This window comes from Indicator indicator, chromosome 4, assembly GCF_027791375.1.
Source record: "Indicator indicator isolate 239-I01 chromosome 4, UM_Iind_1.1, whole genome shotgun sequence".
Classification (NCBI taxonomy): domain Eukaryota; kingdom Metazoa; phylum Chordata; class Aves; order Piciformes; family Indicatoridae; genus Indicator; species Indicator indicator.
This window is the reverse complement of record NC_072013.1, coordinates 42424709-42548180: the sequence shown is the minus strand read 5'-3', so window position 1 is coordinate 42548180 and position 123472 is coordinate 42424709. Positions and strand designations below refer to the sequence as shown.

Genomic DNA, 123472 nt, shown 5'->3' with positions numbered 1-123472 from the left:
CACTGACCCGCTGCTGTGTAACCACACTCTTCCCTTCTTTTGCCTAATACAGCTCAGCTAAGTCCTTGCATAAGGATGCTAATTCATCATCATTGCATAACTGTCTTTATAAATAAAGGACTGTAAAAAGTGTTCAGATGAAACACAGAGGGGTTAACACCCCCAAATAAACTCTTTAAAAAATAAAAAATTTTAAAAAAAAATTAATCTTGGCATCCTATCACTATGTGATATTTTGTACATCTTACTGTATTTACGAGTTTATTTATCAAGGATTACCCATCTTGCTAATGGCCTATTGTTATTTATTTCACTTTTTGTTGGTCTTTATATCCTTTTATGTAGTGTGTTAAAGGGCCCTGTATATCTATTATGGCACTCTTTGAACAGCCTAAAACAGATGAGAAAGTGGGACATTTGATAATTCTGAAATTACAAACCAAGAAATTTCTTTTTCTTCTGGTTAAGTACCTGGCGTGGACTCGATTCCAAAAAAAAACAAAAAAAAAAACCAACAACCAAAAAAACCCAACCATCCCAACCTTGTTTCAGAACTTTTGGAGTGAAAATTATTTTTATTTGCATTTCAAATAGAATACAAAAGTAGTTGATCGAAGATTCATAAATCTCTGCTGTGTTTTGACTAGTTATTCCCTGCTTTTCTTTTATTTTCAGATGTGCTTCAGTTTATGGTGTAACTAAAGATTTTGTTTGTGTAATGCATGATTAATACAATAAAGTATTTTTTCTAGTCTTCCACAAAACTTTTCTGATCAGTTTGCGAGTTTTGATGAGTTTTGTAAGGTTTCTGTTTTACAAACTATGAATCAGCAAATTTTTAAGATTGTACCACATAGCAAAAGTACAGCTGTTGAAAAATAATGTATATAAAATGCATATAATAAATATTAAATGGTGTACCTGTATGTTACTGTTGGCTACATTATTTTGTGTTGCACAGTTTGAAAGTGTCATTTTACAAATTACTAAATTAGATCTAAATTTTAGCAAAATGATCAGTTGTTTATTATGCTTATAAGCTGCTTTGCTTTTGGAAAATTGTAATAGTTGTCTGGATGTCAACCAACTGTTCAGTTTCAAGCAGCAGTACCCACATATAAGAACATGTTTCTACAATACTTTAAAAGATTTTGTTTGTTTGTTTGTTTTAACAAGAGCAAATTGAAAATTGCTAGTGTATTCTCTGGAACATTTATAAGCTTATAGTCACACTGGTTTTCAGTATCTCTGTATATGAAGTGATTCTCAACTGATTTCACAGAATCATAGAATGGTCTGGATTGGAAGGGGCCTCCAAAGGTCACCTAGTCCAACCCCCTCTGCAGTAAGCAGGGACAGCCTCAGAGAGATCACATTGCCCAGAGCCCTGTTGAGCCTCACCTTGAATATCTCCAGATTTAGGAGCCAGGAAGATATTCTGTTGTTATTTCAAACTGTCACTTAATGTGTTGAATTGGAAAACTAACAAAATAACCAAACCGACAAAAAAAAACCCAAACCAAACAAGAACAAAAATTAATTTCTAAATGCCTAAAATTTGCCCTTATATCAAATATTTTCAATTAATCTTTGTCCATTTTTTTCTGAGTCCCCCAATAAAGAGCTGCAAAAGGGCTGCAAAGGGCAGGCTTTTTGCAAAAGGCCAGCCTCCAGATCAGTATTTAGATACCCTGTAATGAGTCACTTCCCTGCGATTGTATCATCAGAAACAGAACACTTGCAGTATGACTTTTAGATTTTTATGTAAAAGTCATATGTGTAGGTATAAACTACCTTAAGCTAGAACATGTTCCTATAAGTGGTTGTAACTGTTGTTCCATGTAAGTTTCCAGTTTTGCAGTGAGAATGTATCTCATGCCATCTCATGTCAAGCAAATTAGATTTTTATTTTGAAAGAAAGGAAAAAAAGGTGCTTGTGGCAGGAAGAATACTGCAGTTCTATAGTTCTATTCTGAAATTAATTTTGGTTTAGTAATAATGTTACAGTAAATTTATAATTGTATAAAAATTGGGGAATTTTGTCCTTAATCATGAAGATTGAGGGTGAGGCCTTTCAGTAACTGCTTGGAGGACACTAAGACTTTACTTCTGAAAGTAACATTCAGCTGATTTGCACTTTTTGTTCCTTCCAGTCTAAAGCATTCAACTAATCAACAGACAAGAGAGTATTTGAATTTTATTGGAAGTAATTTCATAATCGCCTTTTCTGAAGCCAAACATTGTTTCTGGCAGATTTTCCAGACTGCTGCATTTTAATGCTTAAATGAAATGTGATTGTTTAATAAACATTGCCATGCATAACATTTACTTTTTTTTTAATTGTATTAAAATTGAAATGGTAAAACCAAAAAAATTTGCTCATGTTCTTTAATTGAGATCTTAGCATCTTAGTTCACTAACGTGTAATAGATCAAATGCTGTAGTGAGGCTTCATTTTTTGAGTGTAGACAGTAACCTCTAATACAGCCTTAGTTTATTGTGGGGTATAACATCCTAAAGCCTTTATTGGGTTTTATTTTTTTGCAACAGAAGAACTGTAGTGATGAGGGGAAAAAATGATAGTGCCAAAATAAATTTTTTCATTTAGCAAAAACTTTAAATTATTCGTGGACTGATTCACTTTTCTTTTGAAAGTAAGACCCACAGGACTTGCACTCAGAACCTGAATAGAAAGGCCTTGAAATGTGTTTTGTATTACATGTAGCATTTGGGGTGTGACTGACTTATTCCCTGTCTTTATTGTAGGAACTGTTTTAAGTAGATGTCATGACTGTAAGTCCTGCAGCTTGTCTGCATAAATACTAAATACATCTGAAAAAAAGGATACAAAAAGCCTCAATTTAGAAATTCTAAGGAAGAATTTATTTACCAGTATATAAGTGGTAGATTTCCTAGTGGAAAAACTGTAGGCTGAGGAAAGCATCAGAGGCTGTCCATTTCTCCTGTGTGAGGCTCCAACCTCCCCACCAGGGGCAGGGACACCCCTCAACTAGATTCAGCTCCTCAAGGCCTCATCCAGCCTGGCCTCGAACACCCCTAGGGAGGAGGAGGCATCCACACCCTCCCTGGGCAACCTATTCCAGAGTCTCACCACCCTTATACAGAAGAACTTCTTCCTAAGATCCAGTCTAAACCTACTCTCTGTCACCTTTGAACTATTTTCCCTTGTCCTATTGCTAGACATCCTTATGAGAAGTCCCTCTCCAGCCTTCCTGTGGGATCCATTTCCAGTATTGGCTGGCAGCTCTAAGGTCCCCCCAGGGTCTTCTCTAGGCTGAACACTCCCAGCTCCCTCAGCCTGTCCTCATAGCAGAGGTGTTCCAGCCTTTGGCTTGTCTTTGTGGTTCTCCTCTGGACTCTCTCCAACAGCTCTGTGGCCTTCTTATGATGGGGACAGCAGAACTGGATACAGTATTTGAGGTGGTGTCTCATGAGCAGAGTAAAGGTGCAGAATCCCCTCTCTTGCCCTGCTCGCCCCAACTCCTCTTGACGTAGCCTAGGACATGATTTGCCTTCTGGGCTGCATGAGCACAGTGCTGGCTCATGATGAGCTTCTCAATACACCAAAAGCTACTCTCAACCCACTCTGCACCCAGCCTGTTTGTGCCTGAGATTGGCCCAACCCAGCTGCAGGACCTTGTCCTTTGACTTGTTGAACCTCATGCAGTTGGTACCAGTCAACTTCTCAAGCCTATCAAGATCCTCCTGGATGGCATCCCTTCTCTCCATTGAGTCCACCACACAGCTTGGTGTTGTCAGCAAACTTGCTGACAGTGCACTCAAGTCCATGTGTCTGACAATGTTAAACAGTACTGGACCCAGTACAACTCCCTGAGGAATTTCTCACTGGTCTCCACCTGGGCATTGAGCCATTGATCACAACCCTTTAAGTCCATCCACTTAGCTAGTTCCTTATCCATTGGGTGGTCCATCATCAAGTCCATGTCTCCATCTTGGAGACAGATTTTTACAAGAGACAATGCGCTCTCTGTCCTGACATACTCTGTTATGTGCTTCTCAGGCACTTCCCATTTCAAATTAGTGGAAACCCTTGTCACACAGTGCTGACTCGTTTATTCTAGGTACCACACCTCCTAAAAGATGTCTCCAAGAAATACACCCCAGCTAGCAACTACTATTTTTGCAGGGAGGCTAAACACACAGAGATGGCGGTCTACAGTAATCCTGCTGTGAAAATGAGTGTAACTTTTTTCTCCCAGATAAGGCACATAGTATGAAAATATGACCTTTACCTTTTAGGTATGCTTGAGTTTACTACAGCGTGTGTTTGATCTGTATACATGTTTGTGTTCTTTTTTAAAGAACTTTTTTAAAAGAAAAAAAAAAATCAACAAAACCAGAAGGCTCCAGAATTGTTTTTAAATGCAACATCTAAGGTGAGTGTGAAATAAGGTTTAAGTTCCATATTTAATATTTGCTCTGCTGCTACTTGGACAATGCACATCCTTGAGTCCTTTGCAAACTAAATAGTTTATATAAATAGATTTACAAAATAGTTGAAGGTACAAAGCATTATAAATCTCATTAAAATCCATTGCTTTGTTTTCTAATTTTAACATAGAACCAAATTTTGACTGACCTGGTAATGGAAAACAACATGTTTGCTTTTTAGTCCTCCTTCTTACCTGTATATCTTGATGACTCCCCCATAAGAGAAGTCATCTAAACTTTCTGAAAGTGCAGGTATAGCAACAAAATACTCCCTATTTTTTTAGTACTTGCAGAGTTTAAGGAAGTTAATTTAACTCTCATGAGATCCCTAGTAGTCAAAAGTTGGCAATGTGAGGTAACCTAAGTTACAAGGTTCCTGAAATTTCAAGAATCCCTGAACCTCTGACCTCAGTGTTGTAAAAAGTGTCTGCTGAAGACAGTAAATTGGCAGGTTTGTATTTTAACAGTACCTATGGTTTTATCTCTTTAGATTCACATCAAACTGAGCAGATGTCAGGAAGACCTAGGGGTTTTGTAGTCTAGAATCATATTAGGAGATACTTAATTTTCTAGTTCTTTATTTTCATACATCTTGAATTTGGTATTAATAATATTTCTTCCTTGAAGGTCATATCCAGTGTTTTACCTGAGCTGGTCTAATTTTCCTGATGCAAAACAACTCAGGAGGCCAACCCTTAGCCATCCTAGCACACTGACAGTGCCTAGGAGCAGTGCTAGGGCATCTAATCTGCCTTGTATGTTAATGTTATGACATGATATTGTCAGAACACTAATCTCTAGAATGCTGTCTTAACTGAAGGAGGGGGAACTGATTCCTAGAATCATGTTTTGGGAACCCAAGCTATTGACCTTTAACCATTTAATATCTTCATACACACACACACACACACAAAGTACACCATGCTCTTCAGTTACATGGAGAATATCTGCAGTGTTCTGTTACTTAAATCTTACCAGTACTGTGAAGCTTTTGATGCTCTAAATTTATTAAACTTAATGGATTTATTACATATATTACATTACATATATTATTCTAAGGTTTAGAAAGTTTATAAACTAAAGGATCAGTTCTGTGCATATATTTATAAAACAAACACAGGTAAAAATTTAATAGTGACCTTATTCTAGCCATGTGTGCTAAACCCTTCCTCTTTCACACTGGCTGTTATTGGGACCTACATCTATTTTAGTAAAGTTCAAAAGTATTGGTATTGCCCCATTCTTTACAAATGGCAATAATCCTTTGAAAAGTGATGGGTTTTCAAATAAAAACAAACGTAACACTAGCTTTAATTACATGGCTTGTAGAACATTTTAATCCTATCAGAAAAGATCAGAGGTGAAATTTATAACCTCTTAAGGTGGAATGCTCCATTCTACTTCCAAGAGTATTGGGTACCTTAGAGTAAATATTTCACTTGGTGATGAAAGGCTATTTGCTTTTGAGATGTCTTTGACTTGAATGCATTGGAGACCCTTTAAACAGAAGGGAGAATATCACCCTAAGAGAATCATTTGCAGTTCTGTTCTCAGGTTCCTTTTTGGCAGAAAGTAAGCAGTATTGGCTCTGTGACACATTTTATTTTTTTAAGCAGTTTTCGATGTAACTTAAAGGGGAGCTTTTTGCAACTGAACATTCTCAAGCTTCATTCAGTCTTAAGCATTCATTAGCGCCAGCTGATTTACTAATTTTCTTCACCTGTCTGCTTTCCCCTCTCAGCTTGTAGCACTTCTGGAAAGCTCCAGAAGCTTCGGGAAGCCTGTAGGAGGAAAGAGTAGGTCATATAAATGGTATGTCACGAATCCCTGTGTGATCTACAGCAATGTGCCCGTTTCAGCTGGAATTAAGAGGGTGGCTTTGTAAGGGCGGTGCAGAGGCCTGCGGCCTGCCTGCTGTGGGTAGGGCGGCGCTGCAGGGAGCGACACCTGGAGGGGCGGTCGTGGCGGCTGCGGGGACGGAGCGGAGCCGCAGGAGTCCAGCCGCAAACCGTGAGTGGGCTGGGCAGGAGAGAAATTGTCCTCCCTGCCTGTAGCCATTTAGCTGTCAGGGGAGAGCAGGAATCCCTGACATTGTCACATGCCCCTGAGGTGCTTCCTGAGCCTTCTCCCTTGTCTCCACCTGTGACTGTCGGGAGCTGTCGCTTCTCCTCAGGCCGCCGGCCTGAGGCCATCTCAGCGAGTTTGGAGGCCGGGCAGGGTAAGCACGGATTGCATGTGGGCGCTCCCAGGTCGAGTCAGCGAGCTCCTAGATTTTTGCTCTTGAACAGCTGGCCAAGGGGACACGTTTTTCTTCACAAAAGGAAACATAGTTGTATGCTATTGGCAATTTTCTGAGGGCTGGTCTGACTGGCTTTTGTAGCAGACTTTTTTCCTGTTATTAGAGGTGCCTTTTCTCTCCATTTGCTCTTTTGTGCCTTGAAAAGGGTGGGTTTCTTGCTGTCAAATTGTTGTTTTGATTAATATGTGGGCGGGGGTGTCTTTCCAAGGAGAGGCATGGAGGAGGAGGGTGCGAGGCCATTGCCGCTGCCCCCTGCACAGGCAAACTACTGTGGCTCAGGGGGTGAGCAGTGCTGGGCCTCTGGAAGGAGCAGTCGCACAGGCTACTGGCAGGAGCTCAAGAGCAGAAGCTCTTGCAAGACCCTGCAGACACTGTATGCTGTGGCAGTACATTGAAGTCTCTGTCATACGTCTGCTTTATCTGTCTGGTGTTTTTCACTGACTGGTCAGTAGCCAGAGGTTTCCCCTGGATTGCTGTCTACCTTTAGCCCATATCTGGGACTAAATTACAGTAGTTGTTCTATGCTCCCTCCCCAACAGAGTAGGGGGATCTGGAGAAGGAGAAAAGACACGTGGGTTGAAATGAAAACAGATTAATGAAACAACAAAAGTGATAAAAATGACAGTAGGAAGTGTCTAATGGTTATGCTCAGCCCAGCATAGGTACAGCAGTCACAATAAACAGGAAAGCAATTCTCAGGAGCAGGAAGCCCTGAATGGAAGAATCTTTTCTCCTCAACAAACTTCTCCCTTGATACTGTTTGTGATGTTTATGGTCTGGGTTACAGCTGTAAGCCAACTTGAGTCAGCTGCCCTGGCTGACTCAAAACTGATAACAGCCTTCAGCCCCTGGCTGACCAATGGTTCTGTCACAGCAAAACCAGGACAGTTGCCTTACCTAGAGGTTTTGTGTGTTACTGAGAAATACCATTGCATCTTCACGACAGTAAGTCCTTTCAGATGCTTCTCAATACCACTTCATTAGTCGAGTATTTGTTCACAAAACAGAAACCATATTTTGGCTTCCTGAAGTAGTGCTTTGGCTCTATTTTTGCCTTTGACAACGCAGGTGACTGATTCAGCTGGTCTTAGTGTAGTTTTCTGTTGAGGTGATTTAGCTAACAGTTGCTGCACACAATAACTTCTTAGAGGCCAGAAATATTTTTGAGTGACTCATGCTCCTGGAAAGTACAGTCTGTGATGTGTTTGCTATTAGCATGCTGTACTGGACAGTTCTGTTTTGGTTCTGAACTGGCACCTAGTTTGGTTCTAAACTGGCTCCTAGTCCTCATTAGAAGTGATTCATCACAACAGCGTTGTGTACCTCACCTTGTTTAGAATATTTAGATGGGATGGGATAAAGCTGTCGTCTCTCCATGTTCCTTTTCTGAACAAGTAGTGAATTATTAAAATACCTAAGGGTAGATGTCAGAAGATTCCAGAAACTACATGATTGTGAATTTGATTTTGATTTTAAAAAGTCTATTTTAATGGTATCATTTGATTTGAAACTTTGAAAAACCTTAAAAGAGGTAAGTTAGTGGCTTTTGGTTTCCCATCAAATTGTTTTCCTAAACCTTGCCAGTCTTTTTCCTCAGTCTTTTGGCTTGTTGTTGTCTCTAACTTGTATTCTTTGGCAGGGAATTGTTTGTCATATTTGTAATTTGATGACATACACCAGGGCAAAAAAATAGTTCTTATCCCTTTGCTTACATTCTACTGTACTCTTGAGTGCTATTCAGTAGCAAAGGCCATATCTGACCTCAGTGAAGGCTGCAAAAGTTTAGTTGGTATTTGCTAGCAAAAACAGCAATGCAGGATTCTCATGCGGGTGTCTTAGGAACTGGTCCAGTATGAAGTTCAGCTGTAGGTTCAGTTATACCCTGAGGCTGAGGGTATATTCAAACTGACAGCACCTGGCTTCCAGGAGAGTGCCCTCAGCATGTGGTTAGGCTTCTTGGCAGGCAAGAAGTGATGCTACCTGCTCCTTTTAGCTGTAGTGAACAAACTGGACAAAGGAGTGCTGTTGCCCTTCGTTATCCTGGGGTGGCTGGAGTTCAGCTGACCCTGATAGTGGGCAGACAACTGCCCTGGTTGTGGAACATAAAGAAAAGTAGTAAGGACACCATATTCATTTCTCTGTAGATACAGATGAATGTAAATGGGTTTTAGAGTAATAAAACAATAAATACCCTTCAGGTAATGAAGGTGGCTTATGATCAAGGATATTTCACTAATCAAACTTGATTGTTTGAAAGGAAGGGAAATTTTGATCCTAACAAGATTAAATTTGAAGTGGGCATTTGCTTCAAAGCAGAGATTAAGACCTTGAACTTAATCATAGACAACAAATTTTCAGGACCTGTTCTTCCTTCAGCTGAAGCCGGAGGCAAAGTTGCTTTTGAAGCTAAAGAGGGCAAAAGAATGTGTGCTCCAGTAAGTAGACCTGTATAAATTGGAAAGTTAACTTAAATTATGAACTGTTCAGTTGAAGTTTCCTTGTATTTAGTGTCTGAGTGACAGTTGATCAGAAGCTATTGCACCATGTTCTGCTTCAGCTTCTCAAGAAAACCTTGTATGTTTACTGTCCCAGGTCCAAACTAAAGCCAGTAATATTTTTTTTAATTATTGTTATTAGGTTGGAGATCTAAGCTTCCAGTTTCCAGGCAGTTTGTTTAAGATACAAGTTGATCTTCTTTGACAGTGTGTTCAGGCCTTCTTTGGCACTTGTGTGGAGGAGAAATTTTCTGGGATTTTGGTGGCTTTGATGCTTTCTGTGGAGCTGATTTACCCTTCAGCCTAATGAAAGGAAGGAAAGTGCTGACAAAACTGGTGGAGCTGGGTGGTGATACTGAGAGTTGTCCCATTACAAATATGGCTTAAAAGCAAGGCGTAAGAAGTTGTCACCACCATTCTTCAGAACAGGAGAGAGAAAAATGTAATATCTATATTATATCAGGCCATACTTTGTAGAAGAGAAGGTTTATGTGACAACACTAATATAAAATCATAGGATGAGAGTTTAGAAGGGACCTCAAGGATCATCTGGTCCACCCTTTCTAGGTGATGGTGGTGTTGAAATGAGATGACCCAGCACCCTGTCAAGCTGAGCCATAAAGCTGATTCCAATGTCTTGACTGTTCTCATGATGAAACATTTTCTTCTGGAGTCCAAATTAGGAATATTTAAGAGAGAAACTATTGCTCTTACGAAACTATACTGCTTCATATATGTCCAAAACTTATCCCAGTCCTTCCTTGTCTCTTCCCACCTCAAAACTGCTTCATTAAATTGTAGAAGTCTAGTCACTGGATTTTGATGCAAATTGTTTTTAGATGGTTACTACATAGCTCTTCTTTATTGCCATTGATTTTGAAAGGCAAAATAAATATTTTGAAAGTTAGTTTCTCTTAAAAATGCCAGGACAGCCTTACTTTTGGATCGATCTTGTTCCTTACTGATTTAATAGTAATAGTTTCACAAATGGTAATAAAAGTCAGCTTCTGGGACCTGTTGTTCTTGCTTAAGGTTGTGGTATAAAAGACTTATGCTACCAGGTTGCAGGTCTGGCAATATGACTTCTCTGCAGTGTTCTGACTTTCAGTCATGGATTGTATACTTGCTTTTTCTATATACTGCACTTGTCAAACAAGTGTCTAGTTAGAGCCATGCTATCAAAAGCTACAAATACAAAAATGATTCATGGTCACAGAGGATCTAAATGCCTAAGATTATGTGAGATGTTAAAAAAAAAAAAGTAGCATACTTCAAGAGACAGAGGAAGCTGTGTGCTTCTTTCAGCCTATGAGTAAAGAATTCACTCAGGAAATGCAAGAAATCTTTGGTCTGCCTAGCAGTGAACAATTCCAGTGCTCAGGTGGTATGTCCTAACTAATGCCTGGCTGGAGATTGCAGCCCTTACTCGAAATTAACATGGTACAAAAAATGATTTCAGTTATCTAGACAACAAATTACTGGAACTTTGTAAATGGAGGTTGCTCTGGGAGGTGCACTGGGCAGAATGAATTCTGAACTGTGTAAGCTACTGTTTAATGTGAAATTCAGGAATTTCAAAATACCTAAAGCATTCAATCCACAATCTTCTTTTCCAAGGGAAGGAATCTTTTTTTTTTCTTTTTTTGAATGTGCAATGGTATGTTGTCAGTTGGGGGGTTGCAAATCTGAGGTTCCCTGAGTCTCAGGAGTAGTATGCTGGGGAACAGGGCATAGAGAATCACAGAATGGTTTGATTTGGAAACACCTCTTAAAGATCACCTAGTCCAGCTCCCTGGCCAGGCTTTCGGCACATGGGTCTTCATCAGTCTCACTAACAAACAGAAGTGATCCCCTGCCAGCCATGTTCTTGATTGACAGTCAATGTTCTCAAATGGAGCTTGCACAACAGAGGGGAGCTGCAGCCCTCTTCATGTTCTTTATGTGCCTTGATCCAGCAGCATAAAACTGAAGCCTTGTACTCTGGCTTTACCTACCTTCTTAACCAAAACTGAGCTTCAGATCATGGCTGCTACCCTCTACCACACTGTTCTGCCTCCAAACTTACCTTCTACTTACAGTCCACATCCTTTCTACTCAGGCTCTGCATCTCATCAGGTCTCAGTCCCTTTATCCATATCTCACCAGTATTTTTGCCAGATCCAAACTGTGCTCACAAATACTTGCTGACACAAACTGTGTTTAAATATTACTTTCTCTACCCACTTCTTACCTCAGTGCATGAAGGATGCAAGTAATGTGGCATCACCCTTCCTGTGAAATGGAAACGTCTGGCGGGTTGCAGTGTCCCATATACCCAGACCTGCTTTTTCCTTGATGAACAACACAACTAAAGCTGCCTCCTGCTTTGCAATTGTAAAATCGAAGTGGGAAAGAAAATGTGATTGTAGGAATAGGCCTGCCATTTGTATTGAGAATGTTCAACTAGCATCATACCTAGGATGAACAATAACTACAACTTTGATAGCGACTCATTCAAATTAGGTGAACAAATAATATTTTTGCTATTTAAGAATTACTTAAGGGTTTTTTTTTTGTGTAAATTGAGATTTAAGGTAATAAACAGGAAGCATCACATGCAACTTACTCAAGCTCTACTCCATGAGGTTCACCATAAGAGGTTTTTATATTATAGGGTATTAAAACAGCAGTCCCAGTTTTCTTGCAATATATATTTCTACAAAAAGTTTATAAACTAGATGAATTCAGCTTTTGCACAGGGTTGATACTGCATATGAATTTATACAGCAAGAGGCTGAATACTCTTTTCCATCAACACATAACAAAATTAAGAATAACAATTAATAGAAAAATACAGGGCATCTTTGGCATTCATGTTTAGTGTAATACAGAGCCAGTCATAAGTTAAGAAATGCACAACAAAAGCCTAATGAATGCAATCCCTTCTGTCCTCCATTACTACTATGAATTCTACAATCAATAGCAGGGGAAAAGGAAAAAGGGAAACCCTAGATTGATAGGAAGTGCTGTTTTGTTTTCTGCCTTATAGTTTAGTTACAAAAACCTTTATTTTCTGATGAATAGTTGAAGTATGTTTTTCACACTAGGAATCTGGAATAAGTTGGTGAATACTGTATCCTTTTACCATAGGCATATAGGCACAAATATATCAGCATATTCTTAGGTATGTAATCAAATTAAAGCCTTTTTTCAAGGAAACCTTTCTTCTTTGAAGATGTTTTGGCTAGCATTAGAAAGCTGTTCTTCTGGTTGCTACTAAATCCCACTTATGTGTCTGCCTACTCTCCTCTTTTCTAACCATGTAACCTAGTACAAATCAGTTAGGTTTCAATGTCTGAGGTACATTTGAATGCTTCAGTTCCCACTGTGTGGTCTAATTTGATCTCTGTGCCCAAGCTTCCAGTCTCTAGCTGTCTAGCCACTATCAACTTTGTAAAATCAAGACAGTGTAAGGCAAAGACAGGGAAAAAAAATCTGGTTATCAGATACATCACTGTTGACTGCAGTGGTATAAGAAGCAGTAGTATCAGCTGATAGGTGAGGATCCAGATCCACAAAAAGAACTACCCTGCCTTTCAAAAATCTGTGCCAAAAGAACCAAACAACAGAAATCTGTGGTTAGAACTTAAATGTCTTTTATCATAAACTTTGCCAACCATATGGCAGTATTGTTCACAACAGCCAAACCTCAACTAGTGAAACCAGACTGTTCAGCTACAATCTGGCAGGTCTTTTCTTAAACTGCCTTGCAAAAATGATGTTGTGCAACAGGAGCACTGAAAGTGCTCCATGCTATCAGCAGAACTTCTTCAGAAGATACAGAACCTCATCGGCAAGCTATAGAAGGCTTATGGAAGAGAGTAGTACCATGTATTAAAAATATTATCTTTAACTCATAAGATGACATCTAGCAAGTGACAGCAGAAAAGTCAGAGCTGTATTGTTTCATCTGCTGATATCTGATAGCCTTAAGTGCACAATATGAGTAAGTTTAAACGTGGGGATACTATACATGTACTGAGAGGAGTAGCTGTTGGCCAAATTCTGCATTCCAGTACAACTTCTAACAAGGTCACAAGAATCCTTGACTGACTACAGAAACGAGAAGTAGCCTTTCTTCTTTCCTTATGATAGCATATACAAGGATAAAGCATTTGTATTTGGACCATTTCGGTTTCATGGTGTTTAGTTTCAATGTAGTAATATCTAACAACAGATTTTCTTTATTGTCTAGATTCCAAAAAATCTTTACAGATGCCTCTAATAATATCAGGGACCATCTGTTCCAATCCTGTGAACTCCCTAGTGAAGAAAGTATGAGATTCTTTTGGTTCAGATGCCATATCTCTCAGATCATCCAGAGGTGCCCAGGCAACACCAACAGAGAAGACTGTTATTCCTGCAATGAGGAAAAAAAAGGTAGTTAAGGACATATACAAATACAAGGAAAGCAGCCAGTTCTACATCCATTAATTAATCCTTTTCAGAAAAGGGTGTTTCAATACCTGAAGTCTGTCAAGGATTATTAGATTTTGCCACTGCAGGAATTAGAAGATCTGTCTCAAGTGAAATTCCTGAAGGAAATCTGGGGTATATTAAGAGCCAATACCTTAGCTGGTTTTGTAGTGGCACAAAAAAGTGTAGCAGTTACAACGTCAGTCCTGAAACAACACTGAGTACCATGATTTGTGCAAATGCATTTAGATCCTTTGTGTGTGCTTAGGGCTTTCAAGCATCGGCAGCCCAAAAAGCTTTTGGCCAAAACTGCTGTTGAAGAGCGGGAGTCATACAGCATTGGATGGCATCACTGATTGGAGCTTCACTACTTGGCTTTTAATTTTGAACCTACTATTTTCTCTCCTGCTTATGGAAATAAGACTGAGTGTATATTTTTTACTGATCTACCATGAGTGAGTCTCCTCATACCTGGCCCCATAGCACTGGGGATTTTTCATCCTAATGGAAAACAGTTCCATCTTACTGAATTTAAAACAGATAGGGTACTTGATTCACACACTGGGATGTAGTTACACACATTAAAATCTTAACATTTACTACACAACAGAAATAGGAGGAATCAACTTCCACCTCTTTTAGAGACACGTCATTTACCTGCTTTCTGTGCAGCGGCAGCAGGTCCTCTAACATCATCGTAAGACTGACCATCAGTCAAAACCACAAGGAAGTGTTTGTTAGGGCTGTCCTTCATCGGCCCAAACACATTTCTGGTAGTGAAGGAGATGGCGTCGCCCGTGGCAGTGCCACCACTCATGTAGCGAATGTTCCGGATGGCCAAGAGGACCTTTTCTTTCGTGGCGTAGTCTGTGAAGCTGAACTCAGTACGCTGGTCGTATGTGAACTGCACAGCTGCAATCTTGGAGCCGATGTCCGAGATCTCAAAAGCCTTTGCAACATTGCTGACGAATTCCAGCACAAGGCGGAAGTTGCTGTCTCCAATGCTGCTGGAACCGTCTATCAAGAAACCGATGTTGACGGAGTTGTAGCACGTCTTGCTACACAACATCTGCTCGTGTGAACACAGCTTTTGGACAAGAGGCTTTACGTATTTGGTGGTACCAAACCAGGTGGGCATTTGGTAAGAGAAGAAGCCGTTATTTCGACAGACAGCCTGTTTGAAAACAGAAAGCCAAGAAGTGAATATTGACACAGCAGCTGTGTGGGCAATAATCAAACATTGATGATTTGCTTTCAAAAGGAGAATAGAAATGGAGCCAGACTGGCCAGGTTTGGGGGGGGGGGGGCTGGGATTTTGCTTGTAAAGAAATTGAGGACAAACATCTGCAGCTTAAGTAGGTGAAAGTTGTAATACAGATTATTTTGTCCCATAATAAAGTCAAGCCTGCCCCTGACCTCTGGAAAACTCAAGTAATTTCACTTTATTTTTAAGAATTTTAACAACTGGAAATATTTTTTTTTGACGTGAACAAAGTCTTGGGTGCTGAATATACAGAGGATTGGAAGTTCTCTGTTTTTGCTTGTACACTCAAAATTCGGTTTCTGTGTTCTCCCTTTGAACTTGCTAAGCATTTTTTTTTTTTAAATCTGTAATTTCTTACAAATGCAGGCATACAGTTTGGTAGAAATACAGCTTCAAGTCATTTAAAGTAACATTTCTTTTTTTTTTTCTCCCTGGCACTTCTATAGGGGGGGGTTGGAACAAGATGATCCTTGTGGTCCCTTCCAACCCTGACCGATTCTGTGATTCTATGTGTAAAATACAATGTAACTGAGAAAGATCACTTATAAGAAGTGATAGCTTCCCTGCCACTTTTGAGAGACTATTTTAATTTTATATATACACAAATACATATAAAATAATTAGTTCCTTAAGTTTTTAGCATGACGTAAATTCTCTGGAATCACTGAAAAATGTCAACTGATATTCTCTTACTTTATCAACAAAACCTATGTCTTGTACCATTCCCAGCTCCTCTGTTGTGGGTTTTGCTACAGATACAATGAATACATTGACTCCAAATTCTCTGGCCACTATGCCAGCTTCTTCTATATCATCTGAGGGCCAGCCATCTAAGAACACTACAATGATCTTGGGAATTCCTTTGCGTGCTCCACTTTCTGAAGAGAAGAATTTCTGAGCTGTGTGCTTCAAAGCTTTCCCTGGTTTTGAACAGAAAAAGAAATATGAAGAAATAATGCAATTACAATTTGATACCAGTTTCCTACATGAAATTGTGCTGGATTTTGCTTATGATGACAGGTATAGTAATTTATGGTAAAAGCAAAATAGTGCCCCAGGAAATGTAATAATAAAGCTTCAGTAACCTAGAAGTTAAACACACACACCCCAACAAATCCAAACTACTCCCACCAAAAAAAAAAAAAAAAAAAATCATCCCCTCAGATAAAGCTGAGAAAGAAAACTGGCATTTTTTCATCTACAAGTCTAATAGATGGATATAAGCTGGAACCCAGGAGGTTCCACCTCAGCATGAGGAGAAACTTCTTCACTGTGAAAGTGGCAGGCTGTCCAGAATGGTTGTGGCATCTCCTCTGGAGACTTTTCAAGACCCATCTGTATGCATTCCTGTGTGACCTGCCCTGGGTAATCCTGCTTTGGCAGGGTGATTGGACTTCATCTCCAGAGGTCCCTTCCAACCCCTACCATTCTGTTATGCTGTGATATTATTGCTTGCCAAATGAACTGGAAGGAAGAAAGCTGACAAACTGCTTTAACTGATCTTGTGAAAAGCAACATATTTGGAATGTCCATGTGGCACATCTCTTATTCTAACTCTTTAAGCAGCAACTCAAGACATCACTGTTACTAGTGAAAAGCTGACTACTTCATAAACACAGAAACTCACCTGTATTAGAATTGCCTCCCCTGAATCCTAGTTCCTTTATGGCAAACAAAACTTCTTTTGCAGCAGTGAAATTTTTCAGATTGAATTCAATTTTTGGATATTCACTGTGGAAACATAAAACAGAGGCATGCAAAGTGGTTGAGATGGTTTGTGCTGTGAACATGGTCTGTCTTTCTAGTGACTACAAAAGCAAGCCTAGGTCATTAAGTCAGACACAGACATGCACTCTGCAGCTGTCTAAAAGCAAGACAGAGGAATAGACTTTAAGGATTAGAATAGAATAGAAAAACCCAATGTTAGACTAACAGATGTTTCATCTTAAAGACTTCTTTGTGCTTCCACTACTCCAGAAGCAATTGCCAAAGCAGTTAAACCTTGAAAAACTGCTACTGCTGAGAACTAGCAAACAAAGCTGTAGCTCCAAAAGATCTTTTACTAACATGTGACTTTCAGACTATTTTTCAGCCTACCAACATACATAGTGACCATTTATAATGTTAAAATATTAGCTGTAGTAACTTACAGGTTGGCAAAAGCAGTTGTGTTGTATATGCATGTAGCCATTTGTGACAATTCTCTCTACAGTTTTTGAGGAGCCATCTCTCCTTTGTAGAGTGCTTTTTGCTGTCTTACTAAGATAAGCTACAGAACTGTCAGTGGCAGAGGGGATGTTAAAAATGTGACTGCTCTCTCTATCCAAATATCAAGTATCACAGAGACAGAAGATGACTACTTTTCCATGCATTCCCACACAGTGATTTCTCAGTGTAGCACAGAGCAAACAGTGCTACAGCTGGGAAGAGTTTGCTTTCTCTTGCTATTCATCCGCCAGCACTGTGTGAATACTGTTCTGCAAAATAAAGGGTGATATATTGATTTCTCTTATTAATCAGATATGTTTTACATAGGTCTGTTCTTACCTGGCTTGCACAACTCCAACATGAGGTCCTTCTGTGCCAATCCCCAACATCATGGCTACTTTTCCAACAAAATTTTTCTGCAAATTAAATCTGCGTTGGCCAATATTGTAACTTCCATCAATGAGAAATGCAATGTCAGCTTTACAGTCTGTGAACATCCAAAATAGCTAGACTTACTTAACATCAAACAAACATCAGGATTTTGCTTTGCAGAAGTTAAATCTGTATGTTCTTACCTTTGTTTCCAGCCTTTTTATCAAGTAGCTTCTTAGGTCTTTTACCTTCAGTGAAGAAAACAGCATAGATCATTTAATTACAAGTGAACAGTCAAAAGTGAGCCAGAAAAAACTCAGACTCCAAGAATTACATTGCAATCTATCTGCAGTAAGAACTATTAAGTGGTTTAACTATTAAACCTCATAGAATGGCTTAGGTTGAAAGGGATCTTAGAGATCATCATCTCCAACCTCCCCACCAGGAGCAGGAACACCCCTCAACTAGACTCAGCTCCACAAAGCCTCATCCATCCTGGCCTCAATCACCCCCCAGGAAGGAGGCATGCACAACCTCCCTGGGCAACCTATTTCCAGAGTTCCACCACCTTTGCACTGAAGAACTACTTCCTTAAATCCCATCTCCCTCAGCTTTAAACCATTCCCCCTGGTCCTATTGCTACACACCCTTATGAAAAGTCCCTCTCCAGCCTTTCTGTAGGATCCCTTCAGGTATTGAAAGGCAGCTCTAAGGTCCCCCCAGAGTCTTCTTCAGGCTAAATGGCACCATCTCCCTCAGCCTATCATCATAGGAGAGGAGTTGCAGCCCTTGGATCATTTTTGTGGCCCTCCTCAGGACTCGCTCTAACAGCTCTGTATCCTTCTTATGATGGGGGCACCAGAACTGGACACAGTATTCCAGATGGGGTCTCACAAGAGCAGAGTAAAGGGGCAGAATCTCCTCTCTTGCCCTACTGGCCACGTTCCTCTTGTTGCAGCCTAGGGCACAATTTGCCTTTTTGGCTGCATGAGTGCATTGCCAGCTCATGGTGAGCTTCTCAGAGTTGCACTACTACTGCTTTGCTCTGTAGAGAATATTCTTTTCCAAATGAAACAGCTAACTGTGACTGTAAAGCAAACAGTCAATTCACAGACAAGATCCAAGTCTAGTATTTATACAGCACTAACCTTCACAAAAACTGATCTAGCCTTTTACTGGCAGCATTGTCTGTGGAGAAATTCACTTAGTACCTACATTTTGGCTGTGTAAGTCTTGACAGTACTTTGCTGTTGAGTAGTTCTATAAGAAGGAATGCCTTGCCTTTCTACTTGGTTGCATAATAGGAATGTTATATGAGCTCATGAACTTCTTCCTTTCTGTTATTCGTATTACTTTTTAAAATTCACTGAAGTCTTTCTTAATCTGCATGAACAGTATTGAAATTAGAATCAGGCTCCTCCATTACAAATTATTCCTTCTTTTTTGCTGATGAAAGATAGATATATATAACATAGGTTTGCATTGTATATATCTGTTTCTTTACAAATAATCAAATCCTACAAAACATGGCATTTTAGTCAGATCCATGCACTGTGGCACATCTTTTCACAGAAGCTTCCCTTGTTCCAGAGGTCTTATACCTGTAGAAGGACGTGCTGTTGATACAGATCGCCCAACTGCTTCAAGGGCTGTGTTCTTGGTACCTGTTAAAATATTGGAAGGTAAATTTCCTGTATTTCGATGGAATTACAAGTGCTTGAATAGTGCTGTATTTCTAATAATCTTTCTTCATCATCTGTCATTAGCTACTCTTGGAGTAGGAGAAGGGTCTAGATTGATCTTTGGTGCCATCCAGTATTACGCTCCTTGCTTTGCAAGTAAAAAGCCTCCCCTTTGAGCAGCTGAGTAATTGCAGCATATCTAACTGATGAGAGTTTTGAACTATGGCAGATGTTATTTGTAGCAGATACATTCAGGAGTTGATCTGGAGAGTTATATTTCACCTGTAACCTCATCAAAAGCAGCTGCAACTCCAAGCTCTTAGCTTCAGGTTGCAATGGACACTATACAAGAATTGCTAGTTTTAAAGATATTAAGGTCAATTTTAGTTGTGTGAACAATTAGAATACATTTGAGAAACATTTGTTTCCTAAATTTTAAAATAAAATGACAGAAAACATATGTTTTCGTATTTTTGAAGACACAGCAACATACATAACCAGTAAGCTCTTTACCTATGTTCATGAGGGTGGTTTAACCTTTTCAGGTGGCAGAGGATGATAACTGGTTTGCTGCCTTAGATCAGCTTAAACTGTCATGGAACAGCATTCTTAACTGCCTGCTATCATGTCATTGTGTTCTAAGTAACTGTGATCCACTTGTACATCTTGGCTTCTGCTACAGACTAGCTAGTCTAGCTGGAATAGTATTAAGTTGTGAAAAATGAAAATAAAATTAAAAGTTCAAAGTGAAAGCTTTTGCTACTACACCTCAGATACAATCACTTTGTTTATGGATAGAGGAACACTAAAGAAGTTTCCTTGAGTTCTGTTAATATGCCAAATATAGTTTAACAAATAAGTGTGATCCACCTACCAGTCACAGAGAAAGATGAAGCCCATCTAGCAAGCACCTGAGACTGGATCCCATTAGCATTTACAGCAGGGTAGTTTTCCTGTCCTGGAAGAGTCTGCACCCTTACAGCTCCTCCTGCACTGGTGATCACCCCACTGAAATACAAAAAGAGTTGTTATAAATCAGTCACCAAAAAATGCAATACAGTTATATTATCGTTAGTATACTGGGTGCTAGCCTCCGTAAGAAGAGGCAAATAGTTCTGTTCAGGCTACAAGATATAAATACATGAAAAGACTTTTTAATGAAACTATTCTGCAGAGCACCACATGGGCTTAGAAAAAGAAGTCAGGAAATTTTAGAATTCTGGCAGTGTTCAGACTGGCACAGAGGAGTGGTCTTTCAAGGACATATCAATTCCTAAAGGAAAGAGCTCCAGAAAAATGTATTTGGTAAACAGTGAATAAGTGCCTCAGAATGATTTGTCATTAAAATCTGCTTTAGTTTTCACTGCTGTTCTTTACTCCTGCAGATTTTCCAGGAACAGTTTTCACTTTCCTTACTCACTGTGTTTCATACTCCTGCCAGCAGTGCTTGACAGCAACTTTATAGAAGAACTGGCAGTGTCTTCTCTTGCCTACCTTCACTATTAATAAATCATAATTTATACCTAAGTGGTATTTTCACTCAAAACGCACACAAATTAAACAGAAAAGCAGACAGGTAAAGAAGCAATTCAGTATCTCACTGCACAGTAGCTTATGGAAAAAAAGTGTACTGTCCAAGGGCAGCAGAGGATACAGGAAGTCTTACGACATACACGAATTTCATGTAAAACATACTTAATCTGAATTGAGGTAATGAGTAGGTAGAAGCATTTTAGACCCTCATGTATCTCCTCAAAGTAAACTTCAAGAACTGTTCATCTTATTTTTTAAATGCTTTTCAAGAAGCCTGCACAGCAGAACTGATGGCTAATCCACAAAGAGACTCTTCCATACACAGAAAATGAGCCTTATGTTATAGATAACTGCAGTCAGTCATCTTAGGTAACGCAGTAGAAAGCTGGATACCAGCTCCTGTTAAAAGAAAGAGGAAGCACCAGATGAAATTTTTTCTTTTTGGTAAATGTTCCATTGTTTCTTAGAATGTGTAAGAGTAGTGAGAGATTTGACTGATGAAGAGAGCACTTTTAGCAGCATGCTGGTAAGATGTTGACTTATTTTTAAATGTTGGAGGTGAAGCCAAGTGGCTCTTCACTTAAATGGGCTTAGTTCTAAGTGAGATCAATAAGGATCAGCTAGGTAAAATCATCTAAAGATAAAAAAACGTTGTCAGAGAAATACACAAAGACTGTTTTTCCTCTTCTTGTATAATAGTGTTAAAGAGCAAAGAGAACATAGGTTTGAACATAGACTAAATGTCCTATGCCAAGGAGAGATCCCAAGCCCAAAGAAAGCACCACTGCTGCTTGGATGTTCAAAGAAGTAGGTACTGAGCTGATATGGTTTGCAGTCCAAAATATTTGCTCAGAAACTCACATGGTATATTTTTATGCTAATCATTATGCTCCTCATACATAGCTTTAGCTAGGATATCTGCTTTTTCAGCACAAGGGAGAGAGCAGAAAGATGAAGGCCTGCCATACGATGCAAGAAAATGCTTTTAACCCCAAAATTCCTCTTCCTGTGGCCAAGAGTGCTGGGTGTTAGAGCAGCTGGCATTTCCTATTGGATGATAACAATTGTCCTCTGGCACGTTAAGATAGCTAAATTACCTGAATTCCCATCTTTCCTTCCTACTACCAGCAGCTGCCAACTCCTTCCACATGAACTGCTTTTCTCCATCAATCCAAGAAGCATCCTCCTCCTTTTCTAAAGTTTGGTCTCCTACTGCTGCCCAGTTACTTGCAATCATAGAATCACAGAATCAGTCAGGGTTGGAAGGGACCACAAGGCTCAGCCAGTTCCAACCTTCCTGCCATGGGCAGGGACACCTCACACTAGAGCAGGCTGGCCAGAGCCTCATCCAGCCTGGCCTTAAACACCTCCAGGGATGGGGCCCCAGCCACCTCCCTGGACAGCCCATTCCAGGCTCTCACCACTCTCATGGGAAAGAACTTCTTCCTCACGTCCAGTCTGAATCTCCCCACTTCCAGCTTTATTCCATTCCCCCTAATCCTATCACTACCTGATAGCCTAAAAAGTCCCTCCCCAGCTTTCTTGTAGCCCCCTTCAGATACTGGAAAGCCACAATAAGGTCACCTTGAAGCCTTCTTTTCTCCAGACTGAACAGCCCCCAACTCTTTCAGTCTGTCCTCATATAGGAGAGGAGCTCCAGCCCTCTGCTCATCCTGGTGGCCCTTCTCTGGACACCTTCCAGCATGTCCATATCCCTCTTGTAATAGAGGCTCCAGAACTGGATGCAGTACTCCAGGTGGGGTCTCACCAGAGCTGAGCAGAGGGGGAGAATCACCTCCCTTGACCTGCTGGCCACACTGCTCTTGCTGCAGCCCAGGCTCTGGTTGACTTTCTGGGCTGCAAGTGCACATTGACAGCTCATGTTGAGCTTGTCCACCAGGACCCCCAAGTCCCTCTCCTCAGGGCCAGTCACTGCCCAGCCTGTATTTGTGCTTGGGATTGCCTCGACCCAGCTGCAGGACCCTGTACTTGGTCTTGTTGAACCTCCTGAGGTTGGCTTGTGCCCACCTCTCCAGCCTGTCAAGCCAGTCACCAATATAGAGCTGTGCATGGTTTCATGCCAGCACCCTCTGGCACCCTAGGCTGTCCTTCTTCTGTCTCCTCTTCACCACTATTGACTTTGGCAGGAAGGAAGCCTCTGCAGCTGAAGCAGGCACTAAACCAAAGTTTCCGTGGGGATCTACAGCTGCTCAGAAATCCTTCTGCCCAGACAGCTTCTGTCAATATTCTGGTAGCAAATACTAGGACATCTTGGAGGCCATTTGAGTTTGTGGTCACTTTGTGGCTGGCTTGGTAATACCATGATATGCTTTTGTTATGCTTGAGTTCTGGAACCCTAATGCTTAATTAGAAATAGTTCTACCCTGTGACTAAGTTAGGAAGGTTGTGGAAAAGTTTACATGCTTATTTAGCATCTTAAAACTAGCACACTGGGCTAGGTTTCTATTTAGTGGAATTGGCACTAGAACAGAACTGCACAAGCTGAGAACCTAGTCCTTCATTTGACCTTCTGATTATTAATCCAATTAATCACTCAGTGGTAGATTTAACTCCATGCTTATGCCTACATAGTGTCAGCCTGGTTCTCCGTTCTTTCCCCAACAAATGAATCTTTTATTCTTCTGCCCAGAAAAAGAAAAATATTAAATAAATACTCTATTCCCTGAGAGTAATTACAGACAAAATAAGGAGACAAAAGCCAAGTATAACAAACTAAAACAAGCAGAAAGCTTATTCATCTGTAGTATATGGAATTATCCCTACCTGCTTAATTCGTTACATTCATTACATTGTGGTTTTTCCTGTTAATTGCCTCACAGTAATGGAACTACTCATAGGAATAAACATTATGTGGTTTATATAAACTTAAGTCTCAATTTGGATCTACTGCACAAACTGGAGTGTATGTGAAAAGGGGAACTGATCCATGCTCACACGATTATTTTCACTTTAAAGAGTAAACAAGAGCTGTTCCCCAGCCTGGAGCTTCTTGAAAGAGTCTGGCTGGCTGTTCTCTATAGCAGCAGTCATTGTAGCGGCACTGGCCTGGTACTTCGCAGTACTTACCATATGGAGCTATACTGCACTCACCTTGCAGTGCATTTGAGGGTAGACCTAGTTTTAAACTAGATGTGGTCGTTTCAGTTATTTGGAAGACAGTGTTTAAATTCTCAAAGCGCATACCTAGTTACAGCACAGTAACAGCAAATTACGTTGATTACCCATTGGCAATATCTTCTTGGAGCTACTTTGACACCAGTGTAGAGTTTAACCATTGCAATACAGAGCAAGAAGGAGCAGGTACTTCATATATTTCTATTGGATTTTGCAGCATGCACAGAAATTAGATGAGAACTAAAGAGCTACCACCTCTCCTTCATTCATCAATTCTTTTCTACCAGGACTAACATTTGAAGTTGCGAATAGTTGCAGTAAAACCAACTAAATATTAAGCAGTGAATACTGTTCTGAACACATGAAACCAACAGGACTAATAGCCCCCAACAGAAAGGTAGTCTTCAGAGAACAACAGTTCTCCTGAAATCTTCACCTGAGTATAGGTGAAGATTTTTCACCTATATTCTGCTTTTTCAAAATGCTTTGCTACAGTTTATCATATTTCAGAAGACTTGAACACTGTTAATTTACCTCCCTAGTGGAAGACACTGATTAAAAGGATGAGTATATTTTAGTCCTTGTTAGAGCCCTCATTGTTCCCACAATCCCTGTGGAGACAGACAGTTAGATGCAGGTTTTAGTAACAGGTGCACATTTCACAAACAATATAATGTATATTGACACTCACTATTGAAAAGCATGGATTTTTTTTCCATATTCCTATGCTGAGCTGGAGAACAACAAACCACAGTTTATGAGGTACAGACTTCAATGAACAGCTTTATTACCTCAAGGAAGACTGTACAAATCTTGAAACCTGCATCTTCCATTTCTTGTACCTCCTGCTTTTGTAAAATTGTTCCCCAGTTGTAACAGAACCAAGTCCCATGAGCTTTCTTGGTGTGACTTCTCCAAGAGTCACAGTGGCCACTGGCATGGGAGGTTCAAGACCACCACCTAATTGAACTGGAAAGTTGCAAAAGTTCCTAATCAAAATGCTCAAGTCTTCAGTCTCTGAAAAAGGTCTTTATAGTGAGAGCTTTTATACCTCTAAGTAAAGACATCTTTGGCAACCAGCAAAGAAACAGAATGTTAAAATAAATGACTGCATTACTAAATCCAGATATTGTCTTAGAAAAAAGACACAATGGAAAGAAGACTCTTTTCCTCTATAACCTTTTCAAAAAAATACCATTTGTACAGACATTCTTCCACAATCATTTTATATATTCCTAAACTAGGAAATACAAAGAACTGAAATTTAATTTTTTTAAACACTCATGAAGGCCCTTAAAATGCCCAGAATGGCAGCATTATTTCATTTTACAGAATGATCAAAAGGAAGCCTGTTCAAGATTGATATAAAACACAGAGATGTGTAATTGTCTTTGAAACTAACTCTTAAGCTTTAAAAACAAATATACAGAAACCACCACAATACCTTCAAGTTCTTTCTAGCTGCCCCTCATAGTACTGTCGCTATTAGTCTATAGCATTTGAGACATTCCAGTTTCGGTTCAAATTCCTTCTTTAAATCAAATAAAAAAAATAGTTTGGTTTAGTTTATTTCAGAGGTTATTATAAAAAATAGCCTGAATTTTGAAAGTCTTGTCAAAAACTGTGATATATAACAACTTTCTGCAGCTTTTCTGCAAAGGCAGCAGTATTCTTATCCAGAATACATGAATAAGATGGTATGACTTTTTTGTTTGTTTAACTGTAGTTTATGTATACATTAGCATAAATGTACCTAGGAGCTCAATGAAATTAGCTCTAAGTTCAGTGACACTTAGAGAAATCCTGGATAACTTCTTGCGCAATCCACAAATGCTAATGAAATCCTCATGGGAATAGGACATTTAAAAAGGTCTCTGTAATATAGTATACCTCAACATAGTGATTTGCAGCAAGAATAACTCTTGAAACCAACTCAATTTAGATTAAATGCATGATGAATTCTTCCTTTTGAATATATTCAGAATACTTAACTATAAAATTCTCAATTGGGAAAAAAAAATGGGCAGGATAATCTAGTCTGTACTTTTGCTTCAAGATAGGATCAATTATAGTTATCTGTTCTAGACAAATGGATGTCTGGTTTTGGAAGCTGCACTGTGTTGCAGTTCCTGTAACATGCAAAGCTATCTAGTCTCTGTCCTTACTGTGAGACTTATCTTCATGTCTAATCCAAATTTCTGCTCCTAAAATATCAGTCCTATTGTAAGTCATAACACATTACAACATCCTCAATCTACTTTGTGGTAGGAAGCATACTGTGAGAGGTGTAAGTGAACAAGTACCATATTGTACAGCCAGTTCATAGATGAAGTTCAAAGTCTTCCTTTAGTAACCAAAAGCTTTCTTAAAGTATTAAAGCGTGAAACTCCCTGTAGACTGCCAGGAATCAGAACTGGTTTTGTCCAACATTTCCTTACTAAAAATTGATCTGAGAATTTACCTTGCAAGGAAGTAATTAGATCTTTATCCTTCCTCAAAAAACTCAACCTAAAAAACAACCTCACATCACTTCAATAAGCTATCTGCCAGCCTGTTTTTCTTTCCCTGTGGAATTATTATTGCTTTTCTAGTGACCTCTATTTATCATGGCTTCTTTGCATGTTTTTCTTGGTCTTTATTTTTCTGTTTGATACAGAAGTGAATTCAGCTATATATTGGCCTAATTAAGAGACCATTCTATAGACTAATGCCGAGCAAACAACTGTAGGAGAAATGCTGCAATAAAAGCACAACACTGATTAAAAGTAATAGTCTATAAACCACATTCAGTCACATCACAGGCAGGTCTGTTCACATTGGAGCTTAAACTTTAACAATTTAATTTACATGGTATTTTTTCTTCAAGTCAGAAAGTGAATCTGACTTTACTCTCCAAGTAGTTACTATTTACACTGCATTCTTCTATGTCTACCAGTAACACAAATAATCTTACAGTAACTGTCCTCTACTGCTGTGATACTTCAGAGAAAGTTAATAGTGTTTTTTGGGAAAAACTCAGATAAATCGCAAGCCACTTGGCCAACCTTTTCTTCCTTATTCTCACTTCTCCTAATGACATTCCATTGAGTTAATATATTGACTCCCAATGTCCAGAAATCTCTTTATTGTGATGACATCAAAAGGTTAACAGTGGCAAAACTATATAAACTTGCTTAACATTGATTAGGAGTCAGATATATGACTTACCTGTGTATGGCAGCTCCACAGACGCTGGAAAGAGAGGCATAAACTCCATCCCCAAAAACATAAAATTGCCACAAAGGACAGTTGGCTGGGCAGAGGACATCTGCTGTCTCCTTTCTAAGGTCAAGTCCTCTTGTAAAGCATGTGATAGCAGTGGAAGCTAAAGGAAAAAGAAGAACATATGACCTGAAAAAAACTGAGGGCTTGCTGTTGGTTTTTTTTTTTATCTACTATTTTCAAGCTTAAAGCAAAGTTTTATTTTGAAATTAGGTACAGTGCTTCATCTTCTGCTTCAGTACATCTGTAAAGATATTGTTGAAGCTCACAAATGTACTGTTACAACAAGGAAGAACACATTTTAAAATTAATTATGAGGAATTGTGGAAGGAAAGGGTGGAAAGGGTTAAAGAAAGAACATCAAAATAATATCCAAGGAATATTACTGGAGGAAAAGCCATTTACATCTGTGATTTTACTGCTGAGACAGAAGAGTTAGGGGAAGACCTTTGAGTGCTGGTGGAACACAAGAGTGGTCACCACTCTACAAGAGAAATTAAATTATTGTGGCATCCCTACAGAAACGTCCTGCCATATGACATCTATTAATCATTTGGGAAACTGAATCTTCTCTCCAGTGGCATTCATGAAGCAGGTTGACAGCAGCATTTTGCTCAGTTGCTGCAATAAATCATGCTGAAGCCAATGTAAAAAAACCCAAACATCTCCTTGTTCCAGTAATATAGCAACATCTGGAACATTCATGTCAACTCACTGTAACAAAGTTTACTTCATCATCATTGTGCAAAGGACTGTCAGATTCACCCAGTGAGACAAGCTATTTGGTCAGCTGAGGCACAAGACTTCTTCCACATAGAACTCTGGCTTTGGTTGTTTTTTTTTTCTTTTAAGAGTAGCTTCTGAAATGATCATCAAGCTTTCATTATGCTTGCATGTGTGCACTGAAGGTGTGCAGCCACAGCTCTCTACTAGTATACAATTCTGATAGGCAAACTGGTACTTTTTCTTTTGCAAACTTAGAGGTCGTTATCTTGGTTACTTGCTACCATTCTTGTACTACATAGGACTGCACATTCAACTCTTCTGGTAGCAAAGTAAAACAGGCTAGAGGCTGTCGTGATCCTTGTCTATACTGTGAGAGAGGCTTCCAAGGGAAGGAAGTAAGCTGCTGCTATGTCAGCTGAAGCACTCAGGTACTATAGACAGAAGCCTTAGTCCTTTGTTGTTGATTTGGATCAGCACAGAGCTAAAACACTCCCTTTGAGGTAAATTATGTTAATTAAAAAGCCACAACTTCATTTTGGTTTTCTGTGTAGGTAGATGCAGTACTCTAAGCTATAATTCTATAACTGAGACTAACAGTAGGAGTGGTTGGTACAGCTTCAAAATAAGTACATGATACCAAAATTAAGATGTGGGATATCAGCCCTACAGTGGATTTGATACATTAATACATTAACTAACAAGGAAGAATAATCAGCTGTCCAATTCATAACTACATGTAGTCCATATTAATCTGGTCTGAGTACTGGAGAATGTAGAATAGGTCTTTACTAGCTTACATGAAGTGTTGGAAAATGATTGGTGTGTAAGATGTTACTACTAAAACTGAAGAAGGTGTTTTTAGTCTGACCAAGATACTTCATTATAGCAGAAACCACTAAAGAGATATATAGATAGATGGTGTGAGACAAAACTCGTGTTTTAATCACTAATTTAAGAATGTAAACAGTGGCAATGGAAGCATTTCTCTGTGATACAGTACTTTAAATCTGTGTATCTTTGGAAGGAGGAAAGATAAGCTTGTAACTGACAGGAAGGGACTCAGTCCTAGACTGCTATGCAGTCTGTACTCTGATGAAGACTAGAGACCCAAGTTACAGAACATAAAATTAGGCCTTCAGAACTGTAATAAAACGACCATCATCCCATTCTCCCAAGACACATGCTCTTTAACCCTCCTAGAAACACACTACATCAGGGTACACCATAAAAACAAAGACAAACTGTATTTCTTCCTCATTTAAGCCATATTTAAAGGTAGGGATGAACGTCTTCTATCACTGTTGACCTAAAAAAGAAAAAAGAAGCAGCGGCTCACTTCTCTCAAAATAACCATCTGATAACCATACTTTCAGTCATTTCATCAGTTTCCATCCCTTTGGTGTCTCATGCCATGTACTCTGATTTGCCCTGAATAACCATTTCTTATGCCCACTTATAGGAGTTACCCATTTTTGACAGAGTCATGAATTTAAAAGACTCTAGAAAAATTAAATCCACAGCCAAAATCTGAGCTTTTCTATTCCTGAAGTTTCCATGCATTGCTTTGGGAAAGCAGAGTTTGTGTAGGACAAAAAGTAAAATCCTATGTACATTACAAAAAAAATTTTGAAGATTCCCAACAGTGAGATGTTTTGAGTCATAGAGAAGTACATTCTTATTATGCTTCTTATTCCTCTTGGTATTGAGTATTATTTCTTCATAAAACACGAAGATTTGAGGTCTTTATCTTGGATATTTAAACAAGCCTGCTCTTTGTATCTTACACAAAGAATGTCCCCACAAACCTTATTCATACTAGAAAAAAAAAAAAAAGACAGACATCCTGGTAGAACTGTGCCTACTTGTTTTGGAAAGCACATTCACAGACTGCAGACTAATTAATGTAATCATAAACATGCATCCTAGACAAGAGCAATAGGATTTTAAATGTAAAAAAATAAATCTGGTCATGGATAAATCATTAATTTCAATTGAAAATTGCCCTTTTCTGATCAATTTAAGGTCACTTACCATCACATGCCACTGTTCATTCACCCATACAGTCTCATGTGTGGTAACTAAAACTGTTAAACTCAGCAGTATTTGAGTAGCTATTCCTCATTTCACAGGAGTATAAGGAAAGGTATAAGCCCTTTTAGATCTCCCCTAATATTTATGAGCCTAAATGCAGTAGATTTGAGGAAACTAATGTTCTTTCATTACTTTGAGCAACAGAATTCAAGCACTTTTCTTGGAAAAGTTTCTTCTAGCTTCTAGTTCAATAAGCAGACGCTACCAAATTTAGGCTCACAATAATGGTTCAGAGACACTGTCTTACAGTGACTGTTCACATTTTCTGTCACATCCTAGTACCAGTACTCCATTTTGACATTATTCCCTTAATGTTATTTCACCTGTTTCTAGATACCTTCAAATTACAATGGCTTCTTCTCCAACCGTGGGGAAAAGCAGGACAAAAAAAATTTTCACTTATTTCCTGACAGATTGTTGGCACTTCATCCATAATGCACCTGTAAAATAAAACATAAAGTGGAGGTTTTCCATTGCTGTGCCTTTTTTCTCCATTTTTAGCCACAGCACTATTGTGGCATAGTAGCTATTATCAGTTTAGCACAAAAGAATGTTCCAAATGCTTGAATACAAAGCAAGGAGCAAATTCTGCTTCCTAGTGACTATGAAATCCTGAACAACCATTCAGAAAAAACTTGAAATCACTCACCTTCTGCAAGTCAGGCTGTGTCTAGAAGCACATTCTTCTGGAGGTTCCTGCCTTCCCTTGGTGAAAGGCTTCGCTGGAAAGGGCAGACTAACTGCTTGCATCCTTCTGGCCCTTTCTTTCTTCAACTGCTTCCTATGGCTTCTGGTTCTCATGGGTTGACTCTGGCTCCTGGAGAGCCCACTCTCTAGCAGCGGGGATGCAGTCCAATAGGGCACGGTGCCCTGCCTTGCTACAAATCTTAAGTATGTTCTTTTCCTTGCCAGGTCAAAATTATGGCACACCAGGTTGAATAAGTTTTTAATCAGTTCCGTAGTCGAAAGTATGCTGAAGATCCTCCAATTACCAAGCACTGCGTGAGTGCCTTTACAACACACACACACACACACACTCGGACTCACTCTTGCTATCAGCACTCCCTTCGAAATGAATGCTTGTCTGCCTCTTCAACCTGTGCCAGAAGGGAGTTTAACCCCCTTTCAGAAGTGTTCCCGGACGTTCTCTGTGCCCTTCTGCAGCTGACTGCGGGGCCACCTCTCGAGGTTCCCCGACATGGGAGTCCTCCTCGGCAGCCCTGCAGCTCGCACCGCTTCCGAGGGCGGCCCGCCCGCGGCAGTGCCTGCACGCCACGGGGCGTCCGTCGGGGATTCCCAGCGCAGCTGGACGCGCCGAGGTAACACCAAGCCGGTACCCGCACACCGGCGGCCCCAGGTGGGAGGGGACAGACAGACACAGTGCAAGGGGAAAACTCCCCGTGAGAATGTGAAGAAAGGAGGGCTGCCAACTCACCCGAGCCGTCGCTCCCGCGCACGGGGCTGGAGAGCAGGAAAGCGCCTGCGAACAGACAGGGAGCGGGTCGGGGCGATGCTCTGCGCCCGCCCCGCTGGCCCCGAGCCGCTCCCCGTGGTACCCACCGAGGAGAAGGGGCGTGAGCCACATGGCTGCGGGGCCCGCACCCTGCGGGAGTCGAGAGCCTAAGCGCACAGCACAAGGCAACCCTACCGCCGGCTGCCGTCCTCTCCGCACTGCCACAGCACCAGCCGCCGCGCCCTCTTTAAACCTCTCCCGGGGCGCATGAGCACTCGAACGGGCGAGGGTGGCCGGGGTGGGAGGGAAGGAGGGAGCGGACACGGGGCTGGGCGGCCCCATCGCTCGGTGAGAGCCGGCAGGTGCTGCCGTCCCTCCCCCGCCGCCCCCCGCCTGCTTCTTCCACCGGGCGCAGCCCAGATCCTCAGCGAACGGCGCCCGAAAGCTCATTTAAGCAATGGGTTCAAGCAATTCACTCCTCTTCCCGGTACCTCACCGACTGCAAACAGGCAGCGGAGTCGTAGGGATGTCTCTGTCGTTTGTCCAGCCAGATCTATGCTCCTCTATTTCCCCTCCACCTGCAGCTTTTCAATACATTGTTTCAGGTATCTTTATTATTGTTGTTATCGAATACCTTATTTCAGGTATCTTTATTCCAGATATCTTAAAAAGTGCCAGTGAGCCGTCAGTTACTTCGCCACAGCACCTGGCCGGTCTTTATTCGAAAGTGTCTGAAAAGACAGATCTTTCACGAGTACTAAAGCAGCTCACTCTGTTCTCGCCCCCGGCCCCACTCCAGGGCGGACAGCACTGCCGAGGGCAGGGCGGCCGGTCCCCCGGGGCCGCCACCCCTCGCCCACCGGCCCCATGCCCGCCTGGAGAAACCGCAGCGGTGCTGTGGCCTTAACTCGTCCCGCTCGGAACTGCCCAGAAGAGCTGGGGGATTTAAACCTAATACAGTCTTTCGAAGAGATAAAAATACCCTAACGAGCATGATTGTATCTTTTGGGTTTGGTCTAAAATGTTAATATAAATATGACAGGTAGCTACCTCGTTTAAACAAAACTTCGCTTAGATTAAGAAACCCCGCAAAAAACCAAACAAAACTCAAACAAAAATCGAACCCCAAACACCCGCAAACAAAACCCCCAAAAGACATTCCCAAAAAAAACAAAACAAACAAAATCCAACCAAAACAACAAACCAAAACCGAGGCAAACCCAAACCCCAAACCCAGACAAAACTAAAAACCTGAAACAACAAAACCCCCAACCAACCAAAAAAAAAAAACACCAAAAAAACTCAAAGCACACAAAAAAACCCACCAAAACCAACCCAAACGAAAAGCCAATCAAAGAAAAAAACTCCACTTTGGAGCCTGCTTCTTTTTCACAGTTCAATGCATACGTGTGTTTAGTGCGTTAAGTAGTGGATGGCACGGGTGTGAGATGCTCAGCTCACGAATGGGTGGGAGGAGAGGCAGGAGTGCATTTATTTGAACAAATGCCTTAAGATCGTGTTCTTTGCTGGCTGCCGACATCCGCTATTTAACTTCTTCTGAAACAGAAATAAACTTTGAAATACAAACTTTCAAAATGCATGGGAATTAGCCTGTTAGCGGATTTCCCGGGACAGAAAATGAAGTGCAGACAGCTCCGGGAGCGAGCGGGTGTGAGCAAAAGCTGCCGGCTTTTGAGAGGCAGCTGATCAGTGCAATTCGCTTTAGGGCCTTTTTGTGGTTTTTAATAACCAGACGCATAAAAATGTGCATTGTGAAATATATCTTCTTATAATTGAACATAAATATATCTGAGAAATATGCGATCCGTTCAGAGATTATGCCACCCAGAATGCAGAATAGGAAGCACGACCGGATAAATTCTTCGTAATGGTTTTTTTTTTCGGAGTTTAATTCAAGCACAGCGCAGAAGCGATGAGAACACGATCCCACCCCACCCCTCCAGCTTTGATCGTCCCAGATTTTTATGCATCCCACACAGAGTAAAGCTAGCGATGCTTCCTTCCTGACATGGTCTTCTTTTCTGGGAGCGTCTCAAATGCAAAATTATTTAAGGCAGTTGGTGTAGATGTCAGAATTTCTGCTGGCGTTTCTCTCGGCTTCTCCGCATCCCGGGAGCTTTTCAATGAATTACTGATGGCAAGCAGACTCCCTTTTTAAGTAGGAGTTCACCCGAGGGGATCAATCATCTTTCGCCTTCGGTGATCAGTGGTTGCAAATGGCCCCTGAGCTCTCCTTTCCCTGAGGTTTCTCTCACCGATGCAGAGCTACTGGGTATTTTTCAGAAATGGTTCACACTTTCTGGGCAGTCCTCTCTTCACGGCTTTCTTAAAACTTGCTCTGAGAGTTTAGAGCTTGCTTAGAGCTTGCTCTCCTAGAGCATAGAGCTTGCTCCCCAATAGAGAGAGAACAGGGATTGCTTAATTTTTATTTTTTAAATTAAAAATTCTGGGAAGCCAAACGGCGCGTTAGAGAAGATGCCCGCTCCCTGGCCAGCAGCGCCGACGGCCCCGTTATCTTCCGGTCAATGGCAGTAAAGCGGTGTCTGCTCCGCTCCTTTCTCGTTGCTGGCCGCTGGCCGCTGGTCGCTGCCCTGACAGCCGAGCTCTAGGAGGCCGGCAGCAAGGCGGAGCTCAAGGCCAGCCCGACAAGGTGGGAATGCATTGACTTCTCCTAGGTTTATCTTATCAGGTGCGTGCTGCAAGCTGCGTGCCACAGAAGCTGCTTTTACACAGGCTAATGTGGTTTGCCGCAGTCAAATGTCCCGGGAACGTCTTCTTCCGCAGATTGAGGGCAAGTCAGGAGGATCAGGGAGAAACATCCCATTTATCCTGAGAAATACGGGAAATGCCTGAACCGAGGGACACTGGCTGCCATACCATACTGCCCCACAGAAACCTCTCTGTCCTTTGTGTGAAGATCAAAAAGGACACAAGAAGGTACTAATTAAACTTCCAGCCCTACATACCACTGGATAAATGCCCCTCTCCTTGCAGTTCACTCACTGGGAAAATATACCCATCCTCATTGCAGTCCTCCTTTCCTTCCTCTTGACATTTTGCTTTTCTCTGGTTCCTTTAATCTTCTAGGGCTTTGTGTTTCTGCTTATCCCTGCATTCCTTTCAGACCTATAATGCTTTTCTATACACTTTCTTCCCAAAGGCTACTTAATTCATCCTCCAAAATTGTTTTCATTGACTTTATGTTTAAGAGGTACTGAGCTGTGCTTCAATTTTTTGGTTTGAAACTAAAATGCCTTGGGAAGGGCATTAAGGTGTTGTTAGGAATACCAGTATGAGACAGGCAAACTGATGTGAGGCTGGTGGAGCAAGCGTGCGTGCCTGGCTCTGGGCAGACACCTGTAGCAAGGCTGTTTGGTGCCTTAGTAGAGATAGCCCATTTGAAGGAACCTTAGTGGGGATGTGGCAAACATCACAGTGCTTGTGAACACAGCCCTTTTTCAGACATCGCTGGGCTTGATTTGTTAATCACACTGTCACCTTAGTTAGGCTTCTTTATGAAACACAGTTTTTGTTTTGTTCCCAAATTACCAGCTTGTTAATAAGTCAAACAGCAACATACTCCGGAAAAATGCACAGAATGGGCAAAAGGAAGCAAATGAATGGTGGAAGCAGTACCTAAAGCAAAGACTGAATAACACCAGACTTTTTGGTACTCCTTGAGCTGAGTGGCTACAGCCCTGCCACAGTGTCTGGCAGGAGAAATGCTTGTGTAATAACATGTCCATCCATATATACATATATATGGTATTAAGCAGCATCAGAGTGCAGGCTGGAGCACTGGAGCTCTGTCACCATTCCTGTTTCACTCTTGAAATATTCCTTGGCAGCTCTTTGGCCCTCATCACCCACCAGGCCCCCAGCCAGGGCTCAGCACAGGGGTTACACCAGCCCAGAAACTGCATCATCATCTTTTTGGAGGCAAAGAGTTCTCACACGTGGACATGTACCAAACCATGGCAGTTGGCCAAGGCCCACTGAGGTGCCTCAGCAGGGACTGCAAAGGCAGCAGGCACCTCGCTTGGCATTGCACACCCTGGAGCCCTCTCCAGGAAGGCTTTTCTGCAGCAGGTTTTTAACCACAGCCAGAAGCAGTGCAAAAACATCCTCTAATGCACTAGCCTAGTAGCTCAAGCACTGAGGTATTCCAGGAGCTTCATGCAGTTCTCTTCTTTCAAGAGTTCAAGCATCACTGCTAGCAAACAGTTCTTGATGGAACGGACCCTCCTCATCTACCTGCAGTTTATACATTGTAGATTAGCAATTTATTTTATACAGTAACTGCAGAGTTCCACGAAGAGGGACTGGACTTGAGTCTGCCTCCTTTCCTATCAGAGCTTTCCCCATGAAGGGGCAGAACACCAGCCACTCGTGTTTAGTGCTGAGCTCACCTCTGCTGTGTCCTGGCACACACTTTCCAGATTAACCTGAAGGCTGTTCTTAGGATGACCTCTGAAGAGAAAATATTTTTTTAAATAAATTTTCATGCATGTTTGTTACTGTGAATTCTATTACTGTGTCAATTTAAATTATTATCCTACATGCTTCACTGACATGAAGATAAAAATGAAACTTGGGGACAAAATAATAACGATAAAGGCAAACAGATTAAATTTAGGCCATATATGAATTTTAAAAAGACATATGAAACTGAAATGATTATTTGCAAAATAGATAATGACTCTAGATTAATCCTTGAATGCTTAGCTTGGGATCTTGTGAAAACCTTGGCTAGCCCAGAAGTGTATTTCTATTAACATTTCCCTGTGTGCAAGCACTTAAGTGATTAATAAAGACAAGAATGGTGCCATACTTCTATCTGCTGACCATTTGTGCTTCTGTTTCACTTTGGGCAGCAATGACATTGTGTGCAGGAGCAAACTGCCAGTTAGAGCATCTTTTTTCTTACACTGTCTTTGGGATGAGACCCAAGGTGTGGTTTCTGGAAACAGATAATAACTTCAAATAATTTTAAATCCTGTTGCTGCAGCTAGCACTTCCAGTTTGAGGGCTCACCCATCTGTTCAGTAAAGAGGCCAGAGGTAGTGCTTCCTGCACTTTTCAGAGAAATATGTAGCTTTGGGTAAGTGTGGTGCATTTTTCTGCTTCTTATAAACATTATGTTAATCCTGAATGGGAAGTGCCTGCTCAAAGCCTTCCTGTAGTCATATGGCTGTTATTGAACGTGTGGCTTCTGTTATTCCTGGCTCTGCAGTGGGTGAACATGCTGTTCCTTCCACTTCCTTTGGTAATGGTCATCTGCACATTTTGAGGGTAATCCAGGGCACCGCACACTGCAACCATTCTTAAAAAACATGAATTCTCCATCTTTCCTTCATGCACACTTACATTTGCACACAATATTTGCAAGGCTTCATAAATGGAAAAGACGTTTTCTGATTAACTTTATAAAGTGAAGGTACAGTGAATTCAGTTTGTCCACTTTAAACCCTTATTTTCAGAGCAGAACGGAACAAACAGTATCTCGGGGTTAGAATTTGAATTGATGTCTTTTCTCTTGACTGTGGTGAAGGAAAAAAAATTGTAAAGATGCACAATGTGCAAAGACCCTCTGTGACAAACATTTATTGTTATTCCAGAGAAGTACATGTTGCTAAATCTAACCAGTCTCTGGCTATTTTGACAAGCAGAGACGCAACACTGATGGACTGCCCAAAATCAAAATCGTGCTAAAGCTTTTGTAAGTCTTTTACATTTCATTGGGGTCTTTGGATGTCATTAACTAGTAAAAGTCTCACCTACGTATAATTTGTTCATTTTAAAACACAAACAAAACATGGTTTTACTAAGTATAATTTAATCATCTAGAAGGCTGGTTAAAGAGAGACACCAATTTCTAGAAAGAACAGCTGTTGAATCACCTTTTATTAGAATGTTTTGCTTATAATATTTTTAGCAGCATTTTAATAGCAGCTAAGTAAACAGATTTATGATATCCATGCACCATCATATCTTTATTTAGTACTGAGATTCTGATAATCATAGAATCGTTTGGTTTGGAAGTGACCTCCAAACGTCATCTAGTCCAACCCCCCTGCAGTGAGCAGGGACATCCTCCACTAGATCAGGTTGCTCAGAGCCTTGTTGAGCCTGACCTTGAATATCTCCAGGGATGGGCCCTTGTGGCAGCTCTGACTGCCCCCTCACAAGCACCCAAGGCCAAGACTTGCTAGAAGCTGATAAAGATCAGCCAGATGCCCCCAGACAATAGCTGGCACCTCCGGGCCCAGAAGTTCCTTTGTTTATTTGGAGAACTCAGCCCTCCAGTGCTTAAGAAATAGATGAGCAGTACGCACTGGACAAGGGTATAAATGGAGTTCTGCTGTGGAGAGGGTTTGTGGCAGTCAGATCTTCTCTCCTTAGCAGGGGACCTCACTCCCTGCCTCTTGGTGGATGTATGTATCTTTGGGTATCCATGGGGAGATTTTCTAGATGAGTGTGTGCACATTTTGGTTCATCTCTCCCAAAAAGTTTAACTAGGTGCACAACAGCATATTCCCAACATCTGGAATTTGGGTGTGTTGGGAAGGAGAGCAGATTAATTGCAATAAATGCACAGTTTTCAGGTGGTTGTTTCTGTCTGCTTTGGGGTTGCCTCTCCGGCAGGCCTCACCTACCTCCCTGGGCAACCTGTTCCAGTGTTCCACCACCCTCATGGTAAACAACTTCCTCCTAACATCCAATCTAAGTCTTCTCTCATTTCAAACCATTGCCCCTCATCCTATCCCTACAGGTCTTTGTTAACAGTCCTTCTCCAGCCTTCATGTAGGTCTTCAGGTACTGGAAGGTTGTTATTAGGTCTCCCTGGAGCCTTCTCTTCTTCAGGCTGAAAAACCCTAGCTCCCTCAGCCTGTCCTTGTAGCAGAGGTCTTCCAATCCCCTGATCATTCTTGTGGCCCTCCTCTGGACCTGCTCCATCAGGTCCATGTCCTTCCTGCAACGAGGGCTCCAGAGCTGGATGCAGTATTCCAAGTGAAGTCTTACCAGAGCAAAGTAGCAGAATCAGCTCTCTCAGTCTGCTGGCCACACTTCTTTTGATGTAGCCTGGGATGCCATTGGTCTTCTGAGCTGCAAGTGCACACTGGTGGCTCATGTCCAGCCTCTGATCCACCAGAACTCCCAAGTCCTTTTTTCACAGGGCTGCTTTCTATCACCTCATCCCCCAGCATGTATTGATAACGAGGATTGTTCTGACCAAGGTGCAGGACTCATGAGGTTCACCTGGGCCCACCTCTCCAGCTTGTTCAGGTTCTTCTGGATGACATCCCAACCCTCACAGCACCACTCAGTTTGGTACACTCCATCCCACTGTCTATAGCATTGATAAAAATATTAAACAGTACAGGTCCCAGTACAGACCCCTGAGGGACACCATTTGTTACCCATCTCCATCTGGACTTTGAGCATTGACCACTACCCTCTGGATGTGACCATCCAGCCAATTCCTTATCCACTGAACAGTCCACCCATCAAATCCAGGTGTCAGAAAGAACTGGGTTCCTATTATGTTCAGTCCAATATGGACTTGCAGAAGAATCATAACTGATCCAGGGAAGCTTTTGGTTGTGGTTGTTGTTGTTGTGTTTTGTTTTGTTTTTCTTTCAGTCAAGGACACTATTGTCTATCAGTTGCAGTAATAAAATTCCATTTCGGTTTTCACTTTAACATTTATTATACACATTTGTGTGGTTTAAAAAATATTTTATACATATATATATGTTTAAATTTTACTGATTAAAAAAAGAAATCTAACCATTTATGTTGTTGAATCGTTTGTTTTTACATTTGGAATTTGATTTATACTCCAAAACTCATCTCCTTTGTGGTCTCAGCCAAAACTTACATCAGTTGGTGGTAGACTTGGCCTCTGCCTTTTTTATAGTTGAATTACTACTCATCTCCAGTAAAAATCTGGGCTGTAAGTATTTTTCTCCCTTTTGTCTAGCCTTTCATTTTTTTGCATTTTTTCCCCTTCAATAGTTATTTGAATATATTTTCTTACTGTGGAAAGTACCTGCTACAACACTGATTTACCATAACTCTGAGCTATGCACTACAAAAACAACAACCACTTCAGTAAGTGCATCTCAGATATGGAAAGGATGAGCAAGGGGCAGAGGTGAAAGTAAAGTGATTATGTTTTTCCTCCTCTGAAGGCAATGGCAAATACCAGCCTTAATTCTTCCTGCAGAGGAAAAGAGCCATGGACACTTTGTGGCATCATGGAACAAAGCCTGAGGATATCTGGTTTTGCCTGGTGTCTAGTTTTGAGTGTGAAGGAGTGCTTGGTAAGACTGCCTAACTCTGCTTGAGTCAGACAAAAGTAAGACCTTACCATGTGCACATCCTTTGCAACAAAAAGGATCATTTAAAATTACAATTACTCAGAAACTCATCCTTAGTTGGATTTGTCACTCAGCTCTGCTTGGACAGGTGATGTGGTGGGGCTCTGAGCAGCTTGAATTAGTTGGGTATGGCCTTCCTTTGTGAGAGGTTGGACTAGTTGGCATCCAGAGGTCCTTTCCTAGCCAGTGCCTTGTATGATTCTATGACTGGAGGGCAGCCATGCATAAGATAGCAAATGCAGAGAAACCACCTGCACATGGATGTGTAAAATGATGGTTTTCTTGTAGTGTAGTGGTCATAGTCTGGATAGCTGTGTACAGCCACTGAACATTTTTGCTGGTAAAATATGTGGTCATCTTTTGTGGTGAAACATTGCTTTTCAGAGGGATGCTTAATGCTAAGGTGGATGTTTTTAAGGTCCTCTAAGGATCTATTGCAGGCTTTTAATATGCTCTATGATCAGTCCTTCTTGGGCCGTATCAACAGCATGTTAATTTTGCCATTTGTGAGGCTGCTCTTTTCTGAGCTGTTTGAGCAACATGCATTGGTATAAGGGGAGATGAGCCTGGTTTCTTCTGAAACAGCAAAAGTTTGAGTGGAGAAAGCAAAGAGCATATCATCCTCTAGATCTGTCAGATCCAGTCAGTTAAGAGAGATGATTTATTATATGGAGAATATTCAGCACTGTGTTGAAGTTAAATTTCTTTAAAATTTGTTTGAGTGAATCGTAGGTTTGAGCCACCAGAGATTTCTGGGTTAGTCTCTTCTGGTTTTATTTATTTATTTTATTTCCTTCTTTTAACATTGTATTCTGTCTTGGTAAATGGGTCTTAAAAACTTATTCAGATCATGCAATCAAAACAGAGGAAATATTTTTCCCTCCAAAACAGCAGAGACTAAAAGATAGAAAAAACAATGCTTCTTTTATTTAAAAAGTCATGCTGAATGATGAATACCAATTTTTACTTTGGTGAAAACTTTTTTTCCTATCAGCTAGAAGAAATATATTTTGAAATAAGAAGCAGTGCAGAAATTACTAACAGTGTAGAAATTAGAGCGAGTTTTTGAAAACAGGTGTTGCTATAATCCTTTACAATAAAAAATTAAGATGCTTTATTCACATATAGATGGAGGGTTTTTTAAGGCTACAATGCCTCTGAATTGCTAAGTTCAGAACTGTTTGGAAAAATATTACAAGTAAGATGGCTTATGATAGGATTGCTGGAACTATTTAGGACGACAGTGTTTACCTTGATGTCTCTGAGACTCACATCCTGTAAAGGATTTAAAGGCCTTCAACTCCTGTGCTTTGTTCTCAGATTTTTGTTTTAATTCCTTCTGGTTTTACTGATATTTATTTCCCTTCTTTTGACACTGTTGTCTATGTTGGCTCATAAAATCTCACTCAGATCATGATATCAAAAGAGAGGAAGTATTTTCGTGTATCTTCCAGCTTGGCAGGCGGATCAGTTAATTCTTAAAGTGTGAGTGTGGCTTGGGATGTGAAGTTACCTCAAATATTATCAGCATTCATTGTCCCTGAATTACACATTTATTTTGTATGTATTGTAACTGTGATGTATGCAATTTCTCTTTGCAGCAACAATTACAACAAACGTTATTGATAGCAGACTAAATAGTAGATTTTGGACTTATATCTGTTCTAAAAGTTGAAGCATTTTATTTCAATTTGATCCCAAATTCTTTTGTCGGTTTGTTTGTTTTTCACATCAAAATTCTAATTAAAATTTACTAGGTTTACTCTGTAGAACATATCCCTGCAATTCTGTTTTCTGGATAAGGCACCGTTCATAAAATAATAAAGTTCCTCAGTTTTTGCAGTTTGATGCATTTGCTTATCTGTGAAATAAGTGCAGTAAGAAAGCTTTAAAGATTATTGGTTAATATAGTAAGTGGCTGTAATGCACAAAGTACAACAAGCATGCTGACTTTCTAAACTCAGTGTGTGTGAAGCAGTAATTCTGTCAGGATGGGAAACTTAGTAAGGAAAATTTTGTTTTTAACAGCTGTGGAGAAGTAATTAATGGGAACATAAAAATTGCCAAAAGCTTTGTTTGTTTCTTAAAGGTTTCATAACTATGAAGGTAAAGGCAGAAAAAGCATGTGATAGACATGAAAACATGGATAAAATATGAAAGACTTAGGGATCAATCAATAAATGGGAAGTGCCTGTCACTTGAGGAAGCCTTGAGGTTCCCTGAGTGGGTGCCCTTTCACTTTTCCTTTCCAAGCAATCTCAAGCCCCATGCAAGAGGTGGACATGGGTTAGCTGTGCATCCTGTGGAGGGTTTCCCATTCCCAAACACCTGAGTTCTCTACCCCAATGGGCAGCTCAGGCTGCAGGGAAGGGGATGAGGACTTTTGGGAGTGTTCTTGATCTGTCAAGGAGGCTTTTGCTACACCTGTGTTAGAGAAACCACTTTGCTTCTCCACTGGAAAGTGGGTCTGGAAAGAAAAAAAAAAGGTTTAACCATGTTTGAAAAGGTAAAGAGAGAATATCATCTTCTAAGCAGGTATTAGGTTAATAATTAATTTCTTTACAATGAGGGTGGTGAAATACAGGTTGCCCATAGAGGTGATGGAGGCCCCATCCCTAGAGGCGTTCAAAGTCAAGCTAGTTAATGGTGGCCCTGCTCGCTGCACAGGGGTTGGACAAGATGATTTTCAAGGGTCCCTTTCAATCCTATGCATTCTATGATTCTATAACATTTCCCTGTGACACTTGTTACACTTGTGATGCCAGACCTGAAACCAAAGTAAGGTCAGATCTTTACTTAGCAGGCGAATCAACAACCAATTCAAACAGGTTAATCTGTAGTTAATATTTGTGGGACCCAAGCGTACACTAAGCCAAATACTTTTTGTTTTTCAGCTGCCAGTGTCAGGCGTGGCAGTCTCACATTTTTTTCCATGGATTTGACTCTCCAGGACGTCTGCTTTTATTAGCAGCAGTTGATCTCTCTGTAATGAGGTGACCACATTATGGCTTTGTCAAATTTCTTCTCAAGAATGGTACTTGATGTTCAGATTTTCTGTTTATGTCACACAATACTGCACAAAGAGCTGTTACAGGCCTCAGAAGTTGATTTATTGCAAGTGCTTCTTGCTGAGAAAGATTGTTTTTATTTTTTTGTAAATATGCATCTTTTTTTACTGTTTATAAGGGAAGATTACATTCTCAATTTTTTTTTGTTTGTTTGTTTTCACTGCAGCCATTTAATAGACATTAATTTTCTACATTAAAATTAAGAATATCTTCCAGGTAATTATGCTGAAGGAATACTTAAATATATTTCTTTTTTTTCAATGTTTCTGATCCAAATGCCGATAATTTTCTTAAAAGAACATTAGTAGGAGGTCCATTCTTCAGTTTTATAAACATTTTTTTTCCTCACTAAGGCCCACAAGACCTGGGATAAGGCCAATGTAGACCAAAAACAAGTTGGCTGATACATGTGCAGAACTTAAGGCCAATATAAATGCATCTATGAAATGTGTGTCCATGAAAAATCTAGGGCAAACAGTTTGAAGACCACCAACAAATAGATCACATATTAACATTTCTTTCATGTGCCTGAAAGAGAAGCATTGCAGAGATGCTTAGACAGTTTTATTTGTAGGTTGTAATTTACTATGCAGTAGGAGAGAAAACTGTTTTACAGCCACATCTAATCTGAAAGGCGTAAAAATTACCCTATTATGGCACATGGAGAGAAATGTGATAATTTTCTAAAGCTTTTCTAAGTGAATCAGGTGTTAGAATGCAGGGAGTATATCTCTGAATTTCTGATGTTACTTTGTATATGTCTAAATTTATGAAGTTATTTTGTATATCTCTGAATTTATGATGTTACATCTCTGAAGAAATGTTTAATCATTTAGCAAATGCTGTAAATATTTGCTAAGATGAACTGATTAAATATATATAAGCTCCCACTACAAATGCTGTATTTCATCAGAAGATTTTAATAATCTGGTAGGTGGGAAATGGAAGTGTCTGTAAAAGACCAGGGCTGTTAACCCCTAGTCATGTTCATGTGAGTCCTTCTGAAGTCTGTGACAGTGAGCGCTGTTCTGCCTTAGCAAGGGTTGCAGATTTGCACTGTTTATTAGGATTAATTCTGTACTCCAGCTTTCAAAGGGAAATGTCACACTAATGCCAGCATTTATTGGTATCCAGCAAAATTTAGAGACAATGAGTCCTTGCTCTTTTAAAATCAAACACTCTGTGAAGCAGTTCTTTCCCCAGAAAGGCATTTGATCTCATTGTCGCATCTGGCATATGCAAAGCCACATCTAACTGTTTTTTTCCTTGCTTCCAGGAGAAAAAAAAGCCCAAATGCAAAAAAACCCAAAGAAACAACCTTCCCTCACAAGCCCAGCTACAAAAAATATATTGTGCTGAGGCAGTCCCTCCCTTGCCGAGTTTCCCTGTTCAGTCCTTTGTTGTTGCAGATAATTCTTTCTTTAATTTTGAGTAATTATTAGTTAAGTATTTTAAGCATTTTTTATTTTAATCATGCCCAACTATTAGTTTATTTGAATCTCTCTGTTCAAGTTTAATGACATTTAAGTTTTTAATTTGTAACTTTGACATTCAGAATCCAGATTGGGTCATTTTGTGGGGGCAGAAGTAATATGGAGTTAGCTGAGTTAATTTTCTCATTGGGAAACACAGTGGTAAGACATAATTCTGCAGTTTTGGGAAGGAAATAGAATCAACCTATCTATCTATCTATCTATCTATCTATCTATCTATCTATCTATCTATCTATCTATCTGTCTAGTATTTAATCCCTTAAACTTTGCCATATGCTTCTAATACAAGTTGATCCCCTAAGGATCCCAAGCCACATGCACGCCATCAACAGGCAGAAATTGCAATAATTAAATATGGATGTTGGTTGTTATTCTCTGGGGAATATTCATTACCACCTTATCTTGAACTGCAAGCCTATGTGATAATTCAGAAATTAATCACCTGCAGGTGATACAGAATTTAAAGGAGTGGTCTCACTCACTCAGATGTGCTTCACTGAAAACAGAGAGAACCAAGGAAGCTCAGCTTTCTTTTAACTCAGGAATCCTTTGCTAATGTGGCTGATACCTGACAGAGGGAAGAAAATGATTTAGGAGATGACAGTCCAATCTTTTGTAAGTACCTGTCTTCACTGATCTTGTTCCTGTGACTCCATTTGCTGTTTCCTGCCATGCCTAGGTGGCCCAAGGTTTCTGACCAGCAACGAATATCCCATCTCCACAGCTGGTAGGAAGCCCAGTGTGTGTGCAAAGCTGAATTCTACACACCATTGTGGATGTGGGTTATGGAAAAGGCAGTTGAGTGTGTGAGATGATTTTGTATGGAAATCTGAAATTAGGGTGGTGGTATAGCATCAGCCGGATGACAGTTTTCATATACTCGGGATAGATCAGGTGACAGTGGGTAAGGAGCAGTCAGGAAAAGTAGAGGTAAATCTATAGATACTATACATGTAACAGCAGATTAGAGGAAGTAGTCCCTATGTGTTAGTGTAAACATATGCACTGGCTTTTTTGTGGAGCAGTTTAAAACCTTATCTATGTACTTACTTAAATATCTGTATCTACCCATTGTATATAGGCATGTATTTATAAAGTCTGGAACCTAGAAGGGTAAACAGAGTAAGTTATCAGGAGGGCTTCAGCGTGATAAGGGTGAAGGACCAGGTAGCATGCAGTGGAAAGTTCTAGCGCTGGAAATTTTAGGGGCAAATTCAAAACTATTACATTGTAGCTGAGGCCCATTGCTACAAACTTGCTGGAACAGCAGTTGGTTACAGGTGTAATTTTTTTTATGTCTGATACTGCTATGGCAAGGAGATGTCACCTGGAGTTTGGAAAGAGAAGCAGAGAACTGTTGGCAAGGAGGGTGAGACCAAGCAAAGAAAGCACAGGAAAAGGCAGAGAATGAGGTGTTGAAGAAAGATGACAAGTGGTATACAGAAAGTGAGAAAAGGCATGAAAAAGAGAGCTGGCTGGCTGGGCTCTATTTGTTGTTTCTTTTGCCTGCTTTGAAGCATTATTCTACTCTCAAATATTTTGAGGCTTTTGTCCAACCAGGAGTTATAAGAGGGAGTAGACAGACATGGTGAATATTTATTGACTTAACTGGAGTATTGTATTGTTAACAAGGGAAAAGCCTTTCAGCTACATGGCAAAGAATCAGGATTAAATAAAACACCAAATCCTCTCTGGCTTCAATATCAATCCCAGGTCTGCCTCAAAGAGTGAGAGTTGTGAAAGCATTAAAAATTATCTAGAACTAAAGAGTCAAATAGCTAATACTGATGTCTTGTTTAGGTACAGAACTACCAACTTAACTGCTTGTTTTTGCAGCCAGTCCTTCAAGAAGGCAGCCAGGGGCCAAATGACTATTGAAAAATGCATGCAATAGCTGAAAGAAAAGCCAGTCTGAGGATGTTGGCTTTTCCTTCACTGCTGCTCTCTGGGCTAGGAAATGTTCTCTTTATTTAACAAAAAAAGAAAAAAAAATTCCTCATAGCAGCTAGTTTCCAGAAACTTGTAAAAGAGTTGGTTCTGAGGAGGGAGGATGAGACTCATCTAATCAACAAATAAAACAGAGAGCTGCTTAGGAAAAAGGTTTTATCCTCCTGCTTCCAGGGTTTATTCAGTGTTTATTGTGCAAGTGCATAGACACTTCTTTGGTCTCTGTGGATGGGAGTGCTCTGACAAGTGTCAAGTCCAGCTCGACTCTCCCATTTTTCAGAGTGGTGCCCCTCTTTGTTCCTGGTGGAAAATGGCTTCTTTTTGTGGTGTGCATTTGTCTTTGCTTTTATCTGAAAGGTACTACTGTTTCATGGAATGGTAGGAGTTGGAAGAGACCTCTGGAGATCACCTAGATCGAATCCTCTGCTAAGTCAGGTTCATCTAGATCAGGTTACACAGGAATGTGACCATGTGGATTTTGAAAGTCTCCAGTAAAGGAGACTCCACCACCTCTCTGGGCAGCCTCTTCCAGTGCTCCAACACCCTTAAAGAAAAGAAGCTTCTTCCCCATTCTCATGACCTTCACCCCTTAGTTATTTATATGCATTTGTAAGATCCCCTCTCACTCTTCTCCAGGCTGAAGAGCCCCAGGTCTCTCAACCTCTCCTTGTAAGAGATATGCTCCAGTCCTCTAATAATCCCCATGGCACTATGCTGAACTTTCTCCACTAGTTCCCTGTTCCTCATGAACTGGGGAGTCTAGAACTTCAAGTGTGGCCTCACCAGAGCAGAGTGGAGGGGGATGAGAACCTCACTTGTCCTGCTGGCCACGCTCTCATTAATGCACCCCAGAATACCATTTGCCTTCTTGGCCACAAAGACACATTGCTGGCTCATAGCAAACTTGCTCTCAGATCTTTTTTCCACAGAGCTGTTTTCCAGCAGGCCAGCCCCTAATCAGTATTGATGCTTGGGGTTATTCCTCCCCAAGTGCAGGACTCTACACTTGCCCTTGTTGAACTTCATGAGGTTTCCCTCTGCCCAGCTCTCCTGCCTGTCCAGGTCTTGCTGAATGGCAGCACAGCCTTCTGGTGTGCCAGCCACTCCTCCCAGTTTTGTATCACCCCAAACTTCCTCAGGGTAACACTCTGTCCCTTCATCCAGGTAGTTGTGGAAGCTGTTGAACAAGATTGGGCCCCATATGACCCCTGGAGAACACCACTAGCCACAAGCCCCCAACTACACCTCTGTGCTCTCTCACTCAGCCAGTTCCTCACTGTGACACCATCATTAGATAAGTGGTCTAGGAGGTGCCATGTTGCTAGTGCTGGAATGAAGTGCTTCTGCTGTGGACAGCAGCCATGCAGTTTATCAGCAGGGTTTTCCTCTTGTGAATATCTGACACCCCATGACCTGGCTTTGATGGAGTGCTTTAGAAGAGGCACTGGATTTCAATGAGAGGAGAAGTAAGTGGGAGAAATGGTTTCTTAATATAGCAAGAAATCTTCTTGGGTGTATGTGTAACTACAGGCTCACAAAAAGAAAGGAAAATCATGGACTCATAGAATGGTCAGGGTTGGAAGGGACCTTCAAAGGTCATCTAGTCCAACTACCTCTGTATTGAGCAGGGGCTTCCTCAACTAGATCAGGTTGCCTAAAACCCTGTCGAGCCTCACCTTGAATATTTCCAGGCATAGGGCCTCAGCTAGCTCCCTGGGCAACCTGTTCCAGTGTTCCACCACCCTCATGGTAAAGAACTTCCTCCTAACATCCAACCGAAATCTACTGTTGTCTCATTTCAAACCATTGCCCCTCATCCTAGCACTGCAGGCTTTTGTAAACCATTGCCCTCTCCAGCCTTCTTGTAGGTCTCCTTCAGGTATCAGAAGGCCCCTATTAGGTCTTGTGAGGCTGCCCTGACATTATCTGAAGGGGTTAAAAATAACTCTCCAAAAGGGTTATTTTCAGCAGTCCTGTTTACCCTGTGCTCCCACAAGCAGTTGTTGTGGCATAACTGGAAGGTGCAAGCTGCAGCGGAAGAGCAGGACCACGCAAATGGAGGTGGGAAGAAGCAGCTGATGCCAATGTCTTGTGGCCTGGCACCAGCAGTCCCAAATGCAGGATGGATTCTGCTGCCATTAACACGTTTGCAGCTATGGGTTTGATCCCATTCACAATGAAAACAACAGGCTTCTTTCAACTGTTGCTAACCAAGGGGATGAAGGAGGTGGTCTCCTCACTTCAGCTGCAAAGGTCATTTGCTGTTTGGTTTTTGTTTGTTTCTGAGAACACTCTGCTATGTCTCTCCTAATTAATAGTCATGACAGAGGGATTTTATAATATTAAAATTGGAAATATTTGTGTATGGTCCACCTGGCTGGGAATAGAAAGCTTGTGAAGGTGTGTAAGAACAGATAACATGAATTCACCCAGTTTGACTGGGCCCTCCAACCTGACCAGCTGGACAGATTTAGAAACCACTCTACAAATCAAAGAAAGGCCCAAAGAAAAAGAAGCAAAGGGAGATGTATCTCATTTCATTATGGATACTAGAAAATATGTATCTTTTTAGTTTTTCTCTGCTCAGTTGTTTAATATGAAAAATCTACTAGTATTAATCTTGTGATAGATTAGGAACTGCCATAACTTCCAATTCTTCCCTGTCTCATAGTCTAATCTTGTGGTTGTAAGGTCTGGTTACACTTTGTCTTCTGGTCCTCAACTGTATTCACTCTTGAGCTTCATTTCATAAAAGCCTCCTGAAACATTTTGATAGTATCAAACCCCTTCATCTACTCTGTGGTGTTGAAGAGTGGTCATTCACAGGCACATCCAGCACTTCAATCCAAGAAGATGACATTTCCTTCTGACTGCATCATCTGTCTCCTCCATGTTGACTTTCACATTTTGTGTACAGCAACCTCCTCTCCATGGACCAAAAAATTCCCTTCTCTCCCCACATTGGCATCAGATTGCTCACGTCTGCTCTGTCAGCTCGGCAACAGCTGTATCTTCCTGATGACATGAATAGAGCCTGCAGAATGTGATCCTAGGGGTTAGAAAACAGTAGATCTTGTGTTTAATAAGTTCCAACCTACACAGGGATGAATTTCCAACCCTCTGAGCACCTGTCACTCCCATTAAGTGCTGTGGGAGTTAACAAACCTTACAAGATTTAGCCCTGGAGTAACAGGAGCCATTTGTAAAATGGAATGTCAGATGTGAAGTTCCCCATGCAAACTGTTACCTATCTGCAACACCACACACAGAAAGGTTGTGATGCTGGTAGAAAACTTGATCCTTACGCTGCAAAACCACACTACCAGTGTTGCTATCAAAAGATTTTCTACAGTGCTTCTGTTGCATTTCAGCAGTATTTAATCAGAAAATTATTCTAAAACTATGCTAAAGGTAAATTAAAAAAAAAAAAATCCCCGCTGGTTATATTATTAAAGTTGCAGTTGACATTTTTATTATACTTGGAAAAATGTAGACTGCCAATCCAGTAAAAATGGAGTTCATTTTACTGTTTTGTCATTATTGGTACTAGGATACATACAGCTGCAGCTGTGGGAGACTTTGCTGCTTTTCTTAGTGCAGATGCTAATTCACAGAGGGAACAGATAAAGAATCATAGAATGGTTTGGGTTGGAAGGGACCTCCAAAGGTTGTCTAGTCCAACCTGCCTGCAGTGAGAATGGACATCATCTACTAGATCAGGTTGCTCAGAGCCTTGTTGAGCCTGGATTTCAATATCTCCAGGGATGGGGCCTCAACTGCCTCCATGGGCAACATGTTCCAGTTTGTCATTACCACTGCCACATGGTAAAAAAACTTTTCTTAACATCCAATCTAAATCTACTCTCGTCTCATTTCAAACTATTGCCCCTCATCCTATCCCTACAGGTCTTTGTTAACAGTCCCTCTCCAGCCTTTTTGTAGGTCTCCTTCAGGTGCTTAAAGGCTGCTATTAGGTCTCCCTGGAGCCTTCTCTTCTCCAGGCTGAACAGCCCCAGCTCCCTCAGCCTGTCCTCGTAGCAGAGGTTCTCCAGCTCCCTGATCATTTTGGTGGCTCTTCTCTTGACCTGCTCCATCAGGTCCATGTCCTTCCTGTGTTGAGGGCTCCAGAGCTGGATGCAGTACTCCAGGTGAGGTCTCACCAGAGCAAAGTGGCAGAATCACCTCTCTGGATCTGCTGGAAATGCTTCTTTTGATGTAGCCTGGGATGCCATTGGTCTGTACAGACGACGTTATATTTCCATAGACTTTTGAGTGTATGTTAATTGAAGGATCATGTTTGGGGTTTTTTTGTGTTTTGTTTTGTTGTTTTTTTAAGGAGGACAATGAGCTGAAGTTGGAATGTTAAGCATATTGCAAGTACAGTTGAAGAAAGAGGTCTATGGTTTTGCCATTTTGATGAGGCCACTTCAGTACCAGTAATCTCTGCAATACTAATCTGTTTACAGGCACTCACAAAAATAAATAGGAAGAAACCAATAATCAGTTACAAAATACTGCTTCTAAAAATACATTTTTAACACTGAAACATTTGTAATAGCAGCAGGGGCTAAACTCATCTGAGATTGATTCTGATATTGAGAAGTACTTTGAAGAAACTTTGAATTTGGCTTTTAAAATTAAGGGAAGAAACCAAAGGAGTTTCAGGGATCATGAATGGCTTTTAGGTTCTGAGATTATTACTGAGATGGTAGGAGATGATACTGAATATCAGCTTGAAATATTCATAGAATCAACAAGGTTGGAAAAGACCTCAGAGATCATCAAGTCCAACCTATCACCCAGCACCTCATGACTAACTAAACCTTGGCTTCAAGTGCCACATCCAATCCTTTTCTGAACACTTTCAGGGATGGTGACTCCACCACCTCCCTGGGCAGCTCATTCCAATGGCAGATCACTCTCTCTGTGAAGAACTTTCTCTTCACCTCAAGCCTAAACTTCCCCTGGCACAACTTGAGACTGTGTCCTCTTGTTCTGGTGCTGGTTGCCTGAGAAAAGAGACCAACCCCCTCCTGGCTACAACCTCCCTTCAGGTAGTTGTAGAGAGCAATAAGGTCACCCCTGAGCCTCCTCTTCTCCAGGCTATTGTTGTGTTGTTGGGCTTTTTTAATAATAAAAGACAATCCTGATTCCCAAGAGCATGTCAGAAGGAAGCACTGCGGTAATGTAGGATTGATTCAGCAGAGGTGTGGAGTTTCTGATCACATAAGGCAAACTGACTTCAGCAGCTCAGGTATGATCAGTGTCATGATTAACTATACTTTGAATTTCACAGAATCACAGAATGTTAGGGGTTGGAAGAGACCTCAAAAGATCATATAGTCCTACCTCCCTCCCAACAGAAGGTTCACCTAGGGCAGGCAGAAAGGCATCCAGACAGGTGTTGAATGTCTCCAGAGAAGGAGACTATCTGGACAGCCTGTTCCAGTGCTCTGTCACCCTCACATTGAAAAGGCTTTTCCTTGTGTTCACATGGAACCTCCTATGTTCCAGCTTGCATCCATTACCCCTTGTCCTATCATTGGACATCACTGAGAAAAGCCTGGCTCTGTCCCTCTGACACTCTCCCTTCATATATTTATAAACATTAATGAGGTCACTGCTGAGTTTCCTCTCCTCCAAGCTAAAGAGGCATTTTTTTCATCACACTCTACCTCACTTTGCTAAAACCTGTGGCCCACCTTCCATAGTTGTATCTGTTTCTCTTGCCCCAGTTTTCTTCCTGGAAAGAGGTGGCTAAGTGTGGTGGTTATAAGTGTATCTAGATACTTGCAGTCAAATCCAAACTATATGCAAGCTGACTTGCAGCCTGAAGCAAGCCAGCTGGATTAGTAAGAGCTTAAAATCTGTCAGAGGAAAAGGGGAGCAGAATGGTTCTAGTTCAAATCCAAACTTCACTGTGTAGACAGATGTGATTGTGTTCCTGTCTGAACACTTATGTGACCATGGGCCATTAAAAATATGGATATAGTCTAGAAATCTAATTCAAACCTGAGTTTTAATTTAAGAGGAAAGGTTTAACTTTCTCAGTTTATATGGAGATTTTCATACTTTGTTCTCAGAAGTATCAAAATCCAATGACACTTCCCTTCTTAGCCTTCATAAATAGGGACAGATTTATATGCAAATGTCCTCTTACAACTAATCCTAGAGCCTTGTGCCTGCCAAGCTGTCAGAATTTCACCCAACCACTACAAGGCTTGGCAGAGCAAGTCACGCAGACACACACACATATGTATCTAGGTTTACAGAACGCTCTGCCATCATGTTTTCCTGTGGTCTGGAAAAAAGCAGTGCTTGAAAGTTTATGAAATGTTACTAAGAAACTCTTGAGTTGCAACATTGGACACATTCTACCACAGAAATTAGAAATCGTTCACAGAACACCAGAGCATGATAGGTCAACAGTTACTTTTCTCAGGCATTGGTGAGAGGTACAAAGTAAGAGGTGAAAGAGTTTGCTTGCAAGAATACTGAAAATTATTTGTTTCTGTGGTTTCTGATCATCAGGACAAATGATGGTTTCTGACAGGGCTAGATGAAGCTGCGGTCTGGACTGGCAGCATAGATCCTTGTCAGCAGTATAGAGGCTTCTTGTCTTGTTAGCCTTAGTCACTTGCATCAGCCCTCTCTGCTGAACCACATAGCTTGCTCCTGGGAGACTGGGGCTGTGTTACTAGTTTTGCTAGTTTTGGAAAAAAATCAGCTAGTTTCTTCATATCTAGAATAGGAAAAATAAAACTGTTTGGTGAGGTTGCTGTGAGACGTCTGTGCTTGTGCACACTGCTGCTATTTGTGAATTTGGGACCAGCAGGTCTGGCTGGATAACTGAGAACATGGTGTTGTGATCGATGGTGCAGGGTCTAGTTGGAGGCCTTGTGGCTAGTGGTGTACCCCAGGGATTAGTACAGGGTGCAGTGTTGTTCAATGTCTTCCACAGCTACCTTGATGAAGAGACAGAGTATATCCTCAGCAGGTTTGCTGATGACACAAAACTGGGAGGAGTGGCTGGCACACCAGAAGGCTGTGCTGCCATTCAGCAAGACCTGGACAGGCAGGAGAGCTGGGCAGGGGGAAACCTCATGAAGTTCAACAAGGGCAAGTGTAGAGTCCTGCACCTGAGGAGGAATAACCCCAAGCATCAATACTGATTAGGGGCTGGCCTGCTGGAAAACAGCTCTGTGGAGAAGGATATGAGAGTCATGGTGGACAAGTTTGCCATGAGCCAGCAATGTGTCTTTGTTGCCAAGAAGGCCAATGGTATTCTGGGGTGCATTAAGGAGAGTGTGCCCAGCAGGTCAAGTGAGTTTCTCATTCCCCTCCACTGTGCTCTGGTGAGGGTGCACCTGGAGTATTGTGTCCAAAATGTCTGATTTCCCCAAAATGCTCAGTCTGTGTAGCCTAGAAATCAAATGTGTAGATAAAGTACATTTTAGTATTTTAGAGAATGGGTTGAGAAGAAATAACACAACAGGAGGCAGGATATTAAGGTGTAGTGGAGGAAAAGAGCAGTGAGGAAAGTTATGAGCTCTAAGTTTAGCACTGTTTCAGTCACTTGTAGTTTTTTGAGAAACGTTCTATTGTAGAAAACCTTGCTTCTACTGATGGTTTAGGACTTGGGCTAAGTAGGAGCTAGAATTACTGACTACTGTGTTTTATGTAAGAAAAAGGTCGGGGGTGTGACACCTGGGAAGGCAGAAATAAATAATGCTGCAGAGAAATAAGTGTTTGCAAATAAGAGGAGGATGTAAATGGAGTTGTTAGGCTTTTTGTGGAGAAGCTGGGGAGGGATCCAAGAAACATTCATAGAATACCAGGTTGGAAGGGACTTCAAGGATCATCTAGTCCAACCTTTCAGATTTAGAATATAGTTTAAATGAGATGGTATAAGTGTAGCAGTAGTGTTCTTCTCATCAGCTGCGTGTTATGGTGCTTCCAGGTGAAGACAAGATGAGAAGACTCTCATTGTGAAAGGCAAAAGCATTTATTGCCTAAGCAACTAAGCACAGCACTAAGCATAAGCAAAAGCTGAAGCATAAGCCAAAGCCTCCTACTCTGTTACATAGTCAACCTATATACTTTTCTAATACAGAGCTGCCACATCCCAACTGGCTATCCTTTCACTGACATGGGTCCAAGCAAAGCATACAATAGGTTAATACTGACAAACAAGCTTCTCAACATATCCAGTCAACTTCTGCCTAGCCTTTCTCTTCAGTTACAAGGTGTTTACATTCTTTCCAACTCAAAGACAAAACACAGCCTTCTCAAAAGTTGTTCAAAGGTTTGCTATTTTCCTACAAGATGGCCCAGAACCCTGTCAAGCTGGGCCCTGAAGCTGTCTAATGTAGGGGAATCCACCACCTCCCGTAGGAATTTATTCCAATGTCTAATAGTTAGAAAGATGATTTTTTTTTTTCTGGCATCCAATCCAAAGATGCTTGGGTTGTTTTAGAGGATTTTATTAGAACTGCACCAATTTTGAGAAAGCTACCTAGCACACAATGTTCAACTCTTTTTATTACATTTCCCTGGCTGGTAAGGTAAATGCAGAATTTCAACAGTGTGTTTGCAGGTGTGAGGGAGGTGCTAGTGAAAAATAAGCAGTAGGAGATGTGTTGTGAGGTCTTCTTTTAACCAGTTGCTGACTGTGCAAAGGAATGAGCCGTGGTAAAGCAAAGGCAAGTAAAGGCATTTTCTGTGCCTGGGTGTCTCATCATGAAGGAGGCCAAGTGAACAATGCATACTATATGTTCTAGAGTTACAACAGGTTCATTACTCTTCAGATCCTTGTGAAAATGCTGCTATAAGCCCATGAAAACCACACTACTGAACTTTCTAGGAACGATTGCTCCACAAACTGCATCATACCCAGACTTACCTCTGATTACATCTACTTGCAAGAAGAGGTCTGCCAGGAGCTACCTAGGTGTCAGAACAGCTGGCATACCAGAGTTTGCTTAAATGATAAGGAGGAGGGAAAGAGGCATAGGGATAAGTCTTCACTGTTTAGAAAGGTGAGGTAGATACATCATATGGCAAATGCAAGACCCAGCTTTACCTGAGATCTACCATCTGCTTTTCAGTTAGTATCATCTTTGTCACCAGATTTCATGCTGTCAGTCAAAATGCTCTTGAGCCACACACTTCCAAAGGGATTGCTATTTGAAAATTATTATAATGAAAGAAAAACTAAATCATTACAAAGACTTTTTTTTTTTTTTTAATGGTGTTGATGTTCTGTGCAACTCAGCTGAAAGCATGTTTCTCAGATTTATTCTGCCTTTCCCTTTTTGTTAGCTTCAGGATTATTTGATCTATACTTACTCTGGGCTTAATCTTCCTTGCCACAGGACTGGCTAAATAAGTTTGGGGCTGTATGCTTCTGGAATATTAGGACATGGATTTCTTCACCAAGAAACCTGGAGTTCTTTAATTTCTCCCCTTTTTTTTTTTCTTGCTTCAGTTTCCTGTAAGCCCAGTCTTTTGCAGGTGTGTGAGAGAGTACCTGATTCCTGTAGTATTTCTACTAGCTTATCTGCTAGGAAATTAATCTTCTGTTCTCTCCCCTGTCATTTGGGGTAGTAGGTATAAAAAAAATTCTGTAGAACACTATTTCAGGCTTCCAAATAATTTTGGTTTTGGTTTTCTTCCATACTCACCTTACCTCCAAGTTTAAAATTGGCTTTTCATGTATACTGACCTCACCATAACCAAAAACAATGAAGCTGATACCTCTGTAATCTTTCACTAGGGTCCCATTTTCTTTTCTTTTAATTTATTTTAGCAAAATTGAGAGGAATTAGAAAAGGCATTTGAGAAATATTCCTGCTTCAGAAAAATAAGATTAACTCACAACTTGAACACTTTCCGAACTCTCTTGGCTCAGATCTGCAAAATACCTTGGTATAGAACTTCCAGATGGGTACTTTTGACTTCATCTGTTAGCTTTGGCAGCTACCAGCAGTGTCAAATAGACTGTCTTCTTGCTGATAATGGTGAAGCAGTTGTGGTTGCAATTACTTTGTTGTCAGAACAGTTTTCACATATGTAATAGGCTCTGAAAGGCTGAAAAATAAAGCCATGGGTAGTAAGAGTAATCTGAGTCACAGTTTTGTGGCACTATGTAGAAATTCTGGAAATTCTGCTGAAAAGTCAAATAACTTTGTTTCAGTGTGTTTTTTTAATTACTAGTTTTCAATGTATACTGTGAGCCTTTTGTCCTTCAATTCTGAATTTGTGAGTGTTACCCTTGCTTAAAGTTTTCTGGATGTGTTGCAAGCTTGTGCACACAAAGCAGGCAAAGAGGCAGGGCAACTGACATCTTGGATAAAGTGAATTTTGTGGCAACACCCCAGCTCTGCAGTGCCAGGGATGAAGCTTGTAAAGTTCAGAGGGTGTAATTGACTGAGTGCAAGGAGCAGGATTACACCAGGGTAGGAAGACATGAAACAGGTTTTACCACTAGAATTTTACCTGTGACTGCTTTCTTACATGTGAGGTTTTAAAATATAGCTTCAAAGTGAATTACTCGGCCTTTTCATTATTTAAATGGTTTCAGGAGGAAAAAAAAACAAACCCAAACAAATTCCCTTCTCCTGTCTCCCTTTATGGCTTCATTACATTACTGATTTTCAGGATTCACAAATTGCAAAAAATCCTTGTGCTTCTGGCACTTGACACTCTCCAAACATAAGTGGTCTCAAACCAGTTGTGCTTTAACCTTGATGAAAATTTCATTAAAGCAAATTCTTTTTGCAAAAAGAATCCCGTTGTCTGGCAGCAGGCAGAGTGTGCAAAGAATAGATGTGGAAAAATGCATCATTGTCTCTGCTTGACTGAGGAATGTGTTTAAAGGCAGATTGTCATGTCTAGGGATTCCCATTTCATATGATTGAATACTTTAAGATACTAGTATCTATATAAATAAAAACATTTCCATAGATGGATGCTGATTTTTGGAGGGTGAAAGAAAGATTTTTCTACCTGAAATCTGTAGGACTTCTCAGGAGTTCTCACTTGCCATTAGGTCAGTTCAGTGGTCCTTCCCCACTGCTCAAGGTTCGTGTTTTTCTTTTATGTTGGTTTAAATGGATTTTAATCCTCTGGCTTTTAACTATGCCCTGTAGTATTTTAGTGAATGCCAAGTGGAGTTTTGTAAGTGAGAAAGAAAATCTGCATGTGAAAAATGTCTGGGTCGAAAGCAGCAAAAAGAAATTAGAGTGGAGTGGAGAACTTGGTAGAATCATTTGTCTGGAGAAAATTAGCAAGTCAGCAATGGGCAATACCATTAGCATCAGTAGTGAAATCATTTTAGTATGTCTCCTTTAGTTTCCTAGAAGTAGTGTAATAAATGCTGAAACGATAAAAGCCACAGCTGGGATTAAAAAACATTTGCAATTTATGCTTTCAAGAAAAGAAAAGGACACTAAATATTTACTGGTATTTAAATTGCATCTTTTCTGTCTGTCATAGTGGTGAATAGGTCCTTAATGCTTCAAGGATCTATTAGCAGTGGCAGCCACCCTTGTAAATTTTGGATTGGTTTCTCACAGCTGTCGAAGCATTTGATTTCAGAAGACTCAGATTATTGCTGCTTTTCTATTCAACTGTGAGCAAGTGGGAGAGGTGACTAGGATTTTTTTTTTTGGTGTTGATCTCCCACTGCCTTGTCTCATGGGCAGAGATATATATTGTATTGTCCTCAGTGTTTGCAAATATGTAACTGAGCTGTCGGTTGGCATTGTTGTTTTACTTGGAGAAAATGTTTGTGTGTTTTGTGCATATATTAGGAATTTTCAAGAAGGGCTCAAGTTGGGCTGTTACCATTATAGTTGTAATTAAAACAACAACAGAAAAAAAAGGCAAGCTAGGACACAGATGTCATATCTGCAGACTCTCTGTGAGAGCAAATGCTTGAATGTAGCAATTGTAAGGACAAGGGTTTTGATTATGGCTTATGAAATATTGAGAGCTTGGACTAATTTGTTGCTACCAGTCAGTGGTGGTTGGAAATCTGCATTAGAACCAAGCTGTGGGCTGCAGAAATGTTTTGTCTCTAAAGCTGCTGGTACTGCCCATGCTGGAGGTGCTGGGCTGGATGGCTTGCCTGCTCTTGCTAACAGGACTTGCTGTTTCCTGTGCTTTGCTGACTTCAGTTGCAGCAGAGTTGAGATAATTGTGAGCACTGCTGAAAAATCTGCTTTTATAGAAAGCATGTATATGTTTTAGAACTATCAAAGTAGTTTGCAAATGTCTTTGACCTCACTATACAAGCATTTGGAGCACGAGATATCTGGTGACAGCAAATACAAACATGTAACAGACTTGGGTGAAAGCAGTTTTACGTGCCCTGTGTTAGTGTTATTAAACACTTAAGGTCTTAAGCTTGTTAGATTTTCTTCATAAACTATTTGTAAAGATACCAACAGCTTGAGGAGCTTTTTGGGCAGTAGTGATGTCTGTGATTTCTTCATTTTTGATGGAAAGAATTAAACTGATCATCAAAGGTTTTAATAGCTGCAGCAATTGATGCCCCTGTGCAGTTTCTGGCCAAGTAAGCAGCAGGACATGGTGGCTTCCTGTGTGACAACTTCACAGTATATCAGAGGTTGGAAGGGACCTCAAGAGATCATCAAGTCCACCCCCCCTGCCAGAGCAGTTGCAGTGTGTTGCTTCCCAGAGAGGCTGATAGAAGTAGAGTCTCCTCAGGAGCACAGTGACATGTAGCTGGGCAGTATTAGTTTGTGCTAGGACTGCTTCCCCTCCAGACAGGAACTATAGAGAGTTGCCTTTCTTCTAAGACTTGTCTTGGGGTTGTAATCTGTGGGATTTTTAAATAGATTAGTTCAGCTGATTGTTCTGAATTGTTTGGACTTTTTACTAGAAGCACAATGCATTCTAGAAACTTGTGGTATTAATTCAGGACTCTGGATAAAGTAAGCATCTTCAGAGGCAGCTCCAGAGCTTCTGGATGAGCTTCTTTTGGGAAGGGCACTGCTTGGAAATGACACTGCTTTGTGAGTTCAGCCTTAAAATTAAAGGACTCTTTTCCAAGCATTTACTGTGGGCAGAAACAACAGTGTGACAGCAAATACTGCTCATCATCAACACATTTTGATTTGGAGTGTATGCATTTGAACATTCTATTGAAGGAGATTTGAAATTGTATTGTAATTTCAGCCTGTAAAAGTATTAGGACAAGATTTTTTTGGGAGAAGAGTTTTCCAGGCACTGCAGTAGTTCAATTGCATTTATGTGAAAGGTGCTGGTCATGTAGAGGGGCTTGGCAGCAATACGTTATGGTGGGGTATGAGGCAAATAATACCTTTTGATGCCCACAAACCTGCATAAGCTGTGGGTGCAAGGAGGACACTGACCACCTACAGCCTGAGCCCTGTGTGGCCACTCCCAAGTCTTTTGTCAGACAGGAAGAATTAATGAAATTCTTGAGTATCTTGCTACTTAAATAGTGGTTCATTTATTCAGACTTCTGGTAACCAAGTTCATGCTGTACACCTTTGCTTACTTTTTGGTTATGAGTAGTGCCACTGCTTCAGCAAAGGCCTGTTTCAAAATTAAAGCCCTGTGAAGGTCAAATATAGTTTATAGCATTGGTATTCACCTCTTGTGCTGGTTCTTTGGGAAGTGCATTCCAACACCTGATTGTTGCAAAAATATTTTTGCAAAAAGTAAAAGCTCTTTTTCTGTGTTAGTTTTGAAATCCAGAGAAATGCCTTCTTTTACCAAGGCTGCAGAGCAATGTATGAAAACCAGATTAATGCCGTTTGTGCTCTTTGATTTTTATAAAGCCCATTTTCCTTTTGGAGGTACCTTTCTTGGCCTCCTACCCTTCTTCCTCAAACAAAAGTCTTTAGCTACACATAGCATACCAGCTTAAGTACACTTTAAAAATGATAATTTAAAAGCCTTGTATAGCCAAAATAGCTCTGTTCCGGAACGACTCACAGCATGGTCTTTAAAACAGAACACCCAGCCACTAAGCTGTTCTGTGTCACCTCAAAACATCTGCTGGAAAACAAGGCTATAATAGATACATTGTTCTCAGATGCTGTTTCTTCTTTTTTGTTAAATCTTGTTAACTAGCCAGTATTTCATTTCAGTAGAATAGGGCCCTTTTCTTTTGCAGTAGGAAAAACTTTCCTTCTACAAGGATAATTCTGTGTGCGTGCATGCCTCTACTTTCTTTTACTTCTTTTCTTTTAAGAGACTCCAATTAAGAGCTAATCCAACTCAAATGGAGGCTGCTTACCCCTCTTGACTATTTCTTTCCTACAGTGCATATGTCCTACTTCTTTGCCATGCCTTCCCTTGCACCAGTGCTCCTGCCTCACTTTCTACCAAAAGATGATGTTCATGACTGTGGCTGTGGTCTCTTTGTATCTTCCCTTTGCCCTGTCACACTAAATGCCTGCTGCTCTCTAGGTTCTGTTCTTCATCTACAGCCCTCAGAGCTGGCACCATGCATTTCTCCTACAAACATCCCCTCTTCTGTACTCCATGAGGCAACAACATCATCCCATGATGATCAGATCAACTGGGTACTCACACTGTGGCACTGGCTTCCATCCACAACTCCCCTTCAGCCCTTAAGAGCAGTGTGTGAAGTAAACTGAAGTGTGCCAAGTCTACAAGGAAGCTTTGTAGTTGCTTTTAGGTCTAGGTTTAAGAATATAGAAGATAAAATTAGAAATTAAAGTAGCTTTGCAACTTAGCTTGTAACCCAAGAGGGACCCTTTGGAGGTAGTCAGCAGAGAAGGAATCTCCTGAGGCCTTTAGTTTTACTCATCCTTTGATCAGGAGTGTTTGCCTCTGAAATGGTAAACTTTAAAGACTATCTACAAAAGCATCTGCTCTGAGCCAGCCCCTGAGAAATGCCTACACTTGTGGACAAATTGGAAATAACATTGTTGCTGCCAGATGAACTTGCAGACAGTTAAATTCTGATTTAACTGTCTGCAGTGGGAAAAGGAAAAAAGGAACACTGAGTTGTAGAAAACACTTCTATTAAATTACAAAAAAAAAAAAATCTATTTCAAGTTGATTGCATTCCATTGAAGTATGGCTCAGAATACCCACCAACCAGTCAGGTTTAATGGAAAGTCAAATAACTTGATGACATTGGATTGGTAATAATTTTATTTTAATTCACATCATCACGACAACTCTTTTCCTATTTCTAAACAATTGACCTACTGACTTCTTAGGTTTAGATGTGTACATGGACCTGATGGAGCAGGTCCAGAGGAGGGCCGTCAAAATGATCGGGGGCTGGAGCACCTTTCCTACAAGGACAGGTTGAGGGAGCTGGGCTTGTCCAGCCTGGAAAAGAAAAAGCTCTGGGGAAACCTAATTGTGGCCTTCTGGTACCTGAAGGGGGCCTACAAGAAGGCTGGAGAGGGACTCTTTACAAAGGTCTGCAGTGATAGGACAAAGGGCAATGGTTTGAAACGAGACAAAAGTAGATTAAGATTGGATGTTAGGAACAAGTTCTTTACCATGAGGGTGGCAGAACACTGGAAGAGGTTGCCCAAGGAGGTAGTTGAGGCCCCATCCTTGGAGATATTCAGGGTCAGGCTGGACAAGGCTCTGAGCAACCTGATCTGGTGGAGGATGTCCCTGCTCACTGCAGGGGGCTTGGTCTAGATGACCTGTGGAGGTCCCTTCCAACTCAAGCCATTCTGTGTTCAGACCTTTTCAAATACAACAAAGGTACTTGCATAAGGAAGGCAACATATTCATCTAATGTAACTGTGACATGGGAAATGTTAAGATTCCTAAAACCATGCTTTGTGTTTAATCATGAAACTTGCTTTTGCCCTTTGGTGTGGAAATAGATATTGCCTGTCTCTGTATACAGATATTTCTGATGAGTTTTGATGAATTTGGAGGTCAACAAAAGAACACACAAAGATATTGCAGGTGGATATTCCTCCACTATTGTCCTTCATTACATTTCAGGAATTTGATTCTCATAGAGTTGTGTATTCCTGTAGGAGTACCAGTCTCTCCAAATCACCACTTGGGAACGTGATTGCATGCATCACAAGGCAGACTGTTGGCATAAAGTGATTTTTCCTGTGTCAAAACAGCTGCAGTAGTATTTGTAGCAAAAGATGTTCATAGCCAACTTCATCCTGATACATGAAGCTAGTTAAGATTTTGTTTCCTTTCCAATACAGGTCTTACAGTAAAATAACAGCAGAACCAACCTAATGTTTTGAATTTCCATTTTTTTTTTCCCTTTGGTGCAACATCTTGGAGCCACCTGTAGTCATTTGAGCTGTGTTTTCTTTGTGCTGATAGCTTCTGTTGACAACAGATCTGCAAGTTCTCTTTGGATAGGCAGCATTCATTTTTTCCCTGGTATTCAGTGCTGTGCCTAAATATGTGACTTTGTTAGATAGTTCCTTGGGAGCTGATTCCTCTAGTGAAGGATGCCAGTGTGTCCCCAGTCTCATTCCTGGATCAGCAGGATGTGATTTTCGGTGCTGAAGTCTCCCTCCTGTCTCTGTTTAGTGACAGCTGCTACCAGCCATACATGCTCAGTAGAGGTTCATGACTCAGTGCCCTGCTCTTTTCTTCTGGCCAGAGGAGAAAGGAGAAAGGGAGACAGATGGCTCCTGTGGGGTGGGGCCCAGTATTATTGCTGTTGCTGCTGGGCTTTCTGCTCATGGCTAGTGTACAAAGAGCATGGGAGCCTGTGTAGTATCTTGGTAGTCTTGCTGACTGGTAGCACCGTAACTTTCTGTCTTTGCCTTTCATTTTAGGGCAGAATCTCTTTCCTGGACTTGTGCTGGAGTCCTTTTATGATCCCTCCACCTTCCCACACTGCTGCTTCAGCCACCTCTATACCTTGACACCTTAGGAAGGGCCTGATTCTCTGTTGTAAGAGAGGGTGAAACCCCTCAGTTACCAATTCTCACCTGTGGTTACACTGAACAATAAGCATTTAATATTTGACTGTTCCAAAGCTTTTAATGAACCAGAAAAGTTAGTCCCAAGCCCTGCTGGCCATGTGAACATTTCCTTCTGATTGTGTCATCCCAAGACCTTCTGATCTGGGCCTTCAGGTGGGAGAAGGAAGGAGGCTTATCTTGACCTGCCCTTACTGAGGCCACATAAGTTCCCTACCCAGCAAAGCTTTCTGCACTGTCTGGCTTTTAAACCACAGCACTGGGCCTGACAGAATACTGCCCCTCAAGCTTCAGGTGCACTGGAGTTTGAGCAGCAAAGTCCTTGTCATGGACAATCTGTGAGCTGCAGAGCTGAGATCTAGGCTGTGCTGAAACTTACAGCTGTGGCAGTCATGGGGCTGCAGACACAGCCAAACTAAGGTGGTATTGGGGATGCAGCTACAAATCACACTCAGTCCTGTCATCCCTCTCCAGTTTAACTTTCATTGTGAGGAGACAAAAAAAACCCCAAACCCAACAAGCCTGTTTGAGAAGTTGGCATTTGACACAGTGACTGCTCACTTAGAGACTTTAGGATGCAGGTGCAGAAGTGGAAGTCTTCTTACATTTAGGAGTGCTAGGCATGATCAGAAAAATTGGAATACTGTGTGTAGAAGGGATAAGTTTTAGAGAATTGGTAGAAATACTTGAACACAATGGAATCCCTTCAATGCAGTGATTTTTTTTTTTTTTTTTTTTTCTTTTTCCAGTAAAGGGATGGGGGAGTACTGGAGTAAGATTGTCTTTTGGTGAATACCTTTTGAGGTCATTTAACTTTTCTATTGAGTGTGGGGGGAAAAAGAAAAGTATCTGTATATCATGAAATTACCTAAATTATGGAGAGATTTGCTATTGGTTTCTTACTGTGATAATTTCCAAAGAATTCTGGATCCAAGTCAGCCCAAGTTGCATTTATTTTTTTTTAGCACTGTTTTTGTTCCACAAACAAGCATTTATTAGGAATAGGTGATGGAAAGCAAGGTCATCCTGTGCTGAAAGATTCTGCTAAATCTCATGTGTTTTTTGCTTCAGGAACTTTGGATGTACAAATATTTCTGTGGGTTTGGGAAGGGAACTAGCCGTTTCCTTTGAGGTATCAACATGAGCATTTTGGGGCTAAATCCTTGTCTCTGCTGGGACACTGGAAGAGGTTTCTGAGGACCTTTTATGTAATTTAGGGCTCATGCCAGTGTTGATGAAAACCCTTTAAAACCTGTCAGGCACTGAGGAAGGCCTGGCTAGGATAGTGATGAGCTTGGCACTTGAAGCCCAGATCCTGACCAGATAGAGACTGCACGTAGGGAGGCCAGGCCAGGAGAATAGCAGAACAAATTACAAATGACACCTAAAGCAGGAAAAAGAATTTGGAAAAACGTTGTGGATTTGGTGTTCATGGTTGGGCTGTCACAATTACAGAACTACATCAGTTTTCATCAGGTTTTCACTGAATGGTTGACTAAGCAGGATTCTATCCTACGGTACAAGGAGTGTGCTTTTGGTCATTGGCATTGCAGTGAACTGAAGGGGGGGAGGCAAGGGAAAAGAAGATAGACACTTGGTAGTTAGAATTAAGTGATTTTACCACCAAGAGAACCTCAAACCGAAGAAACCCCAAAATTCTCTGCAGAAGGCTGACTTCTTTTTTGGTTCACTGTTCTCATGCTTGTGCTCTGAGCCTGCTGAATTCAACTTTTCCAGTAAGGGGTGAGTGTGGCTCAAGATGTGAGCACTCACTCTTTTCACTGAGAGCCCTGGGCTGATAACAACACTACTTTTCCTTGCTCTATTCAAGGCAACCTTAACAGATTTCCTTCCCTGGGGTGAAAACATGATCTGCAGAACCATCAAAAGCTGTAGAGGTGGCTAGCAAAGACTGGTACAATATCCCAATAAGAGCTTCAGAACAATCCTCAAGCATACACTGAGTGTCCACCAAGTGTTTGTCTTTCATACTCCTAGAAGATTTTCAGTTGTTTGTGTTTCTTCCCTCTTCTCCTTCAAACTCCCACATATCTCCCACTTAATGGTTCCAGTAACCACAAATTCCCTGGAGGTGTTCAAGGCCAGGACAGAGAAGGCCTTAGACAACCAAGTGTAGTAGAGAGGTATCTCTGCCCAACTGGGGTTGGAGTAGATGATCTCTGAGGTCCCTTCCAACCTAAGCCATCCTATGTTCTAGTTTGAGGGCAAGTTCACATCCCAACTGGAGCTCAAGAGTTTAGCTGTCAACACTCACAGGAAAATGAAACAAAAGATCCTCCTAGAGGACTGGAACATACTGGTTAAGGAATCTGAAGAAAACGTTGTGCCAGCAGTATTTCATTGTCTTTCATATATAGAAATCAGGGGCCTATTTCAGTGTGAGCAAAACTGGCACTACAGCACAAGCTGAGCTCAAATCCAAGCTCTACACAAGAAGTGTGCACCTGCCTGTGAAACATTTTGTGTCAGAATCCCTCATCTGCTGTTGTTATCTCCTAAGCTGTGGTTTAGGAGTGCTTCTGCTTTAAATGGACAGGGTCCAGGCTGCCACAAGATCTGGACAAAAAGCACTTAGCAGTTTTTCAGGAGTTGGTTGTCAGCTGCAAGGTTAAAATGCTGCAGAAAAAAATGTGAGTTTTCTTGGGGATGGGTCAGTTCAAGCTCCTGGACCAAACTCCCATAGGAAGCAATAAATACCTTAAATGTCATTTTCTTTTCCAAAAGCACTTTGACCTTGTTTTCCCTAACAAATACAATAGGGAATAAGAGTAACAAACTGCATTTGACACAGTGAGTCCTTGCTGGCTGAGGTATGGGAGAGCACTAACATACACCAACTGAAACTGACTTGGCAAAGTTGGAAGTTTATAGTAGTGTGTGGCACAGCTTACAACACTAGTTAATTAAATAACATCATTACTTTTTGATAACACAGTCTAGATTATGCATTGTTATATTCCTAAGGAACAGACCAGCTGCATTTCTTGTATAGATGCTCTGAGAAAAAAAAAAAAATCTAGCTGGGGGAAAAGTATTGCCCTTCGAGAAAAATTAACATTCAGCATTGAAGAGTGCAAAAAGCACTGCTGAAAAATCGGTGAGCTAGGCAATCTCAGGATCTCACAGTTTAAGAAGCCCACAGGAGTGTTTTTGTTGGAGTGTGTTAGGCCTCACTTTGAAGACTTGATACTGCTGCACCAGTAGCACTGCTGTTTCATAGAATCATGGAATGGTCTGGGTTGGAAGGGACCTTCAAAGGTCACCTAGTCCAACCCTCTTTGCAGTAAGCAGGGGCATTGTCTGCTAGATCAGGTTGCCCAGAACCCTGTTGAGCCTCACCTTACCTTGAATATCTCCAAGGATGGGGCCTCAGCTACCTCCCTGGGCAACCTGTTCCAGAGTGTTTCCAGAGAGGATGGTTCCAGAGGCAGAGACCTACATAAAGAAACGTTCTTACCTTCTCTTAATTCCTGTGTGTTCTCTACAGAGCTATAATCACTGGCAACATGTAATTATATCATGAGATTCTTTAAACTGCTAAACCAGCCCTACCTAATGCAGTTCTTTCTTACAAACTGTACCTTAAGGACATGATTATAAAACAGTTATAGCTGTTCTGTGAGAATGACTTGGTTTCTTCCCAAATATAACAACCAAAGCAGGTATAATAGAAAGTGCAGGAGAAATTTATTAAAGATTTCCCCGTTGTTCAGTTCAAAACTGTGTAGGCAAGCATTTTCTCTTAGATTTAGCTTTCCTCTTAAGGTTATCAGAAACTTGTACTGAAGGTATTTTCAGGTACATCTTTGGATCATCAAGCAAAGAGTGCACAAGTCTAAGTACAATGACTTGGGTAAAATAAAAGGGTAAGAAGTAGGAGTGGCTCTCTGGGACTAAGGCTGTCTGTGGTCCTGAAAGGCTGGTTTGTCTTTTTCAATTCTGTTCAGTAAGATAATCTGGCTTTCAAGAAGAACACATCTCCTAAAGACAGGCTTGACCTTTTCATCAAGCTATGGCTTTGTTTACTGTAACAGAAGCTACATCCAAGAACTTGATTTCAGCCAGCTCTGTCACACACCACAGCTAATACTGCATTTGCAATGTAATGATGTGAAACTGACCCCCACCAAAACCACAGCAGGTTTCAAGGTTTATTTGTGAAATGCTGATATACACTGTATTAATTTCAGATCTTGTTGGAGAGGTTAGCATAAGAAATGGGTTAAAGTTTTAATACAATGAAAAAATTACAGATAAGATGACATCTGAATGCTTGAAAAATTCTGTTGTCACAATGCCATCCAGGTAATGGTGTTTCAGCCTTATTTCTGGCCAAGTTGGGAGAGCTAAAGATGAAGAGACAGAAAACCATCAGGTTGCTAATCTTATTCTTTTGGTCAAACTCATCTGCAGTTCATACAATAAAGATTTCTGTCCTATAAGCTCTGTTTATCTCTTACAACCAAAAATATGCTGGCAATAGAATATTTCATGCATTTTCCCCACAGGAGTGGATCTGAGCTTCAACCCTCAAGATGTGAACAAATCTCAAAGTGCAGTATCCAGTCAAGTCAACAAAAGTGTTCTAAACTGGTGAGTACCATTCGTCTCCTTCAAGTGCAACAAGAATCATCTTTAGTTCTTTAAAGCATAGTTTTTAATAATAATTTATTCACATCTCAGTAGGAAGCAAAACCATAGCTGGTGACAGCTATTGAAGGGGTCCCTGTTTGCTGACCACTGTGATTAAATTTTATTTCCCATTTTTATTGGAATAGAGAAATCCTGGGGATGCCAATGTTTTTAACAGCACTAAGAGACTGATTTTCATAATAGGCACAGACAACATCAACCTCCCACTTAGGCCAGTTAGTTATAAACAGCAAAATTTAGGACAAAGGTTTAAAAGTTACAGCTGAGTGCCAGTTTTTAACTTGTAAAAGTCACTAAAATAGCCTGGGAAAGTACTCACCTGTTTTATAAACTGTGTAGCGTTAAAAAGTTCACTGCAGCCATACAAGACATGTTTGCCTTGTTTACCCTAAAAAAAAAAAAACAACAGGAAGAAGGTGTTTAATGGAATAGCAGAAGTGTTTTAAGCTCATTGTATACCAAGAAAAAAAATTATAAAAATAGCTTGATGATATTGAAGTTTTATACTTTTGGCTGAAAAAATAGTAGCTGTCCCACCAAAGGGGAAAAAAATTAGTTAAAATGAAGAGGAAAATGAGAGACCAGAGGTAGAAAATGGAAAAAATTGGGGCATTTTACACATTGAAACTCACTAGAATACTAAATTCTCTGACATATCTATGAATGGCTTGGGGAAGCTAATACCCTTACTTCAGCAAACCCTGGCCCTTAAAATAACAGGGCACTGTGCTAAGAATTATAGAAACATGTGTTGTGTTGTGTGAGAGCCTGAGAAGTTCAACCTCTAATTCATTTCCATGTGCTGGAGACATTAAGACCTGCACCTTTTTTGGGTAAAGGGATTCTGAAGCAAAATGTGATGTTCATTTCAATTGAAGGCATAACCAACGTTTGCAGTTTACCAATACTCGCTTGGCACTAAGGTTACCAATGTGCTGTTAGCATTTTGGAAGTGAAAATTGGTGTAATACATAGTTTCAAACTGACTTTATTCCCAGTGTTGGGTAGCCAAGACATTGGAATAGGCTGCCCAGGGAGGTGGTTGAGTCACCATCCTTGGATGTGTTTAAAGATCCTTTAGATGTGGTGCTTGGGGATATGGTTTAGGGGTGAACCTTGTAGAGTAGAGTTATAGGTTGGACTTGGTGATCCCAGGGGCCTTTTCCAATCTGAATGAATGATTCTAATAAGCACACATAGTCTGACTTTATAGTCTTCAAGATTTATCTGGACATAAACCTCTCCTGTGCTTGTTTTGGGGAAGAAGTGGTTTTTTTTTCCTCCATATTTATTCTTTTGGGTGAAATGCCTCAGTCTGGTCCATCACAGGACAGGATAACAGTACTATGAACAAGGTTAAGATCATGAAGGAATGATGGTGTGCTGCTGCTCTTAAAGAATTTATTACCTACTTCAGAATTTTATCAAGATTCCTTTTTGTATTTTTTTATTTCTGGAAAGTTCTTGAATGAAGACCACTTCTGCCCCCCAGGAACTGAATGACACACTAGTTAAGTCTTTTGCTATCCCTGTGTTCTGCTAGGCTGGCCAAGTGGAACTAGAAACCTTAAATCTGTGGCATAGATGGTTACGTATTTTGTTGTATGTTACATATTTACTTGTGCATCCTTTTTGTGTGTACATATTTATTTGTTCATATGACCTCTTATGATTTCAACACAGAATCAAATTCTGCAGCACAACAAGAATAAGCTTCAATTAATTCATTTGAGAAAACTTCTGAATGTGAGTAAATAATAAATGCTTAGATAATGATGCCAAGCTCATCTTTGCTTTGACACAGAGCATAGGATTTGGATGATGTTGGCTTCTGAAACAACAGAACTTGTGCTCAAGTAAGATTGTTTGTAAAATAAGGTACTGTTATCTGCAAGCCTCCTTCTGAATAGACTTGGTCTTCCTACATTGTATATAAAGGACTGTAGTGTACCTTTGGTAAGATTTAGGGAAACCAGAGAATTCTGAGCAGTTCCTGATTTTTCAAGGCTATGATAGACTACAGCTGCTTTATTTAACAACAAAATAGTATCAGCATTCTTAGTAACAGAATAACAACCAGACAGCATTTGAATGTATCAGTACAGAGGAGAGGTTGAGTTGCAGCTGCTGACACTTTTCAACCATGTTAGATTGTATGAAGAGGAAACAAAGCAGAATGTTGTTTATTTAACTCAATTCGGAAGTGCAACACAAGCAAACCCATCAGAAACAGTAACTCTTTGTTGGTCTGAATTAATACTCCATGTTTTCTACTACTACCTTTTTCCCAGACTCTGTATATAACAAAAGGTTAAGGCTAATTTAATAAACTTGCTCTTCTAAATGCTACACTTTCCAGACAACCTACTCTTATCAGTAAGTTATGGATGACAGCCATGCACATACCTTTATGTAGTCAATAAGATTTTGATATTCAATATAGTTGCCTCCTCCAACTACAAACACTATCGCCTAAAAGGCAACACACACATCATCAGAGTATGCAAATTCTTAGTTTCAGCAGTAAAATATTAGCAAAACAGTTAACCCTGCAGCAAAAATCATCTTACCCACCCTGCAGTCAAGTAACAACTGCATACAGAAGCCCTGTGTTCCCACCTGAAAGGAGTGTTTTAGCAGGATGCAGAAGAGCAGGCTGAGAGCCTTTAACAAATCATTGCCTTCCACTAAAGAAAGGTTTGAAACAGATGCAGTTGCGAGGTGTTAACTTTTTTCTGAGGAGATGTTTGCAGTGTTCCTAGGAACAATTGCAATATTTCTATGGACACTTAAGAATTAATTTGGGGCACAAATAAAACACATCAGTTATAAAGGAACACAGTTTTTCATTATTTGGTGTATTTTTCATTACTTGGGTGTAGCAACAGGACAAGAGGGAATGGTTTGAAGCTGAGGAAGAGCAGGTTTAGACTGGATCTTAGGAAGCAGTTCTTCAGTATGAGGTTGTGGATACCTCCTCCCTGGGAGTGTTTAAGGCCAGGCTGGGTAAGACCTTGAGCAGCTGACTCTAGTTGAGAGGCTTATGAAACTTTGTAGTAAAAGCAGATAACAAGACTTTTCCTATTTGCAAATATTTATCTTGAAAAAATACTGAAAGTTACTGGCATTTGTATAAAATGACAATATTTGTTGGTTTGCCTTTTTCTTTAATTGCAGAGACTTTTAAAAGTACTGTCACTTAATAACACTGCTGCTTAAGACAAAGGATTAAATCTAGAGAGCATTCTAAAGATCTGGTATGAAAATGAAGAGTTTAAATTTTTTATGTACCTCCAGAGGAAATGTCTGGTTTTTTTTTTTTTTTTTCCCCCTCCAGTTTTAGTTAATGCTGATACAGTTCTTTGAAAATACTTCTTCAGAATAACAGCTAATTGTAATTAATACTGGATGGAATTGGTCTAAGTGGTTTTTGTTTAAAAGGACCTCTCATTTTCTTAATCATAATAAAAATGACTGACACTTCAGAATTTTTTTTTTTTCCAAGACAAATGAACACTGAAAAAAAAAAAAAGAGAATTTCTCTATGGCTTACCTCCTGGAATGGATTTTTGTTTCTTGGAACTGAGCTATAAGAAGAAACACAAACAAATTACAACTTATATTTTATTAGATATAAATATGCAAAAAAAGTAAATCTCACATACACATCATGGTTATGGAATACTATATAATATTAGATGAATATACAAAACAGAGCAGTGACTGCCTGTCTGCGTTCATTCTCCAAGTATTTTACCTGTTAGGTATGGAAAAGGCTGGAGGATGATGGAATCGAGAGCAGCTCTGCAGAAAAGGACTTGGGGGTGCTGGTGGATGAGAAGCTGGATGTGAGCCAACAGTGTGAGCTTGCAGACCAGAAGGCCAGTGGCATCCTGGGCTGCATCAAGACTGAGAGGTGTGATTCTTTACTCTGCTCTGGTAAGACTTTGCCTGATGCTCCAGAGCCCTCAGTACAGGAAGGACATGTACCTGATGGAGTGGGTCCAGAGGAGGGCCACAAAGATGACTGGGGACTGGAACACCTCTCCTACAAGGACAGGCTGAGGGAGCTGGGGTTGTTCAGCCTGGAGAAGGCTCCAGGAGACCTAAGAGTGGCCTTCCAGTACCTGAAGGGGGCCTACAGAGGGACTATTCCCAAAGGCCTGGAGTGATAGGACAAGCGGCAATGGCATCAAACTAGAGAAGAGTAGGTTTAGACTGGATGTTAGGAACAAGCTCTTTACTGTGAGGGTGGTAGAACACTGGAACCTGTTGCCCCGGGGAGATAGTTGAGGCCCCATCCTTGGAAATATTCAAGGTCAGGCAAGATAGGGCTCTGGGCAACCTGATCTAAGTGAGGATGTCCCTGCTAACCTTTGGAGGTCCTTCCAACCCAAACCATTCTGTGATTCATTCTACAGAACTTAATACACAAGTAGCTAGGGGGTTTATGCCATCAGCTTTAAGGTTGCTGTTTGAATCCTAAGCTTTATGACAGCTCTTGTTTTAGAGCATGAAAGCTCCAACTGCAGAGCTCTTATGCCATCCTTTCAGAGGGCAAGGCCTGTTTATACCTGACACAGGGTTTACTCAGGATATAAGGAGACTGCTTTGCTAAGACTGAATTACAGTGATGCAGTTCCTACTCTTTTGGAAAAGAAAAGGTGGAAATGCCAATAGTTCTTAAAACTGAAGTACCTCAGGAAAAAAAAAAGTCAATCAATTTTCAGTACCATTCCCTTAATTTTACTATTTGATATTGTTATTTAAAACCAGTAATATTTTCCACAAAGCTAAGCTATTTTTTTATCGTCTACAATAATACTTAAAGAGTTTTTATCGTCTACAATAATACTTGAAGAGAGAATTAGATAAAACTCTCTACTGCTGTATTAGTTTTCTTGTCATGCTCCAATATGACTTAACAAATATAACTTAAGTATATGTTCACAATCCAAACAAACCTCAAATCAGATTTTTTTTTTGTACTGATTATTATAGCCATACAGAATGACAGATTTCTGAACTGCTGCAAATACGTATCTCCACGTGTAAAGCAACATAAAAAAACAGATAAAGCAACATAAAAAAACAGATAAAGCAACATAAAAACCCCATGGAGTGGGTAAAAGTGCTCACTGACCTGACAAAAACCCTTTGCATTTAAACCTCCAAATCTTTGTACTTCTGCAGAGAATTCTCCACCAACACTATGAAGGTGTAGTAAAATAATGAACGTTGCAATTAAAATGAAACATAGAACACTGGGAATTTTCTTCTTTGATGCTTTCAAAATATGCTTCTCTTTGAAGCTGTCTAAAATAATACTTTCAGTAGAATATTACCTGAAATTTGTCTCCAATTGCTGATTATGTTGTCAGAACTACACCTTTCACATTCCAAGAACTGAGGAAGCAGGGACAGATTTTAAGAGAAATAACTAAGACCTAGTCTAGACCTATTTGATCAATATACATTCTGTAATAAACCTTTGCCTATTGTTCTTCCACAGGTCTGAATAAAATTATTTTAGAAGGTTATGCTAAAATTAAGTATTTCTAGGATATTAGAGGTGAGATTATCAGCCACAGTTATCGGTCACAGATATAAAGGAAAAGATTTAAATTTACAAGCTTCTGGTGTAATTCCTCTTCCCCTCTTTGATTGGCAAAATAAACTAAATCCAACTCTCCCTTCATATGCACAATCCTGTAAAATGTGCAAATGCTTAAGCAAAAGCAAATGCAGCCAATTTTTAATGAATTTTTCTTTTTTGCAAACTTACTAGCAAACTAGTAAAGAAGGGTTGTTTTCAGATTAATATTTCAACTGTTTAAAAAGTGGTAAAAGAAATTTTGGTGCACTATGCAATGACTTTGTAATTTAACAGTTGAAAATCTCCAATTTTCAAAGAAACAAAGCAGTGCTACTATAAAGAATTCTAACCTTGATTATTGCTACGTATTAGTAGATATTGCTGTGACTTAACTGATGTACAATGTTAGCAGCATCTTCAGTCCCTGCAACAGATTATTTTTGTAGTGTTCTAAAAATGGATCTGGTTTATCTGAGCTCCCCTTGTGAATTTCTTTTGACATCAAGAGTCTTGACTTAGTGATTACAATGAATTATTGTGGTCAGCAAAGTAAAAATTTTTTTTTTCTTAATTTAGCCTTTTCACAGGGTACAAGGAGAGAAGCAAAACTCAAAGTAAACTCACCTGTCACTGCCTCGTAGCATCTTGGGGTCAAAATACCGGTAGTCATCTGTCTCCTGTTAAAAAGGATGCTTTTATCTCAAAAGGTAATTTCTGCTTGTATCTATTACACTAAACATCATTCAAACCAATGCTGCTTCCCACTTGGCATGCACATCATTCAAAATTAATTGTGTTGTCCACTGATGTTTATGGGATTTGTACATAACTGAACCAATACAGAACAAAAAACAGACTGCTCTGAAGGGTGCTATTGAGCTCCTTTGCTTCTGGCTCATCTAAAATGAACTATTACAAAAAATACATTGGTTGCTTAATAAATCCCAACAGCAAGGCAGTATGCAGAGAGAAAAGTTAAGGTGTTAGCAGCTTTAGAAGGAACATTATGTGGCTAGTTGTAAATGCTAAAATTTTCCATGCTACAGAGATCTGCTGTTGATTTAATATTACAAAACACTTTCATGGCAATGAACGTTAAATATAAGATAGATCAAAATCTGCTACTGTTACGTAACTTACCCTTTTCATTTCATGATTTATGACTACTATTAAACCAAAATTAAGCTCTTGGTTCCACAAGAACTGGAAAAGTTTGACTGTCTAAACTGTATAAAAATTATTTTTCTTCACACAAACCATTGAGACACTTCCACTATTTTTACTGGCAATGAGCAAGGGTTTTGCCAATTATTATGGATGAAAAACAAACCTTCTTAGTAACTCCTTCTGACAACTACTTGGTTTTCTTCTGTTCTACATTTCATTTCGATCCAGGTATTGTGAGGTTTAGTTTGTGGACAAACTGCCTGCAGAACTACAGTTGATTTCGTCTGAGTGCTTACATGCAAGATCTCTGTGTTTTGATGATTCTGTAGAGCAGAAGTCATTCTTCTTGAGTAGCAAGACAGATTACCTGGGAAGTCTGTGAGAGCTCATAAAGCCTAAATATCTCTAGTACTACAAAATATTCAGTATGCATGTGGTAATTACAAACATGGGAAAGAAATCTACTCAGTATTATGGGCTTTTATGCAGTGACATTCAGTAAGTCTCTAATCCTCAAGTTCAGCTATTTAAAAAAAATAATACAGATCTGATTCACACTGAACCTCTGTAAAATGCTTTAATATGCTCCAACAAAAATATGCTCAGACAAATATTTCTAGACTAAAAGCATGGCCAGCAGATTAAGAGAGGGGATTCTGCCCCTTAACTCTGCTTTTGTGAGACCCACCTTGAACACTGTATCCCCATCGTAAGTAGGACACAGAGCTACTGGAGCGAGTCCAAAGGAGACCACAAAGATGATCCAAGGGCTGGAGCCCCTCTGCTATGAGGATAGGCTGAGGAAGCTTGGGTTGTTCAGCCTGGAGAAGAGAAGACTCCAGGGGGACCTTAGAGATGCCTTCCAATACCTGAAAGGGATCCTACAAGGAAGGCTGGAGAGGGATTTTCATAAGGGTGTCTAGCAACAGGACAAGAGGGAATGGTTTGAAGCTGAGGGAGAGCAGGTTTAGACTGGATCTTAGGAAGAAGTTCTTCAGCACAAGAGTGATGACACTCTGGAGTAGGCTGCCCAGGGAGGCTGTGGCTGCCTCCTCCCTGGGGATGTTCAGGGCCATGCTGGATGAGGCCTTGAACAGCCGAGTCTAGTTGAGAGGCATCCCTGCCCATGGCAGCAGAGGTTGGAGTAGATGATCTCTAAGGTCCTTTCTAATCTAAGCCATTCTATGAATGTTTATGAATAAGTATTTAAAGTCTAACTATAGTTAAACAGTCAAATTTTCAAAATCACAGGATGGTATTGCCCAGAACTGTTCTGTTTATTCCTGCTTCTGCAAAATGTAGAAAAGCACAGGTGCAGACTCATCTGTCCTTTCTGGCAGCTGACAAAAGAAGCAGCAGGAGTAAGTGATTTAAAGACAGCCCTACAGAGTGTTGCACATGTAACATTCTGGTTAGGTTTAAAATTCCAACTTAGAATAATCCTTGTGGCTGTTGGTGGCACAAGTTGCACGTTTCCCAGATTTAATTTATTGTTGCATTTTATATTTAGAAAATAATTTAAATTTTAATTATTTCCTTGTAATAATTGTTTGACTTCTCAATAATCTGTTCTGATTTTCAGCTGTATGTATATTTCATATATTAATCACTGTGGTAGCAAGAGTCAATAAACTATACAGTAGATTTTTTTCTGTGTTGTAAAAAATCCCAAATCTCAAGCTTTTTTTCCCTTTTTTTGTTTTGCCTACAACGCAGTAATCTTCTGTTCTGGGTAACTGAAAAGGACTTCAAACATCAGAAGATGAACAGAGGCCATAGTGATATATTTCTACACATTGACCTTTTCTAGATACAATTTCACTTCTGTTAATGGCACAGCAAGTCTGAAAATATGCCACAATTAGTCTCTGGCTTGCTTCTGTTAGCTGAACCTACTCAAAAAGTTGCTGCCAATTTTCCTGCAGGGTAGGAGAATCATCACACTTCAGGGCTTGCCTGGTCTTGTACAACTTCAATAGCAGGACTCCCCATTTTGGGCAGTGAATTCCAGTCTCTGGCAAGGCACTGAGATGTGAAGCTACTGTCTGACTGGCTCAATCTCTGCTTTTTCAAGTAAGAATTTCACTGTTTTCTCCAAATTATTGAAGTGATGGTGGCTGATTTCTACTAAGTGAAATGTGACAGTATCAAGTCAACAAATTATCCTATGTATGACTGGGAAACTTTTCCAAATCAATTCCTAAACTTGTACCCTGAGGCAGCTGGTGTTGATTTGAACACCCCAGCTGTTTAATTTTCCACCTACACATAGGTTTTTGGTAGTTTTTAACTTTGGCTTTCTCTATTACGTGTGCTGAGTGGCCTCTGCTGGCTGACCAGATAAAATTAACCCTGTACATCTTTTCCAGGGCTTGCAAATAGGGACAACAATTCACTGCCACTGAAATTCATTGGCATTAAAACAATGTCAGTTTCCTTGTTTGTTACAAGCAAGCAAATTTTCTGCTAGTAATCATGACATATATTCATAGAATCATAGAACACACTGGGTTGGAAGGGACCTTTAAAGGCCATCTAGTCAAACAACTGCCCTGCAGTAAGCAGGGACATCCCCAACTGGACCAGGTTGCTCAGAGCCCCATCAAGCCTGACCTTGAATGTCTACAAAGGACAGTTTAAGGAAAGCCAGGGTTACTTCCATGGTGGTAACTTTCATGTTTTACCATTATTTATCTCTACACACAATGAATGCCTGATATTGAAAGTGGACTAAGGAGAAGGTTTTTAACCTTCTCATAACCAGTAAGAGATATTACAACTGTATCTCTCTGCCTGATGCTAATGTCATGAGACAGCAAGACTGACAGGAGGTGGCAAAGATATTAAAGCTTCCTAAAGGAATGTTACTGCTGGCTTTTTCAGAAGAAGTTCATGCATGCAGGGGGTGGTCTGAAGGAACAAAATACACAGCAAGGCTGCTTTGACTACAGAAGGAGTATAGTAGGACTTGGGGCTATTTTTAACTGCAAATTCTAGCAAATAACTTGACTATTTAGCTAACATTTAAACATTTCAAAAGTTGGCAATTTATGGGACCCTGAGTAAATTTCCAGAGAAACAAGGGGAAAAAGAGGACTTTTCTTACACAAAACCAACTCTGCTTGCAAACAGAATGATAGCATGAATACTAAAATATTTTCTTCTAAACAGCAAAGCATTAAAGATGTTGGAAACAGAATTTAAAATTTAAAAGGACAGATTCTGAGTGGTTAGATTTATCATGAAAAGAAATAGCCATGGTCTATTACATATTATAGCCTGAAGATTGCATTTGTTGCACCTCTTTTCCTTGCAGTTATACTCACAGGGTTTGACTTCATCTCCATAAGGTTGTCCAATATACGTGTGACTGGTAGGTTCTGTAAAACATAATGTGAAATTAATGAGGCTGAAATGCTTGCTGAGAATTAGTCACAGGCCACAATTACTTATGGAATAGTTACAGAGGATTTGAAATACTAAGCTCATCTTTTGTAGAAATTGAACGTTTTTATCATCACCTGTATGGAAAAGGCAAACATCTGCAAAGCATCTAGCGAGAGGACAAAGTGGAAAAGAAGTGTGAAGACAAGAACAGAGCTGTATTTGGGTATTACCTATCTATATCTCTCTATACATGCAGACATGTGATGACATATGAATTCTTATTAAAAAAATACCTTGCAGTTTTCTAAGAAAAGAATTTTAAAGCTGAAAATTAAAATTAAGGTGTGATTCTAAAAAAAAGAATTAATGTTGTCAAGCAATACTGGCAAAAGATGTTTGGATGAACTGGAAAGGAATACACTGAGGTGAGATTCAAGATGATTCTTGGTTATTTAAGATGGGAAATGTTAGCTTGGACAAAAGAGCTGAAGTATTAAACAGTCAAACCACTGAGGGAGAGAACTGGAAATGTATCTTGTTGACAGAATACATCAAAACAGAATACTCCAAAGGATGATCTGCAAGTAACATTGAAAAATGCTTTGTAAAAAGCCAATGTAAATCCCTGGAGGACTGAATAAGAATAAAAAAATTAGCTTTAATAGAAATACCACAGACCTACATCAGGCTTAGAAATATGAGAAAGAACAGCATTTTATTTGGCTACCCTAAAATAGCTGGAGAAGGATTTAAAAGCCAGAAAAAAATTATTCTGAAAACATCAGCAATGTGGTTTCTTACCTGCAACCCAAACCAATGCAAGCCTTTTGTCAAGAATAACACTAATGTTCTTAAGCCATACATGTTAAAATAAGCAATGTTTAATACAAGAGGAAAAGAAAGTCTCATTTAGATTACAATTATTATCTACTGCTCCAAGGAACAGTTACCTGAAGATAGCTCTATAAAAGACAACATACAAGTATGCCGCATATTTAAATTTCCTCTGCTATATTTCATGATATATCACTGATCTGTAACTGTCCACTGCAACTTAGAATATCTGGCTACAGCAAAAGTCCTGCAGAACTGATTTCACAGAATGGCTTTGGCTGGAAGGGACCTCAGAGATCATCTACTCCAACCTCACCATGGGCAGGGATGCCTCTCAACTAGACTCACCTGCTCAAGGCCTCATTCAGTCTGCCCTTGATCACCCCCCAAGAGGAGGCAGCCACAGCCTCCCTGGGCAGCCTATTTCAGAGTCTCATCACCCTCATACTGAAGAACTTCTTCCTAAGATTCAGTCTAAACCTACTCTCCTGCAGCTTCAAACCATAACCTCCTTGTCCTATTGCTAGACACCCTTATGAAAAGTCCCTCTGCAGCCTTCTTGTAGGATCCCTTCAGGTATTGGAAGGCAGCTCTAAGGTTCCCCTGGAGTCTTCTCTAGGCTGAAGAAGAACAGCTCCCTCAGGTATACCCATAGCAGAGGTGTTCCAGACCTTGAATCATCTTTTGATTTCCTTGACTACTCTACAAAAGCTGCAGCCACAATTTTTAAAACCTTTTCTGTAACAGCTGAATCTTTTCATGCATTAATTATGTGCATAATTGGATGATTAAATGAACCACAACTATCCTAAGTTTAACTATGTCAGAAGGTTGCACATTAGGGGTGAGATTTTACTTAGTTCTGACATGCTGTGTTTCTAAGTTAAATCCTGATTCTTCCACTAAGAATTACAATGTGAAGAGAGTGATCTTATGCTTTAAAATCTTGATGTTAAAGTACTACAGAAGATTTTTACTAATAAGGATTTATTTAATGTTTATCTGATCAAAGTCCATATTGGTGGAAACCTGTCTGCTACAGATAAGCAGGTTTCTGGGAACCACAGTTCCAAATTTCAGCTAACATGACTCAGACCACCAGTGTCTTCTTGTTGTGTGTTTTCTTTTGGAGGGTGTACATTGAAATTTGTAGGCAAGTTATGCTTAAAATATTTTCTAAAGTGAATTGAATGTTTGAAGATGGCCACATCATTATAAACACACTCTGAGTTGCAAGCACGTCTCAAGACTTTGGTTGCTGTAGATGTGAGAAAACTAGAAATGCTTGAACTGCAAGTGAGCAGAGAACACTTTGAGTCTTTCAATCACTCTGGAATAGATACATTTAATGCATGCTGTTCTAAGTAAAGACACAGAGGGGGTTTTATTGCTTATGAAGGTCTCATCTATTTTGAGTATGCCACAGCTGCTCTTTCTGTAATGCTGAAATCAGTCTTAACTGCATGCACTGAAATCTAGTTCCTTACAGGGGTATTAAAAGAAAATTTGAGCACTATTCATAATTGGTCTAAAAACCAGAAGCTACAAAGTGATAGATCTACCTACCAGCAGGCTTGATGTTTTTTTTTTCTGTGCAATTAATTTTATTATTATGACAGAGGTATTTAGTTGTTTTCTAAATGTTGACAATGCTCATGTGATAGACTTTTTGTTGTTTTTCACACTTACCTGTTGCTTCAGTACTAAGTTCTTCACTCCTTCCATTACAAACTGTGATCCTGTATTCATAACAAGTGAAAACAGACTGAAAGAGAAAATAAAGATGATGTGTAAGACCTTCCTTTTTTCAATTTGCATTCTTAAGCTTTATGGTGACATTGAGTTTCCATTAAAGTTGATGAGAATGAATTGCCAAGCCCTTCAGTCTGTCATGAAACATGTTCTTCAAATCACATGACAACCAGGTGTATGGGAATACACCCATCATCTAGCAGCTAGATCCTCACCTAGCAATAGGAGTCTTGAGTTCTAGTCTCTTATCCATTGAACAGTTTACTTTACAACTTCAGTAATGCAAGGACTTGACTGCTCCTTTCAAGAGGCTGTCCTAATCACCAGTTAACAGAGGTGCTCAGTGTCTCCAACCAAACAGTAATTTTTCCAACTGAGACAGCACTGGAATTCTCTCTAACCATACCGCACCAGAGTTTCCTCATGGCAGTGCATTCCTGAAAGTAAAGTTAGTAATGAGGATTCAAATCCTCTCAAGCATGGAAAGACTCAAGTCCCTCATCCTGTACCCTGTATGGAATATCTGTACCCTTAGCACAGTCAGTATCTTTCCTTTTCACTTCTTGAAATAACTACATCTTTCCAAAAAGCAGCCAGACACCCAGGCCAGGACATCCTAATGAAGAAGCAATGTATTCATGCATTCCTGACAGGCTCCAAGCCCTGGAGATAACCAGTTCTGATCACACAGGGCTGACCTTATCTTCTGCCTTTGACTAAAGGATCAGAATGGGGACAAGTCATAGATCCTTTGCTGGTGCCAAATTCTTCTGTGAGAGTACATTTAATGTGCAGGTGCAGATTATCCCTGTATTAAGTTACTCTCTGGATTTAGTCACAGATACTTTTATTGTCTTTTGGGTAAGTCCTACGCAATGTTAAGAGGAGATGAGTGCTCGTAATTCTAATTTAAAACCTTTTACAAATAGGGAAGTGTTTTATTCTAGGCCTTGTATAGCACTAATCACACTTCCAGTATTACTAAAATAAGCTAAAAGAATCCAAAGGCTTACAGAAAACGAATCAAAAGCATACCCTGAAGGTTTAGGTTTAGTGTTTCCATAGCTGGTTGGAGCTGAAGCCATCTTTGTGAAAGCTCTGTGAAAGCAGGGAGAGAAATCAAATGTTTATCTCATGGCACATACTGCTGCAGAACATTCCACTCTGGTCATCAGTGAAAGTGAAAAAACTTCTCAAATACTCCCAGGAAGGAACTATTTATTACATGCATCCCTCTTTTGTAGAAATAGAATAGTTAAGGAACTGAAAGAATTAGAATTTATACTTCAAAGACAAAGACTTTGATTTGGTACCAACTAGAGTGACAAGCAGCATGGCCCTCTGGTATGAACCAAAAAAACAGTGGAGTCTGAACAAGCACAACTTTCCAGTAAGTTGTTCTGTCTTGGATCACTAAAGAAACTTATTGTGTGTCATGTTCAGGAACATTCTGGAATTACTGGAGTTAGTTTTAAAATAGGATTTGATAACAATGCTGAGTTCTACAAAGTTACCCAGATATAGTCTCATGTAGGAGAATGTGTCCAGAGAAGGGCCATGAGGATGATCAGAGGGCTGGAGCTCCTCTCCTATGAAGACTGGCTGAGAGAGTTGGGGTTGTTCAGTTTGGAGAAGAGAAGGCTTCGAGGAGACCTTATTGTGCCCTTCCAGTATCTGAAGGGGGCTACAAGAAAGCTGGGGAGGGACTTTTTAGGGTGTCAGCGATAGGACTAGGGGGAATGGATCCAAGCTAGAGGAGAGGAGATTTAGATTAGACATCAGGAAGAACTTCTTCACCATGAGTGTGGTGAGACACTGGAACAGGTTGCCCAGGGAGGTGGGGGAAGCCCCATCCCTGGAAGTGGCTCTGGGCAACCTAATCTAGTGGAAAGTATCCCTGCCCATGGCAGGGGGGTTGAAACTAAATGATCCTTGAGGTCCCTTCCAACTCTGACAGTTCTGTGAGAAAAAAGAAACTACTTACTTCCATTGTTTTATGTAGTTCAAAGGAGCAAGGTTACAACCTGCATCCGTCAATGCTTTTTTGTACTGCTCCAAATCAATCTGAAATTATGAAGTGGAGAATTACAAAATGTTGAAACTACTCTTAACTCTCTATGTGGAAAGACAAGATAACCTTAATTAAATATTAAATAAGCAATGTAAAGTTACAGCATTAAGCAAATTTAAAAAGTAATTGTGAGTCTTAATCCCACTTTCTACCAAGTACAAAAAGAGAATTTGAAATGTAATTTGCTATGAGCAGTTCTCATTGAACCTAACAGTAGTTGTGGAAATAAATCATGTGTACTTTCAGATGTGGGAAGAGCCTTTTATATCAGCACCTTCTGAAAACCTGACAGAAAATTGGTTTCAGTAAAATGTCACAACAGAAAATGATAAAAATGAAGGGGAATCAATATACATTCATCACAGCACATTCTTTTTGCCCAACTCAACACATTTTTTCTATCACATTTCTACAGTACAATATCAATCTTCCTTGAAACTAATCATCATAACTTTAAAAGAAATATTAAGAAATTGTTTCCTGAATTATTCAGATATTGGCATAAGAAGCCAATCCTTGAACAGACAAAGTGAAAAGAGTCACATTAACATTTTGGGTTTTCTACTTCTATTGAGCAAGAGCAGAATAATGGAAAATATGCAGTAACTGTGAACTAGATCTTTCTGCAGGTAAGTTTCCTTCTTGCTGGTCATTCAAATTCTTTGAAATGGTAGCTAATTAAGCCTTGTGAGCGCTGATAATACTTCAACATTTATTTGAAGTTTCAATATTTCCTGAGCATTTCATACTTTGATTCCAAGAGAAGCAGAAATACCAAACCATACAAAAAAGTCCTTTGTGGTAGCATTTGGTGTTGGAAGTTGTAAATAATAAATACATACCTCTGAGGGTGCCTGAGCTGAGCTTATGTAATAGATGAGAAATAATCGCATTTTGTCTTCTGGAGTCCCTGCTGCAGTGACAGGGGAAAAAAACAATTTGAAAACTACCACTGTAACTATACTGCTATGTTAATTGCTCATCAGTACTAATGTAGGTACATCCAGACCTTTAGTTATGACAACAGTTGTTACCTATAACCATGGCTTTGTTCAGTAGAAAGAGAGAGAGCTTACTTGCACTTCCCCCTTTTGCTTGTAGTTATGTTAACCTTTAAGTGACATACTGGTAATTAAGTTAGGAAGTGGCCTTACGTCTTATTTTATGCAAGAACTGCAAGCATTAGCAGGGAGTAGATGCATCAAAGAGGAGACTAAAGAAAAACCATCAAAGTAAAAGCCACAGCAAGTTATTTTTTAGCTCTGCAATTTGTTTATGCAGCTCTGTGGTTGAATGTACTGAAACACGAGGGCTGCAAAAGCACTTACGAGAACTTCTGGTCAGGAAAAAAATCCTACGCTTCCAACTTGCCTTCAGGAAGGACTCCACCTCCTGAATCATCTTTTGTCACGCCACTCGCTGGACAAAAATATTGCTACAAATTCTTGGGAAGCATTATCAATGACAATCAAAATTCATCTCTCTCAGATCGTAACAATGATGTGGCCATAATCCATAACCTACCCTTCTGAGCACCATCTACTTTTCTCTAGAAGAGAATTTCTGCTGGTGAAGGACCATAGATTGAAATGAAGATTTCAGAAGTATAACTTCTCAAAGCAAACATTTCCAATTTGTACTGCAACACGTCATTTAAAAAGCTCAATACCTTTAGATATAGTACAACACGTGATAAAAGTGCACTGTCTTGTACTTGTGAGAAAAAAGGATGGGTTTTTGTTTGGTTGGTTCTGGTTTTTTGTGTGTGTTTGGGTTTTCCGTGGTTTTTGTTTGGGCTTTTCTGTAGTTTTTGTTTGGGTTTTTTGGTGGATTTTGTTTGCTTGGGGTTTTTGGTGGATTTTGTTTGCTTGGTTTGGGTATCTCCCTCCCCCAGTATGGCATGTGGATCATGTCAGCAGGGGATCATCTAATCTAATCTGCAGCTTTTGTTTATGTATGAGCATCTATTTAGTTTGACAGAAGTTAAGAGTAGGCCCTGTCAAAATGAACATTTATTTCCCTTGAAAAGCTGTACCAAGTCATAAGTCTTATTAACCTTTACAAAATACCAACAAGCCAGAAGTTCAAGAACTGAAGAAACTCTATTATGTAACCCAAACCCCAGCTTTCAAGGTAGACATCCACTTGGGAGTTCACTTAGGTATAACAAGGCACTTAAATGTTCTAACTACATAGTGTAACTGACTTGGGTACCACAAGGGTAGTGAACACTGTAACAGGTTGCCCAGGGAAGTGGTTGGAGCCCCAGCCCTGAAGATATTCAAGGTGAGGCTCAAGAAGGCTCTGGGCAACCTGATCTAGTTGAGGATAGCCCTACTGACTGCAGAGGGGGTTGGACTGGATGACCTTTGGAGGTCCCTTCCAATCCAGAGCATTCAATGATTCTAAATGATTTGAAAATTTGGGCTTCCAGTTTGTTTCAGTACTTCCCTGATCACTGCCTTTGCTTCCACTAGAATGTGCCAGCACTTAGCATTTTCCTCCCTGGGCCTATGTACCACATTCACAAACTGCTAGAAGGTTTGTACTCACAGGAGTGTAAGTGGTCTCACAGAGTTTAAGTGGTATTTTGTTTTACTAAAAGATAATAAAATTAAAAAAATCCGTGGTTGTATTGTGTACACTTTATTAATCTTAGGAAAACCACTTTGTTTGGCAAAAGTACTTAACTCTTTACATAGCAGTGATGTAGAGCATAGCTGTGCTGAACAGCTATGACACCCAGGTCAGTTGCCTGTAAAATCTTCATTGTTTTTTGCTAGGCTATGGTCTGTGACAGCATAGAGAAAGAAAACTTAACTTGGTAACCTAGAACACAACAATTTGTTTTACAATCAAAACCCTGAAGGCATCCTTTAAGGCTACTGATTAACTGCTAAAGCAAAGCCTCAGGATGTGAGAGGCTGGAAGGAGAGCTGATGCTATGATACTTTGAAAAGCTGAGAACGCCCATTCTGGCCTCAACCTTTTACAGAATGACCCCTACTGACTCTCGCTAATAAAGAATCTGAGCATCACCCAGTGTGCAAAGCTTTGTTATGTATGAACCACACAGGAAATAGAAGCTGGGATGCATTGCTCTTCGATGATGAAAACAGACATGCCACAGCTGGGTCAACAAATGCAAAATTCCAGGCCAGCCTCTCAGCGAACTGGCTGACTTACGCCTTCCCTTCTCTCCACCTTCTCCCAGCCATTTTTTTCCTCATAGACAAAAGCAAGAGCTACCTGCATTACCACCTCTTGCTTCTATGAAATGCCCTTTTTCATTCTGTCTGAATTTAATGTTATTAAAACCCTACTCCATGTTTTAAGAATCCTATTGTTCAGACCACAAGTTCCATGCTACACTAATAAAAACTAGCACAAAAGTGAAAATACTTTGACCTTCAGAAACAAGGAGTTAGGAATGCATTTTAGTGGAGCTGCAGAGGTTGCCAATATTTTGGATATTACTCAACCAAAATACTAAACTCTCTAGACTGATACTAAGAAGCAATAAAAAGCTGTTTACTTTTCAAGACTTGCAAAGGCTGCACATAAGCTCTTTACAACCCTGAGGTCCCAGTAGGCACAGATTTATTGTATATCTTGACAAATTTTATACCAAATTGAGACTTAAAGTACTCACCATCTGGGTCAGAAATCATGTCCAGAAGAGATTTATCCAGAGTGGATTTGCTCATTATTTTTTCCTCATATTCAAAATAGACATCCAGCTTTCGACTCTGATTAATAGGAAGTGTTAGGGTTAGCATCTTTAACATTATGAAAGGATATTTATTTCCTCTTTAAAAAATTATCCAGTTTTAGTTATCAAGACTTTACATAAATTTACCTTAAAAAAAAAAAACTTCAGTCGCAATAACTAATGCTTACATTATAATATGCTTGTATTAAGTCTCAGGAATTGGACACTTCTGTAATTCTCATATAAAAAGTGAAAATTTAAGTCAAAAAAGGGATGTCTGACATGGAAATAAACTGGAAGAGGAGCTTTGTTTTGAACTGTGGTCTTCCCATAGCTGAAAACTACATGTAGCTTTATGCTGCAACAGGAAAAACTACTGATCAAGTGAATACAGTGTCCTATTTATGCTGAACCTCCAGTGTCTTGATCTACAAGGCAATTGCTGACTTGGGCTGGTATCAATCTACCTTAGGTCAAAGGCCTGCTGTAATACATTCACATCAGAGGACTTCACAATTAGATTATCTTGCCAAAACTGCAAAAGAATTCTCTCCTTCTACAATGAAACATGAAGATCAAGCTGTGAAAATCCTTTTTTTAGGGAGGATGGCACAAAGAATTAATGAGGCAAAAGCTTTATGGAAAGGCATCGTGTGGCCATGCATGAAGGACTGCATTGCAATGCATCTGCACGAACAGCCAAGCTTTGCGCTTCTCAACCACTGTATCATTGCCATACAATCTGGAGATGAAAAATGCAGTCCCAAACTTCTTGTAAAAGCTTCTGTTGCATCACAGATCATTCTGAGTGTTTGAACATCAAAATGTAGCATTACAACAAATGTTACCACTACTCAGCTTACAAAAATCTCAGTATTCAGGAACTAACTAAATCTTGGTGTTTGGATGCATTCAGCTTTCTCTTGGCTCAAAGAGGAAACCAGAAGAGAGGATCTCCATTTCCATTCCCACAAAACTGGGAGGAGTGGCTGACACATTCCATAAGGCTGTGCTGCCATTGAGTGGGACCTGGACAGGTCGCAGAGTTAGGTGGAGAGAAATTTAATGAAATACAAGGCCAGATGTAGAGCCTTACACCTGGGAAAGAATAACCCCATGGACCTGTATTGGTTGGGGACTGACCCGATCTAAAAGAGACCTGGAAGTCCTGGGGGACAGAAGAATGCCTATGAGCCAGCAATGGCTTGCCTTGTGGGCAAGAAGTCCAACGGCATCCTGGGGTGTATCAGAAGGGGTGTAGCTAGGAGGTGAAGAGAGGTTCTTCTCCCCCTCTACTCTACTCAAGAAGATGATGTTAAAAAAGAGTTTGAAGTATAATAGTACTGGTGAGTCCACATCAGGAATATTGTGTCCAGTTGTGGGACCCTCACGTCAAGAAGGACCTGAGGGGACTGCTTCAAAGAGTCCAGCACAGAACCACAAAGACTCTGAAGGGAGTGGAACATCTCCCTTACGAGGAAATGCTGAGGCAGCTGGGAGAAGAGGAGACCTTAGCTTGGAGAAGAGGACACTGAGGGGAGACCTCATTCATGTTTATAAAGATGTGAAGGGTGACTTCCATTACATTCACTTGCTTTTTGTATTTTAACTACATTTGTATCTCCTTACATGGAACTAAATTCACTATTTTTAAGCTTAATTTCTTTTTTCCCTAGACAAAAAGCATCCAACAACAATAATAAGAAAGTATCTTGCAATATGGAAACTTAGTAAGATAAATATATTGCTGTTGAATATGGCAATGCCCACGCTACCTGACTTGGTGATCTGTTTAAGACAGATTTATTCAGATGGCAATTAGAAGTGTACAAGACTTAAAGAAGGTTCACTAATACACTGTGCTTTCTTACAGAACAACTTTTAAATGCAATTATCTAATCCAAACAGGAGACACTTTCAATTTGAAGAACAGATTTACAGTTGTTAACTTACTTGGAGCACAAACTCGGTAAAATTCTTTTCAACCATGTGCAACTTGATGACTTTTTGACTAAGACTGCTGAACCAACCAGCCTAACCACAGCAAAGAAAACTCACTGCTTGCATGCTATACTTTGAGTCTAAAATGAACAACTACAGGTACATGCACACTTGCTCTCCTCAAAAAGTGTGAACTTAGCACTCTTGGGGAAAAAAAAAAAAAGAAACAGTGAAAAATCCTAAAACTCCAGGCCCTTTATTTCTATCCACATAAGGGCGTCAGAGGTAAGCAACAATATAAAATCTTCAAGACTCTCTTTCTGATGTGACAAAAGCATGAAATAAAGAGAGAGATCAATATGGTGAGTTTATTCAGCTGATTCTTCACTAGGTAACAAATGAAGGTTACCTTCAAATATGCCCATCAGCATCTCACACTGTTTTGCTAGGAATTAGATGGGCACTAATCAAATTTCATACGGATTACTGAATACCCTTAAACACTTCTAGTTACCTTTTGACAGATTTCCCAGATATGCCACAGCAATGAGACAGTTACTTCCCGAGGAGCCAACTTGTCTAAGAAGTGCTGATAAGGAGCAGATGTCCCACTTAATTTAAGTAAGTGCAATTTTGCTCACTCAATGGCAAACTCACAGGCATGCCAAGAGGAAAAGCTGGGGAAGAGGAGCTAAACAATCCTGGAGGTTCAATAAAAAAAACAAAGCAAAGAAGAGGTTCTTATGGGTGCCAAACTGGCAAGTGAGGTGAAGAAAAACAATAATAAAAATCAAGATATATTTACATTACAGTTATTTCCTTTCTGCCTCCTGCTCTTGATTTCCTGCTATGACATCTCGTTCCACACTGGCCTTGTTCAGGAGACCTTTTGGCTGTCAATCGAGGGACAGGATTTATATTGCATTTAAAGTGCTCATTCAGCTTTTTAAAAAAAAAAATTATTTGTGAAAGCTTTCAGCTTAGCATCTTTACAAATGGTCTGTTTGTAAGCCAAAACTTATTTTAGGAAAAATTACTGAAGTGCATGGGAATCTCAACCTGTGCAATGCACTCCAAAATGAACACAGAATTCTTTTAAGGAGACAAGTGGAAGCAAGACTCATTGAAATTTCTTAGAGGGTCATTTTTGTAAGGAACTGTAGGAGGTTCTCCTGTTCTCTTTGCAGTACAAATATTCTTCCTTTTAGAGAGGCACAGAATGTGTCAGAAGAAAAAACAATTTCTAAGAAATTATTGGGAAGAATTTGTCAAAGATACTGACAAAAAACCAACCAGAACTAGCAGCCTGCAGAATGACTGAGTTTGGTCAGGCAATTACAGTGCTTATGTCAAGAAGAGGAGAAACTCTGAGGAATGTGGGCAGCAGGGCAAGAGAGGGGACTTTGCCCCTTTACTCTTGGGAGACCCCACCTCAAATACTGCATCCTGTTCAGGTGTCCCCATCATAAGAAGGACACAGAGCTGTTGGAGTGAGTGCAGGGGGCCATGAAGATGATCCAAGGGCTGTAAAACTGCTATGAGGATAGATGGGGTTCGGCCTGGAGAAGACTCCAAGGGGACCCTAAAGCTGCCTTACAATACCTGAAGGGATCCTACAGGAAGGCTGGAGAGAGACTTTTCATAAGGGTGTCTAGCAGTAGGACAAGGGGAATGGTTTGAAGCTGAGGGAGAGCAGGTTTAGACTGGATCTTAGGAAGAAGTTCTTCAGGACAAGAGTGGTGAGACTCTGGAAGAGGCTGCCCAGGGAGCTTGTGGCTGCGTCCTCCATTGGCATCTTGAAAGCCAGATTGGATGAGGCCTTGAGCAGCCAAGTCCATTTGAGAGGCATCCCTGCCCGTGGTAGGGAGGTTGGAGTAGGTGATCTCTAAAGTCCCTTCCAACCTAAACCATGCTATGATTCTATGATTCACACTAGCTACTCATGACTTGCCAAAAAAATTCTCTTATAATAATCTGATTTAATTCCTCGGTCTGACAGTCTCTGGACAGGTGTGGAATAAAAAGGTAATGAGCCTGAGCACTTCACAACACCAGGATTAAGGAGAAATGGATCACCACTGCCTGGGAATGCTCTCATAAGAGGCTCTCTGTCAGAGGAGACAGTCTGAGGACTAGTAGAGTGCTACAGCAGAGGGCCCCTATGGTAATTCCCTCCACGTCTAGGTAACAGAAAAGTGTGTCACTATCACCTAATGGAGAATGAAGCTGACTGCAGCCCACTGCCAAGAGGACACTGGTGATCAAAACAGATGTTACTGCCATTCTACATCCTGCTCTGAAACCTGCCTTCCATTCAGCATTTAAAATACTACTGGTGTCAGCCTGCCAAGCCTGTCTCGGCACCTTTCTTAGACAAGTAAATACACAGACAAGGCATCCAATGAAATATTGACATTCTCAACTTTTTTTTTTACCTCCAATGGCATTAATATACTGCTTCCAAATTGTCAGATATGAGAACTGGCATGCTGAGCAGTGCAAAAGCTAGCCCCTCCAGGAATGAGCCAGAGGCACACTTTTATCTCTTCCTCAATGTTATAAAGATGTAAAAATAATTGAAGCATTAAAATTCAGAATGAATCCTTTTGTTCATTTATAGTATTTAGTTCAGCAAAACATCAGGAGCAATAATAATTGAGGACAGATGTTATGCACTTTACAGATGTTAAAATTACCTTCAAAACAATTGCCTTCCATAAGTTATAAAAAGCACAGGATAACATTTTCTAACTATTGATTTTCAGTGATACTTAGTGCTTGAATCGCTTTCAAAATCAGAATTTCAGTACTTCTGAAAGGCTCCTCTCTAATTTCTGCTCTCACTACAAAAATAGATCCATCTTCCAAGTTACTCTTCTTGATACTAAACCTGCAAGTTCTCTGATAAAAAAAGAGCAGCAGGCTTGAAAAGAGGAAAAGCATCATTCTGAAATGCTTAAATTATGCTCAAGACATCTAACTGACCTCACTAGAAAGATCAGGTTAGGGACAGGCAGCATTACTGCCACACCTCTGTTTATCATTTTTGTTGGTGAACAGTAAACGGTAGCTTTCTGATAAACAGAACAGAAATCTGATCAGCCTGAAGTCATAACTTGCCATGACACATCTCTAAAGTAAATGAAACACTTCCTTCATAATCTGCTTTTAGAAAGACTTTAACCCACAATAAATGCTGTGGCAATATGTAAGAGTGTACTAATAAATTCTGATAAGAAAAGAAAAATTCTGATAAGAATAAAATTATGTTTACTTTGCTTTCCATGTAGAGGCATTCAAAATTCCTTCCCTCTCACCCTTCAACACTACATGAGATCATACAGTGATTCCTGTAAGAGGCAGCACATCTCAGAAGGCTCAATTTCTTATTTTACTTCACCTGCTCGATTTATTTCTCCAGGTAAGGAGCACTACAGATAGAGAACTGAAGTTGGAGAGCAATCATACCTTTATATGCTCTAAAACAGCTGTTGCAACATTTGTATGAAGATCAATGAGCCTCTTCTTTTCCAGAAGTTCTGGAAGAGAGCTGAAGAGATTAAATACAAACTAACCTGCTGAGGTGCACAGTTAGTTGAATTGTGTATTGCATAGAGCCAGTACAAAAAAATTTATAGAATCATAGAACAGTTTGGCTTAGAAGTGACCTTTAGAGATTACTAAAGTCTGAAACTATAGAACACAGTAGGGTTTGAACTAAAAGTTACAAAGCATACATGTAAGGATTCTCCTAACAGAAGGATACCCACATACAATGTAGTAAACCAGGGTTTTACCCCGAGTAGCAAAAAAAAAAAACACACAATGGGGGTAACTTAATATTTGTATTGAAAGCTTGTGATCAACAACAGATACATGCCCTGCTGATGTAAACAAATAAACTACTAGAATTATGGCTGCTGTAATCAACATTTAGTTCATGTCTCATACATATAGAAGATCTGTCAAGTAATAATATCTGTCAAATACTATCAAATAACATGAAATATTTACAAAGTAATACTAAATAATAAAAAGATCTGTCAAATAAACACAAAACTTCTGATGCCCTGGAATTTGTTACAAGTGCTTCTACAGAGAACACAGCTTTCTATGCAGGATTCATGATGGAAATCTTTTGTTTTGTGACATGGGAAATAATGGTTAAATTCACTTAAAAGTTTTGTTACTCAAGGTGTTTTGATCTACCATGATTTTCACAGCTAGCACTTAGGCATCATGTATGGAAAAGACACATTACATACATAAATGACACTTTCACAGCCAAAAGCACTCTGGACAGTCAGTTTAAGAGTAAGTAGATGTGAAGGTACTTAATGACATTGACTGCAAGTCCTGAAGAAATGTAGATTCATAGAATGGTTCAGAGCAGAAGGGCCATCTAGGCCAAACCCCCCCAGTCAGCAGGGACATCCTCCACTAGACCAGGCTGCTCAGAACCTTCTCAAGCCTGACCTTGAATATCCCCAGGGATGGGGCCACAACTACCTCCTTGGGCAACCTGTTCCAGTCTTCCACCACCCTCATGGTAAAGAACGTGTTCCTAACGTCCAATCTACATCTCCTCTCATCTCAAACCATCTCCCCTCTCCATATCCTTACAGGCCTTTGTAACCAGTCCCTCTGCAGCCTTCTTGTAGGCCCCTTTCAGGTACTGGAAGGCCACTCTTAGGTCTTCCTGGAGCCTTCTCTTCTCCAGGGCTGAACAACCCCAGCTCCCCCAGCCTGTCCTCACAGCAGAGGTGTTCCAGCCCCCTGATCATTTTGGTGGCCCTTCTCTGGACCACCAGAACTGAGGGCTCCAGAGCTGGATATGGTACTCCAGGTGATTAAAGGAGGAAAGAAAGTTTGGTTGCTTAACCATAAAGTGAAGTCACCAAATTTTCTTTTCTTCTTCATGCAACCACAAAATAAATGTTACCAATGGTGATTGACCAGGAATGACCTTAAAGCTGCCTTTGTAAAGGACCCAAACCTCTGTTTTTTAATTAAGTCTCTTCTATATTTGTATATAGCCATGGTGGTACTGGGTTGATGGTTGGACTCAATGATCTTAGAGGTCTTTTCCAACCCAAACGATTCTGTGATATACACAGATTGTTTTAGCTAAAGCATATGTATCTGTGATATATTCTAAAATTTTCTAGAAATTGTAAAGCCTAAGACAACTCTGAAGGGTATCTCTTCCTGTTAGCAGACAACAAAACCAGCAAAGTCTAACTTAATTATTACATCAGAAACATGCCTGAATGGAGGATCTTAATGGTATTTGGACTTCTCAGTCCTACAGATCAGAGCCAAAACACTGCAATAGGAGAGTTTCCTGTGTTAGACACTTTTCTGAGGTAGGGTAAGATCTGCTTTAATAATGCCAGATTACATACAAGTCATATAGAGGCTAACTGAACAGTAAAACTTGAAGTTTTAATCATAGGATTTTAATTTTTTGTTGCTATCAGTTTAAAGCTTTTGATGCCTGTCAGTTACTTTTTTACTTTACTGCTTCAACCTAAAAACCAGCATCCTGAAATGTACAAAACCTTTTACAATTTTTGTAGGTAGAGCTTGGAAACTCAAAGCTTGGAAAGCTCAATTTTGTTATATTGTCTGGCCCATCACACTGCCTAATTCTAATCAAATTCTAACCATGGCATAGCATACAAAACTTCTGAAACTCAGAGACAACTAACTAATGCAGACACATGCTGGATTTTACAGGACACTGGGCATATCACCTCATCCAGTCTCAGACTGATTATCCTTCCTTCTTCCTTCTGACTGGGGTCTTTGCAAAGGCAGCAAAATGAACATGTCCCTTCTCCAAGCCATCAGTGGAATGAAAACCAGATTTACAATGAGGAGCAAGTCCAAACCTCAGACTTTCAGTGTCATACATGATGGCTAGATCTCCAAAAGCAAGAGAGCAAACTTCCCATGCAGGGTCCTTAATGACTTCAATCTTGCCAATGGATGGTATCGTAACTGTATTAATGCATCATGCAAAGCAAGCATATGCTTCAGGAAGTAGATTTCCCTAACAATTATTTTAAGGAAGCCATGAAGAGATAGAGAGTTGGGTTCTTCTGGTGCAAGAGTGTAAGCAAATCAATGGTGCTCCTAGATTATTCAGTTTTGCTGAGGAAACACTCCAGAGCCGTGGACTTGTTACTTGTCTAGGGCATTGCATTAATTATTTACCAGAGTTATAAAGAATTTAAACTCTATAATTGAGCTCAATAGCCTACTTCTAAGGCTATTTCGAAAGATATTAAAAGGGAAATGACAGAAAGTATAAGATATGGTTCCCAGTTAATTAAACAATCATGCATTATTGATGATTACTTACCTGACAGCTGAAGTTAGCTTAGCTGTATTATCAGAAAGCATACTTATTGCTCCTTCATCCTCCCCTTCTATACCCTGGGTTTTGGAGAAGGATTTGGAAAGAGGAATAAAAGTAGTCATAAATACAAAGATCACATATGCAAATACAGTCAGTGCATTTAGAACCTCCTTTCTCATAGCAGCATGAATGTCTGGGCTGTGTTTTACAGTTATTATGGAAGTTATATAAATGTAATGCAACTGAATATAAGAAATTAAACCTTCTTAGGAATTAGAGCACTTGTAGTCCTACTTCTAATATTGCACTATGCCTAAAACTCAGCATCTGCTGGTAATTTTTATAGGGAGGGTGACAGTGGGCTAAGCATAACTACAATCACAGACTCACAGAATGTTAGGGGTTGCAAGGGACCTCAAACGATCATCCAGTGCGATCCCCCTGCCAGAGCAGGATCACCTAGAGTAGGTCACACAGTAGCTCATCCAGGTGGGTTTTGAATGTCTCCAAAGAAGGAGACTCCACAGCCACTCTGGGCAGCCTGTTCCAGGGCTCTGTCACCCTTACGGTGAAAAAGTTTTTCCTTATGTTCAAGTGGAACCTCCTATGCTCCAACTTGCACCCACTGTCCCTTGTCCTGTCATTGGATATCACTGAGAGGAGCCTGGCTCCATCCTCCTGACACTTGCCCTTACATATTTATAAACATAAATGAGGTCACCTCACAGTCTCTTCTCCTCCAAGCTAAAGAGCCCCAGCTCCCTCACTCTCTCCTCATAAAGGAGATGTTCCACTCCCTTCAGCATCTTTGTGGCTCTGCGCTGGACTCTTTGAATCAGTTGCCTGAGGTCCTTCTTGAACTGAGGGCCCACAACTAGACACAGTATTCCAGAGGCAGCCTCACCAGTCCTATTATACTTTACATAAAGCACATAAAAGTGACAGAACTTACCATGATGCTTTTAAGTCTTTTAACTTCATCTTCTTGAGCTCTGTAGGATTCCAGTTCTTGCTGAACAGACTCGGCTACCTCTGGAAAAGGGCTAAGGCAACAGTCTGCATTAGGCTCAGTTAAAACAACTAATTACAACACCAGAACCACAAAGGTTGCATGATCAAAATGAAGATGAAAACATTTTTCAGAAATATCAATACACAAATCATGCAGCATTATCAAATCAGTGAAAATAATGACATCTTACCATAGGTAGGTAACTGGACTTTAATATAATGAATATAAAAATGATGTGCTCTGTAACAAAGAGCTAACATACAATTAAATCCAGCCAAGGAATATTGGCATTGATAATTTCTTTAAAAAAAAAAAAAACAAACTTCAAAGATATTTTCAAAAGAGATTAAAACCAGAGCTACCTTAATATGAAGAATATTGAGAATTTCTGATGACTAAATTAATATTAACTCTGTACCTATACAACTTACCTGCCCTTATGCTTTTGCCAGAATTTATCAGATGCAGTTAAATCATAAGACTTCTTATTTTTTTTCTTAGGTCTAGCACCTGCTGGAGAACTTTCCATTCCTGTTGATTCTTCCAAGTTAACTCTATTCAAATGGAAATCCTGAAAAAAAAGAAAAAAAGTAAACTTATGTATATATTTGAAGTTTTATTTAATCAGTCTTTTATATTCAATCAATTACCTTTCTGGAATAATTTCTAAAACATCATTAACATCACTAGTTACCAGAATTTCATAAGAGGGCAGGAAAGTTTACTAACCGGAGAATAACAATAGCAGTGTAAGAACTCCAAAATTGCTCACACTTACTGAAGAAACACCAAACAAAACAATAAATGCTAAGCAGAGATATTTGACTGCCTCATATGCAATCTTCTGACACTGAACTCTGAACAGTGTTCTGAACAGAAAATTGGTTATTTAGCAATAACTGAGCTCTAACAACTGACCCAGACCTTAAAGTAATGAAAGTTTCTGTATTGTAAACAAATACAAAAAGGTTGCTAAGGCTGATGCAAAAGCATCAAAGCTGCAAAGAAGCTCATGATAGCAACAACAGGAATATCTACTGTGAGGATTACTCAGCTACACCTTCACAGCTCTTTCCCTATGTTTTCAACACTACTGAGTGCATGTGAAGCAACTGTTTGCAACAAAGCTGCTGCCTCTCCATGTAGTTTTATTCCACAGATGCAGGAACCTAGAAACTCCCTTGTTTTGCTAGATGAAACAGTAATGCTCACATAATATGTCAGCACACTGCTCCCTGGGTATCTTCTTGTTCTTTCCCCCTTACTTTTGTCAAGAACAGCTCTGTATTTCCTGCAGCATATAGATGCCCTCTGATTTTCAACAAAGTTTAACAAGCACTCCACTTTTCAAGAACATTTAAAACTTCAAAGTTCTCTTTGCTTGGGCAAATAATGATAAAAGGAGTCAAATCTTCAGTTATACAGAATCTGCCATGATTCTTTTAGATCAGATTTTTTTCCCCCCCCCAGAAATAAAACTTTCACTTCATGTTCATTACAGTAAACAGACCAAGATCACTGTAAGAGAAATTGTCAAATAAAAATTTTCAATGTTTCCAGTTATCCCTTGGCTACACACTTCAAATGAAATCTTATAGATGCTGCATGCCAGCACATCAACATAACTAAGCAGCTTCTCAAAGGAAGCACATGCAGTCAATGAACACAAACTTCATCTTACAAGGCATGTTCTAAAACCAGAGTATTTTTCAAGTACATATGTTCAAGAAAACCTTAAAGGGGGAAAAAAAAAATTGATTTAAAACTCAGTCGTAATTTTTAATGGAGATCTATGTTTTGGTTCAATTTAACTCACCAGTGAATTTCCAAGTTAGTTTGGCATTTACAAGGAGTTTTACCAAAATGAGTCTTATTGATTAGAGTTCTGCCTTTCACCTCCTCCTTTTGGCTTTATACAGCTTTCTATCCATGCCTCCCATTTTTCTGTTTGTTTGTTTGTTTTTTTTTTAATTCAGATCTCTTCATACAAGCCTGTTCATGTGTAGAAACACCATCATTATCATCTAATTGGATGCACCACACAACTTTGTGGCTGGGTTAGCATTTAGTTCAATGCCCCACAAAATTCCTGGACATTGCAACTGAAAGCTTCAATGCAAAACAACTTATTTGAAAGCAACTTATCTGAAAGTACAGTTTGTATAACACTTTCACAGTTACAAATGTATGGCTTTTTAAATGGCTGTTGCAGTTATTTCATGAAATACTATGCTCACGAGGTGAGGAACCCGGCATGCTTGCCGTTAAGGTGAATAACTTGACTAGTTTGGAAATTAAACTTTCATCCTTGACATGGAATCACAGGCCACTTGGTTACAATTTCACTAGACAAACTCATAATCCTTGCAACTACCTCAAAAATTAGATGCAACGTTTAACAAGCTGGCCTGAGAAACTACTGAAGCCTGATTCAGTACAAATAAATACCCAAGACATTCTTCAAATGTTATTCTAATACCCTCCATATTTGTAGCACTGGTTGTCCTCAGATTCCACTACATCTTTGACCCCCATGCATCTTGATGCACTCAAGTTCTACCTTAATATATGCCTGAGGCCACCTGACACTACCTGGCAGCTGAGCAGAAGGTAAGTACATGGAACTTTGCATGGATTTCCTACCTAGTAAGTGAGCATTTGCTGATCAAATGGTTGGCAGGAAATAAACTGAAATAAGTTTACACCTGTAAATATACACATGTTCTAATTTGGGTTTCTATTCCCTACTCTTTCAGTGATTACTCAAAAGAAAACTGTAGAAGTTCAGTACTCCTACTTGCAAGTCTCCAGCCAGTTCAACAATAAGTGGAGAAAACACAGTGCACACTTCTTTTTTCCTATATGCCTGTCCTTAGGACAAAAATTGCTTCTTTGTAAAAAACACCCTTAAGTTTTAGAGGAAGAGGCTTTTCATAAGGGATGAATCACATAAAATAGAATTTTAAAGTGTCCTAAAATATGCCATTAGTCCTAAGATATTTTCATGGCCTTCCGCCAGTATCTGAAGGGGGCCTACAAGAAAGCTGGGGAGGGACTTTTTAGGCTTTCAGGTAGTGACAGGACTAGGGGGAATGGAACAAAGCTGGAAGTGGGGAGATTCAGACTGGACGTGAGGAAGAAGTTCTTCCCCATGAGAGTGGTGAGAGCCTGGAATGGGTTGTCCAGGGAGGTGACTGAGGCCCCATCCCTGGAGGTGTTTAAGGCCAGGCAGGATGAGGCTCTGGCCAGCCTGCTGTAGTGTGAGGTGTCCCTGCCCATGGCAGGGGGGTTGGAACTGGATGATCCTTGTGTTCCCTTCCAACCCTGACTGATTGTATGATTCATCAGAGCACAAGACCACATGTACACATGTATACAGTTGAGAACAATGCTGTATACAAACACTTCTGTGCATGTGCATATTTTAGCTATTCCTCTAATACACTCAAGAAGAAAAATCAAAGTATTTCTCAAAGCTAGACACTGAAATTATTTGCATGACAGTATAGAAAAAGTCTCCAGATAGTCATTATTCTTACACATATTCTCTCTTACTCTGTAACTACATATGAAATGCATAAGTCTTTGGTAAATGGTTGCTTTCATTCAAGTACATTTCTACTACTGCTTTTATAAAATAAGGAAATAAAAAGTGGTTCAAGGGTATCTGCATTTAAAAAAAACCCCACATTAATAAAAATATCTATTACAGATTCCTCACAGTAAGGTCACACACCAGTTGATATCTCAATACTGAACACCTGCACTGTCTTGTGGAGAAAATGAGAAACAGGTATTTTCAGAAATACTAATACTTAATTCAATTAAAAAACTTATTAAAAGCATTCATTTTTCAAAACTGAGTTGCACTTAATGGAGTTTAGAGTTTACATAACATAAAGGATCATGAACCACTGAAGAAAAAAAAAAAGCTAGGATTGATGAATTTCCTATCTTTTGATGGCATCAAGATTTCAAGGTTTTAACCCTTTTAGAAATTATTGCTAAATAAACCTACTGGAGAAAACCTTCCAAGTTGGTTTTTTTTTTTTGTCACTAAGCAACTTCCAAATAAAAGAGACAAAACAGATTTTGGATTAAGAGAGAATCTTGTATTAGGTTTCATAACAAACTGAGAGAAGAAAACAGTTTTGGTAAAAAAATCAGACTTATTCTTACCAGAACATCATGCACTAAAGCTTGGTATGTCCAAGTATGATGTAGAGGAGTTGCTAAATCTATGTTTCTGTCAACAAGGACTAATAGGGGCCTTTGGAAGCTGAAAAGATGAGACTGTATTAGTACTTCTTTGAATACATTTAGAACACCCCAGTAACACCCTGAGTGATATCAGCCACTTCCTAAATCACATTTCAAGTTAAAAGCCAAACTTCCTACTGCAGAGTTCCTCCAGCCTTCCCAAAGCAGAAAGTCTATGAATCACTGTCTTGGTAATGATACAAAGATGATTTTATCTTGTACTAAGTGAAATTACCAGTGCATAAATATTGAGCAGAAACCAAAACACTAAACACTAACTAGCCTTTTAGGTATTAACTAATATCTTTCCGAGTTCCAAACAACTGTTTCTGTGGGTAACATTTGATCTTAATTCCCATTATGAACCTCAATTATGAAACCTCTACTGAGGGCTTTTAATTTAATTTCTCTTTGCTTGTATACAAAGCCCACTAAAAACAAAGTACTTCTGAGGTACATTGTGGTAATTCCATCAATACTTTGTTTTTGTATAAAAAGAATGCCTAAATGTCTTGGGTTATGGCTATATGAAAAATTTATAGTGAAGCTAGGAAGGCTGTAAATTGACAGAATGGATGCAACCATTATTGCAACCATTTCCCTTAAGCACATGAACCTCATGGCAAATGCAATGGCCAAATTACAATGTAGGCAGTAAGTATTTTTGTGTAGATATATAACCTGAAGAGCCTTGGTCACCTGATTCTGAAAATCAAATTGAAGATCTGATTTAGTTAAAGGTTCCCCTATTTCCTTTTCCTCGAATTTTGATTGTCTGAAGCTAATAATGTACTATACTGTGAGAAAAACAAGCCAAGCCCCTCTGAAGGAGAAACACTGGCTGTAATTCAGGTCCAGTGAAAATGATGGGACTGGTATTTCACAGCTGTTCTCTAATACCCTTCCACTCACCATTTTGCCAATCTTGGTGTTTTTTGGGTCTTTTATCTAAGTTCTGGTCTTAATTTGAGATAAAAATATGACTATTTTATACCCAGTTATGACACCATCACTGTTTTCTTCAGTTACACTCATCCCAGTACATCCCCCCACCTCTTCATGCACACTATGAACTCCCCTAATACACTTTCCTAAGGCAGCCTGTCTGGAGGGAAATGGTGCACCCAGGAGGCAAACATCTACAATGTCTTTTCTCCTCCCTCATTCCCCTCAAAGGATTCAAATGGTCATGACTAACAGTCCTTGACTACTAAACTATCCAAGTGGCATGTCCCTAAGCAATTCTCCTCTGGTTGACACACGGATCAGCTGAGAAACACTTGCTTTTGACATAACTACAAATGATAACACCACTCACAAGTGAGAAAATGGCCATTTCTTTGTTTCTAATGTATTAAAGATCACTAACAGGCATATTCAGATATCCAGCTGCACATCATGGCCCTGCAAACAGGTTATGTGAACAAAATTACCCACTTCATGAACTTCTTTTTGTGTCACTGTACCAGGACTGCTCACTTATTAGCTGTAGAAGATTTCAAAGTGGTTACTGAGAGATTGGGAAACTGCCTTAGGAGTATATTTTTTTTTTTTAAATGGAATTTGAACCAAATTCTTGCAAATACAGTTTGCAGCACAATGATGACATCCTAACGATGTATTTCAAACAACTGAAATATGAAAAATAAAAATACATAGTTATTAATAACACCATACCTGAACTGGCCAGCTCCCAGTGTGTCACCTGTAAAAAGACTGTTTCTGGCATCTCTTAGATTCTCTCTGAGCTTCTTATCTAACTTCTGAGGGGAGGAAAAAACAAAACAGCTTTTAACAAAACAATGGTTCCCTAGTCCCTAAATGATCAGTATTTAAAGCCTTATTGTGCTGGTTTTATGGTTTATAAATGTCTTAGCTGCAGAAAGTCTAAGTCCACTGCACACAGAAAAAAAAAATCTCTTTCTTCTACTTTCTCCCTCCAACATTCTGGATTACACAACAGATGTTTCCATTATGCCCACTAATCTCTATCCAGACAATTAGCACCCTCTCCCTAGACACCCAAAGAGAAGATACCAGTTAAGAAACACCATGAGTGAAAGATGGCAGAAGCAGCAAACTGGGCTGTCAAACACTGCCACGCTAAGCGTTTCCTAAAATTGAGACTACCCTCAATATGCTTAGGTTTGACCAATAGTAAGGTTTCATTGATGTCCTGCTTTGGGTCAGAACAGAACTAATTCTGTTCAATGATTTGACTTTCCAGCTCAGTCTCTCCTAAGAACTGCACTTTCTGAAATTAACAGCAGCATCTGCTTCTAGCAGCGATAACTCAGTGTTTCTGCTTAGTACCAAGGATTGGTGTGCAGACCAAGGTCACCACTAATTCTTGAGTAGCAAGCTGGAGGTGCAGACCAGTTCAGGTGACCCTAAATTGACCAGGGAGGTTTTCATGCCATTTCACATACACCTAATAAATCTGTCAAGGATTAGGGTTGGGCCAATCACTAAACAACTGACAATGAAGGATGTGAGGAAGATGGAAGAAATTAAGCAGAGAGATACCTAATGAAGACAGTGCTGTAGGGACTTTGCATTGTGATTTGTCAATTTCATCCCTACACAATAATCAAGTTCAGTGTCAGTTTAGTTTGATATAGTGAAAATGTCTTGTTTTCACAGGGTTTCCCAATAAGATAGGGAAAAATTAAGACACACACAAAAACCCAGGCCAGGTAAGCCACTTTTTAAACTGTGTAGATAAACAGTTGTAATTACAATGTGTCAGACAATCTTGATAAACTCTAGAATATGAATGATCATTCATGTTTAAGTTTCTCATCAGCTGATTCCATTAATATTACAATTCCTACAGGGAGTTCCATGCAACTGAAGTAAGAACAGAGAAGTGGTGAATCCCCTTTCCAGTTTTATTTCCTTCATCAGGAAAAGGCAACAATGACACCAGATCTCTGCCTAGTATCGAGAAAAGCAAGCAATGCATTAGGAAAGTTTCAAAACAATAGTACTTCATTAGAAAATAGTTTCTTACCACTGCCACCATTTCAGCTGCAGTTCCTCTTGAGCATCTGATTATGGGAATAGCTCCTATTAAAAGACACATTGACTTCTACTTGCACGATGATTTTCAGACAATAAATTAGCAGGCTTTTCACAAAACAAATTGTTACTAACATTCTAAGAAGTATTTCAAGCAGACAATACAAAACATACTAAATTTGTCTCCTGCAGTCTTTATCTGTGTAACAAGAAAATACTATATAGAAATAATACAGTTTTACAAAATTAAATGAATACCTCCTAAAGAAATTTGGGTATAATGTACACCACAAAGAGAGCATTCAGGTTTCAAAACCTTTAGCTACTGTTTCTTGCTTATCTGTATAAATATGCAAATTCCAATACCACAGAGCTGAAGTGACTGAGTATAAAAGAGATTTCATTTTTAACACAGTAACACTTGACAAAACTCAATAGGTCCAAGGAAATCTTTCTTGAACGACTACTGCATAGCAATCCCCAGCTCCTCTTGTAGGAATACTCTCAGACTGACTGACTTTGGTGACAATCTAAGCATCACGAAAACTCACAATACAAGAAGTGAATTTCTGTTTCTTCAGTTATTTCAGCTAGATCTTTGCAGGGTTTCTGTGAGGGGCTTTTTTTTTTTCCCTTCTTCTTCTGTGGGATATTTTTTTGAGAGCTACAAATCCAAACTCAAAGCACTATTGGTGTTCATTGCACTGAATGCAAACTTTTCCATTTCAGTATTGTTCTCCCATTGATGCTGAAGACTAAAGCTCAGCTCCCAGAGAGGACAGCCTTTATTGCCTCTTGGGGTGACCTATAGCAACAATTTGTGCAGTATCATTAACCCACCCCACAAACTACCAAGATTTCCCTCACAGACCTAATTCTCTCTTTGTTTTATGAAATCTCTAAACTTCTAGTTATTGAATATGGAACCTTTCTAGAAGGAAAAGAAAATACCATAGAATTAGACAACTTACCAAGTGTAACAAAAAAACAGAAGAGACTATCAACAATAGTGTCCATTATAGTTTCCATTTCTGTGTCCGTTATATCTGGTCTGTTAATGGCTAAAACAGTGTGGAAAAGATTTAAGAATAAAGAAGTTTATGCCACTTCAATATTGAGAAAGCAAAGCCCCTCCTACCTAACAGCTCTTACTAGTCAATGCTTTTGTTGCAGAAGAGATGCAATCACGAAATGCCCCTCTTAGGAGGGAAGCTAATGGATGTACTATGTTTTTTCTTTCCCTTTTTTTTTTTTAGGAAAAAAATTGGGAGAACTCAATTTGTGCTTATTGTGCAAAGTCCAACACTACACAATCTTTTCCTGTTCTCTCTGACAAGAGATATTGTAATTTCTGGACTGACCACTCAAACAAACAAAATACTTAATGCCTTCAGAGCTGCAGAAGGGATTGTGACTAACAAGTGGTGCAAATCACAGCAACCACTCAGTGTCTATGAGTGTAAATAATACTGGGGTTTTTTTGGTTTTATTCCATGTAAAAAAAACCCTACTGGCCATATTTGCCTATACTGAAGTTCTGCTTTACTAAATTTATTTTAAAACACACCATTACTTTTCAATATTACCACAGCCATGCAGTAAAGATGCTGAATTTAGTATCTAAGAACTGCTACCTTCATGACTTTAAACTACACTTGTAACAGATTATCCTGAATCTGAGTAGATCAAAGCAAAATAGAATCATAGAATCACAGTACATTAGTGGTTGGAAGGGACCTCCAGAGACCATCAAGTCCAACCCCTCTGCCAAAGCAGGATCACCCAGGGTAGCCCACAGAGGAATCCATCCAGGTGGAGTTTTTAAGTCTCCAGAGGAGACTCCACAAGCTCTCTGGGCAGCCTGTTCCAGGGCTCTGTCATCCTCACTGGAAAGAAGTTTCTTCTCATGTTGAGGTGAAACCTTCTATGTTCTAGTTTGTATCCATTGTTCCTTGTCTTATTACTGTGCACCACTGAAAAGAGCCTGGCCCCCTCCACTTGACACCCACCCCTCAGCTATTGATAGACATTGATCAGATCCCCTCTCAGTTTTCTCTTCTCCAGACTAAACAGCCCCAGGGCTCTCAGTCTCTCTTCATAGCAGAGATGCTCAAGTCCCCTAATCATCCTTGTGGCTCTCTGTTGAACTTTCTCCAGCAGATCCTGTCTCTCTTGAAATGGGGAGCCCAATATTGGACATAATACTCCAGGTATGGTCTCACTAGGGCAGAGCAGAGAGGGAGAACCTCCATAGACCTGCGGGACACATTTTCCTTGATGCACCCCAGGATCCCATTGGCTCTTTTGGCCACAAGGGCACATTGCTGTCCCATGGACAACTTGCATTCCACCAGGACTCCAAGGTCTTTAAAATCATTGCTTGGTATTGGTGACAACTTCAAAGGTAAATTTCAACTGGAGACATTGCAGTATAATTTTTATACCAATTTTACTTACCACGATATGAAACAAGTTCTTTGTTTTGGTTACACAACACGAACATGTCATCTTCTAAAGTAATAAAATTAAGATACTGATCAAAAACCTGGAAAACAAGGCATACTGGTCAGAACAGTCCAGAGGAAATCATAATCCCCCCTGATTTATCATTACTTCTTTTTGACCTTTTACAGAATTACCAATTTTAACAAAGAAATGCAGGATGCAATGTATGAGTTAAAAAGCCTGTGTAAGGATTGAGCAGTAACACAAAACATTAGAGCACCTGAAAACTGCTAAACCAGTCCAACTACAAATATTTATGTGGACAAATTTCTAGTAGCAAATCATCATTGAAAAGGACCCAACATATGCAGGATGTTATAAAATATTAAGTTTATTTTTTATTAGTACTACAACACAAAGAGTGCTAAGCTCTCAGACAGGAGATAGGAAAGAGAATCATAGAATCAGTCAGGGTTGGAAGGGAACACAAGGATCATCTACTTCCAATTCTCCTGCCATGGGCAGGGACACCTCACACTAGATGAGGCTGGCCAGAGCCTCATCCAGCCTGGCCTTAAACACCTTCAGGGATGGGGCCCCAACCACCTCCCTGGACAACCCATTCCAGGCTCTCACCACTCTCATGGGGAAGAACTTCTTCCTCACGTCCAGCCTGAATCTCCCCACTTCCAGCTTTATTCCTTTCCCCCCAGTCCTGTCACTACCTGATAGCCTAAAAAGTCCCTCCCCAGCTTTCTTGTAGGCCCCCTTCAGATACTGGAAGGCCACAATAAGGTCAACCTCAAAACCTTCTCCTCTCCACAAGTATCTACAGAAGGAGAGATTACAGCTCATGAATTCTAATTTTTCTGTAAGATACCTGTGCATTCAGGAAAAAAACTAAACATATCTATAGCCTAAACTGTTAATGGAACATCACAACAGAAAAAACACATTTAAGAAAGTTAGTTCACAGTGCTGTTGGTGATTTTTCTCCTGCTGAAGACCTCAAGCTTAAACAATACCAGCAGTTTTCATTTCACAGCACTTTCTTTCTCTCGTGCCAGTAGTACTCCCCATCAGGGGTGAGAAAAAGGTGAATGTATTTAAGAATATATGAAAGCAATTAGTTCATAAATTTGCAGATTTTGGCACAGAGATTCAAAAAAATAAGAGAGTATGTACCTGACACCTGCCTTTAAGTCATTAATGTGTAGGAGTGCACTGAATAACAGTGTGTATGGATGAAACATCCACCTCTACAACATATTGCCTGTTTAAAATGACAACTGCACTCATACTGCACTCCTCCTGTATTTAGGAACTCCACCCCATTATATACGAACTGGATGCACTGACTGAGAATGCTCTGAAACCAGCATTTTTCACAAAGGTTTCACACAAAAGCACTTGGGATTTCTGATGAATCTTAAGTACAGCACTAAGCTGCATTTCTGAGATCAACATTAGAGACTGAGGGCTTTTCTTACCTTAGCCACTTGGGTTACTGCGTTAGCACCTATGGCAGCGTTTGCAATGTCTTCCAGCTTACTTCTTGAAATGGCAGAAATAAAGTTTAAATAATAAGATTCATAAAGCTGGTTTCGAAGATCCTGAAAGGAAGGAAAAAACACAATTTTTTTCTTGAATAAGTACTAATATATTCCTGAACAATTAAAAAACAATTCATACTTTTACTGTCTATCAGACAGCAGCTACAATTCTGCACCTGACCATAAAATACCCTTTTGGTCTTTTTCCTTCCTTTGGTGAAGATATCAACCTTCTACCAATTCTTTCCAGACATTGTAAATGCTGAGGTTAGTCACCCTCTCAAAGAGGAGTGAAACAGCAGGACTGTGTCCAGATGGGTTTTGAATATCTCCAAGGATGGAGACTCCATGAATTCTCCAGGCAATCTGTTCCAGTGTTCAGCCTATATTTTGATTTGTGCCCACTGCCCCTTGTTTTTGTCACTCCCAAAGCTTTCTCCCAGAAACACAGCAGATGTATCACAGAACATTAGGGCTTGGAAGGGATCTCGAAAGATGATCTAGTACAACTCTCCTGCCACGGCAGATTTTACCCTTCTACTTTCTGGCAAATAGAAGTTTTGCATGTAAAACTTTTGGGTAATGTTTTTATTGTAAATATGTGCCAAAATATAAAAAGATGCAAGCAAAGGTGTTTCAGACACAGACAAGAATTAGATATAGAACAGTCACACTCCAGTGAGTGCAGGATCACTTCTCACACACTGTTTTATTTGCTGATTTGAAATACTAAGCATGCAAGTTACCTGGCACATTCTGTCAATATTTTCTTCTGTTGGCATCACAAAGTAAATAGCTGGAACATCCGGAATAGGATCCCGGTCTGAATGCAAAAGCCTGAAAGGAATGAAAAATACATCTCTCATGTGTTCTTCCTCTGGTTTGTATAAAATTATAGTTAAAGAAATTACTTTTTTGTACAGACACAGTTAATTTATTCCTACACTTTGCTGGAATTTTAGCAAGACCAAGACATGACAAAATAGTGAAGAACCTTATTTGTGTCATTTTTTTGGCTGAATACATTAATGGACATCTCCAAAGTTTATTCAAAGCCTGTGAAGAGACTTCATAAATATTAAAAAACAGATTAAACCATTCAGAGGATTCTAAAATACTGCATACACAAAAATCATCACACCAATTTTTAATTGCTGGCATGATAACAAAACCTCTATCTATATCATAATATCAAACTTGCTTTTCCTGTTTACAAGGTGCTTACATGTTCTCTCACATTTCTGCTGACATGCCAACATGCTAAACTGTGTTTCCATTTCTAGCCATCATCTTGTAAAAGCTAATAAACTTTGAAAATAAATAAATCTATCTTCAAAGTTTCTCCATGACTATTACCACAGCCAAGTAACAGCAATGAGCTAAATAATATCTGAGAAAGAGAAATTCCTTATTTTTGACAAGAAACAAATTTTACATGTAGCAGGACAGGCAGAGCATATGCACAGTCTCATGTTTGTGCCAAAATAATTTTAACACACATGAATACAGAGGGATTTGTATAGATTCCCAAAAAAAAACACCTATTGGATATTTTGTACTTTTTAACAGGAACCTCCTAGACTCAGTAAGAAATTGTACTGAACAGTGTTTGGAATTGTCTCTCCACTCCCTGATTCTGTGTTAACTCTATCTGATTTTAGGAAGAAGTCAGGGTATAACCTTTATTTCAGTAGCTATTTATTGAATGATTTTCAATGTTTTGTTCATGGTTTGAGGGAATATCAGTAAGTTCTTTTCAGAAAAAAAAAACAAACAACAAACTGTAAAAATACTTACAGATGCAATGTGATCCCCATATCTCTCAGCTCTTTCACTGACAGCAAAGGTGAGATTATATCTTGGCCAAATCTGTCATAAATGAGAACCTGAAACAGATACACATAAAGGGCTGTAAACAGTGGATACTGTAGAATACAGAATCACAGAAACATTCAGGTTGAAAAAGACCCTTGGGACCATCAAGTCCAACCCAGAACCCTACCCTACAAACTTCACCCTTAAACCATAACCCCAAGCACTACATCTAAACAACCTTTAAACATATCCGGGGTTGGTGACTCAACCACCTCCCTGGGCAGCCCTATTACAATGTCTGACCATTCTTTCTTTAAAAATGCTTCCTAAAGCCCAGTCTAAACCACCCTGTTGCAGTTTGAGGATACACTGGATACAAAAATACAGGCTTAGGGAACCACTATCTTAACCTGAAAAGGTTAAATATTTATCAATTTATAATAAATCATTAATTTTTCATAGACTTCCATTTGTGCTTACTAATAAATACATTTTAAAAAGAAACATAAAGAAACTCAGTGATAAAGGAGAAAAACTCCATCCCTTTCACCTCCTAAAAAACATCAGTCAAATGGGAATCTGCTGTCAGAAATTTGTCTGGGCAGAATTTCTCTGACTGCATTTTGAAGGAAACAAAGATGCAGAAGGAAACAGAAAAAGAAGGAACTAGTGAAAAAAAGACAACAGAATAGATGAAGAGGGAATATATGCTTTGCAGTAGTGAAAACTTTTCATAAATGACAAGCTACTTACTTTTTAGAACTCGTAAGGGTAACATGCGCTCGAGCTTGTTCTATATATAAGGCTACTAATGGTTCTTCCCTTCCTATAGGCTTCTTTCTGAGTTCATTTGCAAGGTACCATGCAAGTTTTTGCCAAAAGGTATTGACCAGACCTAAGTATATATTTTAAATATTCTCCAGTTACTCAATAAAATATTGCCTAAAGAATCAATCACTAGGTCTTCAAGCAGCTAGTATCTCAAATACATATTTCTCTGAGTTATTCTGACACTAAATTCTGCATATTCACAACACAGAGAAAATTATTTTGTACAAGTTAATAATAGAAAGAAGATACTGAAGTTAGTTAAAATTTGAAAGTTTGAATGTTTCTGAACACTATAAAATTCTCCTATGCTTGGTTCAAATAGTTCTTACCTTCCATACTGGTTCTCCTGTGCTATTTTTAACAGGAGGAACATTGAAGTTCAGCATACGTTTCAGAGCCACTGGAAAATAAAGCAGAATAAGGCTTTGCTCTTTTTATACTGCAACAACAGAGATTAAAGACAGGATTTTATTACACATTTCATTGGAGAGAAAAAAACATCATAAAACATAAATGCAACAAGTCACACTTTCATTATTTTCACACAGCTGTGAATGACAAGTGGCATGCATCAACTAGAATTTACTGGCTCTGGAAAACACTGCAAAAGGAGAAGAACCAAGTCCTAAAACACAAAGAAAGAATCTCTCTTCTTAGCTATACACAGAGTTTGCCTTAAAAAAAATTCCATTGTCTTCTAAAGGTGCATTCTGTACACTGGGAACTAGTTTGCTTTATTCATCTGCTTTTCCTACCCAATAGAATAACGTTGAATATACAAATAATACCTTTACACCTGAATAAAACTAACAGACACTTTGAAACATTTTGAGGAAGAAATCACATCCCTAGGAGGTAAAAAAGTATCCCAAATTTGCAGTAGAAAAGCTCTTTGAAACAGCAGTGAGCATTCATTTAACTTCCCAATTTACACAGTAACCAAAGAAGATTCCTTCACAGAATCACAGAAAACATCCAGTTGGAAGAGACCTCAAAGACCACCCAGTCCAAGCTTCAACCCAGCACTGAAGGGTCATCATTAAGCCGTGTCCCTAAGTGCCAGGTCCACATGCTGCTTGAACACCTCCAGGCACTGCGACTCCACCACTGCCCTGGGCAGACCATTCCAATGTCTCATAACGCTCTCCGTGAAGAATTATCTCCTAGCATCCAGCCTAGCACAACTTGAAACCATTTCCTCTTGCCCTGTTGCTTGCCACCAAGGAGAAGAGGCTGGCCCCCTCCTCACTCCAACCTCCCTTTGGGTAGTTGTAGAGAGCAATGAGGTCTCCCCTTCACATCCCTCTAACGTACAGTGAGTCCTTCCTCATTTATCTGATTAAACAATAGACTATGTGCTAGTGTCCCATCTTTGACTAGCAGCAAAAGACTATTTGCATCAATATAACTTAAGCGCTATTCTCTCCAAACTCAAACAAAATCAGTCACAAGGTTTTGCATAGAGGAAGAGCTTCCACAAATGAAAGCACTGTGTACCAGTTTGCTCGTAAGTGAAGAGCAGCAGAGACAATTTTCTTCTGCCTCTTGGCCCGAGTGAAGCTTGGAAACATACTCAGTGCAGTTCCCTGTGGTTTACCAGGCCCTTGGGAGCTCTCTAGCCCAACCTCCTGCTCAAGTATGGACAGCTGGGAAGCCAAGCAGGGCTGCTCATAGCTTTATCCAGTTAGGTCTCCTGGAACAGAGATGTCACAACCACACTGCAACTTGCAGCACTGATTGTGAAGAAGTTTTTCCTAATACCCAGTTTAAACATCTTGTTTCAACTTACACCTCTTGTCCTTCACCCTCTTGCCATAGATCACCAAGAGAAGCCTGGCTCCAACTTCTTAATGCCCCCCATAGGTACCAGGGAACTGCTGTTAAGTACTCCCTGAAGATGGGGGTAGAACAAGCCCTAGTCCTGCAGCCTCACCTTGCAGTGCTCCAGCCCCTGACCATCTTGGTAGTCCTTTGCTGAACTCCCTCCAACTGACAAACACGTTTCCTGTACTGGTAGCCACAAATGGGACATATTATCTAGATGTGGTTTCCTGAGGCTGAGTAGAGTAGGACACACAATAGCTCCCCTTGAACTACTGGCTGTGCTCCTGTGAGTATGACCCAGGGTGTTGCTAAGCAAGAGCCCGCTGTGGGCACATGTTGAGCTTGCTGGGCACTGTGAGTCCTCATGGGCCTTTTTGGCAAGGCTGCTCTCCAGGCTGCTAGTCCCCTGCACTGTCACTTCTACGTTGCAAAGGGTTCTTTCTTTACAGGTGCAGGAATTTATACTTCTCATTGTTGAATTTCATAAGGTCCCTGCTGGCCTATTTCTCTTGCCCATCTAGGTTCTCCATAATATATTCAAGGGCGAAGATGCCACTTCACAGATACCTCTAGTTTACTGTCCCTTGCACACTTAATGAGTGAACTTCAACATACCCTTCAGATCACTGACAGATCCATGTGGTGCTCCAACTGTTACCAGCCTCCAGGTGTAGTACAACTGATTAATCACAACCTTCTGAGCCTGATCATCCAACGCTATTTACTTATCTAGTTGTTCATCCATCCAGCTCATAACATCCTTACTCAGACACAAGAATACAGTGTCAAAAGCCTTGCAGAAGTCCAGCTAAATGACATACTCTGCTCTCCTGCTGTCTATGAATCCAGTCATTCTATCAGTGAAGACAATTGGGCCAGTCAGACATGATTTACCATACATAAATCCATGCTTGCCTTCTCCTTCATGCGATGAGAAATATTTTCCAAGAGGATTCACTCCATAATTGACTCTAAAGTGACTCAAAGGCCTGGGAGAATTTGTTAACAAAGATACTGGGTACCTCAGCCTTCTCTCTGTCCATTACTAAGTGACCAGCTCCATTTAGCAATGATCCAACACTTCTCTTTATTCATAGTCTTGCCACTAATACCACAGCAGAAGCCGTTCTCATTGCTCTTGACAACCACTGCAAGTCTCAACTCCATTTGAGCTTTACCTTTCCCAGCACCATCCATCCATGCCCAGGTAACATTTACACAGTCGCACACAGTACATCAGAGATCGGAAGGGACCTCAAGAGATCATCAGGTCCAACCCCCCTGCCAGAGCAGCATCACCTAGGATAGTCCACACAGGAACGCAACCAGGTGGGTTTTGAAAGTCTCTAGAGAAGGAAACTCCACAACCCCCCTGGGCAGCCTCTGTCACCCTCACTGTAAAGAAGTTTTGCCTCATGTTGAGGTGAAATCTTCTGTGTTCTAGTTCGAACCCATTGTTCCTTGTCTTACCACTGTGAACCACCCAAAAGAGCCTGGCCCCCTCCACTTGACACCCACCCCTCAGATATTTATAGACATTGATCAGATCCCCTCTCAGTCTTCTCTTCTCCAGACTAAACAGCCCCAGGGCTCTCAGTCTCTCTTCACAGGGGAGATGCTCAAGTCCCCTAAGCATCCTCATGGCTCTCCATTGGATTCTCTCCAGCAGGTCTCTGTCTCTTGAACTGGGGAGCCCAAAACTGGACACAGTATTCCAGGTGTGGTCTCACCAGGGCAGAGTAGAGAGGTAGAAGAACTTCCCTAGCCCTGATGGACACACCTTTTTTGATGCATCCCAGGATCTCATTGGCTCTCTTGGCCACAAAAGGACATTGTTGTTCCATTTCTGCAGTCCTTCTTCACAGTCTGTCCCTGCTTTCTCCTCCTGTGTACTGCCTTTTCAAATCACATTACCAGGAGCGAAACTTGACCATGGGAGTAACTAAGCTAGAAGTGAGTGCTGGGTCTTGCTAGAATCCAGCTGTCTGCTTGCTTAATACTTCTTTTATTTTTTAACACCATGGAGTTAACATCTGGACTTCTCTTTTTTTTCGTACTTATATTATATTGCTATTTCATTTACACTTCAGCCAAACGCTCTCTGGAGCAAGGATCTGGTTTTTATTGTTCTTGCACAATGATATGCTTTGACTGGTTATGAACCAGGATAAAGGTCACAACAGATAGTGCATAGACATGGCAATACAAATACTAATGATAATAGATCTTTTTCCTTTTCTGAGTATCTTTCAGTTGTTCCATCGACCTCCTTGCAAATGACCTCCTCAGTGGAAGACAACATAAAGTTCAGTGATAAAAGTTGACTGAAATAACCAAGTAACACGGTAAAACAAGACAGAAAAGAAAAAAAGCTGTATGGAAATAAGGGCTCAAAGACCAGCGGGCTGAAGCAAAGAGAAGAAAAGGACTGCAAAGGAACATCAAATAGCACTATTAATTGTAGATGACCAAAGGAAAGTAGACATGCTACAAAAAGGAGATGAATACCAGTAAATATTTAAGGTCCACTCAGAGACTTAGACTGAGATTTTTAGAGAGATGATTTTAGTAATTTCATGTTAAATAAAAGCACCCCAAATCCTCTACACCATCATAATTATACTGCAATTATCACAGTGAAGGTGACAAGATTACAGCTCAAAATAGCGACAAAAACTTCAGCAAGCAAGTAGAGGACTATGGAGTCGACCTGCTCTGTGCTTTGGGAGCATGTTCAAATGGGTGGCTCAAGGCTCCACAAAGCATATCAGACAGAGAAGAACGGATCACGTATAGACTCGTAGCAGTGTGTAAGGAAGGACTGAATAACTAATCCTCTACCCACTGAAAACCTCCTGCATGATCGGGTCTAGTCGTTCATCTCGTATTCTCAATTTCGTCTTTGAGCACATGCTCCAAGGCTCTTATACTGTCTAAGCATCACAACTGAAGCTTTATTCTCGCACCAAAATTGAAAGGTATTTCCAGTTGATCCTTGCCACAGGCAAAAAGGAAGTTGGAAGGGACCATAACCTGCTCCCCACGACTACCCCACTCCACAGAAGATGGGCACCGCTGAGTGCCGGGCTGGCTCAAGCCCCTCCTCGGGGGCGATTTCCACCTCACGGTGGCAGCTGCGGACACGTCCCCGAGAGCCTGGGAGTGCTGCCACTCGCGTAAGGCGCACCGCAAGGCCCCGTGCCCCTCAGCAGGGCCGCCCACCTCGACAAAAGCTGTGGCCAGAGGCCCTCAGAGTCCTGGTGCCACGGGCCCGCCGCTGCAAAGGCAGCTGAGCAGCGCCTCAGCGGCCGCCTGGGAGAACGAGAAGAGACTCCGTCCCGTTGCCGGGAGACCCAAGCCCGGTGCGAGGGAGCGAATCCCCCGACTGAGGCGAGGCGGAGACACCCACATCCCACCCCGGTGCTCCAAAGGGAGCCGAGGGGGTAAGCAGGTAGGAGCCCCCGGCTGTGGCGTGAGGCTGGCCTTGTTCTCTGTAGCCCCAGCAGAGCAGACGCAGCACCGAACAACGAAGACGGCGGGACACCACTTACCTATCTGCTTTTCCCGGATACCGGCCGCCATTTTCCTGCCCCGCCAAGCCGGCCACGGCGTCCCGCCCACCGCCGCGTACACCGCCGCCAGACGACGTGGCGGCCCCTACAACGGGCGGGAGGCGGGCGCTGGCCGCGCCTCTTCCGCTGCTGCCGCCGCGGCACTGCCAGGTGCGAGGCTCAGCCGCGCCACCTGGGCACTCCTCGACTCCTTCGCACGCGGCCACAGCTGCATTAAAGGAGCAAGGGGTGCCTCCTACCCCGAGACAAGCTCCGAGAACCCTAGACCCAGCCCCCGCTCTGAGGGAGCTGTAATTAGGAACTGCACCTTGTTTAAACATTTGGACGCGTGCTTTTTTTGAAGCTGAGAAACAAGAACAGGGCCAGGGTACTTACTTTTTCCCCACCTTTTTTTTTTTTTTTTTTTTCCCCTCAGAGCACAAGAAAGTCCCACTGAAAAATTTTTGCTCCACTCTCCGACTGAATTTTCCAGAAAAGGAAACAGAACATAGCTAGAACACAGCAGAAATGCAAAGAGGGCAGGGCTGAGGCACTTAATTAACTAGATGAAAAGAACCTGGTGCTTCAAAAACAGGCAGCATGCTGCAGTCATTAAGTTTCAGTGGGTTACAGAAAAGATTATGTGCAGGTCTGGGTCTCAGGTTGCATGTAACCAACCGAAGGTGGGCTGCATGGTTGTTGGTTCTCCACACCTTCACAGCTGTACCTTCAAGAACTCCTACAGTAGGGAGAGCCCCATTCACTGGTTTTGGATAAAAAAGGGATATGGGCAAACATGCAATAGACGTATATAGAGACACCTTTACATACATATACACACACAGCCCTATCTAGTGTATAGAGGTACACAAAACTGCAGAAACGTGATAAGGTTTAGAGATAAACCCCATTAACTGACTGAAATAAACACTCAAGAAAAGTTAGTTTACCCCAACAAATGTAACCCTTTATTGCACTTTGGAACATACACACGACAGTTACACCCCACAATTACTGATTATTTCAATACTGATGCTACATCTGTCAAGTACAATATTGCTAGAAGATGGAACATTTCAGGCACTGCTACTGCAGTTCAAGTTAGAACTATTTACAAAATGAACTTGTGTAGCCTCCAGTTGCATCTCCTTGTCTTTGAATAAGATTTTTTTGATACTGTTTTCTAAATGCACATGTGGAATGCGAGTGTGAATAAATGACTAATACTCTGCCCTACATTTTAAACAGATTTCTCAAAATCCCAAGTCTTCCAAGACTGAACATCTTCATGCAGAAAGTCAAAACTTCAGCACATGACCTTAAGCATAAACCAAGATTAATTTCTTCTCCTTCTGACACTCAAAACAGTAAAAAATGCTAGAGACTTTTGTTTGTAAACACTCATTGCATGGGTGAAGACAAGCCACAGAAATTTCTTACCCATTGTTTTTTCAAACAGATCTAAAATACTTGAGGGGAGAGACCATACTAAAACCATTAATACTAACTTATCACTGATAACTAGAAAATGATCACTCTAGCAAATAAATTACTGATGTGCTAACTCCTGATAGAAGCTTCAGATTTGATGCAGAAACTGAGGTGTAGTTCTTCAGCCAAACCAAGACTGCTGCAATAGTTCTCTCATGGCCCTGACTAACCATATAGAAACTTCTATAAATATATATTTAATACACAACAGCAAATGACTCTGCAATTACTCCCTTTGTGTTAGAGAAAGTGAAATAAATCAACTTCCCCTGATTTGCAAATGTGTCTAAGGGTAGAGTTTATGTGAAATGAAACCTACCTAATAATATTGCATTTGAGAAACCTGCTAATAGCCACTAAAAATCTGATGGTCATTATAGCTACAGAAATGGGTTTCCAGACAAAAAAACTCCAAACCAAACCAAACCCAACCAACCAAAGAAAACTTGCTCTGTTTTGATGGAATTTTCACCAACAGAGGAAGTTCCTTCTCCATAGTAGCATTTAGGAATACCACTGGGATGGATGCAGGATTGTTAGAATGTCTAGATAGAGCTGATCAAACTGACAAGACACACAACTTGTCCTGAATGTGTACACATCAGTATTAGAAAGTGGGAGCAAGTTCTGCGTAAGAAAAACACTTTCAAGCAATATTAAGAGACTAGAGGATTTTACTAATTCAAAGTTTTGATACAATATTCTATAGAAGATAGTTTTGAAGTTAAGATTTTTCTGCAGCTGACAGATAGCTTAGTTCTTTTATAAAATTTTTAAACTGCTGAATTCAAAAGAATAAGCAATAAATTGTGTGAACTACTATTTTTATCTCAGATACTATTTAAAGCCTTATGTTCACAGTACTTGATTTCTTTTTCCATTAAAGGTTTTAAACTGTGGTTTATTGAGTTCTAAGTTCTAAACCGTTTCCCTTACCACAGCAGGTACTAAAAATCCAAGAAATTAAAATTATTCACACTCTGCTTGCTACTTCTGCAAATTCTGTATTTCCCATACAGAAAAATAACACTACAGAAGACATTTATCTCTGACCAGGCAAGAAAAAGAATACTGCACTGGGTACGCCACTCACTTCTGAAGTATAATACTCTATCTGAAGAAGACTCATAGCTGTACTTCAGATATACAAAAATATAACACAAAGCCCTCACTATGCAACTTTTGGCTCAGAACCAGACTACCACTAGCCCTGTCTTAATTTCACATACTCTCAAATTTGTTAAGACAGACTTGGATGAGATTAGATTGTTTCAGCTATTTGAAAGTAGTGAGAAATGTCAGATGTAAGCCTTACAGTAATTTATTTAGGCTTTGCAATAAAAAAACCCCACAAACCTAAAAGCAGTGGCATTCACACTTCTGCTACATAGAAACAGATCTATATAAAAAAAAGATTAGCACCTCTCCCAAGATCAAGAAAGAAAGAGAAGCTGCAGCATTTTAAGAAATAGTTCAGAATACCTGCATATTATTACATGGAATGTGTCGTTTAAACAACCATCGTTGAGTAATTTTAATACTGTCTTTAGCCCTTTATAACATGATCTCAACCGGGTGCTGCACTTTGGCCACAACAACCCCATGCAGAGCTACAGGCTGGGGTAAGAGTGGCTGGAGAGCAGCCAGGTGGAAAGGGACCTGGGGGTACTGACTGACAGCCGCCTGAACATGAGCCAGCAGTGTGCCCAGGTGGCCAAGAGAGCCAATGGCATCCTGGCTTGCATCAGGAATAGTGTGGCCAGCAGGAGCAGGGAGGTCATTGTACCCCTGTACACAGCACTGGTTAGGCCACACCTTGAGTACTGTGTCCAGTTCTGGGCCCCTCAGTTTAGGAAAGACGTTGAATTGCTGCAGCATGTCCAGAGAAGGGCAACGAGGCTGGGGAGAGGCCTTGAGCACAAGCCCTATGAGGAGAGGCTGAGGGAGCTGGGACTGTTTAGCCTGGAGAAGAGGAGGCTCAGGGGAGACCTCATTGCTGTCTACAACTACCTGAAGGGAGGTTGTAGCCAGGAGGGGGTTGGTCTCTTCTCCCAGGCAACCAGCACCTGAACAAGAGGACACAGTCTCAAGCTGCGCCAGGGGAGGTTTAGGCTGGAGGTGAGGAGAAAGTTCTTCACAGAGAGAGTGGTTGGCCATTGGAATGGGCTGCCCAGGGAGGTGGTGGAGTCACCATCCCTGGAGGTGTTCAAGAGAGGATTGGACGTGGCACTTGGTGACATGGTTTAGTGGTCATGAGGTGTAGGGTGACAGGTTGGACTCGATGATCTTTGAGGTCTCTTCCAGCCTTCTTGATTCTATGATTCTATGATACTACCATTTCCACAATTCAGTTGACATTCACTTCTATGTAATTAACATTAAGTAATACAAATTAATTAAGAGGATTACTTGCAATGAACCTTAAGTCAGAACTTGAAACCAGATGAGTTTGGATGTTTGTTGTTGTGGTGTGTGTGTGTATTTTTTTTCCCCAGAAGCACCTATTTATAATTTACTGTGAATCTACTTTCTTGTCAAAACATTCAAAAGCAAAGAAATACTGCTTGTATTTTCAATTAAAAACCAAGCTACATTAATCAAGTATATCATTCCTTTTCAGTATATTGAAGAATGTAGAAATACATAGATATATGCATCTATAGCATTACCTGTGTTTGGGACATAGTACAGGTGGTTAAACTATCAGGGGAAAAAGTAGTTTAAAAACTTGCACTTAAATATCCTTTTAGCTTCAGTTTTAGTATTAGTAACATTGAAGTGTTACCGTACAGGAATTTCAACTACTCTTATGGCTTAATGGTATCTATGCAAATACTGCAGAACTGAAATATATTTTATACAGTTGAAGTTGCTCAGAGGGCAGCTACACCTGAACAGGAACAGTTTAGAATAAAAGCTTGGAAAGTGTCAGGCACTGACAACCTTAATGGTGGACTGCCTTTAGTTTAACATAGTGTTAGTGCATATTGCTGTGAAAATACTGCAAGACAGCCTTACGTTTTCTGACTCAACAACACTAAGCCCAACTTGTGTTTCTATTTTGAAAGACCACTTGTTGCACATTTAAGACTTACTGTAGGGTTTTACTATTTTGGTTATACGTGTAACTAAAAACTAATGTATAGAATGCAGAAACTTGTGCAAATGTCAAAGATTTTGTTTAACAACAGAAACTCAAGTTGAACCAAATATTGTCCTTGTGGCAGATTCTTTTGCCTGTGTGTTCTCCAGACATAAATTGTATTTTAATGCACTAACCACAATGACCTTAAAACTGGCCAGTTTCTTAACTTTCAAAAATCAATCCTCTAAAAGATAAATGAATCATCATCAATATAAAAACCAATTCAAGAAAAAATAGACATGGAACAACTGAAGAACTACATCACAGTTTTACTTAAGACAAAGCTCTACGGCAGCTACCTTCAAAATGTACCTGATTTAACGTTGATAAATATATTACTGAAGTCTGTAATAGAATTAACACACTTACCTGTGGTAAATTGCTAGAATGTTAAGAGTTTGGTAACATGTCATACTTGCTTATAGCAAGACATTTAAAGTACTTCTGCAAGAGCCTGCAGACTCAAAACCAACTTTAGAGAGATGATTCAACAGAAATAACGTATTTTCATTTAAAAATTGTTTTCCACGTTACAGGATTACTACTTTTAGCGTATCTTTGGGGGAAAGTGGGAGAAGGCTGAGCGCATGCTGTCCAAAAATGCAGTAGCAATTTGCAAGCAGATGATCCTGCAGAAAATTGATATTTCCAATATCCAGTTTAGTAGCAAGAGTGTTTATTCTCTTCCAACTCTCAGTGTGTTTCTGATGGTGAACTCCATTTTCTTTTTGAATGCCTCATATGTCTTTGTTACAGGGAGCTTCAAGCAATTAAGCAGTCTGTTTCCAACAGGATACCTTATACGCAAAAATTTAACAGTAGGTTCAGGATCGAAACCAATGGGTGGTATAGAAAGAGAGCCTGTTGCGAAGAGCAGAATATCCTCCAGTGTCACTACAGACTCACCACCTAAAAGAATAAGGCTAGCATGTATCATTTATTGCTTATTACCCAGAAAACATTGTCCTGCATGTGAAGTGTTAAGAGGAAGAAAAAAAAAATCTTGAAATCAGGAAACCCCAGATCAATATATGATGAGTAATACGTAGCTGTATGACTAACAAGAAAACTTTTAGCAAGGAAAACGTTCTGAAAAAAGTATTAAGTGAAGAAGGTCTACCTACCACTGCTTCCTTTGAGACACACATTATCTAGTAAGTTCACAGGAAAGCTGAAGAGGGGATGAAAGATTTTTCTGTACCACTTGGGCTAATATGTGGGGCTTTGTTCCTGGTTTTTTTTGTTTTGGTTGGTTGGTTGGTTTGGGTTTTAACAAAACCAACCAAAAAAATAACCCAACCCCCCCAACCAAACACAAGCCCAACTCTCAATTCTAGTACCAATATTTACCCCTTTCAAGTTTGATTCTAATTAAGCAACAGTTTCAGAAATTTTAATTAATAAGGATGAGGAGAAGGATGGAACAATTAGGACTTGACAATGACCTCAAAACCTTAATGTCTTCACCCCACTGAACTCTAAACTCCAAATCTTGTATGTATACCAGCAGCCACGTACCCTGAACAAGGAACTGGGAAAGGAAAAAAAAAAATACTTACTTTGCACATCTTGTAAGTAACCCATCCAAAAATCAGTACCTCCAATTTTATTTACATCCGATGAGGAATGGATCGTAAAGAGATCACAAAGAGTTTCTGCTGAGAGTCTTTCAGGTTTGTGGCACAATATACTAGAGAACTCATCTGGATGTGCTTGCATTTTCTCTAGCACACCAAGAGTTTTCAAACCTTGCCTGAAACTAGAAAGGAGGGGAAAAACAATCAAAACCAACAAGTGAGCATGCATCAGAAAGCCAGTAGGTAACTATGTGTACTCTACATTTTATAAAGCTGCGAGAATGGACATAAAAATTTCCCATCTGCAATCTCCAAGCCTTGTCAATAAGGTGTACACAGCAGACCTCTTATTTTAATCTTGGAAAACTTATTTAATTCTCATTTTAACAACTAATTTTAGCTAGTTTAACTACTTAACAGTTGCCACATAATCCACTGAAAATTACAATACATTTCATTGGAATAAATAACAACATGTGAAAGTTAGTTTTAGCTACATATTCTTTAGTATTTCAGTGAGAAAAAAAACAACAGGAAGTTTGGGGAAAAAAAAAACAACAAAAAACAAAACAAACCTTTCTAAGGGTGAGATGATTCTCTTGATCACATGATAGTTCAGTATGTCATCAACCAGCATATCCTTATCACACAGTGCTGTTATAGGTCTTAAACATCCAGCAGCCGCAAGGAATTCATAACAGTCATGTACAGTAGATGTTAGGTTGGACAGACTATTTGCATATTTTATCTATGTCAGAAGATAAAAAGTCAGAAAAATTTACTGTGCGTGTATATATGTTTATAAAAAAATAAAAAGAAAATCAAGCTTTGTAATTTGAACTGAAGTTATAGTCAGTAAGTCCTTTATCTCCAAATATAGCCTTGAACAAGAATTTGCCAGTAAGTTGAGTTTGATTTACCATTTTTATCGTTTCTGCTACATCAACATCAGCAACATCTTCCAAAGTTGGCTTCACATTCTCTGGACCATAGACAAGACAATTGAAAAGTGTTTTGGAAAAGAAACCAGGAGATGGGCCACCATGAACGAGGGAAACGGCAATCATTTTACCAGCTTCAAAATAAAGATTTTCTCTTACAGCTGCAAATGAAAAGAAAAAGCAATTTTTTCCTTGGTTTGTCATCACCTTCTCCCATTAAACCAAATTTGTTTATTATAAATCTGTACCCCATCCCCCTTTAGAATTGAAAAGCAAGAAAATTCAAAACCCCATTTGTGTCCATCAGGACTATAATTGTGAACTGAGTGTCTTACTGGCTGCAGATTTAACCTTTCAAGTTACATAGTTCTTAATGTATTTTTGTACAACACATTTAGTTACCTTGAAAATCAAGGGACAAGTTCTTTGCAGAAGAGCCCTCAAACAATGATGAATTCTGAAGGTGAAGCATTAATAGTTGGAAGAAATGGTGTTTTGATGCAGCAGGAGTATCTGTCTTCAATCTGTTTTTGCAGTTTGTGAACTTGATTTCAATGGTATTCGTAGGACTGAAGCTGCGCTGTCTAAATCCTTTTAAAGCGCTGTTCCAGATATTTTCTGCGTTGATGTTAAGCCTTGTAGTTTTTGTAGTAATTTGTAGCTTTAAAACCCTCAGAATATTAGAAGCTTCCCTTCTTTCCTTTACTAAACACCTATAAGAAGATTACATTTTCAGGTGGAATCTGACTTGTAATTAGCAATACTTACACATCTTTAAATCTGTTAAGAAAAACAGTTCTTTAAACACTTTAGTACATTTAGATACTACTTAAGTTCTATGAGTAAAATAGTTGGTATAGATCCTTCAGATTTTATTGCTGTAGTTGCAAATTTTAAGGTATTTCTAAGAACTAGAAAAAACAGAGGCAGAAATAACTACCTTGGCATTAAATGAAGTTATTTTCTGAATTGAGCTACACCAATGGTGCCAAACAATTCCCACGCATCTCTACATTTGAACAATGTGAAACAAGTGACAGCCTACCATGTTTGTGATAAAGATGGTTTGCAACCAAATTAGAATACACTGTCAACTATTCGATAATATTTAATCTCTTGTCACTACAAGCAGGTTGTCCAGAGAAGTGGTTGAGGTCCCATCCCTGGAGATATTAAAGGTGAGGCTCAAC

The 123472-nt window shown here is 40.1% G+C and overlaps 3 protein-coding genes across 4 annotated transcripts in view; all 3 read right to left on the bottom strand.

Moving 5' to 3' along the window:
- Positions 1 to 13490: 13490 nt before the first annotated feature.
- COCH (cochlin) lies at positions 13491 to 31897 on the bottom strand. Its single transcript, XM_054400702.1, has 11 exons — positions 31555 to 31897; positions 31430 to 31474; positions 27124 to 27280; positions 20123 to 20256; positions 19168 to 19230; positions 17770 to 17814; positions 17534 to 17681; positions 16614 to 16717; positions 15680 to 15906; positions 14380 to 14896; positions 13491 to 13666 (listed from the first exon to the last, which is right to left on the bottom strand). The coding sequence occupies exons 1-11, from the start codon at positions 31895 to 31897 to the stop codon at positions 13491 to 13493; spliced, it is 1959 nt and encodes a 652-aa protein (XP_054256677.1).
- Positions 31898 to 67632: 35735 nt separating this feature from the next.
- Positions 67633 to 110126, bottom strand: SCFD1 (sec1 family domain containing 1). Of its 2 annotated transcripts, none has more exons than XM_054380667.1 (23): positions 110083 to 110126; positions 107854 to 107944; positions 107045 to 107167; positions 105567 to 105654; positions 104081 to 104170; positions 103102 to 103157; positions 101766 to 101851; positions 100008 to 100107; positions 96260 to 96399; positions 95769 to 95859; positions 94820 to 94893; positions 91921 to 92002; positions 86452 to 86548; positions 83642 to 83712; positions 82713 to 82792; positions 81764 to 81826; positions 80666 to 80741; positions 78082 to 78135; positions 74213 to 74265; positions 71546 to 71579; positions 70399 to 70464; positions 68312 to 68380; positions 67633 to 67685 (listed from the first exon to the last, which is right to left on the bottom strand). In XM_054380667.1, exons 1-23 carry the CDS (start codon positions 110124 to 110126, stop codon positions 67662 to 67664), a joined length of 1752 nt encoding a protein of 583 aa, XP_054236642.1. In that variant the 3' UTR covers positions 67633 to 67661. The 2 variants fall into 2 exon arrangements, with proteins under 2 accessions (XP_054236642.1, XP_054236641.1); XM_054380666.1 differs by lacking the exon at positions 110083 to 110126 and adding an exon at positions 108905 to 108942.
- A 10274-nt stretch (positions 110127 to 120400) lies between these two features.
- The window catches only part of G2E3 (G2/M-phase specific E3 ubiquitin protein ligase), a 14500-nt gene continuing 11428 nt past the window's right edge, over positions 120401 to 123472 (bottom strand). The window contains exons 9-13 of the mRNA XM_054400355.1: positions 122685 to 122995; positions 122262 to 122443; positions 121917 to 122089; positions 121324 to 121523; positions 120401 to 120673 (exon numbers count right to left, since the gene is read on the bottom strand). Of these exons, the coding sequence (XP_054256330.1) occupies positions 120441 to 120673; positions 121324 to 121523; positions 121917 to 122089; positions 122262 to 122443; positions 122685 to 122995 (1099 nt within the window). The 3' untranslated portion in view covers positions 120401 to 120440. The remainder of the gene's footprint in view (positions 120674 to 121323; positions 121524 to 121916; positions 122090 to 122261; positions 122444 to 122684; positions 122996 to 123472) is intronic.

What these genes read in the sequence shown, in the direction of transcription:
- COCH (XM_054400702.1), bottom strand. Translation starts at nt 31,897, where the DNA reads ATGAGCTTTCGGGCGCCGTTCGCTGAGGATCTGGGCTGCGCCCGGTGG. An exon ending in TTCATCTTTCTCTGTGACTG is followed by an intron (nt 19,231 to 20,122) that starts GTAGGTGGATCA and finishes ATATTTTAACAG; the next exon opens with GTACCAAGAACACAGCCCTT. An exon ending in GGGAGGCAATTCTAATACAG is followed by an intron (nt 15,907 to 16,613) that starts GTGAGTTTCTGT and finishes GTTCAAAACCAG; the next exon opens with GGAAAGCTTTGAAGCACACA.
- SCFD1 (XM_054380667.1), bottom strand. Translation starts at nt 110,126, where the DNA reads ATGTTCCTCCTGTTAAAAATAGCACAGGAGAACCAGTATGGAAG. An exon ending in AGAACTTGTTTCATATCGTG is followed by an intron (nt 104,171 to 105,566) that starts GTAAGTAAAATT and finishes ACACTGTTTTAG; the next exon opens with CCATTAACAGACCAGATATA. An exon ending in ACTAAACCTAAACCTTCAGG is followed by an intron (nt 80,742 to 81,763) that starts GTATGCTTTTGA and finishes TTTCTCTTTCAG; the next exon opens with TCTGTTTTCACTTGTTATGA.